Source organism: Macadamia integrifolia, chromosome 8 (assembly GCF_013358625.1).
Source record: "Macadamia integrifolia cultivar HAES 741 chromosome 8, SCU_Mint_v3, whole genome shotgun sequence".
NCBI lineage: Eukaryota > Viridiplantae > Streptophyta > Magnoliopsida > Proteales > Proteaceae > Macadamia > Macadamia integrifolia.
Window position 1 is genome coordinate 24808152 of NC_056564.1, and position 128494 is coordinate 24936645.

Below are 128494 nucleotides of genomic sequence, written 5' to 3' on the forward strand. Positions count from 1 at the left end.
TTATTTATTTAATTTTAATTGTGTGGCTTGCGTCTTTAAATTCTTAGATGACGAATGGTTAGGACGTTATTTTTAGGACGGTAATTAGAATTAGATCACAACCATTAATCAGTTCACTTTCGCATTATTAAAAGAAATAAAAAATAAAGTGGCTGCTCTCCCTGTGTTCGACCCGTAGCTACACTGATCCGTACGCTTGCGGTTACATTTTAAATCTCAAACAATAGCCTGTAGGGCTGTCTATATGTAGGCCCAGAACTATACGACCCACGGTATACCTTGGATGAGTTACCCATGTCCGGAAATGGATTAATCCTCTTCCACAATCCAGGTGTGAGGGACTGTTCTCCCTTCTGCTTATCTTCATGGTTTTAGCCTTTTGCACAATCTGGCCATAATCTGTCAAATCTAAGACCTCGAGCACTGACCCAATAGATGTCTTTAATCCCTTCAGAAATCTTACAGCCTTTTCTTTAGCTGACCTCATGTGCCTAGGGGCAAAATGGAATAAGCTTTCAAACTGCTGCTGGTACTCAAGGATAGTCTTATTCCCTTGATTTAAGGCCATAAATTCCGTCTCTTTACGGTCTCTAAAGCTACGAGGGTAATGGTTGGCCAAAAGCAACTCCTTGAACTGCTCCCATGTAGGTTCCGGATGTGCGGCCAACAATATAGGCTTAGAGGCTTGCCACCAAGAGTTGGCTTCATTCTTGAGTTGCAACACCACACAAATAAGCTTCTGTGCCTCAGTGCACTCAATCACCTCAAATATCTTTTCCAGCTCTTGGATCCACTAGTCCAGCTCTAAAGGATCACTCCCCACCTTAAAGAATACAGGTGGCAAGTTCCTCTTGAAAGATTCCACTATCCTTGACGTATTATTCATCGACGAGTAATTGGGTGCATATGCCGTATAGTAAGGGTACGGAGGGGGCACCATATAAGGAGGAATGCTGAGTGGCGGAATTGGAGTTGTACCTCCAGCTTGTGGCCCCATATCAGACCCTACAGGTGGGTCTTGTGGTGTAATTATCCGGGGATGTTGACCGAGTTGAGGAAGGTCTAGCTGTTGCTGTATAGCAGCCATAAATGCCTGTTGTTGCTGAAGCATCTGTTGCTGAAAGGCTTGTTGTGACTGCTGGATTATGGTTGCAACATCACCCAGAGTGATGACCGGTGGAGGATCCGGAAGTGTAGTCACAAGTGGGTCCCTTTGTGCCACACCCTGATCAAAGGTTTCTGGAGGTTGTGGGAGTGGGGTATGCCCCACAGAGCGGGACCTTCTAGGATTTGATGGTCGACCCACCGGGCGAGGACCACGTGAGGTACCTCGTGCATTGCTACCGAATCTAGTACGTACCATCGTGTCCTTGCACCTGGAACATACCATACACAAACATTGGTTAAGTACCTTAGAGTTTACATCGGCACATAAATCATATGCCAACACACGAGGTATTATAGTGTATGATGTCTTGCAACTAGCCACAGCTTAATCCCAAAAATATGGTGCTAAAGCTTCGACAAGTAGGACAATGGTCCCACTCGACTCCCTTTTTTTTGTGTTTTTCTCCCAACCGGTGGGCTGCCCACCGGCGGGCAGCTCGGGTCGGCCCACCGGTCCAACCCGAGGAGGAAGATGAATAGGGCTTTTAAGCCCCAGTTTTCTCCTTTTTTTCTATTCCTTCTCTTGGCTTATTTGGGGACGATTTTTGGGAGGTTCTTGGCGCGTCCACTCTCGATTTCACTCAACGATTCCCGGATTTTTGGAAGATCCAAGCTCCTTTCACTCTCAAGTAAGTCTCTTCTCCATTTCTCTTCTTGGAATATGTATTTTAGAGGTTGAATCCATTTATGCTCCCAAAAACTTGATCTCCTTCATGTTTCCTTCCATAGAACAATCATTCCACAAGAATATGATACTTTCTTTGTGATTCATTCATAGTTTTGGGCTCTACTACCCAATCCATGAGAGAAATCCCAAACCATGCCCTAATTTCTCTAATTTGGGGTTTTCTTCTATCTCTACCCTTTTCTCCCCAACTAACAACTCAAATGAAATTTCTTATCCTTGATTTGCATTTTCAATGTTGGAGAGATCATGGAAACTTGTATATGCTTGCAATCCCATCTCTTTCTCATGCAAACCCATCTCTTTTGTGTTGGTTTCTTTGAAAAAAAAATTCTAGGTTTCTATGATTCTCTTCACATCATTTCATACTTGTGGACAACTTAAATCTCTTTCATTCCTTGCACCTCAATGTCATAATAGAAGATTTCTTTGCATAATCTTGATTGTATAATGATGGGAATTTCATTCATAGACATGTAAGCTTCAAGCTATACACTATTATCGGACTTTTCATTTTCTTAGATTGAACTTGCACATTGAGATTTGGGGTTTTCCAGCATTTCTCACTTGCCGTGCTTTATACACCTTTGTTACGTTTCTATTTTGCAATGTGCTAGTGGATATCATGTTTTGGGGGCTTCCTCCCTCTTCATTTCTCCATGATTTATCCACTTCTCTTTCTATCATAATCCACATTATGTATTTAGGTGCATTTACATGTGCTTGCTTACCCATCTATTTGTTTCCTTTGTTATTCCTCATCCTTACTTATCATCATTTCTTATCTTTTCTTACTAGGATGTCTTCTCACAAGGGCAAGGAACCCGCATCCTCTTCCAATCGGCGTAGGGCCACCACTTCTAAATGGAAAAGTGTAGGGACTAGTTCCCCAGCCCTCCGCACAAAGCGACAAGGAAATGCCCCCATCTATCCTTTAGACTATGATGAGGGACTCTTCCGAAGTTGGGAGGCGGCAACCAACTAGCAGACCTTTCTAAAGAGGTCTGTGATGATGGAGAAGACCGTGGCAATTAGTGACTTCAACAAGATTCAACTTCAAGAGAGATTTACAGCACTGTGTTGGCAGTCCATCCTTAACATCGATCGTCCATGCTATGAACAACGGGTTCGAAGATTCTACTGCAATTTGGAGGTCTCTTACCAGTATAGGGAGTACACAATCACCAGCATGGTGAAGGGGGTGAACATTCGCTTGACGGTGGACACCCTTGCTAGTATTTTAGACATTTCATCAGTTGGGCATCAATTCTACAGTCCCCCAAGGAGTAAACACGTGGGCCCATCCTTAAGTTCAGAGACGCAGGACCACATTTACGAGACCATTTATGGCAGCAAGGAGCATCCTGACTCTCAGATGACATTTTACCCGGAGGTTCGTGTATTTGCTCGCTTGGTTTAGTTTAATTTACTCCCTAGAGGAGGTCACCAGAACCAAGTAGGCTTCATGGCGGCCTACATAGCCTTTTGCATCTATAGGGCCTTAGAGGGAGGTGCCGAGCACTTATGCTTGCCCTACATCATACTTAAGACTATGGAGCATCATACTACACACCCTGAGGACGGAGGGTTCCCATATGGTAGGATCCTCACTAGGATCTTTGAGTTCTTTGAGGTGGATTTGAGTGGTGAGGAGGGAAAGACTCCAGCGGACAAATTTGACAGGGGAAGCCTACAAAGGATGGGTCTCCAAGCTCTTATGGATGTACCTCAGAAAACAAGAGCTCAAAGAGGTAGGAACAGGAGGAATGCCCACAGGGAGGATGTCCCTATGGAGGAGGAAGAAATTAGTGAGGAGGATGAGGATTATGTTCCTCAATTCAAGGAGGAGGACATTCTGGACGAGGATATCCTTGAGGAGGAGCCTCTTGATTCGAGAGACGCTGATCCTAATTTTATGAGGGCTGCAGGCCCACAGCATAGAGCCCCACCACCTGAGAGTGGTGCTTTTGACTTTGAGAGTATGATGGCTACTATGAGGGCCTTGAAAGATGGGCAAGATCAGCTTCTGAGAAGACTAGATGAGAGTGCCACTAGAGAGGAAAACATCTTAGAAAGGCAGGCTACATTGGAGAGTTCCTTCCTAAGATTGGGCGAGGATTTGGACACAACGGCCAATGCTATTTCAATGGATTTTTCCCGACTCCGGAGGGATGTACAACTAGTGAACTCAAGGTTTGATTACTACGACCGTCGGCTCAATATTAGATCAAGGCCTAAGAAGGATGGGGTAGTAGAGTCAGACGAGGACGAGGGTCACTGAGGACTTAGCTCGCCCGTCTAAGTCAGCCTTTTTTTTTTTTACTTGTCTCTATGTTGTTTATATTATTATTTTTTTTGTTGTTGTTCTTTTCTCTGTAATTGGACTTGCTAGTATGGTGTTATGTTGTTGTTGGTGACTTGTGGTTTGTTTTGTATACCTGATGATTTATTGTAATTTAGTTGTAACAATGTTAGTTAGCCTTCATCGATTGTACCAATTTATATATATTTGTTGTCTATCAGGTGCTTATGTGTGAAAAAATTAGAAAATCATGTTTTAGCATCGTTATGCTGCCAAAATTTCATTAAATCCGTACTCGACGGGTTATGGGATCAAATAACTAATGTTTTATTTAATCCAAGCAAACTTTCTCCAATGCATGCCATGAAATGCAATAATTAATGCAACCTTTTTTTTTTTTTTTGGCTTTTAACTCTTTAAAGCTTATATATTTACCCAATCCCATTTCCTATTATAGATTCTATGGGGTCTAAATGGTATGTTGTGAGTGGATAGAGCATCACGCTCTGATACCACCGTTGTCACACCCCGTTCACACAGAATCGGATCGGTGACCGGGTTAACTCCGGTTAACCCAAACCTGCCAGGATCATCTGATACAGTACCCAACCATAGCATACACACATCTAAGATAAACGTTCAAAAGTTCAGCAGAAGACTTAATTTACCTGTAAATACCCCCAATATACTTGATACCCAAATTGTAGTATATAGATAAATACATGTGGGCCCGCAGGCATGATATTTACACAAAAAGAATAACAATTCACGTATCAAGTACACAAAAACGGGTCATCAAAAGAATCAAAAAGTAAAAGTCTGTACGACGTCAATACTGCGATCCCGCAGCACAGCCCTCGCACGTGCAATCCGTGTGCTCACGCTCCTCGGGGACCCACCAATCCTCACTTGGAAACTCAACTGTGGGGCCCGACCCTTGATCTTCAGGCTGGTGACCTGTAAAATCATCTAAAAGAGGTGCGCACGTGGGATGAGTTCACTAGCTCAGTAAGTGAAAAGAAGGACCACACAACAATCCACACAACAATCACATCCATATGCACTACATGTTATGCAATTCATTTTAAACCTCATCCACCTACACATTACTAAGCCATTGGTTTAGTGCTACTACAACCACAGTGCGCGTATACTCCGGGTACGAGCCATGAACTCCATCCCGCAATACGCCAATAGGGCTGTCGGAGAAGGCCCACCGTGAGTACTCGGAAAAGTAAAGCATACCGACTTCCGGATCTCAACATAAAAGTAAATGACAGAAAGTAAAGGTGCTGACTTCAGCAATTTAAAAGCAGTACGATTGGCCTTCTTGAATATACCACTGAGGTTGCCGACTGTCCTAATGACCAGCCGGGCGTATGTCTAACCGCCACAGTGACCCGACACCCACGACCACCGCTTCCCCCCAAGTGACAACCCAACACCTCAACCCCACTTGGGAAGGGTCGTAGCATGAGAAGATGATACCGTAAACCGCATGCTCCTATATGACATAGTACGATTGCATAGTGCCACCGCGTCCCATTCCACGGGCCACCAATGCACTCGTTTCCAAGCCGACTATGACATCTGGTCTAATAATGCATCATGCACAGTGATCCCATCATTCATCACATAAGCACATCAATCATTTAGCATTGAGAAAGTAAAACACAACACACATATCATAATCATATGAGGATGACTAAACTACACATAATTTGCATGATGACATGGCTAGTCCAGATATGATTGAATGATGCCAAATAAGCCTTAAAATAAGGTCAAACGTCCTCTCCCCACTTACTTGTTGTGTACAAAGACTCACGCCGGTAAGGGTGAGATCCGACGCGGGAAAACGCAAATTTTGGTGAACCGATTATAAGTGAATGGGATTAGCATTTCACCACTTTGGGGTCAAAACTAACAAGATTTGATGGTTAAATCATGTTTAGAATCATAAAAGAAAGTCGCACGTCCGTTTTGGGTCCATTCAGACACAAAAATCACGTTGGAGGCCTCTCAGGTGGATCGGACAGCCCACCTGTCACGACCCACCGGTCATCTCAGGTGGGCTGGTTGGCCCGTCGGTCGGCCCGTCGATCCTGGCCGACCGGTGGGGACCGAGGGTTGGTCCTCTCAGGCGGGTAGGTCAGCCCACCAGTCATGATTGGCGGGTAGGTCGGCCCACCTATGGGGATCGAGGCCCTGCCCTCTCAGGCAGGTGCCCTCAGGCGGGCTGTGCGGCCCACAGGTCCCAGTCCACCTGTGAGGGCGGGAAAATGTATTTTTTCCTTGAAACTTTCCCCAACCTTTGGGGAATCAAATGGGGCTTTTCCAATCCCATTTTCCACACATTCAAGGTCTTATAAGATGATTCTAACCTCGATCTAAGTTAGATTTAAGGATTGAGAAGTCATCCTACCTTCTTTGCTTAAGAACTCCTTTCAAAACCCCAAAATCATTTCTTAGCTCAAGAAATCACCAATGCTTCTCCAACCTTGTAAACACTTCTTCAAATCCTTCAAAATCAACACATAAACCATTTATTAAACCTTAGATTCATCATCTCAAGTGGGATTTACAAGATCTCAAGAAACTCTATCCAAAACAAGGGTTTTACTTGGGTTTGGTGAAAGTTTAAGAATCATAGCCTTTGCTCACCTCCAATCATAGATCTAGTGTTGGGGATCACTCTTCCGGCATCAGAATGGGAAGATCAAACCTTGGCGCCGCTTAAATCCATTTCCTCTTCCTCTTCCTTCCCCTTTCTTCTTCTCCATTCTCTTTTCTCCCTTCTTTTCTCTCTCCTCTTTACTCTTCTCACCAAATTCCTAAATGTAATAAATGAGAAAATTAAAACATAATATATGGTATTTATACCTTTTTAAATTTTCTATTAACCACATGGGTGGGTCACTCAGGTGGGCGGATGCGCCCACCTATGACCGCCCACCTGAGGGCCGAAAGTTGGCCAACAAGTGGGATTTTGATGGAATTCAACTCTCGGCATGTATCTCACTCTCGGCACAGGGTATATTATATGTATGCACTTTCGGATACGGCTACATACCAGCATTATCCGTACGTGGCCTTATGATACGTGCATGTGCACGGCTAGGGTACACCCGTCTCCTCTGGCACTGACTCGGACTTGTCTGGCCAACCTGTGTTCAGAATCACCCTTGCCATCATGGTCCATAAGGAACCCGCCTTAACCCTCTCTGGTTCAGGTCCTGTATGGTTAAACCGGGTCAACCGTGTAATTAGACCAGGTTTAAAAAAGTAGGGTATTACAACCCATGCCTTGCCTTGAGTGCCCAAACCCCACCCATGTGAGCACCCACGCCTTGCCTTGAGTGCCCAAACCCCGCCCATGCGAGCATCCATGCCTTGCCTTGAGTGCCCAAACCCCACGCATGTGAGCACCCGCACCTTGCCTTGAGTGCCCAAACCTCACCCATGAGCACCGATGCCTTGCCTTAAGTGCCCAAACCCTGCCCATGCAAGCTCCCATGTTGTGCCTTGCACCCATACCCAGCCAAGCCCCGTGTGTACCCGACCAAGCCCCGTGTGTACCTAATCAAGCCCTACGTGTACCCAGCCTAGCCCTAGGTATACCCAAACAAGCCCTACGTGTACCTGACCAAGCACTGCGAGTACCCAACCAAGCTCTATGTATACCCGACCAAACCTTGTGCATGCCCAACTAAGCCCTACATATACCCGATCGAGTTCCAGCACCCATGTCAGAGTTCCAGCACTCATACTGGAATTCTTGCACCCATGACGGAGTTCCTGCACCCATGATGGAGTTCCCGCACCCATGTTGGTGTCCCAACACCCATGTCGGAGCCCCAGCACCCATACCCAAGCCTGGTGTGAGGGTAACGGTAGGAAGATGAGACTTTCTTCTCCCCTTTGGGGGGGAGAAAAGGACTTGCATCTTCATTCCATCCTCTATCCTCTCTTTCTCTTTCATGAGGGAGGGGTGTGTCGTGTGTGTTTACCCTTTTGGCCCCACACTGTGGTATCGCCGCTCGAAGATACGTGGAGGCCTATTTCGTAAGAGTGTAAAGTTCGTCATTCAAGATGAGGATCTGTAATGGTCCAATACGGGGATCGGGATCATGCAAAAGGGGTTTAGAGTCACCACCTAGGATTATGAGCCTAGGACCTAGGGGTTGGCCCGATTCCTAAGAAAAGGACCCGAAAGTTGGTCTGGTCCAGAGATTTAGGGTAGTGTTAGGTTGTAGAATTGGGAAGGTGTTAGGCACCCAATCTACCTGGTTCAACCAGTCTTCCTACTAAATGCTTAAGAACGAACATTTTCCATAATTATTCATATTCCACATGTATGGCTAAGTTATTACACATATATACATTGACTGAATTTAAATGACTATGTACACTAAAACAAAGTCTATATAAAGTTTACATTGTGTTAATTCTATTGAGAAATTATACCTGAGCTTGACCCCTGTTTTGGGTCAAGAGGGGTGGAACCCCTGGTTGATGATAGTATGAACTTTCTTATGGATTCTCCCAGCGTAGGGGAAGATGGTCTTGACCTCCAACTTCTTCTATTGAGTGATGCTGACTGTGATAATATTCGAGTAGAGTTTCGACTAGGAATGGTTACTTTCGGATTTGAATTTTGATAGAGTTTCGGCTAAGGAAGGCTATTTCTGGGCTTAAGCTGAAGTGGTATTCCGACAGAGCTTCTGCTAGGGATGATCTACTTCTGGGTTTTGGCTGAGGTGGCACTCAGACAGAGCTTTCGCAGGGGATAGGATATGAAAGGGCTCGGCTGAGGTGGTATTCGGACAGAGCTTCCGCTAGGGATGGACTACTTCGAGGTTTTGGCTGAAGTGGCACTCGAGCAGTGCTTCCGCTAGTGGGGATAGGCTATAGGAAGGCTAGGCTAAGGTTCACACTCGGACAGAGCTTCCGCTGGGGATAGGCTATGGGAGGGCTAGGAGGAAACTTTTCACAAAAATCTCACTCAAAGAAAGCAAAGGATTGAAGAGTCCCAAAGGCCCGAAGAACACTTCAAAGATCCGAAAAACACTTCGGATCTTATGAAGATCTCTCCGAAGACTTGAAAAAACTCAAAGGGGGGGAGGGGAGGAGAGAGAGCAGAGCTTCTCTACTATGGGTTGTTGTGGGATATGTTGGTGTGTAAATCAAAGGGAGGGGGTATTTATAGAATTTTTAGACCAATAGGGAGGAGAGAGAAAATTCCTTAACCAATGGTGGTAAAAAGTAATTTTCCTAAACCAATGGGGTGAAAGTGAGAAATTTTGGAACAATGGGGTGGAGGCTAATTTTCTATAGCCAATGGAGTGAAAGATAATTTTTTTGGACCAATCATATAAAAAAGTTCCTTTTTGGACCAATGGGAGGCCACAGTGTAGGGTATGCTTGCGGGGCAGTGTAGGGTACATAGGTGAGTGAAGAGGGAATTCCTTCTCCAAACTAGTCACCAGAAGAGTGATTTCGATCACCAACGTGAGTGACGAAGGTTTTGGCAGGGTTATGGGAGCTTTAACAGAGGTGCTGGAGCTCCAGCAAGGGCACTGGGGCTCCAGCAGTGGTGCTGGGGCTCCAGTAGTGGTGTTGGGGCTCCGGCAATGGTGCTGGGGCTTCGGCATGGGTGCTGGGGCTTCGACATGAGTGCTAGGGCTTTGGCATAGGTGCTAGGGCTCCAACATAGGTGTGGAAATTCAAACATGGGTGCTAGAATTCGGTCGAGTATGCATGGGGCATGGTCAAGTACACGTGGGTTTTGGTCGAGTGCAAGCAGGGCTTGGTCGGGTGTATACGGGGCTTGGACATGTGAACATGGGGCTTGGTTGAGTGCATGCTGGGCTTGGCCGTGTGCACTCAAGGCTTGGCCATGTGCACTCAAGGCAAGGCGTGGGGGCTCGTATGGGTGGGGTTTGGGCACTCAAGGCAAGGCATGGGTGCTCTCATGGGCGGGGTTCGGGCACTGAAGGTGCGATTTTTGGGAGTGATTGCGAGAGATCTGATGACCTGATTTTCACATACCATATATCATTGGAATTGTAATTCTGAGTACTATGCATCTGTCCAGTCATTTTAACCAGATTCCTTCATATACAAAATGTCTTAATTAGACCCTTATTTTCTCTAGCATAAGTTTTCTGGGAATTTTGGGTGAGTATGGAATGCTCTTGGGAATGGTTACCTCAGTTAGTTATCATCTCTATCGATCAAAAGGAAAAGATCATCTCCAAGATCTGTAAATCATCATAGCCGGGCGAGGGTGACAAAATTTGTCTACAAAATGCCCCTCTTTGGTCGAGGCCTGTGCCAACAGCCGAAGGGCAAAGAAAAGAACTGTCACATTTTGTCACCTAGAGCATGTACTGTCGTCATCTTGCTCATCAATGATGGAGAGGAAAATGCAACAGGTAATATCTCTTAACTACTTTGAAGTTTAGGACATACCTGGGCTGCCGATTGGAGAAAGAAATTCACTGCTCTTCCAATCCTGCAAAAGATGTTAGTACTTTGATCTTTGACTTTTCCTAGGCTAGGCTTTCCAAGTGCCGGCATTGGAATTTGGTCTCTAGGCTGGGTCTTTCGAGCCAATCTGGACTATCTGGGACTAATGGTTACAAGAGAGAAATTCACTGCTCTTTCAATCTTGCAACATGCAAGAGCATTTTATTCTTGGATTTACCTTAGCTGGGCTTTACATATGCCAGTTTAGGGAATTTGGTCTCCAGGTTGGGTCTTTCGAACCAATATGGGCTAGTTGGGACCAATGATTACAAGAGAGAAATTCGTTGCTCTTCCAATCTTGCAATAGGAAAAAACATTTTATTTTTAGATTTTCCTTAGCTGGGATTTCTCTGTGCTAGTTTAGAGAGCTGGGTCTCTAGGCTGGGTCTTTCAAACCAATCTGGACTATCTGGGACTAATTGTTACAAGAGAGAAATTCGCTGCTCTTCCAATCTTGCAACAGGCAAAAACATTTGATTCTTGGATTTTCCTTAGCTAGGCTTTACATGTGCCAGTTTAAGGAGTGGGCCTATGAGATTTGGTCACTAAGAGCCGATTCAAAGAGATTGGGCCTCATGGGGCTGATTCAATGGGATTGGGCCACCGGGGGTCGGGTCATTAAGATTGGGCCCTTAGATTTAAGCCTATGAATCTTGATTTGAACTTTGAATTTTGACTTTTGATTTGGAACTTGATTCTTTGCTTTTCAGCTCTTGAACTTTTGATTCTTGATTTGGGATCTTGAACTTTGAATTTTATCTTTGATTTGGAATCTTTGAATTTTGACTTTTGATTTGGAATCTTTGAACTTTGAATTTTGGCTTTTGATTTGGAATCTTTGAACTTTGTGTCATAATTTCCATCTATCTCACAAATTTTGACTTCGATTTCACCTTCTACCAATTTTACCTTCCACTTTCATGTGATTTTACCTACCAAGTAGATCTCACATCCCATGTGATTTTAATTTTTACCCACCACAAGAAATTATTTTGAATTTTGTTTTTTTGGTGGTAAGAACTCTTGAATTGCAACTTAGAATTAGAATCTTTTTTTTTTTTTTTTGGATGATAAATTTTTTAACCATAAAAATGGTCCCCCCTCCTGTTCACTCACTATTCCAAGTTTCTTGAGTTGGGAACAATTCGTGAGCAAGTGAACTCGGGTTTTTGAGTTTCTTTGAAGATTTGAAGTTCTTCGCATTTCCTCGGGTTTTCATAAAATCCTTTGAGTTTTCCTTTAAAGTTCTTCATGGTTCTTGAGGAAGGGCCATTTAGAGAATTTGAAGTCTTTCTGGTCCTTTTTGAAAATTATGTAACTTTCTGGGGTTCTTTGCAATTTTTGAAACTTTCTAGGGTTCTTTGCAATTTTTAAAACTTTTTGGGGTTCTTTGCAATTTTTGAAACTTTTTGGGGTTCTTTACAATTTTTGAAACTTTTTGGGGTTCTTTGCAATATATGAAACTTTCTGGGGTTCTTTATAATTTTTGACAAATATGGCCAAAAGGAGAAAGAGGAGAACTCCAGGAGAGATAAGGCTGGCCGGTGGAGAGAGATGTAACACATCCTCCCAAGGGGATGACAGTCCTGCGGATTGGTACGTTGGGCAGACACTCTCCAGGACCTGAAACCACATCTATAATGCGGTGTGGGGAAAATGGGTAAGTCTTCCATTATTATTCATTTTTTTTTAATGTTTTTCATTTATATATGATCATTTTGTGCATTTATTTATTTATGTTCATTTTTGCATTTATTTATTTATTTATTTATTTATTCGCATTTATTGTTTTTTAGGAGTATGGTGATGGGACACCTCCTACATTGCCCAGGTATGGCCATCCCAATGCAGTACGGGAATGGTATGACATGCTTCCCCATAGGACATAGGGGCAAGTGGATTCTATTTACTTGTGTCACTTGGCCATAGGAGAGAGGCTAGATATGCTAGAAGAGATCAAAAAAACTTACAAGTAGGGTGGAAAAGGTGGAGGACACAAAAATAGAGGAGAAATCCCCAAAAATGAGTTTGAGAGAGAGAGAGAGAGAGAGAGAGAGAGAGAGAGAGATACCCTTTGAGATGGGAGAAAAAAATGTTCCAGTAGTTTGTATTTGGAGCGAAGGGCCCTCCTCTCTCATCCCTCATTGAAGTTACGTCTATTCACTCTAACCCAGTAGCAAAAAAATGTAATGCTACAAGGAGTAGGACTATGTAATATAGTGTTATAATTGCATATTTAGGGAAATGTAGATTAATTTTAGCCAATTAATGTGGTTCTTAATTATCATGTAATTTGTGTAAGTAGAATTTTGAACATGATGTAAGTGACCTTAGCCAAACATATTTGCATGTGGTTTAGGACCAACATTCTTTTGGGAGAGCATTCTAACTTCAACATCTATAGAAAAGACCAGTTGAACCAGCTAGGGTGGTGTACACTTTCCCACTTCTGTAACCTCCTAATTTTTACCCAAATCTTTGACCAATCCATCTTTGGAATCAAATAGCCGTTCATTCCCCTGACCAAGAGTTGACCACCCTTTTCGAGTCATAGGCCCTTACCTAGGTGGTGACTTCTAATCATGTTTTCCCCATCCCCTGTCAACATATAAGCCGCAACGGAAAATCATAGGTTCCCCAAAAGAAGAAGAAGAAGAATTCCAAGTCGACCATTGCACCTACATCCACTAGAGCTGTTGTAGATGAGGTTCTGAGTTGGTTCTTGTTTTCTTCTATTTTGTCTCGAACGACAACCAAAACCTAGTTCAATAATCTCTGACCAAAACCCTTGGTCCTCTATAGAGAGGCCCATCTCCTCGAAAAAAAAATTGGCTGCTAACTAGGGTTGCATCACAACCAAGTAGCGGCAACCTCTACTGACAGCCAAAGAAATTAAATCTTTCATCTTCTCCTTTGGGTTCACAAATACCCTTTTAGATTTTGATATTTTTAAAATACCCCCTTCTAGCTTGCATTTCTTTGGTGCCAACAGAAGTTGTGGGTGCAAACCGTGCAACAGCCAAATTTTGTCCCATTTCCTCACCTAAATAACATCAAAGTTGGGGTTTTCACATGTTTAGAGGATTCACCTACACCTTGGTTCCTAGTAAATCTTGCTTCCTTCTTGGATTTCTTTTAATAGAGTTTGTATTGTTTGCTAATAAAAAATAAATCTATTCATAAAGTTGAAGCTGGCATATCATTTGCCATGTCAGTTTGATACGGCCAAATCGATCGCTCAGTAGGGTAAGGACACGCGTCGCCCATCGGGACACGTGTCGCCCACTAGATAGGGATTGCAAGGACTCTACCATGTAACCTGCGTGAAGTGAATATTCCCCACCAACCGAGGATAGGACGTCTTCGAGTGGAACTCTAAGAGGGAAGAAGGTGGACCCGAGAAGGACTCTTGGAAGGAAAGGGAAAACCCTAAACCCTAAGAGCTATATAAGAGGGCCCGAGAGGAAGGAAGGAGGTAAGCATCAATACCCACACCATTACTCCTATACAAAAACTATGTGGCCAATCCCTAACTTGAGCGTCGGAGGACTAACCCCGGACAAAGTTCCGGGCCTCTGCCATCTGTGCTTGTGCAGGTTAGCTCATACGGATTTTTGGCAGCAACAGATTGGCGCCGTCTGTGGGAACGACAGTAATGGTGGGGAGAACTTACAATCGTAAGAAGACGAGAGCAGCATCAAACATGAACATGGGGGAGGAGGAACCTTTAGGAGGGCTCCCTCCCTCGACGGAAAACGAACGAGAAAGGCTGAACGATGGTCAAGAAGGTTCCGTAAGGTACCAGCATTCGGCCAAATATTCGGTGCGCGTAGATAGTGATCCTCCGCCTCCTCCTGGAGGGCCAGAATATGTGACAAGGGAGCAGTTCGAAGCCCTCCAGGACAAATATGACCGAATGGCTGAGGCAATGAAGGAGGTCTCCAAAGTTGTCTCTCAGAAGACCGGTGGAGCGCCACAAGGCCCCCGCATCCAGCCTGTGAGAAGACGAGACAAGGACCGAAGCAGTACGGGATCAATAAGGTCCGGTCGTAATCCTCGAAATCGAGCAACGGGGGAAAGTCCCACACCCAGGGGAAGGACGCAGCGTGCGCCGAGGACCGATATGGGGAACCATACCAAGGAGACAAGCCGAGACATGAGGACTCGAGGTTAAAGCAGATGATCTTGGACCTGAAAGACGAGATTAAGAAGGTGGCAGAAAATTAGACGGGAGCCCACGAGCCAGACCTCACTAATGACACGGCTTTAGCTGATGAAGTCATGAGGGACCCGCTCTCGATCGGCTTTCGCTTGCCAAAGTATGACACATACGACAGGTCTGGGGACCCCGTCTATCATCTAAAAGGCTTCAAGGTCGCCATGCAGTTCCATCGAGTCTCAGAAAATATTATATGTCGCGCCCTGCCATTGACGTTCATAGGAGCGGCAAGGCTATGGTATAACCGTCTGCCGACGAAGTCGATCCACAGCTTCAGTGATCTAAGCTACTTCTTCATGAAGGGATTCTCCAGTAGCCAACCCCTTCAGAAGACTACGTTGAATTTGACCAACGTCAAGCAACAGGAAGGAGAGTCACTGTGGAACTACATGAAGCGCTTCCAATAAGAGAAAATCACGATCAGAGGCCTGGACCCGAAAGAAGAGTTCACGGCCCTGCTAGGAGGCGTCAAGGACAAGGAGTTGAAAAGGTCCCTGGCGAAGCATACACCTAGGAATTTGACCGAGCTGAGAGCTCGGTGCGATAAGTACATCCAGATGGAAGAAACCCTCTAGGCCGATGAAGAAGCCGGAAGGAAGGCGGTAAGGAAGAGGCTCTCAAGGGCCGACGACAAACCCTCCGAAGAAGGCAAAAGCCGAAAGTCTGAGTGCAGTCTGGCACCCAGTCCACCAAGGAAGTTCGAGAAATATGCACCCCTGAATCGGAGACGAACGGAGGTACTGATGCAGATAAAGGACTCCCCGGATGCCAGGGCCATGAAGTGGCCAGGAAAGATGGGGCGACACCCCGAGAGACGCAACATGGACAGATATTGCCACTTCCACAGAGACCATGGCCACGACACCGAAGACTGTTGGCACCTCAAGGGGGAGATAGAAGGGATGATCCGAAGGGGATATCTAGGCCGATTTGTAGACCGCGAAAAGGAGGATGCCCAAGACGATAATGACCGTAGGGATAACCGTCGGAGAGATGGCAGAGGTCACTATGAGAGGAGGGGGCCTGGCCGTAGAGGCAATCAGGAATGGCGAAGGGACCAGACACCCGAGGAAGCTGAACATCACCTCCGAGACGAGAATAAGAGCCTAACTAGAGTTATAGCGATCATCTGTGGAGGCCTAGCCACTGGAGAAAGTTCAGTCTCTGCCAGGAAAGCAAAAGCCTACGCAAGAAGCGTACATATGGCAGAATGGCTAAACAAGAAGGCAAGGACGGGGACGGTTATTTCCTTCTCGGATGATGATCTGGAAGGGCTACACACTCCGCACGACGATGCCCTGGTTGTCACCATGACCATAGCGGATTGCAAAGTGAAGAGGATCTTAGTGGATAACGGCAATTCAGCTGATATCCTGTTCCTTGAAGCTTTCCGGAAGATGGGCCTGGATGAGGGAAAGTTAAAGAAAGTCGAACACCCGTTGCAGGGATTCTCCGGCATCCTAGTGAAGGTGGAAGGATCGATTGAGTTGCCAGTAAGAGCCAGCACCGGAGACCGCCAAGTGATGGTCATAATCAACTTCCTGGTAGTAGGCATTACCTCGGCATACAACGCCATACTAGGGAGGGTCGGTTTGAACCTACTAAAGGCTGTCGTCTCCACACCCCATCTTTAGATGAAATTCCCAACCAAGAACGGTGTCGGGGAATGCCGAGGCGATCAGGAGGCATCCAGGAGGTGCTACGCCACCACCTTGTGGGGAAAGGAAAAGGCGGGCAAGGCGCTCCCGATAGAGGATCTACGCGATGATTCCAGTTACCAACGGGGGGAACCCGTTGAGGATCTGGTACAAGTTGAGGCCGAGGAGGGGGATAATGCTTGGCAATTTAAGATCGGGGCTACAATGCCAAGGCAACAAGAAGAAAAACTCGTCTCATTCCTCCAAAACAACTCTGACGTCTTTGCCTGGTCGGCTTCAGACATGCCTGGAATAGACCGAGGGGTAATAAAGCATCATCTGAATGTTAACCCGATGTGGAAGCCGGTGCAACAGAAGAAGAGAACTTTCACCCCCGAAAGACAGTAGAAAATAGATGAAGAGGTAGAGAAGTTGCTGAAGGTCCGGTTCATCCGCGAGATCCAGTACCCGGAGTGGATATCCAACGTAGTGATGGTCCCGAAGGCAAATGGAAAGTGGAGAATCTGCATCGACTTCACTGACCTGAATAAGGCCTGCCCGAAGGACGCATACCCCTTGCCAAAGATAGACCTCCTCATTGATGCCACGGCAGGATACGAGGCGCTGAGCTTCATGGATGCATACTCGGGGTATAATCAGATCAAGATGTCAGAGGCTGACGTCCCAAAAACTTCCTTCGTGACCGAGGGAGGACTGTACTGCTATGAAGTCATGCCCTTCGGGCTAAAAAATGCAGGGGCCACCTATCAAAGGTTGGTGAATAAAATCTTCAAGGGGATGATCGGCAAAACCATGGAGGTGTATGTGGACGATATGCTCGTAAAAATCCTGAAGGTGGAACGACACATCCAAGACTTAGAAGAGGCGTTCCAAGTGCTGAGGCGGTACGGCATGAAGCTGAACCCAGCAAAGTGTGCATTCAGAGTAGCCTCGGGAAAGCTTCTTGGCTTCATTGTCTCGGAGAGGGGAATTGAAGCCAACCCGGTGAAAATACAAGCCATTCGGGATATGAGGTCACCCCAAAATGTGAAGCAAGTCCAGGAGCTAACAGGTCGGGTCGCCGCCCTCGGGCGATTCATGTCTTGGTCGGTAGACAGGTGCCTCCCCTTCTTCAAAGCACTAAAGGGAACCAAAAAGTTCGAATGGACGGAGGAGTGCGAAAAGTCCTTTGAACAATTGAAGGAGTACCTGGCCGCACCCCCGCTGCTGACGAAGCCGAACACCGGGGATACCTTGCAGCTATACCTTACTATATCAGCAGTGGCGATAAGCGCAGTACTGACGAAGGAAGAAGGAAGGCAACAACAACCAATATACTATGTCAGCCAAACCCTTCTAGATGCCGAAACAAGATACAGAAAGGCAGAGAAAGTGGTGTATGCCCTAGTGATAGTGGCAAGAAAGCTAAGGCCATATTTTCAATCACATACGGTATGCGTACTCACAGACCAGCCCCTGAAGAAGATACTACAGCGGCCGAATATGTCCGGTCGCCTGGTAAACTGGGCCATAGAGTTGGGAGAATTTGACATCCAGTACAAACCGAGAACTGCAATTAAAGCACAGGCACTCGCAGACTTCATCGCCGAGACGACGCTCCCTGGGGACCCCCAGGAGTTTGCCGAGAACCGAGGAGAAAAGGCTTGGACATTGTACATGGATGGCGCTTCCAATAGCGCAGGAAGCGGCACAGGAATCATGCTAGTTAGCCCCGAGGGTTTCAAGATAGAATACGCCTTACGGTTTGACTTCGATGCCTCCAACAATGAAGCAGAATACGAAACGTTAATAACCGGAATTAATCTGGCTCGGGCTTTGATGGTGAAAGAGCTGGTGGTGCATAGTGACTCACAGCTCGTGATACGACAGGTGAATGGAGACTATGAAGCCAAAGAACAAAGGATGGCTGAGTACTTGAAGACGGTGCGAGAAAGAATATCAGCCTTCAAGGAATTTTAGGTAAGGCAGGTGTCACGAGAAGAGAATGCTAGTGCAGACGCACTGTCACAGCTGGCCACCTCCAACTTCGCAGATCTTGGACGATCGGTATATTTCGAAGTACTATCACAGCCAAGTACCGAAAAACCCCAAGAGGTATTACCTGTAGGCGAACACGGCCAAAGCTGGATGGATGCCATAACCGAATACCTCAAGGAAGGAAAGCTCCCAGAGAATAGGGACAAGGCAAGGAAAGTACGAATGAGGTCAGCACGCTTCCTTCTGAAGGACGAGACACTGTACAAAATAGGGTTCACCAAGCCGTACCTCAAGTGTCTGGACCCCGTCGAAGGTGAGTACGCACTCCGAGAAGTGCATGAGGGGATATGCGGCCAACACCTGGGAGCCCGGGCCTTGGCACATAAAGTGCTAAGGCAGGGTCTGTATTGGCCGACAATGAGGAAGGACGCAGAATCATTAGTCAAGAAGTGCGCCAAGTGCCAGGTGTTCGCCCCCGTTCCCAGGTTACACTCTACCGAGCTCTCATCTCTATCGAGCCCAATACCATTCGCCATGTGGGGAATCGACATCCTAGGCCCATTCCCCTTGGCCACGAGACAAAAGAAATTTGTTGTGGTGGTGGTAGACTACTTCACGAAATGGGTAGAAGCCGAAGCACTGGCGACGATAACCGAAAAGAACGTATGGGACTTCTTCCAAAGGGCGATAGTCTATAGATTTGGAATCCCTCGGGTTGTGATAACGGGCAATGGAACTCATTTCGCCAATCTGACCTTCGGCTTGTTCTGTGATGCCCTCGGCATTGACCACAGGAAAACATCTGTCGGTTATCCACCAACCAACGGGCAGACAGAGGTAACCAACTGTACACTGCTTCAAGGAATAAAGAAGAGACTGGATGATGCCAAAGGACTATGGGCAGACGAGTTACACCACATCCTCTAGGCCTACCGGACAACGGAGAGATCGGCAACCCGAGAAACACCCTTTATTTTAACTTACGGTACTGAAGCTGTACTTCCAGTAGAGATAGGGGCCATAACCCATCGGATTCAGTACTACAATGAAGAGGAAAACGATGGAGGGCTCCAAGCGAATTTAGACCTCTTGGCTGAAGTCAGGGACACCTCGTAAGAAAGGATGGCAGCTTACCAACAGAGGGTTGCGAGGCACTACAACACCAAAGTTCGAAAGAACGAGTTCAGAATGGGTGACCTCGTCCTCAGAAGGACTGAAGTATCAGACCCGAGACATCAAGGGAAGCTAGCTCTAAATTGGGAAGGTCCCTACAGAGTCTCAAGGGTAATACGACCAGGGTCCTATCACCTGGAGACTACGGGAGGAGAAAGGGTACCCCGATCGTGGAACTCTGAGAACTTAAGAAAATTCAATCAGTAGAAGTAGCAAGCACATTTGTTTTGTGTAATTTTTGCTCTTATGCACTTAAGTTGTAATTCCTCATCCTAAACTCTGGAGGATCTTATTTATGGAAAATAAGAAAGCTAGTTTACGGCAATTGAGAGGAATTCTCTTGTTTGGTGACTTTAACTCTACTGAACGGATACAGCCGAAGGTCCTCACCTCGGTCGGGGGCTCAGGCAAAGGCCGAGCCGAGCTGATCGAAGGTCCTCACCTCAGTCAGGGGCTCAGGTAAAGGCCGAGCCGAGCTGACCGAAGGTCCCCACCTCGGTCAGGGGCTCAGGCAAAGGCCGAGCCAAGATGACTGAAGGTCCTCACCACCTCGGTCGGGGGCTCAGGCAAAGGCTGAGCCGAGCTGACCGAAGGTCCTCACCTCGGTCGGGGGCTCAGGCAAAGGCTGAGCCGAGCTGACCGAAGGTCCTCACCTCGATCGGGGGCTCAAGCAAAGGCCGAGCCAAGCTGACCGAAGGTCCTCACCTCAGTCGAGGGCTCAGGAAAAGGCCGAGCCGAGCTGACCGAAGGTCCTCACCTCGATCGGGGGCTCAGGCAAAGGTTGAGCCGAGCTGACCAAAGGTCCTCACCTCGGTCGGGGGCTCAGGCAAAGGCCGAGCCAGCTGACCAAAGGTCCTCACCTCGATCGGGGGCTCAGGCAAAGGCCGAGCCAGCTGACCGAAGGTCCTCACCTCGGTCGGGGGCTCAGGCCAATGGCCGAGGGACTTGACCGAAGGTCCCCAATTTGGTAGGGAGTGACGACGATCGAGGGATCTACCCTCGGTCATTAGATCTTCGAATCAATACCAGAATTTAAGAGATCCTTCGACCGAAGCTGAGGGGGAACACTTGGTGAAAACCAGTTAAAGATCCCTCAAGTCTATAGCCCTTGGAGTCGGGAAACCTATTGGGTAAGCCGAGGGAGCGAGGTTGAGCCGTGCTAAAGTGGACGTACAGATCCCTAGGCTGCCAACAATGGGTTTCGGCTTCTCACGCCTACCTATGGGCTAAAGACCAACTTACCCGAAAGAACATGAAAAAGTGAGACGAAGCAAACGAAAAGAAATGCATTCATTGATAAGGCCCGAAGGCCGAGATTACATAAGAAGGCCCGAAGGCCGAGACGACATAAGATGGCCCGTAGGCCGTGGTTACACAAGAAGGCCCGAAGGTCGAGATTACAAGAAGCCCGAAGGCTCATAAAAAACAAAGCTGTCTGAGCTGAGACCCGGGGTGACTTTAAGGGGCATCTGTCGGGTTCACGACCTCTTCTTCTGCATGGTGGGTCTCCTGATCTGAACCTCCATGGCCAGGAGTTGGAGGGACCTCTCGTTGCAGCTGAACCTCACCCTCCTCGCTGCAGCCTCCGCCGTCGGCATCGGCAACCTCGGTGGCTGATGGGGCCGCCTCAATATCCTCCTCTTCGAAGATGAGCCCGCTGTCCTCGAAGGAGACCCCTGGGTAACGCTCGAGGACCCAGTCTCGGACCTCGATCGTGTCCATTGTGAACCCAGGGACGATGGCACATTTGATCTCTTCCCGAAAGTCCTCGGAGGACCTATACTTCTCGACCCCTCGAGCCTCGGCCTCCTGAACCCTTGCCTTCGTCTAAGACTTCAGCTCCGCGAGCTCCCGCTCTCATTCCCTGCGGGCGAGGAGGAGATCCGTCTCCAAGTGCTCCACCTTCTCGAGTAGGACCGAACGTTCATTCTCCAGGTCTACCTTCTCCCGTTCGACGACCTTGAGGTCTCGGCACATAGCTTCAGCCCGAGCCACCAGTTGACCCATTTGATTGTGTGCCTACATGAGACACTGAAGGTCAGAATGCTTGGTTGAAAAATAAAACAAGGATTAGGGGACCGAAGCTTACCCTGGCCATGAAGATGCAAGCGTTTGTTATCATAGCCGCCGTCCCTTGCCGTTGAGCCTCGGCGGCGTCTCGGGGAAGATTGCCCTTCATAACCAGCTCATGGGCAACGCGCCCGACTGCTAGCGTGTCGTCTTCCTTGATCGACCACTAAGGGATAAATCCCACTTCGGCCCTTACGTTCGCCACCCTTGGGCCTCTGAAGTCCGCTATGGGGGAGGGGTCTTGGGTAGGCATGTCATGGCCAGGTGTAGCGAGGGCCTGGACTGCCTCGGTGCTCGGCCCCTCGACTCTAGGCCTCTTCTTCGGGGTCTCGGATCATGGCCCCTTCTTCTCTTTCCGCTTTGGCCTCTGCTGCTGTTGGGCGTCCTGCGCCCTGGCCTCCCTGATTTGAGCTTGCCATCCCGCTGCGGCAACCCTTGCCTCGGCCCTGGAGACTTGCACTGACAAAAAGAAATGAAGGGAGTCAGTACGAAGCACCGACACCCGAGGGAAACAAGCTGAGGCTAGCCCAACTCACCCGGGCTAAGCCCGAATCAGAACAGTATGGCATCGGACTTAAGGCAGTCGGCCTCAACTGGAGGACAAGTTTCTTGCCGCCTCGCCATCGCCAATGACTCCGCGTTTGCCCCGAATAGGGCAAGGGCGGAGTTCACCTCCCTAAGGTCAGGGATATCCTAGACGGTGCCGAAGGGCACCCCCTCGGACGACCTCATGAAGAAGAACTTCTCCTTCCACCCATGGATTGACGTCGGGTAACCACTCAGAAGTTGAAGGTCCTTCCGGGGGCAGAAGTAGTACCAACCTGAAAGCCCCTTGCAGGCCTGAGGGAAGAAGCAGTTGATGAAGAGGGGGAGGGAAAGAGGCCTTTGGGGCCTTGAGAAAAGGACGATGAAGCTGAACAACTGTCGCCACCCGTTCGGCGTCAGCTGGGTCGGACATATCCCATAGTGCAGAAACACTCGGGCGAAGAAGGGATGGAGGGGAAGCCGAAGGCCGGCCTTGAACGCCTCTTTATACAAACACAGCTCCTCGGAGTTCCGATAGCTGGCTCGGTTAGATGGTCTGGGCAGCCGGAGCTCGAAAGCGTCTGAGACACCGAAGGAGGCCCTTAGCTCCTCCAGTTCCGGCTCATCCATCGTGGATACGATGTGGAGAGCCTCCACCTCTAAGGGTTCCTGGGTCTGCGCTCGGGAATCGAGCACCCTCTCCCTAAATCCTGCGCCGTTTGAGCCACCCTCGGACCCAGACGGCGAGGCCACTGACGATGAGTCGCGGGAAGAGGGCGAGTTAGTGGAATCCGAGGACATCCCTCGGACCTCCCCTGGACTCCGACGCCTACGGTTAGACTTCGTCCTCTCGGAGGACGATAGACTGTAGCCCGACGAACAATACATGAACTTACTCTTGGGTGTCGCTGAACTAAGGGAAATTGAGATGAGGGTGAGCTCTTCGAAAGGAACACCGAGACCGAAGGTAAGCTCTCTGAAGGAAAAGGAAAAGTGCCCCACAAATGAACCCTTGCACTTTATAGATGGGGAGAAAAACAGTATGACTACCCAAGCATTAATGGCGCTGCCACGTCAGAGTACTAACCCTCGAGGTTTGCGCCCGAATGGACCTGACCGAAGGTCCCCCTCTCGGTTGGGAGTTCGACCAAAGTCGAATAGACTTGACCGAAGGGCCTCACCTCGGTTGGGAGTTCGGCCAAAGCCTAACAGACTTGACCGAGGGTCCCCCTCTCGGTTGGGAGTTCGGCCAAAGCCGAACAGACCTGACTGAGGGTCCCTCTCTCGGTTGGGAGTTCAGCCAAAGCCGAGTGGACCTGACCGAAGGTCCCCCTCTCGGTTGGGAGTTCGGCCAAAGCCGAACAGACCTGACCGAGGGTCCCCCTCTCGGTTGGGAGTTCAGCCAAAGCCGAACAGACCTGACCGAGGGTCCCCCTCTCGGTTGGGAGTTCGGCCAAAGCCGAACAGACCTGACCTAGGGTCCCTCTCTCGGTTGGGAGTTCGGCCAAAGCCGAACAGACCTGACCGAAGGTCTCCCTCTCGGTTGGGAGTTCGGCCAAAGCCGAATGGACCTGACCGAAGGTCCCCCTCTCGAGTGGGAGTTCGGCCAAAGCCGAACGGACCTGACCGAAGGCCCCCACCTGGGCTGGGGGCTCAGAGCAAGGCCGAGCCGAACTCACCTGGCCGAAGGTCTTCACCTCGGCTGGGGGCTCAGGGCAAGGCCGAGCAAACCAGACCGAAGGTCCCCACCTCGGTCGGACGCTTGTGTAAGGCCGGGTCGAGCTGGCCGAAGGTCTTTACCTTGGCTGACCGCAGGCCTCGGTTGCAAGCTGAGGCTAAACCCGAAGGAATAAGGCCGAGGGCAAAAAAAAAAAAAAAGGAAAAATTTGGTTACTCCCACAGGAAGAGTCTCCTAGCGGGAGTAAGGGGGCTCCTGATACGGCCAAATCGATCGCTCAGTAGGGTAAGGACACGCGTCGCCCACCAGATAGGGATTGCAAGGACTCTACCATGTAACCTGCGTGAAGAGAATATTCCCCACCAACCGAGGATAGGACGTCTTCGAGTGGAACTCTAAGAGGGAAGAAGGTGGACCCGAGAAGGACTCTTGGAAGGAAAGGGAAAACCCTAAACCCTAAGAGCTATATAAGAGGGCCCGAGAGGAAGGAAGGAGGTAAGCATCAATACCCACACCATTACTCCTATACAAAAACTGTGCGGCCAATCCCTAACTTGAGCGTCGGAAGACTAACCCGGACAAAGCTCCGGGCCTTTGCCGTCTGTGCTTGTGTAGGTCAGCTCATACAGATTTTTGGCAGCAACACAGTTCAAATTTGATGGACCCGATCCAATCACAAGTCAACAACTGTTCCCCCACCCCGATGTTGACTATCAGTCAAAGCTGGGACCGGCATATTTGTCCAGTTTCTCATCTCAGCTTTAGTTGAAAAAAAAAAAAAAAAAAAATAAAAGCGGAAATATACCCTATTTTTGAGAAAAAAAAAGGTAGAAGCTATTTTTTTTTGGTGGAACAGTAGAAGCTGTTTGTAATTTGATTGGAACAGTTGGTAAATGAACTTCAAACGACAATTTTACCCTTCAATTTTTGTTGTTGTTTTCAGTTTAAAAGAGGGAAAGAGCCATTTCGCAGATGGAAACGACTTCTTATCCAATGGCTTCTCTCCCTACAAAAATCCCTTTCTCTGCTCTGTTTATCCTTCTGGTTTTTTCCTCATTTTTCCTGTTTGGGATCCAAGGAGCTGCACAGAGAGAGTTTGATTACTTTGCTTTAGCTCTCCAATGGCCTGGAACTTATTGTCAGAGGACTCACCATTGCTGCTCCTCCAATGCATGTTGTAGGGGGTAATTTCTTTTCCTTTGAAGTTTGGTGGGAGCTCGTTTTGATTTTACTTGTTCGTTCTATTTCTTTGTTGATTTCTTTTTGTTTATCTTTTTTTGTTCTTTTTTTTTTCATTGACTGTTTTTCGGGTGATGAAATTCACTTAGTAGTTTGCGGAAGTGGATTGGTTTTGTTGTCGTTTGGCAGGTTTTGCGGTAGGGTGATGAAATTCACCCTTGCCCTTCTCTCTTGTTTATCCTTTTCTTAATTATTTTTTCAACCCTTTTTTTTAAAGAGTTCTTTATCTGTATTTTCTCATTTTCTTCTTCTTATTATTGTTAATTTCTTGGTTGTGAGGGTTGCTGAATATTCAGATAAGTGCATGAGCAATGTTGGGGATTTGATATTATAATGATGAAGCCGTTTTACTTGATTTCTGTTTTGGTCTCCACTGATCAGAATTAATTTTTATACTTCAGTCTAATTGCATGAGCTTATTAAAGCTAGATATTTGGTATCCTCTTTGCTCCTTTATGACTTAAGTAAAATTTTCATTTTGTTACTATTAGTTTATCTGTTCATACAACTGCAACAACTGTTTGCATGTCCATTTCTGACAATTCTCGTCTCTTCTACTGCAAAGTTGTGTCATTGATCAATTGAAAATTTCCATCTTAAATTTCCCTTCGCTCTGGCATAAGGAAAACATTCATTATGTGTTCTGTTAAGCCTGTTCTATATCTCTTACATTAGAAATTTATAGAACAATTAAATAAGGATGCTGCTCCACCTAAGAAACTAGGACCAATTGATTTGAAGTGGATTCATTATGATTCCCATGCTTCCAAATAATTTAGGACTGTGATTTCATAAATTTTGATTTTCTATTTGAATTATCTAATGTTGTGAGAAAGATCATATATAAACCCCACCAACCTCCCCCCCCCCACCCCCAAAAAAAAAAAAAAAAAAAAAAAAACTAAGCCTTATCCTAACTTAATGGGGGGTTAGCTACAAGGATCCATGCAAAACAAAGTAGGGAAAACTGAGTTCCAAATAGAAAAGGAATAATGAAGAAAAGAAGAAAGTAAGAAATGGAAGAGAGATGAACGTAAGAGGAAAGAGACACAACCGAACAAGTCAGGAGAAACTCAGATAAATGGGATCATCTACATGGATATCTTGCCCTCCAATAGGCTCTATCTGAGGTCATACTTGGGACAAGACCTACACTATGTATGTCATTCCTCATAACTTCTCCTATGGTCATTTTAGGCATGCCTCTAGTTCTTTTAGCTCCTTCAATCTTTAGTAGATCACTCCTCTTTACTAGGGTGTCCCTAGGCCTCTGTTGAACATGACCATACCACCTCAAACGACTTTCTCGGAGATTGTCATTAATCTAGGCAACTCCCAAATCAGCTCTAATACGATCAATCATGGATACTTTCTCTCTTTTAATTGCAGCTCTTTGTCTCTCCGTAAATGCTTTTAATAACCGACCGTTGTCTCCTCTATCTTTGACAAATTTTTCCTTAGCCTCCTCTTCTATCCTATTTAAAATTGAGATCCCTTTTCTTATATTTTCCCTAAAGCACTTTATTTGCTCTTTAAAAATTTTGGCATTTCTTTTGGCATGCCAATTTTTGCTTTGAACATCACATTTGACCTTCTAACACAATTATCTCATATAGGGGAGGTGTATTGTTAGGAATAAAATTGGGGTTTCCATGGCAATCCAAGATTTAAGTACCCATACTCTTTGGGGTGGTGGGGGGGTGGTTAATGTTTCTTGGATGGCTTGTCAAGGAATCAGCTCAAATATCTTTTGCCTTGCATTCTTGTTTGGAACTCAAATTTTGTGGACATGTTTTTGATATCATCATCTATTTGTCTACTTAGTTTAAGTGCAACTTTCTATATGGATGTAAAAATCTAGAAAATTTGTTTAGAATCCAATTTTTACAATTTTTTTGGCTACTTCAGTTTAAACCTTAAAAATGCAAAGGTAAAAATCTGACACTGTGGGCCAACATAGGAGATGGGACTAAAGTTAGAGACATGACTAATCCAAGGGTGTTCACTAGCATGATTTTAACGATTGGGTAACGCAATCTAAAAATTCGGATTGTGGATCTCAGAAGCAAGCAAGCCTAATGTTCAAATCTGTGATTAGATCGGAGATAAAAGAAGCAACTATGTTGTTAAGGGAAGAAATTAGATTGATGGAATGAGAGGAAAAAGAGATGAGAATGATCTGCTTGGGAGGAAGAAGAGAGAAGAAGAGAACAAAAGAAGAGAGAAAAAATCAGGTATATGATACTTGTTGGATTGAATGAAACACCCAAGAGGGGGTGTGAATTGGGTGTGAACTTCCTATTGGGTAAACCTTAAACTTTTCGAGGTAATCTAAAGTTTAGGTTGATTGAATACTGTTAATCAAATTGGATCGAACTGGGTCTTGACCTGGTTTGTTTGTGGGTCGCCCACTTGGGTAATTATAGACCCACTAGGATTGGGAACCTTAAGAGGCCAGAACTTTATAAATAAGTGGTTTGGTCACAACAAAGCAAGTTTTTTTTTACCTAATCTCAAGAACTCTCTTTCTCCCTATTCTCTTCTGTCCCTCCCAATTGAGAGTGTGTCTTTAAGGATCTCCATTGTAATCCTTGTATTTGGAGGGTGAAACTTTGCGTAGTGAGATCACCATAATCCTTCGTTTTTCATTGTTCGTGCTGATCGACGCGTAGTGCAACCCAATCCATTACGCTACGTGGAAAGCTACATTAAGGTAAACCTAGATACCTGTTTACTTTCCGTTTTACATTCATCTGAGCTTTTTTTTTTTTTGGTTGCGTTGCGCATCGTCGTACATAATCGAACATGGTTGCACCTTACCAAGCTTTGCTGCAGCCGCACCGCCCCATGGAATCCATCGCCACGACCGTTTTTCTTACTTCGTGTGCATCGCAGCAGCAATAGTAGCGGCAGTTGCTGCTGATCTCGCATTCCATATTGATTGCTTTTTTGTGTGCCCCGACTATCCGCACAGCCCCAGGCCGTGTTCCTTGCTTCGTAAGAAATAAAAAAAATTGTTTTACTCCCTTGCCTCGTGGTTCTACTCCTTGCACTTGCTGCAAGCAGCGATGGGTGTTTGGCCCTTGATCCTTATGTTTGCGCACTTTGCAGCCTTGTATGGCATCAGTTCTGTACGCATTTCGTGCTCATAGCAGCAATAATGCACAGCTGCTGCTGTAAGTCCCAACAGCTGCAAGGCACACACAATGTTGCAGGGTGCAGCGCCCTCTTCCGCGAGGCTACCTGTTTCCATAGCTGTTTGGAGAGAGCTGCAGATGGGTTCTGCTTCTCTCTTCTTCATGGGAGATTTTTTGGGAAGAAGAACGGGCTCATTAAAGTTATTTAAGAAAAAAATAAAATAAATAAACAACAATTTCTTATTCAGAACAAAAAATTTGTTGGGAGATTTTTTGCAAAGCATAACAGCATAGTTATTAAGGCGTCGCAAGGCGCTGGAAAGGCGACGGCTAGGAGCTGAGGCGTTATTGGGAGCATAAGGCAGTACTACGCATTACTGATTGCACTTAAGGTGACCACCTTAAGGGATGAGGCGCTATAAGGCGTCTATGGGAAAGTTTACGTATGAGAAGCATGGGATTAAGAGTATATAAATAAAAAAAAACCTCAACAATAAAAGAAAAAACAAATCACAAATCGTAAATCGCGCAAGAAGGGTTTAGGCCTTTTTGAGAGAACCAGGCACCGACTGCACCTTCCTCCAGATTTTGCTCCGGCCACATCTACACTCCACCGGCGGAGGTGGCACTCCTCTGGAGAGCCTTCCTTAGACCAAGGCAGCTCTGATAAGGTACTTTTTTTTTGCATCTTTTCATCTTCTTTCTTCATCTTTCTCTTATGATTTTTCTTCTTCTTCTTTCTCTTCTATTTTTTTTCGCTTTTCATCTTGTTTCTTCTTCTTTCTCTTCTGGTTTTCCTTCTTCTTTCCCCTCTATTTTTCGTTTTTCATCTTCTTTCTTCTGTCTAAGACCCAGTGAACGTCCATTGAAGCTGGTATTGGTCTCTGAAACTTCTCTTGGAAGTCTTACTTATGCCTACTGCATAGGATGGAATGGAATGCAGATTACATACTACAAAATAAAGTATAGTTTAGGATCTTAGGTACATATCTATGTACTTTGGCAAGGGTGGTCTATATCCCTGTCCTGCCATCAGGTTCAGCCCAATTTTGAAGGACAAAACCACCCCATTGAGAGCCCCACTCGATCAAGACTTGGCCTGTTCTGATGGCTTTTTCTTTATATTTATAATTTTTTTTTATAATTATATAATTATATTTTTTTGGATGAATAATATACATTTATATTATATGCAATGAATTATGATGATGATTGATGAGATGAACTTCATTTATTCACTATATTAATTTGTTATTTTGATGAATATCTTACATTGGTATTAAGTATGAACCTTTAATCTTTATTTAGCATATGAGTAGTATAATATAATTTTTAATATGCCATTTAAGCCAAATAAAATGGTTACATAAAAAAAACACTAGAACACTTTATGCGATAAGGCGACTCCTTATGCCCGCCCTATCGCCAAAGTGCCCCAAAAGACCGTTAAATGCCTTGGTCGCCTCACCGCCTTAATAACTATGCATAACAAGCCCATTTAAGTAAAGAAAAAAAAATTTTTTTTTTTTGGGTGAATAATAAATTCATTACCAAGAGAAAGAAATAAGGCGTAGTATACAACTTGAGGGAAAAAAGAGGGAAAATCTAAAACCTATAAGGGGGTAATAGGCCTCAAGGGGGGAGAGAAGAGAGGGAAAGACCCCAGGAGATAACAATGAGCCTATTCCTTGGGGAGTCACGAACAGGCCTACAAGGGAGAAAATGGAGCTTAGTGCTAACATCAAAGAAGATGACCTTCCAAATCTTATCAGAAGATCAAGAGTTGGAGGTCCATCTTCGGAGATTATGCTCCATCTAATGTGATTGATTGTCGCATAAAAGGCAAGCTTCCCAGCCGAGTCACAGTAAGAGGATCCACTAAAGGTCATATCCATCCAATCCGTTCCCTAGAGAGGGGCAGAGGGGTTGTCTTATCAGGCCAACACTAAGAAAGGGTTTTTCCAAACCGAGGAGGAAAAGGGGCAAGAGAAGAAAAGGTGATCAAAGTCCTCATAGCCATTCCAGCAGAAGCAACAAGAGGAAGAAGGGATAGGAATGTGACGAAAGCGATGGAAGGAGAGGGTTTGGAGGCAGTTGGCGATAGCTCTCCTAGCGGTAAAGCTATGCCTAGGGATGTGACCTTTAAACCAGACTGCTTTGTGCCAGAGGATAAGGGGGGAGAGCGGATAAAGTTCCAAGCATACGAAGTGGAGAAGGAACCCGAAGGAGAGGGAGACCAAATTTATTAAGAGGGCAAGGTTGAGAGGAGGGGAGGGGGGAGAGAGTTCTATAAGGAAGTTAGGAGAGTAGGGAAAGGGGGGGACCAGGAGCCATTGGAAATGATGGAAGCAACTAAAGAGGATTTAGGAAGACCTGAGGGCGCCCCTTACTTCTTCATAACATGCTTTACGCATTGGATATTCAGCATAATATACTTTCAGTTTCTGCATTATTACCTTCAAGATATTCTTTCCATATAGATGGTTGCACTTGAGTTTTATTTGAGTGGTACTATAGTTGGACATGAATCTTTAATTGATGGATTCCTTAAATTATATTTAATTAATTTTGCTTCATCTATTTCTTATGTAGTATAAGTGATAATTCCGATTCTATTACATGACATGCTAAACTGGGACATATAGGGCCAGACAGGATGGCTAGGTTAGCTAGAGCAGGGCCTTTCAGGCTCACTCGCTAAAGTTAAACCTCCTTATGTGCGAGCCCTATCTAGCTGGTAAGGCTCATTGGAAGCCTTTTGGAAAGGCAGTTCAAGCTACCCAACCTCTAGAACTTGTCCAGTCAGACATTTGTGGACCTATGAATGTAAAGGCATGCCATGACACCTCTTATTTTCTCACATTCATTAATGATTATTCGTGATACAGTTATGTGTATCTGATCGCTCATCTCTATGAGGCATTAGATTGCTTCAAATGTTTCATGGCAGAGGTTGAGAATCAGTTAAGCAAGAGCTTAAAAACTCTGAGCACTGATTGAGGACGCGAGTATCTATCTAACCAGTTTAAAGATTGTGTGAGGACTGAGATGGGGATTTGCAAGAAATTGACCATTCTTTATACTCTGTAGCAAAATGGCATAGTGGAGAGGAGAAATAGGACACTCTTAGATATGGTTTGGTCGATGATGGTGCAAGCCAACCTCCCAATATCTTTCTTGGTGGATGCTCTTTTGATTGCAACCTACATCCTTAATCGGGTGCCTTCACAGTTGGTTCCTTTGAACCCCTATGAGTTATGGAAGGGCGCAAAGCCTAACTTGGGGCATATGCGACCATAGGGATCAACAAGTTATGTTCATAACAGCTCCCATAAGTTTGGGAAGCTTGAACCTAGAGCTAGGAAACACAAATTTATAAGATATTTCAATAGTTGGAAGGGTTATGTTATGTACGATGAACACCCTGATGGAGGAATGATTGAGATAGAGTCACGCGATGTTGATTTAATTAAGACAGACTTTCCTAGCATTAGTGACGCCAGTAGGGATCTCAGCCTCTTTGAGATAGAGGACGAGGAAAGCGTCTCACCTACTATTGGCGAGGGTGGAGAATCAACTTATCCTGTAATCTCCAGAGAAAGTGAGGCTGATCATTAGCCTAGTGGCAATGTACCAACTAGTGGGGGTGTACCACTAGATCATCAGGATTCCCTTACTGTAGGAGCACTCGTGGGCACATTCCCCGTTGTCATTTTGAGATTGAAGGGGAAGCTCTCATTGTGCCCTTGTGGCACACTCGAAATAGGGTCAGTGGAGGGGGGAATCCCTATTGTGCCCCTGCGGCACACTTATTCTAACACTCCCCCTCAAGTTGGTGAATAAATATCACACATGCCTAACTTGACTAAACAAAAGTGAAACATCTTCGCAGCTAAACCCTTAGTGAATATATTGGCTAACTGATCTTCAGACTTCACAAATGATACACAAATCAAGCCAACATCCAACTTCTCTTTGATGAAGTGTCTGCCAATCTTCACATGTTTGGTATGCTCATCTAATCTTCACATGTTTGGTATGCTCATGTTTACTAGATTATAGGCATTACTAATAGCAGCCTTGTTATCACAGAAGAGCATTATAGGAAGACGAACTGGCACACCAATATCATCTAAGAGTGTGCGTAACCACAACAACTCACAAATCCCTTGTGCTATAGCATGAAACTTTGCTTCAACACTAGAACAAGGTACCACATTTTGCTTTTTTGCTCTGCCATGTGACAAGATTTTGACCCATAAAGGTATAACAACCTGAGATGGACTTTCTGTCAGGAGATCCAACCCAATCAGCATCTGTATAGGCTTAAACTCTGAGATGATTATGAGGAGATAAAAGAATCCTTTTCTTGAAGCAGATTTCAAGTACCTTAGGATACATAGGACTACTTACATATGGAAGGAATAGGGATCATGCATAAAATGACTCACTAAATTGACAGTCACAACAATATCAGGTTGAGTATGAGAGAGAGAGAGATCAATTTGCTTACCAACCGTTGGTAACTCCCTTTGTCAACATATTCACCCTCTTTTTCTTTGAGTCGTGTACTAGCTTCCATAGGTGTATCAGAAGGACGACAACATAATAAACCAATCTCTGGCAATAGATCAAGGATGTGCTTCCTCTGGGATAGAAAAATGCCTTTAGAAGATGGAGCAACTTCAATCCCAATAAAGTATTTTAGCTTCCCAAGATCCTTTATTTCTCTTAGCTTCCCAAGATCCTTTATTTCAAACTCTCGACCAAGAAACAAGGTTTAAAATCTCGTTTCGTTTCAGTAACTAGGTGGGTTCATGACCACCGAAATACCAAAATTTCGGCGAGGTTTCGGCCGAAACAATGTATTTTTTGTTTTTTTGTTTTGGTTGGCTGTTTCAGTGGTCAAACGGTGGTATTTTGACCTGAAACTTGGGGGATAGCTTATTTTAAGGTTAATAAACATGCTAAGAACATAAAAATGAAAAAAAATATTAGAACATGATATTGTTTTAGAGTTGTACCTTTGTTTGGCATCAACCGTCGAACTGTTCTGGAAATTGTACGTACTTCATTGCTAGAACAAGATATAATATGATAGTAAAACAAATAAATAATGCATTTAAGCCATGGTCAAACATACATCAACATTAATTAGCTAATACTTAGAGTATTAGAGTAGTATACTATGCGACTCCCTAATCCACAAGTCCCAACTAAAGTCAAACATTGAACATGTAACTTACATAACAGTACAAGTGCACAACAGTAATCATAATGACTATGTAGTATCTACTATCTACTGGAAAGAACTATGACGGCTTAGCTGGATTTCATGCTCAGTACGAAAGAAATGACGTGCATTTTCCTCTAACTATGCCACAAATGCATGCCACGTCATAGTATGAGAGAATAATCGAACGTAGTCCTCCACAGCTGCTAAAAAGACTGAGTCATCTACATACTGAAGGTAACCTATCCGAGGGTACGTATCACCACCATAGTATGAAGAAGAATCCGCCATTAAGTTACTGTCAACTGATGGATCAGGCAATGTGTACGGGTTGGATGGGACCGCTGGGTATGAGAATAAAGTGTCCACAAAGCCACTACCATGTGACTGGGTCTGGAAGCCATAGTCAGAACTACTACTAGGAATGGATGAACAAGATGTATGCCCCATCCCAGTGAATTGACCATAAGGTCCATGATAGTGCGACCAGATGCTCCCTCCAGTAAATGATGGGACATGCCATTGCCCACTCCCTCTACTCTCGCTGTCCGGATGACTATCCCCTCCACTCAAACTCATTCCACCAATAGAAGTAGATAGCCTATCAATGTCCATACAATCTCGTTGCCCTTCACCGAATCAGCGACGAGGCCCTTTACTGTAACTTGAACTCCTCCCTCCACCTGATGGACGTGCACTATGATGAGAATCTTGTGTGGCATACTCAAAGTGACTCTCCTCAGTGAATCGCACTGGCTTTGGCTATGGATCGACCTGCCCATACTGCTCTCGAACTCCTTCAAATCTATCACCACCACTTCCCCCATCACCACCATCACCATCATCATTGTCATCACCATCACTGTCACCACCATCATCAGCCTCTTCATCACCGTCACCATCACCATCATACCATCACCATGTGTCTGTCTGAGTCTGGGTGTGGGTATGACCACCCAATGAAATGGACCAATCCTCTTCGTCATCATCATCCTTACCAGGTGCAGGCTCGAATGGTCAAGGGGTCTGTGAATGTATCCTTCCATCTGACACCATATAATCATCAACATCGACTGCCATTTCTCGCACTAGATATGGGTCCGGCCTACCTCCCGGCTGATCCATTAATGGCTCGCCTCTATCCCTCACCCAATCCATTAGGGGATCCTCATCATCTGAGTCGATCTGGAAAATATCAGCCAGTTCGATCTGGCCCCTATCATTATCCTGACCCATGCTTATGTGGTGCATCCTCAATCTCATATTATAATGCACATGCACCAAGTCATTCAGACGTTGTGAACCAAATCGATTCCGCCTCTTCGAATGGCTGAGTGAAAATGTGCTCCAATTTCTCTCACAACCAGATGCAGAACATGTTTGGGAGAGTACTTTGATGGCAATCTTCCGCACCCCCCATACAACACCCACCATTCAGCTGCATTATAAGTTACAACAAGTGCACAAGATTATTTATGTTCCAAAACACTTAACACTTGTATAAGTAACATACTAAAATTTGGATTTCATACCAAGATCAGTATTCTTACGACCCTTATATGCGGTGGGAGACCCGAAGCTGCCTAATGCATCCCTGAATTCTTTCGTCTATAATAAATTTACAAATAGGACCCTAGTTAACAATCATTGTACTGAAATTTAGATTCCTATAGTATAATAGTAATAGTAGTACAAAACTAACCTCAGTATTGGCTTTGGCTTGTAGATCGGGGTTTGATTGTAACTTGGCAACCACCTGCTTCACTGCTTCTAGAAGATCTGAATCCAATGCAAGTCTCTTACTGTACTGATACCTAGGGTTTAAATAGTATGCTGAAATGTGACAAAACATATTATTGTCAATGTGAACATTAATGCATTTTTATATCACATAAAACAATGTATTTAGCTTTGCTTACCAGCCTTATGCAACAGATGCGAAAGCTGGTGCTTCCAACAGTCTTCTATTATTTTCACAAATTTCCTACTTCCACGTGGGTTGGCAACATAGACATTTTCCTTCGTCATTGCAATAGCAGCATACAGGCTTGGCAAGGTGGGAGTGTTTTCCCTTCAAAATAGCCTCCTTGAACCGAAATAACCGAAATCTGTCTCGTCGAGATGGAGTATTTATGATAAAGGAATTGTACCGTTTCGGTGAGCTACCGAAATGGTACCGAAATTTCGACCGAAACTTTGCATACATCTTATTTCGTATATAGTTTTGTTTTGGTAAAAAAAAAAAAAAAAACACTAAAATTCCAAAATTTCGGTGAGATTTCGAACTATGCCAAGAAAGTCCTTGAGTCGACCAATCTCAACACTGTCATTCCCTGTAACCATAATTTCATCTATATAGACGATGAGAATAGTAATTTTATCACTAGACCTCTTTATAAACAATGTGTAGCCAATATTGCTTTACTTATACCCCACTGATGTTTTCGCCTTGTGAAATCTCCCAAACCACGGTCTAGGTGACTACTTCAAACTATAGAAAGCACGCTTCAACTTACAAACCTTGCCCTGAGTTCCCTTACTAATTACTATAGAAACCTGGTGGAATATCCATATATACTTCCTCATTGAACTCCCTATGGAGAAAGCATTCTTGACATCAAATTATTGGAGATCCTATCCTAGGTTCACAACATATAAGAGCAACACTCTCACAGAGGTCTGTTTGGCAACTGATGCAAACGTCTCCTAGTAGTCAATGCCATATATCTGAGTGAATCCTATAGCCACAAGTCTTGCCTTGTACCTATCTATAGAGCCATCTATCTTCTGCTTCACTACATACACCCACTTACAACCAACTGGTTTTTTCCAGGAGGAAGAGTCACAAGTTCTCATGCAGGGTTCTTTTTTAGGCATCCATTTCTTCCACCATTGCGGCCTTCCATTTTCCATCTGCAAGAGCTTCATGCCAATTATGGGGAACATGAGTAGAAGAAAGAGAAGACACAAAAGCACGATAGGAGGAAGAAAGAAAATCATATGAAACAACATGGGATATGGGGTGTTGAGTGCAAGTCCTAGTGCCTTTTCTAAGAGCAATAGGTTCGTCAGAAGAAGAAATTATACCTGTCACAATAGGCCTTGTTGGCTCTGGATCCAAGTCTGGTGAGGGGATGTGTAAAAGTGTTGTAGTGGTCTCAAGTTGCTTATTTCTGGTGTGACCCCTACGATAGACTTGAAGAGTTGAATTATCAATCTTTCTTTGAAGTTCCCCAATAGTATTCTGCACGGGAGTTAACTCACCATAGGCAGGAATAGTGGTCTCAATCTCCCCTTGAGATGGAATAGTGGTTTCATCAATAGTCTCTGTCCCCTTAACTTGATATCAGAGATGGTAGATACACTGGAGGTGGAGCAAGAAATTTCAGAGTCGTTTCTTCACTGTCAATACCGGACCCCCTTAACAGATGGCAAGGAATAATAGCCAACAAATTCGTGGAACATAACATCCATGGTGACTATGGTACCATTAGTAGGAGGATGGCAGCACTTGTATCCTTTCTGAGTAGGTGAATAACCCATAAAAATGCCCTTAATGCTATGAGGTTCCAATTTACCTGGTGATTGGTTATCCCTAGCATAGCAAGCACACCCTAGTAGGCAGTAGTCGGGAATCAAGAACCCTAGTAGGCAGTAGTCGGAACAACATCACTCCAACACTGAGATGGAACCTATTTGGAAAACATCATTGCGTGAGCAGTGTCTAGTAACTGTTTGTTCTTGCATTCAGAAACCCCATTCTGAGCTGGAGTGCCGACGCAGCTAATTTGATGAAGGATCCCATGTTCAGCTGTGTACCTTTGAAACTGACCCTCCATATATTCATTACCATTATTACTACGTTGAATTTTCAGAGTAGCATTAAACTGAGTTTGAATCATCTTGTGGAAGCGTTGAAAGCAATTGAACACCTCACTTTTATACTGCATCATGTACACTCATGTTGTGCGAGAGTAACAATCAATAAAGGTCACAAACCAACGTTTACCAAAGATAGGCGTCCGACAAGATGGAACCCACACATCCGAGAGAATTAAATGGAAAAGTTTAGAACTTTTTTTATTTAATGAAAAATAACTAGAATGAGTTTGTTTAACCAGAATACAAGCTTCACAAAAAAAGTCATTCACTAATTGTGGAAATAAAAGAGATAATGTTCCAAGAGGAGGATGTCCCAACTGACAATGCCACTATTGTATATCACAATGTTGCTGATGAGGGATAGTAGAGACCACCTTATACCTTACCACATCCAATCGTCTTCCCTGTTACCAGATCTTGGAAAATGCAATGGAAGAAAAAAAAGGTTAGTTTACAATTCAAATCCCTAGTAAGGCTACTAATAGATAATAGATTAGTAGTAAAGTTAGGGATATGTAAAACTGAATTTAAAGAGAGAGAATTAGAACACTGAATAGAATCCTTTCCAGAGAGAAGATAGGGTGGCATCTGCAACCCTCACTTTTTCTCTACCTAAGGTGTGTAAATTCTGGTGAAAAAGGTTAGAAGAACCAATCATATGATTAGTGGCACTGGAGTCAATGATCCAGGGACTAGAGACTACCGATGCACAATGGCCACCAAACAAGATACCTGAATGAGAAAAGTTGGAACCTGAAGGAGTTGGAGAATTGGCAGGTGATGATGAAGTGGAAGCCTGGAACATACGTCTGAAAGCTTGGAGTTCTTCCTAGGAGAGACCAGTATCAGTTGCAGATGGTTTGTCAGCAGTTTCAGCTTGATGGACCTTGGATTTACAAATGAGCACGTTTAGCTTCAAAATCAGCAGGTTTCCCATTAAGTTTCCAACATATGGATTTGGTATGATATGGTTTGTTGTAGTGCTCACATTTCACCACCTCCTTGGTAGATCATTGACAAGGACAACAACTCCCTCAAAAGTAGTAGAACCAATTTGTAGGGCTGATTTCTCAGTAGAGGGAGTGTGAAGCATAGAGTTCCGACAGCACTCCTCTATATGAACGAGGGCAAAGGACTGCTCTAGAGTAGCGAAGGGAGGTTTGCTAAGTACCTGGACACGAATCTGATCATACTCAATAATCAAACCAGCCAAGAAATCATACACCCTAATTTTGTCCACATGTTTTGCATAGGGAGCAATATCTTCGGCACTGGAAGGATGATAATCTGCAGATTGATCAAGCTCATACCACAGAGTTTGAAGTTCAGCATAATACTTGGACACAGAGCGGTCTTGTTGAGTAGTAGTGCGCACTTTCTTCCGAAGATCAAACACCTGAGTGTCATTCCCTATTTGTCCATAGGTTTCTTTGGCAGCAGACTAGATCTGAGAAGCGGTTTCTAACAACAAGAATCCTCTAGTGATAGATTGATGTATAGAGTTGACCAGAAAATTCATTACCAGAGAGTTATTGGTGATCCATTTGTCCTGATTCCTGAGGAGTATTCTCCTTAGAGGGTTTCTTTGATTTGCTTGTGATATTTCCAGTGAGACCTCTGCCAACAATCGTAGGATAAGTGATTTTGGACCAGATTAGATAATTAGTTCCATCCAATTTCACTGAGCAAGCACCAAAGGGAATATATTCATTGCGACCTTGCCCATCAGAATCTAAGGTTGCTGTAGATATAGTAGTTTCTCCAAACAAAATGAAAATAGGGAGTAGTTGACAAAAATAAGGGAGAAATACCAAATCTTCAAAACCAGCTGTTAGAAAGAGCTACTACTTGGATCGAACTTTCCATAAGGATGGTGAAGAAGTCCTCCAAATTCTAATGAAGAACTGGAGAGATGGTTCAATTAGGGTTAGGAGCAACCCTAAAAATCCTCAAGGAAGAGGTCACACACATAGCCTTGGTAGATTGGGCCACAGGGCTGGTCGAACTCCTCTCTAGGGGCGAGGAAGATATCCTCCAATTATCAGTCAATTCTAAGGTGTAGAACCCTAAAATCAATGGAGATAGGGTTTTGGAGAGAGAAAAACCTTGGTTTCTTGAAATTGCAGATGAAGGGGCTTCAATCTTGTAGGTGATGATGGGTCTTTTCCAGGTTGATGTACTCGATCTTCAATGGGTGGAAATTTGTTCTTAGAAGTAGGAAAAACCAAATTACAAGGGAGAAGAATGAAAAATCGGAGATAGGTAAGAAGTAAGAGAACCCTAATTTTTTCAAAGTTTTTTTGGTTTAGAACATTGAGGTGATGTATAGGACAAAAACTAGATTCATATGAATCACCTCATTAGTGCTGTCCTATAGAAAGTTAGGAAGGCAAAGTGGGAGAAGAATGAGGCTTGTGAAGAAGATGGGAGATGAGAGAGAGAGGGCCTGCGATTTTGGAAGGAGAGAAGAAAAGTGGCTGAAAAAAAAAAGCTAGATTCGAACCTTAGCTCCAATACCATTTTGAGAGTAAAATTGAGGAGAATGCACGAGTGATCTAATTGATCACCCAAGCCCTTCATTTATAATAAGCAAAGTAGAGTCATAACAGAAGTACAACTCCTAACCAAACCAGGAGTACTAGTCCTAACCTAAACAGGAGTTTAGGTCATAACTCAATTACAAATATACCCTCACCCATCCAGCTGCCCCACTCTAAATAGGGTCGGTGGAGGGGAGAAATCCCCATTGTGCCCATGTGGCACACTTATTCTAACACTTTCCATGATTGGTTGAACGCTCTTGATGGTTACTTCAAGTGGTTCCATTTGAATGAGGAGCGGAAGATGCAATTGGCCAGTACTAAGCTCACCGAAGGAGCTAAAGATTGGTGATGTACTCAAGAGAACAGACTTACATGGCATCGTATAATTGATGCACATGGGAGGATATGAAAAACATCCTCAGGGAGAAATACCTTCCCACGACCTATCAGTGACATCTTCATGATCAACTCAACACCATCCAACAAGTTAACATGACTATGGAAGAGTATATTGATAAGTTTAACAACTTTCTTTCACATACAGGTGTTGATGGTGAGGATACAATTTTGGTCCCAATATAAATTGGGATTAATGCATGGTATTAAAGACAAAATTGGTGTGGTTGAGATCTGTAGCTTAAATGATTGGTTTAAAAAGGCTATGGATGCAGAAGATTTGATAAAGGGAGCCCCTAGAATGTACAACAATCAGCTCACTGATGTGAAGAGGACTTTTACTCCTAATCGATCTAGTGGATCCCCTACCAGAGCTCCACAAGTCACACCGGATAAGGGTAAAGCCCCTATGATTAATAGGGACACCGGGTACGAGATGTTATTATTGTAATGGCGTAGGACATTATGCCAAGTTCTGTCCAAAATGTGAAAAGGCCAATTCCATCATTACTGCTAGTCTGCCACTAAATCCAACTTGGAGATGTTGGTATATGAATCCCAACTGATGTAAAGCAATAAAACAGTGCCAAACAGGGTCGAAAACAGCACACAATTGTAGATTAGAGAGGAATCCTAACAACTCTAGGGAAGGATTAAAGTATCAGTATTAGTTGTATCGATCGGCTAAATTTAAGATACGTATTGGAGGGTATCTTATCGGTATCGGAGATACTTTAAACTATATCATTAAAGTATCAGTATCGGTTGCTGTATCAGTCGGCCAAAATTAAGATACGTATCGGAGGGTATCGTATCAGAGATACTCTAAAGATATGCGCATAAATGGATAGGAAACACTTTTTTATACACTTTTGAATAGCTAAATGATCGGCAAACCCATGAGTGGCCTCCCAAAAGTACTTCACCCATAGAGATATTAAAATATTAATATGCCACTCAATGTATTAAACATTTACTAATATGTAAGATTATTAACCTCTTCCACCACTTCTTTGGCCGCATCAATATTAGGTGCCAATTTGTTTATGACATCCTTCACGGATTGCATCAAATCACTTCTAAGCCATAATTGAAAGCGTAGTGAAGGTCCGCATTCAAATAATAGGCTGCACATGGTTTGGAATTGTTGTTAGAAATTTAGCATACTAAATTACTAATAAAGTAATAACTAAATAGTAACTACTAACTAGTAAGTATCAAAAAAGAAACATAAGTCGTTTACTTAAGAAACATATTCGGACCATAAGGCACTGAAGTACTTACACTCCCAAAGGTCCATTAGCAATTGGCATGCTAAGTGGATTGCATATCTACAGGAGTTCGTGTTTGTTCTCAAATATAAGGCTGGAAAAGAAAACCAAGTGGCACGTAATTGGAAACCTTCACCTCACTAAGCTCGAGACTTGAGCACATCAAGGATGAGTACATACATGATGCTGATTTTGCTAAACTTTATGAAAATTTATAGCAAGGGGGTCGAGATGACAAGTATTCAGTACTTGATGGTTACTTATTTTGGGGTACGTGTCTTTGCATCCCAAATACATCTTTGAGGCAACACTTGGTCTGTGAGTTATATGGTGGAGGAATAGGTGGGCATTTCGGTAAGGACAAGACACAATCAATGGTTGCTGATTTGTACTATTAGCCTTGTTTGCAAGGGGATATTCAACATGTTATCCAATGATGCCGCATTTGTCAACTTGCAAAAGGAGTGAAGACGAATACGGAACTTTACACACCCCTACCCGTACGACACACACCTTGGCTAGACAAAAGCATGGATCATTCAAACGTTGATGTTCCAGCCTATTCCTCTTCTTGGTATGAATCTGAATTCATAAACAATAAAGAACAACAAACAAAGTTATTGTTCCAAAAATAAAAAGTCTAAAATATGAGATAGATGTAATACCCAGCTACTTACAAAATCAAATGTGTTCCAGTTGCACTCACAACCAGAAGAGGAGCAAAAAAGCCCTAGAATACATCTTGCAACCTTTGAAAGCTCAAAAGCATGACCTCTAAATGAACCCCACCAAGTAACTATAAAAAATAAATTTATATAAAAAAAGCTAGATTAATATTTAATATATCACACAAACAAAACAACTAAACAATGTACTTACTAGGACTCATGGTTGCCCGTGATCTAATTGCCATATCCTAGGTAAAACCACCTTGAGAATATCTATACAAAGTGGCTTGAGTATTTATCTTCTCTTGTAAAGCTGGTTTATGTATCATTCTTTCAATGACTTCATTAAATGCAAGCTGTAGAGAAGATATAATTTGGTAGCCACCATCATCACCTTCCTTATAAGAAACAAATTTGCCAGGATTAAGAAATAGTGCTGCTCCATACAAAGGACGCCCCATTTGAATCTCCCAACGCTTGTTAACAATATCTAACACTTTCTTATATTGCTTTTCTCTATCCCCAAAATTTTCTTTTATTTTCCTTTTAGCCTCATCCATGGCATATTGAACCTCAGGCATAGAAGGCCCCTCATCACCATCCGCAATCCTCAAGACAGTAAGAAGTGGCTTTGAAGCTCTAAGACAATTTTTCACACCATTCTAAGATGCTACAGCAAACGCCGTATCAACCACTTTCTTCCCAGCCTCGGTCTTTGCCAAATTAGAACTAGTCCATTCGTCAGAAATAAACAAATGTCTTAAGTCATCCTTTTGTTTTAACAAGCTTTGTAGTGTCAGAAATGTAGTTGCAAATCTAGTAGCTACTGTCCTCACAAGATCCCTCCCATTTGTTCTAGCCCTCATTGCATCAATAATGCATGTGTGCCTGTAGATGAAGTTGGTTACTTTTTTTTGCCTTATCATATTCCTATTAGATTTCAAGAATCCTATTTCCTCCAACATTAGGTCAATGCAATACGCTGCACAAGGAGTCCAATATAGCTTTGTCCTCTTCTGCATCAGCATTGTACCGGCTAATTTATAAGCCAATGCATTATCTAACACAACTTGCATAACATAGTCCTCACCAATTTCTTGAACTTTGTTGTCAATCAATTCAAACAACTTCTCTGCAGTTTGAGATATACTAGATGCATCAATAGATTCCATAAAATAAGTCCCCTCTGTATAGTTAACGAGGAAATTAATTAAATGCCTTCCTCTTTTATCCGTCCACCCATTAGTCATTAGAGTGCACCCATACTGCTTTCAATATTCTTCATATTTATTCTTCATCTCTGCAGTTCTATCCTTTGCTGCCTTTAACAATGGCACTCTCACTTCATAATAACTTGGGGGCTTATATCTTGACCCGTACTGTGCAATAGATTCCACCATCACCTCAAACCTCCTTGACTTAAGAGCATTGAATGGAATACCACACTGATAAACCCAATCAACAATGTGATTATCAACTCTCTTTTTTTCTTCCGCTGATCTAAACCGGTTCTCTATAGTAGTCTGAGTACTACCTTAATACAACCACTTGCTCAGGAGTCCGTCTAACATGAGCATCCATGGGGCCCCTTGCTTGTGGCTGAATGACTACTTTCTTTCTCTTAGTAGCTGTCCCAGAGCTAGGAATAATTCTAGAGGTTGTAGAAGGAGTCCTACTAGACTGTCTTTGACCTTCAACTTCTATATCAACATCCACATCAGCACCAGCACCAACATCAACATCAACATCAACATCATCATCATCCAAAATGTTTTGCATCCTTTTCTTCTTATTGTGCATAAGAGCTGCATTCATCTCTGTAGCAATCGCTACAGTTGTCTTGGTACACTTAGATACATCTCTATATCCACCCACCAAATGTTGCATTAACCTTTTAATTCCACACTTGAGGTTTTTTCCACAAAGAGTGCGTTTAACAAGGTTCTTGTCTGAAAGGTCAGGCCAATACCCATACTTCCACCCAAGGTCATTTGATTTGGCCTTCTTGGTTGGGTCTTTGGACGGATCATATGCAGCCGTGCTTATATTATCACCTCCACTACTACCACCAACAGTACCATCCATTATGAACTCCTATAGTCCTATTATCCTACAAGTTACAGAACAGAGTAACAAAGTATGTTAAGTGTTAACCAATAACATTAACAAGATAACATCAAGTATTCAAGTTATAATTTATAAAGCAGTGGCTGCATTGTATGAATCTAGAGTTATAAAATCTTTATAAAACAGAGTTACAGACAATAGAGTATATTAGTTAACCAATACAATTAAGGCATTAATTAATTCTATTTTTATGCTGTTATTGAACAGAGAAGAAAGAAGAAGGAACAGACTCACTGAGATGGAGAGAACTAGAGTACCAGACGACTAGAGAAGAACTGAAGAAGGAGAAAGAGAAGCAGAGAAAAAGAAGAATCAGAAGCAGATTAGCAGAACTGCAGAAGATGAACAAGGAGCAGAGAAGGAGTGAAGAAGAGAAGAGAACCAGAGGTTGCAGAGAATAACCGGAGCAGAGAATAGATGGAGGAGAGCTGGAGAAAAGAAAAGAACTGGAGCAGAGAAGATCAGAAGGAAGAGAAAGATCGAAGTTGCAGACTTGCAGGTGGGGCCCTTACCTTGTTGTTGTCACTCTTGCTGCCAGAGGATAAGATGTCGCAGGCAGTGGCTGCTGGCTGTTGTCGCTCTTGCTGCCGGAGGAGAAGACGTCGCAGGCGATAGCTTCTGGCTGCTGGTTGTTGTCGTTCTTGCTGCCGGAGAAGGAGAAGACGTCGTAGGCTGTTGTCGCTCACTGCCAGAGGAGAGGACGTCACAGGCGATGGCTGCTGGCTGCTGGTTGTTGTCGCTCTTACTGCCGGAGAAGGAGAAGAAGAAGAAGTCGCAGGCGGTGGCTGCTAGCTTTGAGGGCTTTGTTCTCTTCAAGCTCGAGGGTTGTTTGGTTCTTTTGATAATTTGTATTTGAGAAATTGAGGAGGGAATAAGTCGGGCCTCGAGGGTTTTCATTTTAGGCTGCTAATTAAAATATAACAAACAAAATGTTGTTAGTGAAAAAAAAAAAAAACCAATACAGAAAATCGACCGTCTAGTGAATCAGGCGTGATCTGGCATCCATGGCAGCGCCATGTCGATGGCTATCAGCCAATGGCGACCGCCATTTGTGAGTCACGCAAATCTTAGGACTGCCATGACCTCTGTTTTCCGCTGAGAAGCCAAATCGCCGCCTAGGCGACGCCATGACAACTATGATTGAAGGAGGAAGAAAGCCCAGCCAGCTACTCAGCCTTAGGGTCTATTGAGCAGCTCATCTGGCCCCTATTCTGGCCTCAATTTTGATTCAGATCTGGTTTTGTATGACAGCCATCGAACCAGTTATTCCTGCATTATTTTGTCTTATTGTTATGCTTTCTTGAAGCCCATCCAAGCAGCCATCGAACCAGATCAGCAGTAGCCTTCATATAGGCCTTTTTCTTGCTATTGATGTTCTCTCTGTGCTGTGTTTTTGTCTTTTGCGGTTTGACTTATTCAACTACAAGATTGGAGTGTCAAGATGGTTTTTCTAGAGGGGTCTAGTTATGTCTTTACTTCTTAGTGTGCAAGTTATTGATATTAGGTAGTTTTGTGTCTAGGTCAATAAGTTTCTAATTTCTGTTTGCTGGCTATTTTGGTTTTTACCATTTAATGGAGTCCTTGACCTCTACTATATAAAGAGGCATTGCTGTAACACAAAACACCTTTGATGATTAATGAAATTGCAGCTATGAATGCTCCTATTTTTGAGAGAGAATTGTGTTTAATAACTGAGATAGCTGTGGGTGAGAGACCCAGGACTGAGACAGTCCACTGCACCCACATCTATCCCTGCTGTGATTTCTTCTCTTGTATTCTCTTTACTTGTTCATTGTGACCATAGTTTAAAGTATCTCCGATACCGTTACGTATCTTAAATTTAGTTGGCCGATACGGCGACCGATACCGATACTTTAATCCTTAATTGTGACAAGAGTGTTTTGAGTGCTAAATATATTGGAAATGAAGGCTTGAAGAACTGCCCTTGGAGTAGAAGATCGGCCTCAATCAGCCACTCGAATCTGTCCAGAGTGAGGGTTTTGGATTTGGATCAATTTCTCCTTGATCTCCCTAACCAAGAGCCCTTTTAGGGTTTTGTTCCTAGTCCTAGAAGGGTTCTTCGATCACCATATCAGGGCCTTTGGAGGCCTCTTGTAGGGCCCACAGGTTTTCTCCCTATTCAGATTTTGAACCCTAAATCTGCCAGGGTTTGTCTGCTGTTTGGTTGTGTGCCTACAGATCTGTTTCTTGCCCTCTTTGGGGGACTGAATGGGGATATCAACAGGCCCACTTGACCCAGGTTTGCGTCTCATCGGGGCCTTGATCAGTGAGTTCTCTATTTCTATCTTTTTAGCCTATTATTCCAGATCTGAGTTGCTAGTTAGATCTGAACTTAAGATCGAGTTTGGTGTGGAGTTTACACATTATCTGGTGTTGTTTGCTTAGGTGAATAACCTTACATTAGATAGCTTTGAAGAACCCTAGTTTGCAGCTTATGATTATCACAGACCATGAAATACTTTGCTATCTCATGTAGGATTGTTCCTGGGATAGGTACCAAGGCACAAAATTTCAGGGGGGGAAAATATTTGGCACAAAGGAGATCAACCTATGTCTCTACCGCGCAGAAACAGAGTATCAATCTCTATTGCAACAGAGATTTCAAAGATATGATTAACTGCAGAGAAAGAGGAGAATGATGGGAACGAACCTGTGTAATGAGAAGAACAGGATCAGATCAAGTAGGAAGAATGAGAGAAAGGAGGGAGAAAGCACTCAGATAAAGCTTTCGCCATAGCAACACAACATTGTGAACCTATTGCATTCGTCAGGTCTGTGTAATACGTTAGATGGTTACATCTTATAAAAAAGCAAAAGTCCAATAAAATAGAAATTGACTCTAATAAGGAAACATGATTCTAGTATCCTATTCTCCTATGCATATCTATCTTCCCTAATATAAATTCAAATAAAATGGAGATCGGAAAAATAACCCTAAATAAGCAAAAAACAATCGTGCAACTGCACCATTCTTTGTTTGTATTAGAATCTGGCTAGTCTCATGCCATTCTGGATGTGAGCTCTTTTTCTTGATTCAAATCCTTTCCATTGAGGTATTATGTCTGTTCTTTTATTACACTTTCTTACCTACTTTTTGTGGCTTCATATGATTTCTGTATCACTTGATAGTCTTAGAAACAAAACTTACCTGAAATTTACTTTTCTGTTTTTTTACCAGGTCCAATTCTCCAACTGGGTTTACTATCCGTAAGTATAATATCATGTTTAATCTTCTCATATGTAGTGAAGGGAGAGAGAAGGGAGAAAGGATGACAAGTGTAGTTTCCTAAAATTACAAATGTAAATAGAGAGAGAGAGAGAAAGAACTTGGGACCCAATTGATGAGTTTGAGACTGCCCTACTTCATTCATTATATGAGACTAACTTACAGAATAGGATGCTAGAAAGTAAGACTGAAAATAAGAAACTAACTTACAAACTCTAATATGATTGGGTCCAATAGGACCACAACACCCCTAAGGGTTGATCGACTTCTAACACTCCCCCTCAAGGTGGAGCATAGATGTTAATTATGCCCAACTTGTTACAAATATAGTTAACTCTACCACTCCTCAAAGACTTAGTGAAAACGTCTGCAAGTTGTTCCCCTATGCGAACATGACTTGTAGAAATAATTCTTTGCTATAGCCTTTTTTTAACAAAGTGATAGCCCACCTCAATATGCTTTGTACACTTATAGAACATTGGATTTGATGCAATATGGATCACAACATGGTTATCACACCACAACTGCATAGAAGAAGTGCACTCAAACCCAAGTTCCGTCAAGAGCTACTTCACCCTCGTCAACTCACAAGTGACATGAGCCATGACACGATAATTAGACTCTGTGCTAGACCTAGCCACAACAGACTACTTCTTGCTCTTCCAAGACACAATATTTCAACCAATAAACGTACATTATCAGTAGTTGGTCACCTATCAACAGGAGATCCAACCCAATCAACATCCCATAAACCTTTATTCTGCTCATGTTCATTATCAGAGTACAATAGACCATGAGTAGGCAAGCACACACATCCAGTTATGATGCAATCACATTCTCACATAAAGGTTACAATAGGGCACCATCTAGTTATGATGCAATCACACGCTCACATAAAGGTTACAATAGGACACCACATATACAACAACCATATGACCCATTTCACTATATTATTCCATTCTAGTTACTAAGTCTAAATATGTGGGTATAAGTGCTATAAACAACGTAGGTGGTATCCCCTTTCCCAGTACGTGGGGCTCTAAGGATACAAGCTATTTGCAAGCAGGAGTCCACCAGTCCCGGAAAGAACCTTGGTCCCCCAACCAACTCCTAAATAGTAACCCTTGACAGTCATGGTCTCGGAATCCCACACTGTTATAGGTCTCCCATGCTGTCCGACAACCATGCGTATAGTACGTTGTTCCATGCTTTGCCCTCTCAAGATATAGTACATTGTATCTGGGCATAGTAGTCCTCCATGACCTACTACCGAGTGAGATTAGCCAATACCTTATCCCCTATTGGCAAGGGATTATAGCACTAAGATGTGATCTAAACCATATGTAATCTACATGCATCCATAACAACCACCTCATTCAATTATACATCTGTAGCATAACTGTAATACATGCTGAGGTGGTCTGTATCTAACCAGACACCTTCACTCTTCTTGTCTTTTTCCCTTAGGTTGCTCCCCTTTCTGAGCCAATTGTCTGTTTCATAGGCCCGATGCGGTAGGAACAGCACAACACTGGGGAAGGTCCAACAGGGTTTCCGAATCTCTTCTGGCAGGTATAGCCTGGGCCCACCGTCTGGCTGGACCAGCCTACCGGACATGGTCTGCAAATAACAGGATTTTTCCCATCTGTGGGCAGAATCTACCAGGCCAACACTTCGGGTTCTGGGCTTCCAATTTCTTCCTACATGGTCCTTTTATGATGTTAAACATGGGTGGGTTACTGGTTTGGTCAATTACAATCTAGTTCACCTAAGCCCTAATACAATTCAATTGTTCCCAGTAGGGTTTCCTAGGAATCAATTGGGATTCCTACTTAACTGGGCAGACAGAGACCTGTCCCACTCAATACACCACCCATACATATTTAATTGGGTTAATTAAAATTTATGGAACCCCTGTCCGGTTCCAATTTGGGTTTTTTTGCTGGCACAGGGTCAATTGGGTCCCAATTTCCCAATTTTCCTACCCGGGTGACCCAATCAATTTTCCTGCCCATTCCCGGACAAAATTAGGAACATGTGGAACTTTACTCCACTTCCAATTAAGTCAGTTTTTCCCAATTGGCAATATCCCTATGATCTAGGGTTTGAAGGACAGTTAGACAGCTAATTGGGTTCCAATTCGGGTCCCAAAATTAGGGTTTGAGCTGTAGGGAACTGAACTGAGTCCCCACAGCCATTTCCCTACTTCCAATTTTGTCAACCACTAATCTTAACCCTCTGGCTGAATTCTACCCCTACTAAATCCATAGGGTAAGTTAGCGCTTTTACCTTCTTCCAGTTCTCGGGACTTACAGGTATGGTAGGGAATACCCTAGTGCAATTGTCCAACTCTCAGGCTCCATCCAGCAGTAGCAGTTTCACTGACAGCCTACTAATTTCTCTGGCAGCATGTTGGGGAAGTCTACGTCAACTCCAAGGCTTAGCTGCAGCTCCCTGGCAGTAGCTAGGACAGCAGCATCGGGGCAGCAGCCCTTCTTCCCCCTCCTTCTTCATCCTTCTTCTTCTTTTGCCTACGATTCTGTAGGGCAGAAATGAGAGAAAGGGCTACGTACCTTTTATATAGGGTCTAGTTAAATGGACCTTAGGGTCTGTTTGGCTGTATCCCGGAAATTAATTTAACACTTTAATGTTAAATAACTCATGGCCCCACCGCTGGTTGAACTGATTGAGGGTATTTAGTCAGTTTATGGGCCCCTTCTTATGAGGTGAATGGGGTATGCTGATGTGGAGGGGTGTGGGCCCCACAGAGCAAAAATCCAATTTTCTGCATTCTGCCAGCCCCAACCGGCTGGCCTGTTGGTAGCTAGATAGCCTGCCGGAGACTTCTTTTTTTGTCCACCAGCAGTCCTAACTTTTGATCTTTTGAGTCCACCAAATGTGGGATTGAGTTCACCCCTTCCTGGCCATTCTATACCCCTTACTTGGCTCATGAGTTTGCCAATTTCTTCCTCCTAGTACTGTAAAAGTCAGGTCCACAGTAGGGAAATCTATTACCCTAGTGCCAACCAGGTCTTAACACTAAGTTCAGCTGCTTCCAGTTTTAGGGTGTTACAGGTCAATTGTGCTGGCATTCTCAAGCTCATCTAGAAGATTGCCTCCAAGAGCGAAAGTGTCTGGGTCTCTTGGGTTTATTCCTCCCTCCTCAAAAGCAACTCAATCTTGTCTGCTTCCCTCCAGACGCCTCTTGGATCTACCAAAAAATCCTCTCCTTTAGGCCTATTGCTTTGGGCGCTATCTTTTAGTCCATTTCATAATCTACTCCTCAGGCTTGAGCAGTAATGCCAAAGTTTCCTCCATTCTGTCCCAAGGTATTTGGTCCCCTCCTCCCTCCTCTCCTCCCCATGCCAACCCTTGGGCCTCCCCCTCATCCCCTCGGGGCACAGAGGAAGGGATGACCTCATTGTTTGGACCAATTCCAGCTTGGGACAGTTCTCATAGGCTTCTGCCTAGGATCTCATCCAAGTTAAAGCCCCTCTCATTCCTTGGAGAAACATCATCTGTTTAAAAGTCACATCAGCCACCACAGCTTCACCGCATGGCGCGCCCTCTCAACTTCCTTCCCACGTAGTCTTTTCTCCTTCACCGGCATATCCAAGCCTTCTGGGCTTGCTGCCTCTGCTGGAATGGCATCGAAGATGTTGATCACTTCTTCTTCTTTTGCCCCTTCTCTTTCAACATTTGGAAGAGAGTTCTCAGCAACTGCTGGCCCTCCTATCCTTCCCTTGAGTAAAGAAAGGATCTGGGTTGACATGACATTCCGGGGCCCTCTATTTGTGACACTGCTAGGAAGCTTGCCTTCTTGTGCTACTATCAGTCATATCTGGATGGAGTGCAATCTGCGTAGGTGGACTTCCAACTCTCGCTCCTTCAATCAGATTTGGAAAGCCATCTACTTTGATGTTAGCTCTAAAGATTGGCTGCCTACCCCATCGCTTTGTCGTCGACACTCCAAGGAACAGGCTTACTGTTGTTTCCTGGGGTCTCCCCATTGATATCATCACTATCTCCCTCCGTTGATGTATCCTCTTAGTTTGGTCTAGGGCCCTAGCCTTGTGTTTTTTAGCTTGTTTTTGTAGCGAGTGGTTCTCCCCCCCTCCTCCCCCTTTGTATATTTGTTCTCTTTGAGAATGAATTTATTTATTCATCCAAGAAAAACACCATTGGTTGGGGTGTGTCTGGGCAGGTAGATTGATGAATTATACCACAACCAGCCATGAACTGAGAGAAAGGACTAGAACATTATTCCTTGGCATTATCACTTCGTAAGATTTTGATAGATAAATTTGACTGATTCTGAATTTTAGCTACAAATGCACATAAAATAGAAAACAACTCAGAATTATTCTTTATTAAATAAATCCAGGTAACTCTGGAATAATCATTAACAAAAATAACAAAGTACCTAAAATCCAACTTGGAAGTAATGGGACATAACCCCATACATCCAAATGAACTAAAAAAAAAGGGTGCATAGACCGTTTATTGACTCTAGGGGAGTAGCTCACATGTTGAAGCTTTCCAAACTAACAAGACAATCTAAATTAGAAATAGAACGAAAATGGGAATCAAGCTTTTGTAAACTTTGTAGAGACGGATGACCTAAATGACAATGGGATGGGGCTTCTTGAACATGCAAAGGAAGAACTGTCTTCAAAAAACATAGAGCCTCCCAAGTCGATGGCCTCTACCAATTGTCTTCTTTGTCGTAAGGCCCTGAAAAACACATGAATAAGGAGAAAAAGTTAAGGAATAGTTGTAAGCTTGGGTTAACTTACTCATAGATAAAATATTAAAAGGAATTTTGGTAATTGAAGAACAAATGGTAATGACAAAGAAGAGTTTAGACGATATTTCTAGTGCCTTAAACTTTCATAACAATTCCATTAGTCAACGTGAAAGTAGCGGAAGATTCTGAAAATAGAAAAATAAACCGGACACACTAGACATATGATCCGATGCTCCTGAATCAATCATCTAGGGGTAAAAAGATGACGAAAAACATGCAGTGGCATTACTTGTCTTGACAAAAGTAGCAGTGGAAGGCTGAGGAGATTATGTTTGAAACTGAGTATACCATGCAAATTATTCATTTGTCATCTTGACTATTTTACCCTTAGATTGTCCAAGTTGAGAAGGTTGAGAAGTTTCTCAGTAATTGCTGCTGAATTGGAAAACTGTTTCTGAGGAGTTTTTCCATTAAGTTTCCAACAAAACCATTGGATATGTCCTGGTTTGCCACAATGGTGACATGTTCGTTCTACCCCTGAACTATCTAAAGTGTTGGAGTTACCAGAAGGTTGCCCCTTACCACCTCCACTGCCAGTGCTACGCACCCTACCTCAATTACCTCAATTATTATTCTAAGAAATAAGAGTGAGAGCTATCCATTGGTGCAGGATCATGAGAATTCTCTCGAGCTACCCGTAAGACTCGAGAAAAGGTATCTGCAAGAGATGCCACTTTGTCACCTCCAAGAATTTTAGACCGGACTACATCGTACTTTCGTCTAAGACCACCCAAAATACCTAACTGCGAGCTAGTCTTGTTAGTTCTGCATCTTCTGCACATTACCACTAATAGGAAGTAGAGAATTCAGCTCCTCATACATTCTCTTGAAATCAGCAAAAGTATTGAGTCAGAGGTCAACCCTTCCGATCAACCCGATAAAACTCTTGAGATAAGTCAAAGATGTGAGAGAGGTTGTTCTGTCCAGAATACAGAACATGCAAATAATCCCACAGCTCCTTCACAGTATCGATTTGAGTAACAATATCAACTATAGAGTTATCCATTGAGTTCGACAATTGTCCCAAAATATGTGCATCAACATTATTCCACATATTGGTAGTAGCTGGTTTCACTTTTGTAAATGACCGTGCTGGTCACCAGTCAAAACCAGCTGTACAATTTTCTTCCATTGCTGAAAATTGGATCCTCCTGCAGCTGCTTCTCTTTGATCCTATGAGAGGATGAGAATACCACCTTAGTGACAACATTCTTTGCCTCAGCTTTAGCCATTGTTGCAAAAAATATAGTAGAGAATCACCAAAGAAAAAAAATCGATTCACAGAGAACAGAATGAGAATCGATCCGTAGAGAACATTGATCTAATTTCCTTATCTGGATTTTAGATCACATAATTGATTGATCTTATGTAACCGATCAATTCTAATAAGAGAACAAACTAAAATCTCCAGACAAAACTCCACCAAACAAACAAAGAATTGATTCAGATCACAAGACCCTAATTAGGGTAAAGTACTAGGATACTTGCGGTTGGATGTGTAGTGCTCCAATGATGCTCAAAATTGGACTGAATGTCCCTGAGTTGATGTTTAAGAAACCCTTAAAAGGATTTTCCAAACCAAGGTCAGATCTGAGAGATCTGGTCAAAATCGATTTTGGCAGAGAGACAAAACCCTAGTAGTTTTAGTTGATTTCTCCAATCCTTGAGCACTTTAATTTTCAGACCGTAAAACCCAACCAGCAATTACTCTGAGTCAATCCTTCACAACATATGTTTGATCACAATCAATCAAACCTCCATTTAAAAATCAGCAAGGCAGGGGATAAAACCACCCCCTCTAGGAATCGTGGAACCTTTAGGAAGAACCAATAACAACCAAATAAGAGAAGGATGGGTTGTTACTGGTGATACAGTGATAGCAGAGATCGATTTGCTTGTTTATGGATCAACCTCTGATACGATGTAAAGAGAAGAGAAGAGAAGAGAGAGGCGATGGTGGAACTTGGGAGTCCCAATCGATGAGTTTGAGACTGCCCTACTTCATTCATTATATAGAGACTAACTATTACGGAATAGGAAACTAGAAAGTAAGACTGAAAATAGGAAACCTACTAACTTACTAACTCTAATATGATTGGGTCCAATAGGACCACAATATCCAGGGGAATCGTGGCTTGCACTAAACAGCAGGCCACGATTCCTCTCTTTCCTTAATGATCGACTTCTAACAACAAATATGGATCTATATAAAGAATTTGCTGCTTTTGTGATGAATTTGAGTGAATTTCACGTCTTCTGTTTCTATAATTTTGGATTGCACATTTATGGGAGGAAGCTTCTCTTTGGAACTTTTCTACATGCTTTTTGTTCACATTCATAAACATCCCTTGTATCACAGATGGATTATGGCCCGATTACAATGATGGAACTTGGCCAGCATGTTGCAGGCGATCTAGTTTTAATATGACAGAGGTGCTATTTTACTATTTTATGCTCACACTTCTCTCCTTTGTTTTTATTTCCCCCTTATTTTGCTGCTGGATGAATGTGTTCGTCAGGAGTTGAGATGAAGTCATATAAGGAAGTCTAGCAAGGGAATAAACACATATAGGAAATGCCTGTCATTTTGATCATGGAAGTATAAAACTATTTGTATAGGTTGTGAGAGATCCTCCTTCTAAACCCCTACCTTCAAGCTGAATCTGACTATTCTGTACTTTTGTCTACGTTTTGTATGCATACATTACAAAATGCCTTGTAATAACACCAATCGATAGTGAGATGAGAAATAGTTGACTCATATGGTTTTTCCATGACATGACTGCAGTTGAAGCTGTCATGATGAGGGTGTTGATGCTGTTTCAAGGATTTAATGTATATGTATATATAAAAAGGAGGAAACAGAAAAAAGAAATTAGTCAAATTAGCTCGAAATAATTTGGAGTTTGTAAATAGTGCATGCAACATGACCTAAATGGAAATGCCTAGCATGATTTGCTTGCTTGTGTTTTTGGTGAAAAGCTGTATGTTTGAACTCAATTAGTGTGACTTGCATTATGTTGATAGTTACCCTGAAGTTTTCCCATTGCCCAGGCTGGAGATACAGGAAGTTAAGAGCACGGTTCGAGGTTTGGTTTCGACCCTATTTTGGGTTTGACCAAAGTTTTTCATGTTTTGGTTGGCCATTGTGGTGGTCAAATAGCCATATTTGATCTGAAACCTCAGGGGAACTCTAATTAAGCATCTCTAAACATATTGAAACCTTTACAAGTTTAGATTGTAAAAAAAGAGTCCCAGAATGGTAGTTTGATTTCCTACCCTAGGTTAGCAATGTATGCTGTGCCCTGCAGTTATGCTTTCTCAAGTATAGTCTATTCTACCCATAATTTTGTATAAGAACACACAAAATTTAATGAAAATAGCTAAAATATGTATTAAAAATGAAGAAAAACCTTTTAATATTACATAATGTCAAAGTGTTATAAATATAAGTACAAGTGTAAAAGTGTTACAAGTAATCAAGAATGAGTGTCTAACCAAGGTTAAAACACCCCTCCAACTCTATGTTAGAACAAGGATTGGGACAACTAAAGTGGAAATCAAGGTTGGGAACAAGGATTTTACATTTATGGGACAACTACAAACCTTGAATTCTTAGTGCGATACTCTCAATTTAGTGTTTATGCATAATACATGTTATCAATAGCTCTTTTTAAAAAATTTTTTATGCAAAATGTTTAAAAAGGTGTTTCATATCCATTTATCTGCGTATCTTAGCGTATCTCCGATACGATACGATACGATACCCTTCGATACGTATCTTAATTTTGGTTGACTGATATGGCGACCGATACCAATACTTTAATCCTTGCTAGAAGGTCACCTATATTTATCCTTAGCTAATGAGATGGTATTGGTAGTTGAGTCACTTTATTGTTGGTCTTCAACAACTTTTTTTTGGATGAATAAATTAATTCATTACCAAGAGAGAAGAATATACAAGGGGGAAAAAAGGGGGGGAAAGGCAGGCCCAGAACAAGGCCAACCAAAACAATTAAGCTAGATCTACAGCCAGATCAACCAAAACAAGACAAAAGAAGGGGAACACAGCCTAATCAAGGCTAGCAGCAACCGAAGGTTGAGATGAGCCAACCAAGGGAACCAAACAAGGGAACCAAGCAAGGGCGGATGGTGGAGGGATATGGAGTAAGGTGGCTATCTGAAGGTTCCAAGAGGCCATGATATGCCTGTTCCTAGGGGAGTTAGGGATAGGCTTTGGGTGAAGGGATTGGATTTTGGAGGTAACATCAAAGAAGATGGCTTTCCAAATCTTGTCTAAGGAGCGGGAATTGGAAGACCATCTACGCATGTTATGCTCCATCCAGATGTGGCTAATGGTGGTAGAAAAGGCAAGCTTCCCGATGGTGTCACTGATGTAAGGGCCTAAAAAGGTCATGTCCAACCAAATCCATTCTCTGTCGAAGTCAAGGATGGGCCTACTGGAGGGCCAACATTTAGAGAGAACCAACTTCCAGACAGAGGAGGGGAAGGGACAGTCAAAGAAGATGTGGTTGATGTCCTCAGAGCTGAGGGGGCAGAAGCAGCAGGAGGGGGAAACTGGGAAATGGCAGTGGATGAGGAATGCTTGGGTTGGGAGACAGTGGGAGAGGCATCTCTAGAGAGTGAGGCTATGACAGGGGATGTGACCTTTGAACCAAACAAGGTTACGCCAGGGAACCAAGGGACCAGAAGACCTAACATAGGAACAAGCAGAGGCAGAGGAGAACATTCCATTGGGAGATGGGAGTCACCTACGAGGCAGCTGAGGGAGAGAGGCCTAGAGATAATGAAGAGGAGGCTGGGAAGGAGGGGGGACCAGCCACAGGGGGAAAGGATGTAGGACACAGTAGCAGACTTGGGGATGCCGGAAGAGTAAATGGTTCTTGGGGTAACCAAGGAGGAAAGGATACCTGCAGGGTGACAGGGATCCATCCACAGGGAGGTGGATTAGCCATTGCCAATAGAGATAGAAATGGCATTGAGGGCGAGATGTCTAAGGGAAAGTATTTTTCTCTAGATCCAGGAAGCGTCTGGTGGGACGGGGTAGACCAGAGTGAGTGGCCTTTAAGAAGATGAGAGTGGACCCAGTTTACCCAAATCCCTTTCTGCACAGGAAATTTTCCATATGAGTTTGAGAATACCCACGGAATTGACCTCACTGATTTTTCTAATGCCAAGCCCCCTTCAGCTTTGGGAAGGTAGACCTTGTCCCAATAGAACGGATAAAGGAATCTGGAGGCTTCAACACCTTTCCAAAGAAAAGAGCAGAAGATTCCTTCAATGGACTTGATAGTAGAAGTAGGGTGGGAGTAGATTCTCGACCAATAAAGATACATGGATTGAAGCACGGATCGGATGAGGGTGAGACGGCCAGCATAGGAGAGCAGCCTACCTTTCTGGAGCTGGAGCTTCTTCCTCAGGAGGTGAAGCATGGGGGAGCAATGGTGGGGTAGAGAGCCTGGAAGAGATGAGAGGGAGGCCTAGGTATCTGACAGGTAGAGAGCCAAGGGAGAATCCAGTGATACCCAGAGGAGAGCCTGGGTGTCGAGGGAGACAGCGGAGAGAAATAGGTTCGATTTGAGCAGGTTAATGTGGAGGCCAGAGATGGATTCAAAGGCATGAAGGGAATCCATAATGGTGGAGATGGAGGTGGGATCAACTTTGGAGAAGATCATGATATCATCTGTGAATGCAAGATAGGTAAGAAGCTGGGATTTGCATTTGGGCATGGGAGAGATAAGATAGAGGTCAGTGGCGGATTGAATGGATCTAGATAGGACTTCCAGGGAAAGGGAGAATAGAAAGGTGGAAAGGGGGCATCCTTGATGGATGCCTCTCCCAGAATGAAAGTACCCCGTAGGGCTGCCATTGACAACGATAGAGAATCTGGGGGAGGAAATACAAGAGTGGATCCAATGGACGAAGGATGGAGGGAATGACATGTTAAGGAGGACAGTGGAGATGAAATTCCAGCTCAGAGTGTCAAATGCCTTATGGATGTCAATCTTGAGGAGAGCGGCAGACCGCGGACAATCTTGTGACAGAGCAATATATTGTCAACAATGCTTCTTCCTGCAATGAAAGAAGATTGGCTCGGACTCACCAGACTGTCTATGACTTTTTGGATCCTGTTTGAAAGGATTTTGGCGACAAATTTGTAGCGTAGGTTACAAAGAGAGATGGGCCTGAAGTCATTCATGGTGGCTGCTCCCTCTTTTTTGGGGATGAGACAAAGAAAGGAATGATTGACACCACTGATCTGATTGGGATTGAAGAAGAAGCTGCGGGCGGCAAGGATGAGATCCTAGTGGATAATATTCCAACAAGAGAAGAACCCCATGCTAAAGCCATCCGGGCCAGGGGCTTTGTGGGAAAGGATGGCAGAAAGAATTTCCTCCTCAGAGGGGATAGCCTGGAGGCCAGGGAGGAGGTCGTCAAGGACGAACTTATTGAGGAGGAGATAGGGAATGGGGGGCAGGGAGGAGTTTGGGGGGAGAAAGATTCCCTGGAAGTGGGAGATCGCCTCAGCTTTAATGGCCTCAGGGCTGCTAAGCTTAGCACCGGAGGAGGAGATGAGCTTGGGGATGGAGTTCACATTATTTCTAGCCTTGAGAGACCTATGGAAGAAAACAGTGTTAGAGTCTCCAAGGTTTAACCATTTGATCCTAGCCTTTTGATGAAGGAAGCTTTCTTCTTGGGTAAGAAGAAGAGAGAGCTCTGAAGCGGTAGATTTCTCATCTACCACAAGGACAGGATTAAGGAGGTCCAATTGGATTCTGGACTGAATGGAGAGAAGTCTGTCCCGACAGGAAGAATCACAGGAGGAGTTGTTGCCAAAAGTGGAAGAGTTCCAAAGTGTGAGAGAGGCCTTGACGTTCTTGAGCTTGTTGGCGAAGGCAATGAGGGGGGAGGGAAGGATTGATGGGGATGTTCCAGGCCTCTCTCACTAAGGGGAGGAAATCCGGGTGAGAGGTCCACATGTTGAAGAATCTGAAGGGCTTGGGGCCAAAGGAGCGAAAGGGAAGGACATGAATGGAAATTGGACTGTGATCCGAAATTTTGGGGAGGTTGAAGCAAGCATGGGAGGAAGGGAATGAAGTGAGCCAGGAAGGAATGGTCGGGTTGTAGAGGTTCCCTCGTGAGGTGATCACAGCCCAATTAATTTCGTCGATGGCATCATCTAGGGAGTCCCTCACGGCCGACCGGTAATAAGGCCAGAAGGGAATGGTCTTCAATTGGATCAATCAAGCTGGCAGCAGGGAGCTCCAGAGAGGCTTCTGTAGTGGCCAAGGGCAGCAGATGGGGTGTTGATGCAGGTGCAGCAAATAATTGGCCAAATATGGCCAAGAAAAAGAGGACGGCGGCAAGTGGGGACTTCCAAGGGGATCGCGAGTAGTAGCAGCAGCAATGGGGCCTTCCAAGGCCAGAGAACCGTGGACAGATGAAGATGAAGATACGAAGGTTGACGGAGAATCATTCGAACAAGTAGCTGAAAGGGTTCGAAGAGCAGCGGCATAGGGGCCTTCGAAGGATAGAGTACCTTGGGCAGTAGAAGATGGAGGAGCGATGGATGCCGAAGAGTCATTCGAATCAGAAGATGAAGAAGTCCGGAATTGCATAGGGCCTTCCAAGGCCAGAGAACCAGAATCAGGGGCGATTGAAACAGGAATCCCGGCTGACAATAGACTAGGGGGGTCCAACAGATGATCGGCGGCGGCGGCGGCGGTGGAGGGGCCTTCCAAGGCCAGGGTGGTGACGGAGGAGTCACATTGAGCCAGACGGGGGTGCTGGCCAACGGCAGTTGTGCAGGCAGGGCCCGCAACGAAGTCTGTCGAAGAAGCAGGGGAGCAGGAGTCGGGCAAGAGGGGAGCCGGGTGCGGGTCAACCATGGATGGGTGAGGAGCAGAATGATGGGTCGGTTCAAGTCTGTGAAAGGCTGGGTGGGTTGGGGTAGGGTCAGGCAAGGCTGGATGGGTCGGAGGGCGATGGAAGGGACTGGTCGGGTTGTAGAGATTCCCCCGATATAGCGGGTGATTTGCTGCGAATTTGGAGAATGTATTAAGGAGATGAACCAACAAGAATTGGTTAAGCGGTTTGAAAGGCAAAACCGGATTGGTTTGGTCAGGAGGGGGGGCCCGGTCTAGGGTTGATTCACCTGAAGGGGATAAGGGGGTACAAGGGTAACTGGAGGAGAGAGAAGTGTTTACATAAGCAAAGAAAGAATCAGGAAGAGGAAGGAGCGGCGGCAGAGAGGGAGCAGGGGTTTCAGATGGTATAGTCGAAAATCAGGAAGGGGCTCGAAGCCAGCCTGGTCATCAGGGATCACATCGGAAGCAGCAGGGAAGGGACGTGAACTATCATCAGACATTGATGGGTCGTTGGTGTCAGCAAGGGTCGCAAGCTTCAAGAACCGGTTGCAACCGGCTGTCACAGAGGGCTCCAATGGACCAACAGTACATGCACGAAGGTCAAAAGCTTCAGAGGTACAAGCAGCGGTACCAGAATCCGACAATGTCCGACTGATCTCTGGGTCATTATTATTATTTTTTTCTTTTCTTTTTCCCTTTCTCCGGAAGGAGATCTCAGAGATTGTCGGAGCAGTTGAATCAGTTGAGGGGGCTTGATTCTTCACACAGTTTGGAGTGTTATGGCTGAAGCATTTGCAGAGGGTGCAGGTTGGTGGAACCCAATCGTATTGCACTGCTTGGATGGAGGAATGCCCTTCACCATTGATGATGGTGACTGAAGATGGAAGGAGCTGCTCGGCTTGGACCTCGATGCAGATTCGGGCGTAGGATAATCTATCCATCATCTTGGTACGCTTGACGGAGTACAGGGGCTTACCGATAATGGATCTAACCAGACTTAGTCCCTTGGGACACCAAAAGTGGAGCGGGAGGTTAGGGAAGATAACCTCCTCCCACTGGCGCAAGAAGATAGGCTTCTTCCCCACATACCAAGGTCCACCATCCAAGGCGGCAGATTTGTTCAGGGTAGAGGAGAAGACAAAGATGAAGGTTCTAGAGTCAACCATGTAGGTGGAGAGGGTACCATTGAGTTCCCATTGATTCAATAAAGATGCCTTGACAACAGAAAAGGGGGGGCGGCTGCCAAGGAAGAACTCAATAACTTGCGCCATTTTTCTTTATCAAGGAGACCAGGTGGACAGAGCCCCACCGGGGTGGAGTTGAGAGATGAGGGACGATGGAAGAACAGGGAGTGGCCAATGGAGGGAGGAAGGGAAGGAGGAGGAGGAGAGACGGAGGAAGGAGGGGGGGAGGAGGAAGCGACGACAGTAGACCAGGGGCCGTCGAGCAGGGGAGGCGGAGGGTGCTGGATTCAGGCAAGGGTCAAGAGGATGTGAAGGGGGGCCGACGGCAGGAGCCGCTGGAGGGAAGGGTGGCATGGGTCAGGTCATCAGTTCACAGGGGAAGGGTCAAGCTTATTCACCCATCTAAGCATTGTCACGATCTGTGATGCTTTTACAAAATAGCTGTTTACAATTTTGTCTTCAACAACTTAATTTATCCTAAATATTCATTTCTCGGGATTGCTATTTCCAAAGAGTTGCCCTTGGCTACATAATGAAATTTTAAATATCTATTTCATCACTGTTCAAAATAGAAAAAAAGTCATTATTCGTTGGAAGTTTGTACTTCACCTTATAAGAATTTTATAGCAAATAAAAAAAAAAAATGTCACGGTAATTTTATAAGCAAAAATATTTATAACTGGGCTGCTTGATCCATTATATTGTTTATTTCTGCTAAGTGACCAGTCACTTTAGCTCATCTGTGACAGTCTGATTACACCAAGTTGCTAGACACATACACATGATATCATATTGGTTCCTGCTTATTGTGGTACTTAAGATATTTTTGAACTTCTTCATGTGGAATGCCATATTTTTTATTTACTATATTTATTTGTATTTCTATTTTAGATTTCATCATTTCTTGGAGTGCTTCAGAAGTACTGGCCCTCTTTAAGTTGTGGTTCACCGTCTACCTGCTTTGGTGGAAGAGGATTGTTTTGGGCCCATGAGGTGCTTACTCTTTTTAAAATTATTTAATTATTTGTTTTTTCTAGCTTCCATTTGTTATAATGCTAATTATGTTTCCTTATTCCATTTTTATCATGGACAACTTCGGGAATACACATTGACAGTGGGGTAACAGTCTTCAACCTTTACTTTCATTACATCATGTTATGAGATATGTATCAGATATTTTCTCTTGAACTTAGATTAGATACTGAAAATTTCCATGAAGAATGTTCTGTCCTTGTAACTGTCACCCACCTCTGAATTGATTCAGAACATCCAGTCCCTGGGCTACCTTTCACATGAGTTATAACAAAAGAGTAATAAATACTGAGCAATCCTGTATCCCCAAAATTACTCTCTCTGATTTATTTGATATTTTAGAAGTTAGCTGTCAGAACTTCAATTAAGTAATTGTGTACGGTATACTGCTATACATGTATGTTCTCTTCCATCTCTAATAAATTTGTTTTTTGACAATATATTAAAAAAAAAAAAAAAAAAAAAAAAAAAGAAAAAGAAAAAGAGCTTCACCTAGATGTGTTCATACCATCCAGTCACTAAGCTGCAGCTGAGGTATAATAATTTGGTGAATATTTAATTTGTGCACTTGAGTAGTCCTAGAATTTTTCTAACACTGCCATCTGTCTGACGTATTTTAGTATTTTTTCAGCTATAGCCTTCATACTGAAGAGTAAAATGATATGGATGATAGCAGCTCTTCTTAGGTTATTGCTATAATTACTTTTAGCTTTTGCTTCTGCCAATTTTCATCACATTGCAACCAACATGGAGGTGAACATTCTTATCCCAGATGAAGCATGAGGCCCTTTACAAAAATATCTAGTCCATGATTCATCTGAACATTTTCTTCCTTTTTCATAGTTTCTTAAATCAAAAGAGCCACATACACCATGCTTGGTTTTGTAGTTCATTTGAATGGGCTTATGAGTATAGCTCTGAAGCCATGAGTGACTGATGCGACATGGGCCCCAAAATCCCAATTTAGAGTCGCTATGGGCACACAAGATTAATAAATGGCTCAATTTAAGTGTGTAGTAGCAGAACTGTAAATATCCTGGAATTTAGGACTAACAAGTGAAGAGGAGTTGGGATTTAATTGGAAACAACTGTTTTAGTAGGGTAATTCTGAAATTTAAAATAAAAGAGAGAATTGAACCAAACAACTTAAGAAATAAGGACATGTATGTATTTTCCTAAGATCAGGCCCTTGTAAATAACATAAGTTGTCATCCCATACCTTTCTATAAACAGCAAACCAACGATGAGTGAACTAGGTTTGCAAGTGTGAGAACTTCTTCACAAGAGATCCAATCGAGCTAAAACTTCAGGAGATTAATCCCAACTTCCAGCCCTCTTTAATTTAACTGAATACAACCCAAAGGATCAACTTAGGAATGGATATGAGAACCCTGAAATCATATTTGGCAGAAGTAGAGAGAACAGGTTGAGTTTCAGTTCAAAACTCCTACTTCCAGCAGGGTTTTGGGCTTTGAATTTGCAGAGAGGGTCGCTCAAATGTGGGGATTAGATGGAGAGGGAAGAAGGTGAGAAAGATCGATACTCAGTCATGGGAGACTGTAGTATCCAGAAACAGAGCACCAAGCGTAGGATTGAGCAAATCAAAGGGAAGGGAGAAATAAAAGAAAAATAGAAGAAGTAAGAGGGAAGGAGAACCTGGAAGCACAGAGAAGTAAAGATTAACATGCACCTACTCCGATGAACCTTTTCTGAGTGTCCTTCTGGCCTCCATGGCTGCCCTCTTTGGCGAAGGGATCTCTCTTCCCAACTCCCCTACCCCCTACTCCTTGCCTGCATCCTCCATTCCCTCTCCCCCTCCATTGGGAGAAGCTTGGAACCCTCTTTAAACACTCCATTTCTCTCCCTGCTGATGGACTCCCTCTTCACTTCACTCCCCCATCCAAACTGGGGGATTCCTTGTTTGCGAACTGCCCTAAAGGCATTTTGGACTCTGAAGCAGCTCGATGGGAGAACTCCCTCGTTGGTCACTTCCTAGGCTGGCATCCCCCCTTCCATCTTGTCAAACTCTCATTGCTCAAACAATGGAGACCTATCGGAACCGTGGAAACCTTTCTTCTGAACCATGGCTTCTTCTTATTCAAGTTTTTTGATGAACAAGAGAAGTTGCGTTGCTTGGAAGGTGGACCTTGGATGGTTGGTCGAGAACCTATCTTTCGATTCTTTCTACGGCCTTGGCAGCGACATCTCCTCCTCAGTTGAATTGACTATTCATCCATCCCCCTTTGGATCTCTCTTCCTGGTCTCCCCCTGTATTTTTGGTGCTCAGAAGGACTTAGCTTTGTGGGATTGGTTATCGGCATTCCTTTATGCTCTGACGCAAGAATTAACTGAAAGGGCCATCTGGCCTACGCCAGAATATGTGTTGAGGCCTTTGCTAAAGACCACCTACCTTCCTCCATTTTTGTCAAGGAGGGTGACGAGCCCTGCTTCCAGCAAGCTGTCCTCTATGACTGGAAGCCACCCCAGTGTTTAACATGAAAGGTCTTTGGCCATGACTCGGCTCTCTGTAAGCCATTTGATCCGCCTTCAGATCCTTTGAGTGCCGTGCCTTCTGATTCCATTGGTCCTATTTTTCAATGCGATCATTCGGTTATGTCTGTTAACGAAAGAGGGTTTCCCTTTTGTCCGCCAGAGAGGTAGAGGGAAAACTAGATGCCCGAATTATCTCCAAACTTCCGTTGCTGAAACTCTCTGCTCTTCGCTCTCCGCTCTCCGCTCTCCGCTGGTTCAAGACCCCCCTTTGTCTAATGGGAAAAACTGATTTGCCATTTTAGACTCTGCTGGGGAAGATATCGAGGAGCTTCCCTCCTCTATCAATCGAACTGATTTTGTCCCTTCTGGATAGAAGACGCTTGCCCAAGTAGAAGATTCCACCTCTGATTCTTCCTTAGGATGCTCCTTGGGCATTGCTTCTGGATCTATTGACACCGGATCTCGTTCCTCTTCTTTGCTAACGAAAGCTGCCACTGGCTCTCTGTCACTTGCAACTCTTAAGACGCTCAATGCTTCTTCGGGTCTTCCTGTCCCTCCTGATATTGGGCCATGCTTCTCCCCCTCGTCTGCCACATTATTGGTTGACCCAACCTTGCTTATTGCTGCTCCCCACCTACCCCTAGTTTGTTTGGTTCAACTGGTTAGCCCCTCCTTTGGTCCATCTCCTTTGAACGTTGTCATCTTAGCCTTGGGCCCCTTGCCTCGGGACACTGGGCCTTCCTCTGCCCATGCCCAACTTTCCAACTCCAACCACTTAAACATTTCCCCCTCGTCTTTAGCCTAGGCCCTTCCCTTGCCAGTTTCGGATCTGGATACCCAGAGGCCTTTGCCAGTCTGTTCTTCCTTACCCGCAAGCAAATCTAAAAAAAAAAAAAAAAAAAATCCTCTATCAATTACGGGAAAACCCGAAACACTTCCCCTCGGCCATTAACCATTTCTCCCTGTCCACAGGAGCTTCCCATCCTTGTCTCTTCTGGACGCTCTTACCAGCATCGCCATCGGTCCGAGTCCTCTGGCTTGCCCGGCTCCTTTGTGGAGTATTCGTTGCACTCCCCCTCTATGACCTGCTATCCCAAGGTTTTTTTTGGAATTCTAGGGGTCTGATGTCCCCTGAGAAGCATGTTGCTGTTCATCTCCTCATTAAGGACCTTTGCCCGTCTTTTTGCTGCTTACTGGAGACTCATGTCAAGGAGTCTTCTTTTACCCTTATTGCTTCCATTATCTTCCTTGACTGGTCTTTCTTAACCAATCACTCTCACCACCCTGATGATCGAATCTGTTTCCTCTGGGACAACTTTAAGCTATCTGTCTCCCTCCTTTCCTCCACCCCCAGCTACTCCACCTCACTCTCTGACCTTGCTGGTAGTTTTTCCTTCTTCCTCTCCGCCATTTATGCCTCTAACCGAGCAGCAGACAGGGAGGTTCTCTGGAACGACCTTCGCTGCATTGCTGGCTAGATTGGATCCCATCCTTGGAGGGTATGTGGAGACTTTAATGTCATTCGGTTCAGTCATGAGAAGCAAGGTGGTTGTAATATAAATACTGCAAATGTTGATGATATTGCGGTTGATGACCTTAGATGGTCGGGTTCCAATTATACTTGAAACAACAGAAGATCGGGCTCTGCCTACATAGCTTGTAAATTGGAGAGTGTTGGTAAAGGAATCTTGCCTCTTATCCTTCCCATCCTCTCATGCTGTTTTTGAATCCCTTGTCATATTTGACCACAGTCCCATCTCCCTTTTAATCCATCCCTACACCTCCTCTGGGTCTAAACCCTTTAAATTTTTTGATATTTGTTCTTCTCAATCCTGATTTCCTCTCCATTGTCCAGGAAGCCTGGCTAAAGCTTGTCCATGGTCTCTCCACCCCCTTCCTTGCTTTGGCCAGAAAGCTTAGGAATGTGAAGGAAGCCCTTAAAATTTGGAATACTAACTCCTTCGGGAACATTTCTTCTCAAGTTGTTGATTGCAGGATTAAGCTTGCCTCTATTCAGTTTTGGCTCCTAACAGATCACTTGAACCCTTCCTTGGCAGATGAGGAAAAGATTGAATCTACAAACCTTTGTTCCCTTCTTGGTAGGAGGAAAGTTTTCTAAGGCAGAAGGCTAGAATCAATTGGCTGGAATTGGGTGATACTAATTCGGCGTATTTTCACTGATCTTTGAAAGCTGGAAACAACTTCAACTCCATCCCTAGTCTTGTCAACTCGAGTGGAAACCAAGTCTTCAAAGTTGATGAGATAAAAGAAGTTGCAGTTGACTGCTTCAAGAACTTGTTCAATCTAAGGTCTTCACCTAGCACTACCATCCCGGCCGGTCTTATAAACAAATTCATTCCTGATAATTTGGCTAGTTTGCTCATGGCTATCCCTGCTGTTGAAGAAATTGAGGCCTCTATATTATCTCACAAAGCAAGTAAAGCTCTTGGTCCTGATGGTTTTAGTATGGGCTTCTTACCCTCTTGTTGGGACATCATTAAGGAAGATTTGGTCAATGCAGTCAAGAGTTTCTTCTTTAATCCTTGCTAGATCAAAGGTATCAGTCACACTTTTCTCTGCCTCACTCCTAAGAAAGGAGTTGACTCTATGACAAACTTTAGGCCAATCTCCTTGTGCAACCTTTTATATAAGTTCATTGCCAACAGAATCGAGACTATCTTTGATCCCCCTATCAGTATCAAACAGTCGGCTTTTATCGCGAGCAGAAGTATTACAGACAACATCCTCCTCTGTCATGAGGTGGTCAGAGGCTTTGACAATTCCTCAGCAGCTCTTTTGAAGATTGATATTCATAATGCTTTTGATTCTTTGAGATGGGATTCCATTCTTTCAGTTCTTACCGAGATGGGATTTCCACCAGTTTTTGTGAATTGGATCTATCAGTCAGTGTATTGCTTCTCCACGCTTATCTATTTTGGTTAATGGAAGCCCAACTGGTTACTTCCCGTCCTCTGCAGGAATTCGTTAGGGATGCCCTCTCTCCCCTTACCTAGTTTGCCTAGCTATGGGAGTACTCTCTAGAAGTATTCAAGTGGCTACTGATCAGAAGCTTATCTCTCCCATCCCAAAGTGCAAGGCTCTTAAGGTTACTCACCTTGCTTTTGCGGATGATTTGATAATCTTCTCTAAAGCTAATGACTCTTCCCTTGATACCATAACGCACTGCTTGAACCACTTTGCTTTAATATTGGGTCTCCTCATCAGTCCTGCCAAATCTCTTCTCTTCCTTGCTGGTGTCTATGAGGATGTCAAAGCCTCCCTACTGGAGAAGATTGGTTCTGACCTTGGCTGGTTCCCGGTTATTACCTTGGGTTACCTCTCATTCCTGCTAGGCTCTCGACCCATCATTGTATGCCTATGCTTTACCTCATTAGAAAGCATCTTCATCTTTGGAAAGGCAAGCTCCTCTCTATTGCAGGCCGTTTGGAGCTTATCAGATCCGTCCTCTAAGCCTCATATATTTATTGGTCAGGCATTTTCGGCCTCCCCAAGCCCACCATCTCCAAGATTGAGTCCATCTTTGCTTCGTTTCGTTGGAAAGGCTATGACTGCATCAGATTCCTTTGGCCTCTTTCCTGGGTGGATGTCTGCACCCCAAAAGCGGAAGGGGGATTGGGTTGAGGCGTATCAGGGAAGTCAACATGGCCGGTTTGATTAATCTGATGTGGAAGTTGGCCTCCAAGCAGAAAGGCATATGGGTCGATTGGGCTTATTTCAACCATTCTTAGATCATACTCCTTTTGGACTATGCGCCCCTCTGCTGATGCCTCTTGGATGTGGCATAAGATCACTGCTATTAGGCCACTTGTGGCCAGAACTATTTCCACTCAAATTGTTGATGGGGCCTCCACATTTCTCTGGCTAGATCCTTGGCATCCTATGGGAGTTCTCTCCCTTATCCTTTCCGCCAGAACAATCTATGCCTCTGGCCTTCCCAGACATGCCCTTGTTGTGGATATCTTATACTCTGGCTCTTGGTCTCCTCCATCCTCGTCCTCGGATCAGATCACTGATATCTGGAATTCTCTGTCGGCCATCTCTAGAACTTGACATCTCAGGCATGATTCCATCTGCTGTTCCCCGTCCCCCTCAGGTCTCTTTAGCACTAGGGCGGCTTGAGACTTTCTCAGGACTCACGACACTCCCCCTACCACAAGCTCACCTGGTTCAAGCATCATATCCCCCGGCAAAGCTTCATAGCCTGGCGAGTGTGCACCAAATGCCTTCCCACTCAGGCTTTTCTCATCCTGCGAAGAATCCCAGTTCCTCCTCAATGTTCTTTATGTGGACCTGAGCCTGAGAATATTAATCACCTCTTCTTTGCCTGCCCTGTTTCCTCATCTATTTGGAAGGGTCCTGGCAAAATGTTGGCTTTCTAATAGGATCATTCTCCCCTTTGAGAGGGAATGGATCTGGGTGGATATGACTTTTCAGAGGAAGACCATCTGTGACTTAGTAGGCAAACTCGTTTTTTGAGCTACCATAAATCAAATCTGGATGGAAAGAAATCATAGGAAATGGATTTCCAACTCTCGGCCTTTGGAAAGATTTGGGCCTCCATTTCCTTTGATGTCAAAGCTAAGATTGCAAATGTGCCATCCTTATAACCGCTCCCCAATAAATTGTCACATTGTTGCTTCGTAGGAGCTCCCTAACTTTCTTATTCGGAATTCTTCCTCTATTGGAGGATAGACCCCGGTTTTTGCTTTCTCTCCCCTCTTTCTCCCCTCTCTTTAGGGGTTGTATGTATTTTCTTCTTCTTGGTAATGAATATTTTTTTTATTCACCCAAAAAAAAGAGGGAAGGAGAAAATAAGAGAGGGAAAAGGAAGAGTGCGACTAAGATAGGGAGGAAGAATGGATAAGAAGGAAGAAGAAACCAGAAATCAACAACCACACTACAGTCAGTACAGTAACAACTAGTAACTCTAAACTTTCAATTCAATATTGAGTCTCTTTCCGTCTTTGGGTTACATAAGAAGAAATCCAATTCAAATAGAAACCTACCAAACTAGGCAACTAAAAACAAAATAGGAAATTAGTCTTTCTTTTGATTGTAATTTTTTGTTTTTTGGACACAAGTCAGACAGAAACATACAACCTGGCTGCCAGAGCACGACGAAACTGAAACAAAGAGCAGAGAACCCTAAAGTGCCACCGCTTGGAGCAGCCTGGCCTCCCCTTCCCTATCCTTTTTTCTTCTTCTCTTCTCCTCTCCCTTTCCCTCTCATTCTCTACTCTTCTTCTTCACCCTCTTCCTCTGAACTTTTTTTCTTCTTCTTCTTCTTCTCCGGTCTCACACTTCTAGGATGTCGTGATCCACCCCTTGCCATCTCGGCAATCCTTCCACTCTTGCCTTGACTCAAATCTGGTGATGGTCTTGCCGGGATCCTCTTGATCCTCCCTGATTGACTCGTTGGCTCCTTCTGCTGTTGACGTTCTCTGGGCTTGCAGCTACTCATCCTCGAGTTGTTGCTTTGATCAGGTATAGCTATGTCGCCGTCCATCCGCTGCTCCGACCTGCTCCCAAAACGGTTGCTGGCTCCTCCCCCCTCCGTCGACGCTCTCTGGGCCTGTAGGTGCTCATCCTTGAGTCGCTGCATAGTTAGAGTGTGCCATTGTGCCGCTGACCTTGCCATGCTCTCTTCGAGATCTTTGGCAGATCAAACGTCTTCTCTCGTTTCTTCGTTCACTGCTGGCCCAGAGTTCTTCAATCCTTAATGCACTAGCCAGTTGGAAGGATTTGAACTATTACTAAACCAGCCTTCGAAGACTAAAGGAACGAAAGCAGGCAACATGGGTATGCTACTTCTTGCGAGAATGGCCCTCCCTACTATAGACTACGCTCGGAAAGTCGGTGATAAGTAAGAAGAGAAGAGAAGAATTTGAAAGAAGAAAAGTGAAGTCCTGGGAAGTACTTCACTTAGCCTTTCTCTAGTAGCTTCGCTACCTCTTTCCTCACTATGCTTCGCTTGACTTGAGTTGGGAAGAGTCAAACCCTTCCATTCCTTGGTCGTACTTTTGGGATGTTATTTGATCAAGAATGGGATTGAGAGAGCTAGCCTTGATTTCGTCTTCATTGACCGAGTAGCTGGACAAAGAACAAAGGAAAGGGACCAATCTCACTCATCCAAAACTTCGATCTCATTGACTCAATGAATAAAATGTCTAATCCTCTTGCTTCAAGCGGGACACCCAGAAAAAAGGTGGGTGTTGCAAAGGGCAAGTCCAGGTATGAAGGGTACGTAAGATGGTGATTTCTTGGCAAGCTCTTTGCAAGGCTTGCAACCCGTAAGGTTGCCAGCCATGCTTAGTCGACAGCCGCCTTGCCGTTGCCCTCCGTAAGGCTGGCGCCTCATCTTCGCGGCTATCTCTTCCTTGAGGCCAGCTTCTCTCTTGACCGTGGCCCCCTGTAAGGCCTACTCCCAGCTGCTGTGCCTGCCTTTTTTTTGTCGGAACTTCGATTCATGTCTTGACGACTGGAAGTTGAAGTGATGAGATATAATGGTAGGGTTTGGTGGAACCCTACCTCAATTTTCCTTGTTTGCCCCTCCTCCTTTGGGCTTCTGGGTTCTTGTTCAGCCCGTGGGCTTTAGAATTTTAACTTGTTGGGCTTCTTGGCTATTTTTATTTTAAGTCCGTGTGGGCTTTGTGTTGTAATGGACATGTCAATGACATATCTTCTCCTTAAGCCCATTGGGGCTTGGATGCTGTCTTTTCTGGACTTTGGTTACCCTTATAGGGTTTGTAATCTCCCTTAGGGGATATATTCTCCCTCCCCCCTTGGTAGGGAAGATAGATTTATCTTGACTCCCTCCCCACTGGATCCTTCTCCTCTCTTTGCTTGGCAGCTTGTCCGCACCCTTGGTACCCTCTATCCTTGGCATAGAATGACCTGGTTCAATTCCCACATCCCCCACCATAGTTTCACTTTTTGGAGAACCTTATCCAATTGCCTTCTTACTCAAGCTTTCCTTATCCACTGCCATATTCCTATTTCCCCCTCTTGTTGCCTTTGTTGGATTGGCCTTGAAAACACCAACCACCTCTTCTTTGATTGCCCCTTCTCTTTTATCTGGAAAAAAGTCCTTGCCCTCTATTGGCCTTCCAGAAGATCCCCCCTCCTCCTCTCCCATAAATAGATTTAGATTGGCATGACCTTTACCGGGAAAACCATCTGTGAGACCGCTTGGAAGCTCGCGTTTGGAGCCACCATCTCTCACATTTGGATGGACCGAAACCTCCATAGATGGACTTCCAACTCCAGGTCTTTTGACAAGATTTGGAAAGCCATCTACTTTGAGGTCTCTTCCAAGTTTGCTTCGATGCCGCCTTCTCCGGTCGCCAGCACCCCTAAGAACATTCACATTGTCTTTTCCTAGGATCTCCCCTTCCCCCTTCCCCTTTTGGGATGTAGCATCTTCTTTGATTTTGGTTTTTCTTCTTTGCCCTTGGGGGTTATACATTCCCTCCTTTTTCTCCCTCCCTCCTTGGTAATGAATTTCTTACAACAACACAACTCAGCCTTATCCTAACTGAATGGGGTCGGCTGCATGGATTCATGTCTTCATGTGTTAAAAAAAAATAAAACTTTGGGACATCCCACTCATGAACAATTGGCAATCCGGATCTTAGCCCTTCAGGCAGCTCTGTTAGATACCATACTTGGGTGAAGACTTTACTTTTGCATGTCTCATCTTACTAACTCATCAATGGTCATTTTTGGCTTGCCCTTAGCCCTTTTACCTCCATCCATATGCATTTGGTCACTCCTCCATGCTAGGGCATCCAAAGGCCTCCTTTGAACATGCCCATACCATCATAACTGACATTCTCTGAGCATATTTTGAATTGGGGCAATTCCTAAATCAGTTCTTACCTTGTCATTTCTTTTTCTATCTCTCAAGGTTTTGCCACACATCCATCTGAACATCCTCATTTCAGCCACACTCAATTTATCTATGTTGCGCTTCTTGACTGCCCAACATTCTGCACCATACATTATAGCTGGTCTTATGATTGTCGTGTAGAATTTTCTCTTAAGCTATAGAGGAATACATCGATCACATAACACTCCAGACGTCCCTCTCCATTTCATCCATCCTACTTCAATTCTATGGGAAACATCATCATCAATCTCACCTTCCTTGTTTAAGGTAGAGCTCAGATATTTGAAACAGTCGCTTTGCGGGATCTCTCTCCCCTCAATTTTCACTCCCTCGCTATCAATCCTCAATCGACTAAAGTTACACATCGTATATTCCGTCTTCGCTGTACTTATCTTAAGACCTCTCGATTCCAAAGTATATCTCCATAGTTCCAACTTATCATTAATCTCTGCTACTGTTTTACTGATTAGAACAATATCATCTACAAAAAGCATACACCACGGGATCTCTCCTTGAATATTCATGATTAAATCATCCATGATAAGTGTAAACAGGTAGGGGCTTAACGCAGATCCTTGATGTAACCAGCTAGTAATAGCAGGTTACATCTAACACTAGTCACCATATCTCCATACATGTCTTTAATTATATCTACGTATTTACTTGACACCCTTTTCTTCTCTAAAACTTGTCAGATTAAATCTCTGAGGACCCTGCCGTAGGCATTTTCTAGGTCGACAAAAACCATATGGAGATCGGTCTTGTAGGTTCTATATTTTTCCATAAGCCTCTTAAGAAGGTAAATTGCTTCTGTAGTGGATCTCCCAGGCATGAAACCGAATTGGTTCCCTGAGATTTTGGTTTCTCTTCTTAAGCGAACTTCTATTACCATCTCCCATAGTTTTATAGTATGGCTCATGAGTGCTATGCCTCTATAGTTGTTGCAGCTCTGTATACTGCCTTTATTTTTGTAAATTGGGACAATAACACTTCTCCACTCATCAGGCATCTTTTTTGTGTTCATGATCTTGTTAAACAGTTTGGTTAACCAAACAACCCCACGTGGTCCCAAATTCTTCCACACTTCAATTAGGACCTCATCTGGATCTGGTGTCTTCCTTACTTTCATCTTCCTCAAGGTTTCTTTAACCTTGTTCACTCTTATCTTGCGTTTATACCTATGATTCCTGTTGTCGAGCAGAATACTTGAAACACTCCTATTAGGGCTGTCTCCATTAAGTAGGTTACACAAATATTCATTCCATCTCCTCTTTATGTCTTCATCTTGCACAAGCACTCTACGCTCCTCATCTTAATACATCGAACATGGTCGCGATCCATGCTCTTCCTTTCCCGAATTTTAGCTATCTTATTAATAGCCTGTTCCCCTTCTTTGGTATTTAAATTGTTGTAGAAATCATCATATTTTCTTGCCCATCCTTTCCCCACAATCTTTTTTGCTTCGTTTCTGGCGGCCTTATATCTCTCTTTATCTTCGACTTCCCCAGTCCTTTGCCAAATCTTAAAATTATCTTTCTTAGTCTTGATGGTAGTCTAGACCACCACATCCCACCACCAAGTCTCTCTAGGGGCCAACTTAGTACCCTTAGACACCCCTAAGACCTCCTTGGCAACTTTCTTAATGCAATCCATCATTTCATTCCACATCATGTTGGCGTCCCCATCACAATCCCACTTCCCATGCTTCACTACATTATCTGTAAAAGACTCCACTGACTCACCTTTCAATCTCCCCCACCTAATCTTAGGGCAAACATATTTACTTGGTTTCTTCTTCGATAAATAGAAGCACATGTCCAAGATCAACAATCTATGTTGCGAGGTTAAACTCTCCCTAGGGATGACCTTATAGTCCTTACACATCCAATGGTCCGACCTTCTAGTGAGTAAGAAGTCTATTTGACTAGAATGCTATCTACTTTTGAATGTAATTTAGTGTTTTTCCCTTTTATCGAAAAGAGTGTTAGCAATGGATAGATCATAGGCGGTTGCGAACTCCAAAACTGACGTTCCCTCATTCCTCTCCCACAACTCCATAACCTCCGTGCACCTCTACATAACCTCTCTTATCCTTACCAATGTGTCCGTTAAGATCCCTTCCCATAATAATCTTTTCATCCGGTCTAAAGCTATGCCTCAATCCATCCTTGTGTTCCCAAAATTGTAGCTTGCAGCTCTCATCCAATCCGTTTGGGGAGCGTAAACGCTAATAATGCTGACCACCTCTTTATCTAACGCGAGCTTTAGGGATAGAATCCTATCACCCACTCTTTTAACATCTACCACATTGTTCTTCAGGTCTTTATCCACCACTATGCCAACTCCACCTTTACCACTTTGGTCCCCCAAATAAAGTTTAAAGTTGTCCAACATCTTAGCTTTTATCCCGTTTTCCATCTAGGCTCTTGGATACAAGCAATGTTAATCTTTCTCCTTCTTATGACATCTATCAACTCCAAACTCTTGCCCGTCAGCGATCCAATGTTCCAGGTAGCACATCAAATCCTCTTTTTATAGCCAACATTTATAACACACTCTTGTACATGTTGCAAAGTTGATCGATGCCGTGTGTCGTTTGCGTGGGATGCCCTGACAGCAGGAAAAAAAGACATAGGACACAAAAGGAGTGAAATACGATAAAAAAATATGGGGATCCATGCAAAGGGTGGATTAGCTGGATATAATATGGTGCCTGCTGCCTACCTAACGCACCAAAATAGAACTATATATATATATATATGGTATGAAAAAAGACAAAGATATAGGTAAGGAATGAAACCTAGCACAATAAACAAGGGTTCTCAGTATATAAATGAAAAGCATATGACAATCAACCAACGTACAGTGTACGAAACAACAAGATTCTACCACAACACATACATCAAACCAACTCCACTAGTACTGTATGCAAGACACTATCAATCCATGTAGGATCCCAGCTGTATATTCTAGCATATTCTAGTTGCCTATAACTAGGATTAGTTTTTTTCCATTACCTTGTATACTAGGATCCATATCGCATGTGTATGGTAAGTCAAATATCCATATCGCATGTATATGCTAAGTCCTAGCTCACTATTGTGTATTTATTTATCTTTTCAATAGAATGAAAACACAGAATCTTAAAACCCTAAAATACAAGTTCTGTCATGGTATCAGAGCATCATAAGCTCCACACAGCTTAGCTGCCCCTCCCTCCCTCCCTCATGGCCAGCACCGACACCCCCAAGGGAGATCAGACACCAGCCGCCCTCTCTCTTTCTCCTCTTCCTTCTTCAACTCAATCTTCTCCCTCCATTCCCAATGCACACCATTATCTCTCCATCAAACTAGGCTCCAAAATTTTTTTATTTTGGAAGACCCAGCTGAAACCATTCCTTGAAGGACAGAATTTGCTTTGTTTTTTAACTGCCTCTAACCCCTATCCCTCTGACCCAAGTGCTGCTGCTGCTGCCTGGTGTCAACAAGATGCGCTCATTCGTAGCCTCCTATTGCATCTCTCTCTGAAGAGGTCTTTCCTTATTGGTAAACCCACTAGCCAGGCCATATGGGAGACGTTGAACAATGCATATGCCTCTGCCTCCCCCACTCGTGTCCTCTCTCTCCATTTGGCCCTGCAAGACCTTGTTCACAAACTTGAGGAATCGGTGTCTTCCTCCAATGTGCGAAGAGCCTCTCTGACGAATTAAGTGCTGCCGGTGAACCCCTCAAAATCGCTGGCTTTAACATACACGTCTTCAGGGCTTTACGCTCTGATCTTATAGAGGTCATTCCCACCTTGCTTATCACTCCACTCCAGTCTCCTATGATGATCTACATGCGCTACTCCTCAGCCACGAGTTCCTTGTTAGCTCTTCCCTGAAGAAGCTTGCCATCACTGATCCTCCATCCAGTGACTCCAACCCCTCTGCTAATCAGGCAACCAAAACCACTAAAGGGGGCTCGCTAACTGATCCGCCTCAATCTCAGCCCTCTAATTGTGGTTCTTCCCAGGGCTGTGGAGGTCGCAATTGTGGAGGACGTGGTCATGGAGGGCACTATTCCCAATAGGGCTAAGGACGTCTCTTCTGCACTATCTGCTATCGCGCCAACCATGCAGCCTCTACCTACTACTATCGCCCCTTACCCCTGCCGCTTACCACACATATCCTAGCCCTATGACCACCTACCCTACCTGGCCTACTCCCCCTGTGAACCCACCATCCGCCTACCATGCCCAGCATAACCCCTACTTTACCACCCCACCTTCATCCACATGATACCCTGATACTGGTGCTACACACCATGTCATGCCCGACCTCCATTCTCTATCATATGACAACTATTCAGGTCAGGATCAGCTACAGGTCGACAATGGTAAGGGGCTTCCCATCACTCATATTGGTTCTACTCAACTTTCTTCTCCTATTCGAAATTTTAATCTTTCTAATGTTCTTTATGTTTCCTCCTTGAATAAGTCTTTACTCTTTGTGCAACGTTTCACTCGTGACAATAATGTTTATTTTAAATTTCACCCTTCCTGTTTCTTTGTCAAGGATCCGATAACCAGGTGTACTCTTCTTTTCGGTCCGAGTAAAGGTGGTCTGTACGCTGTTCCCATGTCGTCTCCCTCGCCGTCTGCCAATATTGCTGAGTTTACAATGTGTGATAGATGGCATTAGCGTCTTGGTCATCCCCACCATCGAGTTCTTCATCAAATTATTCAGAAAAATAGTCTTCCTTGTCTCTCTAATAAAACCAATGCTCTTTGTACGGCCTGCCAACTTGGCAAGGCCTCTAGGCTTAGTTTAAAAGAAACATACACTTGTAGTTCCTTTCTTTTGGATTTATTGTTCACTGATATATGGGGACCCTCTCATTTTATTTCTGGCAATGGTTTTCGTTATTTTCTTATTTTTGTTAATGACCACACTAAGTACATCTGGTATTTTCCTATGGTTTCTAAGTCTGAGGTTTTCAATATTTTTCCCAACTTTCAGACCTTGGTTGAGCACCAGTTTGAGGGAAAGATTAAATACATCCAATCAGACTAGGGGGAAGTTTCTTTCTCTTCCGCAATATTTTTCCTAATTGGGTATTAAACATCTTCTTGCCTATCCCCATACCCATGAGCAACAGGGTGCCGTTGAGCGCCGTCATTGCCACAGTTGAAATTGGGATCACTTTATTAGCCCAGGCCTCGGTACCACAACAACATTGGCACTATGCATTTGAGACCACGGTATACCTCATAAACTGCATGCCCTCACGTGTCACGGGAGGCCTCACCCCCTTTGAGCTCGTTCACAAGAGGCCTCCCGATTATACCTATATCTCCACACTTTTGGCTGTTGTTGCTTCCCATCTCTTCGTCCCTACAACAACCATAAGATGCAATTCTGTTCCTCCCCTTGTGTCTTCCTTGGCTACAGTCCTTCTCACTCCAGTTATTGGTGTATGGACCTCAGTTTTGGTCGCATTTACATTGCACGTCATGTGCGCTTTGATGAGTCCTCTTACCCTTTTCATACCTCAGGTGCTTCCATCCTAGGACTACCTCCCTCTCCTTGGGCTCTTACTCCACTTTCTGTTCGCTATCCCCACACCACCACTTCTCTTGTAACTCCTAGCCTGCCTTACCCCATCAACCCCACCTCCCCCACACCATCACCACTCTCCTCTCCCCCACGCTGCACCATACCCCTTTCAACCCTATATCAGCAACCACCTCCCACACCGCCACCCCAACCCTCTTGATCCATACCGCCCATCACCACCACCTCACCCCTTCCCCACCCGCCCCTCCTGCAGCCTAGATCCCAACTCAGACCCACACCATGACCCTACGCCCTCGCCCTACCCCTCCCACTGAACCTACCTGTATCTCACAAGCTTCCAAAGATCCTTAGTGGCGGGTTGCAATGGCAGATGAGTTTAATGCCCTTGTTCGCAATGGCACTTGGACTTTAGTCCCCCACCCGTACTAATCTTGTTGGCTGTAAGTGAGTGTACAGGATCAAGCGTAAAGCAGATGGCACTATTAAGCGCTACAAAGCTCGCCTAGTTGCGAAGGGCTTTCACCAACAACAGGGTGTTGACTACACTAAGACTTTCAGCCCTGTGGTCAAGCCTACTACCATCAGGACCATGCTTTGTCTTGCTTTCACTCGTGGATGGCCAGTTCAACTTGATGTACACAACGCCTTTCTCCACGGTTTTCTTAATGAGGAGGTGTTTATAACTCAGCCCCCTGGTTTTCAGGATGCTTCTCATCCCGATCATGTTTGCAAGCTTCAATGGTCTCTATATGGGCTCAAACACGCTCCTCGTGCCTGGTTCCAGCATTTGTCTCAGTTTTTTCTCCACTTAGGCTTTCATACCTCTCAGACGGACCCATCTTTATTTATACTTTCACAGGGCAAGGTTGTGACATATGTATTAGTCTACGTTGATGACATTCTCGTTACAAATAGTACCCAAGGATTAAAGTATCAGAATCGATCGGCCAAAATTAAGATACATATTGGAGGGTATCGTATCGTATCGGAGGGTATCATATCGTATCAGAGATACGCTAAAGATACGCACATAAATGGATAGGAAAAACTTTTTTTCACTTTTGCATAAAAAAATAGTTTAAAAAAGCTATATATAACATATATTATGCATAAACAGTAAATTGAGAGTATCGCATTAAAAATCTAAGGTTTGTAGTTGTCCCATAAATGTAAAATCCTTGTTCCCAACCTTGATTTCTACTTTAGTTAGAGAGAAAAATGGTTGGCAGCTACTTTGGAACAAAAACACCTCAAAAAATTGTGTTCTTCTGAAAAATTATCCATCTTGGCAATTTTATGACCGTATCGGTATGTATCAGTGTGTATTGGTCGATACACATTGATACATACCGATACGTACCGATACACACCGATACATATCGATACGTACAGATACGTACCGATACATACCTAAACGTACATTTCACTTCGATTTTGAATTTTTCATAGAGTATTAGTACGTATCGACGCATATCGGTGCGCATCATTGTGTATCAGTGCGTATCGGTACGTATTGATACAAAAGGGTTTTAAAAATTCAATGCATTGTATTGGTAAGGGCCAATACGGATATGTATTGGTCGATACGATACGATACAGACCGATACTTTAAACCGTGGCAGTACCTCCACCCATGTTGATTCCTTGCTTGGCCAGCTCTCTCAGGAGTTCTCCATCAAGGATCTTGGTCCCCTACATTAATTTTTGGGAATTGAGGCTATCTCTTATAGCAAAGGCCTTCTCTCACAATAGCGTTATATCACTGACCTCCTTCAGTGTGCAGGCATGATCGAATGCAAGCCTGTCCATACCCCCATCCCTACCTCCTCAGGACATCTGAGACAGGGGGGTGCCCTCTTCTCCAATCCCACGCACTATCGCTCCATTGTGGGTGCCCTTCAGTACATCACTCTCACCAGGCCGGATGTCTCGTTTGCTGTCAACCGTGCTTGCCAATATATGCATTCTCCCATTGAGACCCACTGGTCCCTTGTTAAGCGCATTCTGCGCTACCTGAAGCACACGAGCACCTATGGCATTCTGATTGATCGGTCTTCTACAACTGAATTACAGGCTTTCTCTGATGCAGTTGGGCTGGTGACTCCTCTGATCGCAAGTCTACAGGGGGCTATGCGATTTTTCTGGGTTCTAATCTTCTATCTTGGTCTTCTCGCAAGCAGCGTACAGTTGTCAATTGCTCGCTCATCCACAGAGGCTGAGTACAAGGCCCTGGCCAACACTGTTGTTGAACTAACGTGGCTCCAATCCCTCTTTCGTGAGCTTGGTATTTCCCTTCACCACCCTCCTATATTATGGTGTGACAATAGAGGGGCCACTTACCTCTCTGCAAACCTAGTGTTCCATGCTCATACCAAACATGTGGAAATTGATTTCCATTTTGTTCACGACAAAGTGGCCAAAAAGGATCTTTAGGTTCAATTCATTTCCACTCTTGATCAGGTTGTAGCCATCTTCACAAAGGGTCTCCCTTCCAAGCATTTCCAATTTCTTCGTGACAAGCTGAAAATCTGACCTTTTGAATTGTCATCTTGAGGGGGTGTATCAATCCATATAGAATCCACCAGCTGTATATTCTAGCATATTCTAGTTACCTTGTATGTTAGGATTAATATTTTTCCATTACCTTGTGTACTAGGATCCATATCGCATGTGTATGGTAAGTCAAATATCTATATCGCATGTATATGGTAAGTCTTTGCTCACTATTGTGTATTTATTTATCTCTTCAATAGAATGAAAACACAGAATGCGGGAGGTTGCGTTCCATCCAAATGGAAGTCCATCTAAGGAGGTTGCGTTCCATCCAAATGTGGTTGATTGTCGTTCCAAAAGCAAGTTTACCGGCGATGTTGCAAATGGAAGAGCTAGAAAAGGTCATATCAATCCAAAGCCATCTTCTCGGCAGGGGGAGTTGGGTTCTTCAGGAAGGCCAGCAATTGGATAGGAGTAGTTTCCAAATGCGGGAGGAGAAAGGGCAGTCAAAGAATAGGTGAGAGGTGCCTTCTTGACCATTCCAACAGAGGCAACAGGCGGGCGAGGGGTGGGAGGGATATGGCGGGAGATGAGAAAGGCTTGAGTGGGGAGTCAATTACTGGCAATTTGGTCTCCTTTTTTTGTTTCCTTTTTTGCTTTTCTTTATCAACAAGTTGTCAAAGTCAGGTTTAGTCTTCTAGAAGAGTCCTTTATTGTCTTATGTCAGTTTCTTAATGAACAAGTTAGTATTTAGTTACTTAAATCAATTAGTTTTATTCTCATGTTAGTTTCTATTTTGTTTTGTTTTGGTTTTGGTTTTTTTTTTTTTTTTTTTTTTCTAAATTGTGAGGCTATACCCTCTATTATGTAAAAGGCGTTGACGAAATAGTTTTAGAATAAATGAATGATTTTTACAGCAATCATTCTACAACCATTGCTGCTCAGTGTAGACTATACTTTTCTATTCAAATATTTACATTTCCATTTATTATTTTATTATGTGCTCAGTGTAGACTTTACTTTTCTATTCAAGTATTCATGTTTCCATTTAATACTAATGCTTGCAGAGAAGCATGGAACATGTTCCTTTCCAGTAATTCGTGATGAGTACAGTTATTTTTTAACAGCACTGAATCTCTACTTCAAATATAATGTCACGGTTAGTATGAGGAAATCTGTTCATTCTGTAATTTTCTGAAACTTTAGTGTTCAGAGTTACTTCCGCAGATGCTACACTAGCTGAGTTAAATAATCTACTATTTACATAACAGATGGTTTTCTTTCTCTAATATTTCCTTTAGCGTAGATTTTTTTTTTCTTTTTTTGTGCATAAATAATTCGTTACCAAGAAGAAGAATATACTGGGGAGGAAAACTGGGAGCAGAGCCTCAAGAGAGGCACAAACACAAAGGCCACGAAAGAGCTAAAGCTAAAAAAGAGGGGGCTATCAAGTAGGGGGGAGGGATGATGCCGGGGGAGAGGCCCCATGTGCCTATTCCTAGCAGAGTCTTTGACAGGGTGATGACGAAGGCAGCCAACTTTGGAACTGACATCAAAGTAGATGGCTTTCCAAATCTTATCAAAAGATCTGAATTAGAAGTTCATCTACGAAGATTACACTCCATCCCGATATGAGAGATTGTGGCTCTAAAAGCAAGATTCCCAATGGTGTCACAAATAGAGGGCCCTCCAAAAGCAAGGTTCGAAATCTCATTTCGTTTCAGTGGTTTCAAAACCACCGAAATCTCGACGAGTTGGGTGATTTTTTTTTGGTTGACTGTTTCGTTGGTCAAACGGCCATACTATGACCTGAAACTTGGTGGGTAGCTTGTTTTAAGGTTAATAAACATGCTTAGAACTTAAATTTGCAAAAAAATTAGAACATGAAAGTGTTTTAGAGTTGCACCCTTATTTGGCAACAACTGTCGAACTGTTCTAGAGATTTTACCTGCTTTATTGCTAAAACAAGATATAATATGATAGTAAAACAATTAAATAATGCATCTAAGCCATGATCAAAACATACGTGAACATTAATTAACTAACATTTAGAATACTAGTAATATACTATGCAACTCCCTCACTCCCAAGTCCCAACTAAAGTTATCTACTGAGCGTCTTACTCTTAATCTCAAAGTTCCAAATGGAAATATCCCATGTCCCAAATATATTAGCTATACAACACTAATCATAATGGCTATCTATTGGAAAGAACTATGAAGGCCTGGCTAGATTCACGCCCAGTACGATGGTGTCGATGTGCATTTTCCTCTGACTGCACCACAAATGCATGCCACGTCATATTATGAGAGAAGAATCAAACGTAGTCCTCCACAGTTACCAAAAAAACTGAGTCATCTATATACTGAAGGTAACCTATTCGAGGGTATGTCTCACCACCGTAGTATGAAGAAGAAGAAGAACCCTCCATTGAGCTACTCTCAACTGATACTTTCGGCAACATGTATGGCTAGGCTAGGTAAGAGAATAAGCTGTCCACAAAGCCACCACCATGTGACTGGGTCTGAGAGTCATAGTCAATACTAGGAATGGATGAACTAGATGTAAGCCCTATCCTAGTGAATTGACCATAAGGTCCATAATACTCCGTCTAGGTGCTCTCTAGTAAATGATGGGGCACGCTAATGCCCACTCCCTCTACTCTCACTGTGAGGATGACTATCCCCTTTGCTCAACTCATTCCACCAATAGAAGTAGATAGACTATCAACGTCCATACAATCTCGCTGCCATCTCCACCGAATCGACGACGAGGCCATCTAGTGTAACCTGAACTCCTCCCTCCACCTGATTGACGTGCATCATGTTCAGCATCTTGTGTGGCATACTCAAATTGACTCTTCCCAGTGAATCTCACCGGATCCAGCTCTGGCTCTAGCTTTGGCTTGGCCTATTCATATTGCTATCGAACTGCTTCCTATCTATCACCACCCCCATCACCATCACCATCACCATCACCATCATCACCACCCTCATCACTACCTAGTGCTCAATGTTGTGTCTGTGCTAGTGTCTGAGTCTGAGTGTGGCTACAACCACCCGAGGAAGTGGACCAATCATCATATCTATCTGAATCATCCCTACTAGGTGTAGTTTCGAATGGTCGGGGGGTCTGTGAATGTATCCTTCCCTCTGTAGCCATATAATCATCAACATTGAACACCATCTCTTGCACTACATATGGGTCCGGCCTACCTCCAGGCTGATCCATCAATGGCTCGCCTCTATCCCTTACCTAATCTACTAGAGGATCCTCTTCATCTAAGTCAATTTGGAAAATATCAGCAAGCTTGATCTAGCCCCTATCATTCTCTATACCCATGCGTATGTGCTGCATTCTCAGTTTCATATTGTAGTGCACATACACAAGTCAGCGAGAGGTTCTGAACCTAATCGATTCTGCGTTTTGGAGTGGATGAGTGAAAAGGTACTCCAATTTCTCTCACAACCGGATGCAAAACATGTCTATAAGAATACTTTGATGGCAATCTTTTGCAATTCCGGTGCCGAAGCTCCATACAACACCCACCATTCAGCTGCATTACAAGGTACAACAAGTGCAAAAGATTATTTTTATTCAAAACACTAAACACTTGTATAAGTAACATACTGAAATTTGAATTTTGTACCAGCATCAGTACTCGTACGACCTGCGAGTGCGGCGGGGGCTCCAAAACTGCCTAATGTATCCCTGAATTTTTTCGTCTACAATAAATTTACAAATAGGAAATAGTTAACAACCATTGTATTGAAATTTAGATTCTTATAGTATTACAAAAATCACCTCAGTATTGGCTATGGCTTGTAGACCTGGGCTTTGGTTGCAACTTGGCAACCACCTGCTTCACTGCTTCCAGAAGATCTGGATTCAAGGTAAGTCTATGGCTATACTGATACTTGGGGTTTAAAAAGTATGCTGAATTTTGACAAAACATATTATTGTCAATACCCTACTGAAGGCACCGCTCTCATTTGGGCTTCCCTCCCAGTATGGATAGCGCTACCTCACCTATGTCAATGTTGACGTTAATGCATTTTTATATCACATAAAAGAATGTCTTCCGATTTGCTTACCAACCTTATGCAATGGATGCTTAACATGGCGCTCCCAACGTTTTTCTATTATATTTACAAATTTCTTACTTCCACGTGGGTTAGTAGCATACACATGTTTTTTCATCATTTCCATAGCAGCATATAGGCTTGGCAAGGTGGGCTTGAAAGCATAATCCACCATCTTCAACACGCCAACAATTGGTGACAAGATTTTCACCACTTTACCCAGTTGTGTCCAAAACTCATCTGATGAAATTGTTGCCTGTGCCACCCTACCACCAGGTGATCCTACTTCCCTCCACCCAAACCACTCAGATGCGAACATGGATCGAAGACCGACTTTTTTGGACTCAAAACTCCTGAGTGCAATATAGTTGGTAGCAAATCTTGCGAGACCGGGCATGACTAAGTCCCCCCCGCACTTCTCCCTCAATAGGTTCAATGAAAACCCATGATTATATACAAATGTGCTCACTTTCCTTGCCCTATCAACCACAGTCTTCACAATTTTGAGTTTTCCCATGTCCTTCAACATCAGATCAATGCAGTGTGCTGCACAAGGGGTCCAAAAGAGTTGGAATCTGCTGTTATTCATCATTTTCTGATCGGCCTTCTTGTAGTTGCTTCCGTTGTCTATCACAATTTGAACAACATTCTCTATCCCAACCTCTTACACAACCTCATTCAAAAGCTTGTAGATGTATTTTGCATCATTTGTTTCCTTGGATGCATCAACAAATTTCAGAAAAATTGTTCTACCATCACAATAAACTATAAAGTTGATAATGGACTTCTCGTGGGCCCTGTTCAACTATCACACATTATGGTGACCCCATAGGTCTCCCATAAAACCTTTAATTCATCCATGTAAGCTTTCAACCCTCACTTCTCCTATGGCAAATAAACATTCATCATCTTATATGCAGTGGGCCCCTTTATCCCTAGTCCGGCCTCAGCAACAGCATCAAGCATTAGCTGGTAATAGGGACCTATAGCGGCGTTTGTCGGATTGCTATGAAATAACAGCCACTTAGATACAATCTCCCTAACATAAGCCTTCATATTAGTCCACATCCCCTTTATCTTACGCTACTTACTGCCATTTTTCCTATATGCACGGGGATCGTGTTGTAGAACGGGGTTCACATGAGGTGGTACCACTGGAGGTGGAGGCAGAGGTGGGGCTGCCCTTGTACTCGGTGTTCTCCTAAATAGCAAAGGAGGCTATGAAGATCCACTACCTCCTGATCTAGATGGACCAGCTCCTCTACTCTGTCTATGTCTTTCCTCCTTCTTACTAAGACTTTGTTGGCTCAACGTTTGGCCCTGCCGTCAATTTCTAGCCTTCCTCAATTTGTACGTCATCAGGCACATATATAGGGTCATCACTGTCATCATCACTATCATCATTATAACGATGCATGGGAGCATGTAGTGCCTCCTTAAATTCTATCCTCGCCTTATCCTTCGTTGCTTTCCTTTTATTCCCTCCCTTCATGTCTTCAGCTATGGCCTTAGCAATATGATCAGGCACTTCAGTGCATGTAGTAACATCTGAGCAATTTCCAACCAAATGTTGCTTAAGTCTTGTGGCCCCACCACCTTATGATAATAGTTGCACTTTGTTTTCCTCTTATCGCCATCAATCGACACTCTGTGTTTCCATACAATCTCTCCACTATCACGACTCCTATCATGTCACCCATCTCCTCTCCCTCTTCTCCCGCCTTCCTCGTCGCCTCCTCTGTCAGCCATTTTATATCACCCTAATGTTGATGCATAGAAAAAAGAATGTCATTGTTAACTTACAAGTATATGGTAGCTGCTTATATTTTTTTCTTATATAAAATTATATTTTTTTAATCAATTTTAAAAAATATATAATGACATAGTACAACAAAATCAAATATGGTATAGCATAACAAGCATCATGTACGCTTCAAAACACTTTAATATTAGTCTCTTTTTCCTTTATTTTTAAAATTAAAAAAGAAAATTTTTCCCTATTTTTATTTATTTTTAATTATTAATCTATTTTTCATATTTTTTGAAAATTAAAATAAATTTTACCGGCTTGAAAAATTTTCGCTCCAATAGAGTCGTAGATCAACCAATGGTGAGTAACATGTTTATATTGACTTCTATTAATGCTATATTAACTATAAGAAAATACGATTTATGTTGATGGAAATTTTTTTTTTTTAAACCAGGAAAAAAAAAATATTTTGACTTCGTGAGGTCATAGATCGGCCTATAGTGTCTAACTTATTAAAAAAACTAGCCCTATCCAACATATATTTATGTTACTATTTCAAAAAAAAAAATGGTTTTGGGGAAAGTGGTTTTTCTTTCCAAAGCATGAAATGTATAGATCTTCAACTTGGAGTGATCTTCAAGGCAGTAGATGCGATGATGTGGCAAATTAATGGACAATGGAGTGATTTTGTGTTCAAATGCAAGGAGGAGCCGAAATTTCGCCGAAACACCCCTCACGAGTTGGAGTATTTATAATCTGGTTTGGTGTCATTTCGGTATCTTGCCGAAACGGTACCAAAATTTCGGCCAAGATACCGAAATTTTGACCGAGATGTATACCTTTCTATAATTCGTAGCACATCTCGACTCAGGAAAAAAAAAACATGAAATTACAAAGATCTCTTTGATGGAGGGCCTATAGGGTAGGGAAGAATTCCCTGAGATGGGTCTCAGAGTTGCATAGGAGAAGGAGAAATCGCACTAAGAAAAGGGGGGGAAAGAGAATCGCACTACGCCCGCAGGCTACAGAAGCACTCAACTCAATTCATCATTCTTCAATCTGACTTTACTAGTGGTTACAACTTACAACCAATTAAAGGAAAATAAAAGACAAAATATAAAATCAACTGAAATAAGAAACTACCCTAAATAAGGACACAAATTGCAAACCGATTCTCTAAATCCTACGTGTACCTAACTTTGCTAAAATAAAGTGAATACAATAAAATCAAAGACAATCTTCTTAAATAACGTAAATTTCTAAAATCCTACTAGACCCAAAACCAATATGGATCCGGTTCATCTCTCGCTGGATACCCAGATGGGTATGGATCGCTCCATGGGTGCGTATCTACATCAATTCCCCCGATGTTGAGAAAAACTCGTCCACGAGTTTTGTAGAACGGGAGAATCAACTCCAATCGATCAGCATTCATCCTTGCCTGTATGAAGTCACCTTTGAACCAAGAGCGAATGATATGAAATCCACGACGCGAAGTTCATTGATGAAGTAGTGACTTGGAAAAATAAAATCGATTGGTTCACTGAAGAGATCAACCGATTCAAAATTTTACACAAGTGGATCTTCAACTTCCAATGGGCCCATCTCTTCTTCTACCACTGGTGATTCATCTTCTGATTCTTCTATCTGTTGTTCAACGGCTGAGATCACATAGTTGAAGGTAGAGTGTACTTGGGTTTTGATGTCCATGCAATGTCGTTAAGCCTCATTAAGCTTCTCTATTATCAATTGCATTTGTTGATGGATATCCAATAAAAGGTCTCGATCCATCGCCTAGGTTGTTGGAATCACATATGGATGGATACTCAAAGCAAGGAGTGAGTGGCAAAATGGTAAATATGGAGGTTTAAACAGCAATGGCAGAATGGTTTTTTTTTGGTAGGAAAGACAGAACTGTAAATATTGAATTTCAATTTAAGTTACTAAGAGATGTCACATGTGGGTGTAGGGGTATGCTTGGAAGGGACAAAAAAATAGAACAAAAAGGGGTACTGGAGAATTAAAAGGGCAATATTGAAAATTCAGAGAAAAAAAAAGGATTAAGGAAAAATTAAAGAAATGTGGTTTGAGAGGGGGACTTATCGACCACGGGCGAGCTTCTCCACTTTGGGCTGAGATTCAACCAGCGGAGGAAGAGGCGACTACTTCGACGACTTTGACTAGGAGCCGTCTGCAATGACAACCAGTTATGCCTCTTTCTTCTCTCTCTGCTTCTATTTCTTCTTTTGATTTCTGTTCTTTGACTTCTCTCTTTTCTTCTTCTTCTGTTCTTTCTCTTCTCTTCGTCTCTTTTTTTTTCTTCTTCCTCTGATTCTGCTTGTCCTCGTTGCTTCCCCTCTTTGTCTGACCTTTTTTTTTTTTTTCTTCTCTGCTCGCCTTCCTGTTGCTGCTGCTTTTTTTTGGCTGCTGGTGGAAAGGGAAAGAGGAGGCAGTGGGGTCGATTGCAGTGGTGAAGGGAAGGAGGCGGTCGTGAGACAGGGAGAGTCTCTGTTGGACAGAATTGAATTTTTTTTTTTTGGCTTGCTGGTTCTCACTCTCGCATCTCTGCTTCACCTTTGGGTTGGGTTGACTCCTCTGTTCAACACAAAGATGATTTTTTTTTTTGGCACAGGGTTGGGAGGGGGTTACGATGGGAAGGGAAAAAGGATATGATTGCTTCAGCAATGTTAGGAACAGTAAAGGAAAAGAGGTATAGGGCGGAAAAAGAATGTGATTTTTTTTTGGGTTGTTCTCAGTCTCGGTAGAACCAAAACAGAGAATGGGAAGGGAAGAAAGGAGATGGGGGAAGGAATGGGATCCTTCGGCTTTGATACCACTTGATGGAGAGAATCGCACTATGCCCGCAGGCTACACAAGCACTCAACTCAATTCATCATTCTTCAATCTGACTTGTCTATTGGTTACAACCAATTTAAAGGAAAATAAAAGACACAAAATAGAAACTCAACTGAAATAAGAAACTACCCTAAACAAGGAAACAAATTGCAAACCGATTCTCTAAATCCTACGTGTACCTAACTTTGAAAGTGAATAAAATAAAATCAAAGACAATCTTCTTAAATAATATAAATTTCTAAAATCCTACTAGACCCAAAACCAATATGGATCCGGTTCATCTTTCGCTGGATACCCAGATGGGTATGGATCCATGGGTGCGTATCTATATCACTCGCCTCAGCGAGATTTTGAACCATGTCCAAAAGTCATATCAATCCATATCCATTCTTTGGAGAAAGGGAGAATTCTTCTATGGTTGGCCAACAAGAAAGGGTTTTTTTTCCAAATGGAGAAATGGCAAGAAAAGAATAGATGATCTTTGTCTTCGATGCCATTCCAGCAGAGGCAGAAAGAGAGGGGGACATGGATGTGCCGATGGATAAGAAAATCTTGGGTGGGGAGGTAGTTTGAGATGGCTTGCCAGGCAGTGAAGCTGTGAGGTGGGATGTGACTTTTTCTCCATTCCTTTACGGTGAGAAGTGAATCAGAGGGATCTGACTTTTTTGATAGGGCCAACTACAGGGGCAGGATGAGCCAATTGCGGTTGGAGGGGCCTGCCCAGACCGGAGATAAGTTAACGAAGATGTAGCAGGCACAAACATATCATGGGAATAAGTGTCAGATCCTGGTGGACCATCGCAGCGAGTAATTGTCTTTGGCTGAAGGCCAGAGATTTGACTAGCAGTAGCAATAGGATCATTTTGGTGATTCTCAGTGGCAGAGGTGGGAGCATATGTCCCTGGCAGGGGACCAGGGAGCTGACTAGCAGCAACAACAGCTTCAGTGGGTTGGCCCACAATGCACCCCGGCAGAAGGCCAGGAAGAGGAGAGGACGCGGCCAGAGCAGTGGAAGTGGATGAGCGTATGCCGTGGCTAGGAGAGTTGGGGCCTCCAGATGCATGGGCAACAGTATTGGGGCTAGAGGGGCTGGCGGCATGAGAAGAGGCGGAATAGGGAGCAGAATTGGAGATGATGCCTTCCAAGGCGTGAAGGTGACCAGAGGCAGGGGCAGTGCCTGGGGGAAGGCCAAGAGTGGCTGAAGCTGCGACAGAGATGCATTCCTAGCAAGAGGAGAGGTGGTGACAGGAGCGGAGCCTGGCTAAAGGCCAGGGGAGGTGTCGTTGATGTCGCAGGCGCCTTCAGAGGTGAGGGAGCTGGAGATGAAGGGGTCTGTCGTGGCACAAGGAGCAACCACAGGAGGTGGCATGCCGAGGAGAAAATCAGGAAAGGAGGAGCGAGAGGTTCCGAAAGAAGAAGAAGGACCCATCAAGAGGTGACAGGTCATGGCCTGAAAGGAGGGATGACGGGTTAAGTATGGTTGGCGGGTTGAGGAGGGTGGAGGTAGGATGGTTAGGCGGGTCAGGAGGATCCGAAACCAAGTGGTTGGAAACTTGGAAAGGATGTTCAAAAGAAGGTGGGCCAGAAAGGGGGGCCAGAGTAGGAGTGGGGGGCAGGAAGGTATAAGTTCGTAGGAGGGGAAGGAAGAGGAAGAAGAGGAGGGAGAGTGACAGTCGGGGTATAAGTGTCTCGAAAGGAGGAGAAAGGGTTAGAAGAAGGAAGAAATGGGTGGGGAGGATTCGAGGCAGACGCAAGAGTCGGCAAAGGGGGGCTGACCAACTGCAGCATAGAGAAAAGCAGGCGAGAGTCAGGGACAGCTACGCTAAAGCAGGGGAAGGAAGGGACTTGTTCAGATGAGGTGGAGGAGAGGGAGGATGATGAATCAGTATTAGAGCCCGAGCTAGAGGGATTGGATAGGAAGCAAAGAATCCAAAGGTCCAACAGAGGCAGGCTTGGAGCGAGGTGAGCCATGGATTTCCGAAGGGCGAGGATCTGCCATGCGGCTGCGATTCCGTGATGGTTCCAGCGGACTGCTAGTGAATTCCTTGGGCACTGGTGCAGAATGCGCAGTAGCATCAACTGGGGTAGGGCTGACCTCGGCAGGGATGGCTCTTGGAGCACAAATTTCAGTCCGACGCCCAAATGTTTTGCAAATAGAGTGAATAGGGGGCAAGCACTCATATTGTATCGCCTGAGAGAAGGAGGATCTGTCAGCGTTATGGATGTGCACATTGTTGGCTGGGGAACCTCGGCAGATACTTCAACACAGATGCGAGCAAAGGCCAAACAATTTTGAGTCCTTGTACAAAGGTAAGAGTACAAAGGCTTTCCGATAATCGACCTGATGACACTGAGGCCATTCACACGTCAGTAGTGAAGAGGAAGATTCAGTAGGGATATCCACGCAAGGATAATCTTGTAGTCCACCTTGGTGAAAGAAAGGAACTGGTCCCATTACCGGAGGAAAATGGGATTTTTGCCAACCATCCAAGGACCTCCATCAAAGGGTGAAGCTTTTCTCCACGTCATTTGGAAAGTTGAAGATGAATACTCGATTGTCAAGGAGTGAAATCGAAAATGTGCCAGAGGTCTTCCATTGACGAGAGAGGGAGGATTTCACTATGGCAAACAGCGGCCTGCTACCAAGGAAATGGCCGGCAAGGCAGTTTTGCCATTTATTGCAATCTCAGAGTCAAGCAGCCCTACAGGGCAGAATCCAACCAAATCCAACCAAGGCATCCCCAAAAATGGTGGGAGGGATATAGGACAGGGAGAAGCCGACTTGGGAGGGATGAGAGCTGTGATAAGCAACTGAGGCCCAGGTTTTCGGAGGGGGAGGCGAGGGAGAGGGGGGTTTTATGAGAAGAGGGAGATGGAGATGAGTGGTGGTCTGTAGGAGAGGGAGAAATGGGTGAAGGAGGAGAGTGAGAGGAGGGAGAGGAGGAGGTGTCAGTGCGAGGGGAGTTAGGGGGGAGGGGTGGAACGGACAGTGGAAACTGTCGGTGGAGGGAGGTTTGAGGGAGGTTCATGACACTTCTTAGCATAGAATGTTATTCAAATAGAATCACATAAAAATGTAAAAAAATCCTGAAGTCAATTGACACCACAAAGACTTGATTTGAATTGACAAAGTAACTATTATTTTAAGAAATTATCAAGTAGTTGTCAGAGTCGACACTTGGCACCGTAAAAATTTTTTAGTGTAAACTTATTTGTGTTTTGATTGTCTTGTAATCCTGTTTAATTGGCTTCATTTGACATAATAGTCTCAATACCAGGGAATTATGAATGATGCTGGATATGTAGCTTCTAATTCTGAAAAGTATCCTTCCGGAAGCATTATTTCTGCCATTGAGAATGCTGTAGGGGCCTCTCCTTTATTGGTTTGCTCACATGGTGCTGTGAAGGAAATCAGTTTATGCTTTGACAAGGATTTGAAGGTAAGAACAAAATTTTCACTTACTTGAGATTAATTATCTTTTCTTATATTAGATTGGATTGCAGCAACACAAGTACACACAATGTTTAATGTTAGAGGATCATCTGGAATGATAATTCCAGGGATAACCCTAGCAAGCTGTGTTAAGGGGTGAGGAAAAAGAATCAAAGGGCATTTTGGTCAGTGAAATCTGAAATGTGGAATTGACAAACACTTTTGTGATACTTTTTCACTCCGTTTCAATGTGACGTCCAGCCGCATGGTTTTAAGTATCTCCAATACCGATACGATACCCTCTGATACGTATCTTAAATTTAGCCGACCGATACGATACACACCGATACGATACATGGAATTTTTAGTACGACAAATACCGATATGCATCAATACACATCGATACGATACGATATGCCTCGATACGACTCTATGGAAAATATAAAATTGAGGTAAAATGTACGTTTCGGTATGTATTGGTACGTATCGGTGAGTATCTGTATGTATCGATCGGTACGTATCGGTATATATCGGCACATATCTGTGAGTATTGATATATATCGATACGTATCGGTGAGTATCAGTATGTACCGATACAGTGCGCTACGGTCATATAATGACCAAGATGGGTAATTTTTCAGAAAAACACGATTTTTTGAAGGGTTTTTGTTCCAAAGTTGCTGTCAGCTATATTTCTCTCTAACTAAAGTGGAAATCAAGGTTGGGAACAAGGATTTTACATTTATGGGACAACTACAAACCTTGAATTCTTAGTACGATACCCTCAATTTAGTGTTTATGCATAATACATGTTATCAATATCTTTTTTTAACAAATTCTTTATGCAAAAGTGTTTAAAAAAATGTTTTCTATCCATTTAGGTATAAATCTTTAGCGTATCTTAGTGTATCTCCGATACGTATCTTAATTTTGGCCGACCGATACGGCGACCAATACCGATACTTTAATCCTTGCGTCAAGGGTTATCCTTGGAATGTTGATTCCAAAGGATCCAATCTCCATTTAGTGGGTCCCATAACCAAGGAATTCATGAACTTTTATTCTAGGAAGTTTACTCTTTTAGATATATTAAAGGTCAATTAAAGCTGGTTTTTATGCGAGCAATCTTTCAAATGGTTGTTCATTTGTTCACTCCTTTGAGCTGCTTGTATCTCTCTTTCATTGGCCCACCCTCTGGTCTATAAATGATTAATAAATCATCTCTGTAACAACATATTGCAGCCCCGTGATTGCATAATTGACTCTGCTAGTCATGCTGACTTGCTTGCTTCAAGAAGCTCTTGCCCCAAATACATCAGCCTGCCCGAATATGTGCCATTAAGTAAGTCTTTTGATCCAATTCTATTACTATTTTACTTTAATATTTGCTATTTTTGAGCAAACTAAGTCCGTATGGTTACTGATTATTTTGATTTAATCTAAATTATATGGTTTGGTCTACCATAACAGAAGTTTGTGTATGGTTAAGTAATCTGTTTGATTCACATTGAGAATTGGGGAGTAATGCAAGACCAGGCCTGTAACAATCACTAGACCTAAATCTCACGACAGGATCCAAATAAACAGCCCGAAACCCCAAAAGTCTACCTTCTCAGACAAAGGTCACACTCTAGGAATCAATCACAAATAATGAGAATTGGTATCCTTCGGAAGATAGAAGATATTCAATGATCAGGTTGAGAGTAATCAAAGAATTCAAATCTGAAATAGAAGTTCCGGAAAATATGAAATCTGAAATTAAATCAAATCCAAAAATTTGATTGAACCCAAATTTGGATTGAATATCCCCCTAGATAACCGCTAAATTAGAGACAAATCTGATGGTTGGATATGAAGTAATTAGACAACAACAACAAAACCTTTTCCCAACTGAGTGGGGCTGGCTATATGAATCTGTCAATGAAAAAGACAAAAGAAAGAAGAGGGAAAAGATAAAGAAAAGAATTGAAACAAAGGGCATGCAACACCCCCAGGCTATCCCACCTAAACGCAGTCGGAAACATGGATCTTTGCCCTCTAAAGAGCTCTGTTTGATGTCATACTAGGGTCAAGACCTAGCTTCTACATGTCGTTCATTACTAACTCATCAATGGTCATTTTAGGTTTATCCCTAGCTCTTCTATTTCTTTCCCACTGGATCTGATCACTCCTTCATACTGGACTATCCCAGGGCCTCCTTTGAACATGATCATACTATCTTAAGCGGCATTCTCGAAGCTTGTCTTGAATCGGGGAAACTCCCATCTCAGCTCTTACCCTGTCATTCCTTACTCTATTTAGGGTTTAAAGTATCGGTCCGTAACGTACCATATCGGCTGATACGTATCCTTATCGGCCCTTACCGATACGATACATGGAATTTTTAAAACCCTTTTGTATCGATACGTATCTTACGATACATACCGATACGCATCAATACACCACTGATACACACCGATATGCACTGATACATACCGATACTCTATGGAAAATTCAAAATTGAAGTGAAATGTACGTTTCGGTGTGTATCAGTTCGTATTGGTATGTATTGGTACGTATCGGTGTGTATCAGTATGTATCGACCGATACGATCATAAAATGGTCAAGATCGGTAATTTTTCAGAAAAACACAAATTTTGAGGTGTTTTTGTTCCAAAGTTGCTGCCAACCATTTTTCTCTCTAACTAAAGTAGAAATCAATGTTGGGAACAAGGATTTTTCATTTATGGGACAACTACAAACCTTGGATTCTTAGTGCGATACTCTCAATTTACTGTTTATTCATAATACATGTTATATATAGCTTTTTTTTAACTATTTTTTTATGCAAAAGTGTATAAAAAAGTATTTCCTATCCATTTCTGTACATATCTTTAGCGTGTCTCCGATACAATATGATACCCTTCGATACGTATCTTAATTTTGGCCGACCGATACGGCGACCGATACCAATACTTTAATCCTTGACCCTATCACTCCTAGTTCCATCTCAACATCCGCATCTCTCCAACACTCAAATAGTCAAATTATCTGAAACCAAAATATGCAGAAATCATCAGATCTTGAATGAAATCAGATCTGCGGTTCAGATCAGCCCAATAACCAGATCGAGGGGCACTATTTGAGGCCTATTTAAAGTCCCAAAGTCCTGTCCTGGGTTGATGGATAGATCCCTCTCAGATGGGGGTCATTTCAGACTGAAGTTATGCTCTAAAGCAGAGCAACTGCAGAGTACAAAATAAATTAAATCCCTGATCAGCACATGAAACCGCTGAATATCAGTTGAGTAATAAGATTGAGATCACCCAGATTAGAGAATCAAACAAGGCACAGCAGCCTTAATAGACAGAGAACTTCAGATAGTAACAGTTGCAAGAAATCTCCCCAGAAAACCAAATCGCTGAGTCTTCGTGAATGGATCTTGATCACCTCCTCCAGCGGTATATCTTCAGTGATTCAATTTCAGTCAAGGTCATAAACCAACAGTAGGTTCCCTAATCGATTGCAGTTCAATTAGCAGCAGATCAACACACACAATCTTGTATGACAGGGAAGAAGAAAATAGAAAAGAACACAAGAAGAAGGCGATAGGGGCCTATCGCAGGTCAAGGGTTTCTCACCCGTCTGTTTCTCTCAATGCTTTTATAATAACTGAAATTAAAGTTCTAATCTAGTTAGGAAACTAAAAAGCCTAATAGCTATTACAACCATAACTGGACAACTAATTCTAGAAGTGTCTCAACTAATCCCATAGGCTATGTTTGGTTGCAAGGGATATTTAAGGGGAAGGGAAGTGAAATTTTCATACTTAAAAAAGAAACTTTTATAATCATTTCTCTATGTGATAAACTACTTCATTTTCTTAACCATATTTACTAATGGCACATTTTACATTTAATTTCTATTTTACATACTATAGCAAACGGTTTTGGATGCAAATTAAAGTGAAATTTAATAACCAAATATGGAATAATTTGAAGTTAATGATATAGTCAGTTGGGGTAATAATTACAAAATATTCTTTTTCAAGTATGAAAATTTCAGTTCCCTACCCTTTAATTCCCTTTGCAACAAATGGAGCCATAGGAATTTAAATCAATTCAAAACTAATTAATTGATCCCACGAGCTGGACCAAAACCAACTAATTGATCTCACGAGCTGGTCCAAAGCCAACTAACTGATCTCACGAGTTGGACCCTTGATTGGTCAGTGAACCTGGACCCAAATTAGGCCTAGATTCTTTTTGGGTATATATAGAAATCGATTGGACCAGGTTTGAACCTCCTTTGAAGCCCAATTGAGGGCCCACCCCTAGTAGGATCATATGAATTAATTTTGTTAAGTTTTAGGCATAAGGGAATTTTGGCCTTATCGGTTACTATTTTGTATTAGAGTTAACTATCGCAGGTTACAGGGGTAGTTCTGTACCTTCTTATTTTTGGAATATATATATATATCAAAGATCTAACCTACGGGAGACTATTCTGGTCTGAGCTGCAGGTTAGTTTCCCCCTTGGGATTGATTTGTGCTCTCACCTCTTCCCTCTCTTCTGTCTTATTCTTTTCTTCTTCTCTTCTTTTCTTGGTTTTGATTACAGGATTCTGAAATTCTAACATGGTATCAGAGCCTCTGTGATCAAACCTAGGGTTTATACATTCCTCTTTGTTGACTTCATTCTTCCGCTGTCCTCTTTGGTGTAAGCCACCTACTGCTGTGTTTACTATAGCTTAAATCACATGGGTGTTAGATAATGTCTCTTTGCTCATTTTATTAATTGACGATCGAAGACTGATTTTTGACAGGGTTTTTTATACCTCATCGATTTTTTCTCCATGGTTTGTAATACACACCCTAAACCCTACCGGCGATTGCCTTAAACCCTAAACCCTAAACCCTATCGGTGATTGTTTGTTTGGTAATGACTATGGAGAGATCAGGTCTTGATCATATGGCTTTGTAATAGAATCCCCCATCCTATGGTACTATATAGATCTATATACAGGTGATTGTTTGTTTGTCTCTACATCAGCAATCCTTTCTTTTCTATTTTTTTTTTTTTTGGTTCCTCATGGATGAGACCAAAACTACCACTGCTACTGCTACATCTTCCTCGGACAATGTGAATGTCCAAATTACCTCTATCAAGCTCAAAGGAAGTTCGAACTACCTACTTTGGGCTCAATCTGTGAAGGTTTATCTTATGGCCAAGGATAAACTTCAATATACTACCTCTGATTCTCCTCAGTCATCTGATAAGGGATATAATGACTGGATGAAGGACAATGCATTAATTTTGATTTGGTTGTGGAATAGTATGGAACCAGATGTCGTTGCCAATGTCATGTTCCACACTACTGCAAAAGGGGTATGGGATGATTTGAAGGAAACCTACTCCCAGGAGAAGAATATGACTCGTATCTATGATATCTATGAGAAGCTGTTCCAATTTTGCCAATCTGACAGGTCTCTATTAGAGTACTATAGTGCTTTCAGGGGAATGGTTGAAGAACTCAATGTCTTCCAACCCTTGACTACATATATTGAAAAGCTCAAAGCTCAGCGTAATGAATTCTTTGTTTCCAAGTTTTTGGTTGGCTTGAATAATGACTTGAAGGCAGTAAGGGGTCACTTACTTGTTGGTGACACCATCCCTACACTGAACGATACTTACTCACACCTTTAGTGCATCACATCTTCTACCAAACCTGATCAGTCCACCAAAGATAATTCAACTTTTCTTGCCAACCATAGACGTGGTAGAGGTCGTGGGGGAGGCCGTTCGTCTGGTGGACAGGGTTCTAGTGGACAACACTTTGATCATGGACAACAATCTGATTGTTCTTCTCGCCAGTGCTCTTACTGTGGGAAGCCCAACCATACTGTAGAGACTTTTTGGGAAAAGCATGGTAAACCAGAGTGGGAAACCCAATTAGCCAATTATGTAGTATCAGATGATGGTATTGACCTGGTGTCTCCCAATGATACTAAATTAGGGACTTCTTCAGGAGACTCTTCTACTTGTCTACATGATGATATCAATCAATTACTAAGGCGGTTGCAGACTCTAGAGGCATCCTCTAATACATCTAATGGTGTGTCTACATCTACTGCTACCTTGGCACAAGCAAGTACATCAACCCTTCTTACTACTACTTCTACCCCCTGGATTATTGATTCAGGGGCCTCTGCTCATATGACTAGTAAGTCATCTCTGTTTAAGTCTTTTTCCTCTAGTACCACATCTACATCTGTTCTTGTAAATGGTGTTTCAACCCCTGTTTTAGGTCATGGTACTATCTCACCTACAACCTCACTTAACCTGTCCTATGTTCCCCAATTTCCATTAAGTCTTCTCTCCTTAAGTCAGTTAACAAAGTCCTTAAATTGCTTCATAACTTTCTTCTCTTCTTACTGCGTTTTTTAGGATCTTCATACGAAGAATACGATTGGTGGAGGGCATGAAAAAGATGGTTTATATTATTTCTATTGTGGTACTCTTGCTACTTCTGCTGCTGCTATAGCCATTGGGGATGTGACTCATTTCCAATGGCATTGTCATTTAGGTCATTTGTCCTTGTCTAGGCTTCAACTTTTATTTCCTAGCTTTAAGTCTATACCAAAGTTTGTGAAGCGTATGAGTTAGGAAAGCATCACCGTGTGTCTTTCCCATCTCGCTCTGTGCTTCGGAGTCCATTTTTATTTTCCTTAGTTCATTCAGATGTTTAGGGTCCTTGTCAAGTCAGCAATAGGTTTGGGTTTCGATATTTTATAACTTTGGTTGATGACCACTCTCGTCGTACCTGGCTGTACTTGTTAAAGGATAGATCTAAATTTTTATGTGTGTTTCAGACTTTCTATAATGAAATAAAAACTCAATTTGGCATTTTAATTAAGGTCTTTCGTTTTGACAATGCTTTAGAATGTCCAAAATGAGATTCCTGATTTTTGTGCTGCCCATGGGATGATATAACAGACTAGCTGTTCTTATACCCTTTAACAAAATGGGGTGGCTGAGCGCAAAAATTGGCATCTCCTTGAGGTAGCACGGGCAATTGTGTTACATATGCATGTTCCAAAATCCTTTTGGAGTGATGGTGTTTTAATTGTCTGTCATTTAATTAATCGTATGCCATCTTCCGTGCTTTCCGATCGATCTCCTTTTTCTATTGTTTTTCCTAACTTGCCTAGTTTTTCGGTTCCTCGTGTTTTTGGTTGTGTCTGTTTTGTTCATAACATGCATGCTTTATCTGATAAGTTATCTCCTAGGTCCACGAAATACATCTTTTTGGGTTACTCCCATACTAAAAAAGGGTACAGGTGCTATGACCTAACCACTCACCACAACTTTGTTAGTGCTGATGTGTCCTTTTTTGAAGGCACACCCTTTTTTCCTTCCCAGGCATCCTAGCCCAAGATTAAGGGGACTTCTCGAGCTCCACCTCCTATCCCTACACTAATTCCTTTCCCTGGTACCCCTAGTGCCAGTGTCTCACCTCCTCTACAGGTTTATCAGCTTCGGAATCAGCTTGGAAAGCTCAGTAGTGATATCATTCCCAAATCTCATGTTGATGCCTTGAGTATCCCTGGATGGAAAACTGCCATGGATGTAGAAATGGGTGCTCTCTTGCACCATGCCACCTAGAGTCTGGTAGATTTACCTCTTGGTAAGGACTTGGTGCAATGTCGTTGGGTTTATACTATTAAGTATCATTCCGATGGCTCTTTTAAGCGGCTGAAGGCCCATCTGATTGCCAAGGGGTTTACTCAGACATATGGGGTTGATTATTTTAATACATTCTCTCCTGTTGCTAGGCTGAACTCTGTTCGCCTTCTTATTTCTCTTGTTGTTAACTATGATTGGCCGTTGTTTTAGTTGGACATCAAGAATGCCTTTTTATATGGTGATCTGCAGGAAGAAGTGTATATGGAGCAACCTCCTGGGTATGTTGCTCAGGGGAGAATAAAGGTCGAGTGTGTCGTTTATACTAGGTTATCTATGGACTTAAACAATCCCCTCAGGAATGGTTTGACAAATTTAGTACTACTGTGGTAACTTGTGGGTTTTTCCAATGTTATTCTGATCACTCTGTCTTTGTTTGTCTCATAGGTAATAAATTGATTGTCTTAGTGGTTTATGTGGATGATATTATTCTCATTGGTAATGATAAGGCAGGAATTTCTGAAGTTAAGAAGTACTTGCAACAACACTTTTAGACCAAAGACTTAGGCTAACTTCACTATTTTCTTGGCATTGAAGTGGTCAGATGCAAGAAGGGGATCAGTTTATGTCAAAGGAAGTATGTGTTGGATCTTTTATCGAATCCTGGTATGCTTGCATCCAGACCTGTGGATATCCCTATGGACCCTCACCAAAAATTTGGTGTTAGTGATGGTGAACCTCTCCAAGATGTGCATCAGTATCGGAGTTTAATTGGTAAGTTGATATATCTCACAGTCACACGACTTGACATTTCTTATGCTGTGGGAGTCCTTAGTCAGTTCATGCAGTCTTCTTAGAAAGCACATTGGGATGCAGCTATTCGTGTTCTTCAGTATCTAAAGGGTGCTCTTGGTAAAGGCTGATCTATCGCCCTAATCGGCATATAGATTTGATTGGCTACTCCGATACTGATTGGGTTGGCTCCGCTAGTGATCGTAGGTCCACTACAGGTTATTGTACTTTTATTGGAGGTAATCTGGTTACATGGCGGAATAAGAAGCAAACTACCATTGCCCGGTCTAGTGCTGAAGCAGAATATAGAGCTATGGCTCACACCATTGCTGAGTTGATGTGGTTACAGTCATTACTTTTGGAGTTAGGTTTTCCCATAAACAAGCCTATGAAGATGTATTATGACAACCAAGCAGCTGTGTATATTGCTAGTAACCCAGTCTTCCACGAGAGAACTAAACATATTGAATTGGATTACCACTTTGTTCGTGATGTTGTACTGAAGAAGTTAGTCGAGACTCTATTTGTTCCTTCCTCAGATCAGTTGGCAGACATGTTTACTAAGTCTTTGTTTACTCCTAGTTTCCGCAATGGTTGTACCAAGCTGAGCATAGGTGATGTATATGCTCCAGCTTAAGGGGGAGTGTTAAGTTTTAGGCATAAGGGCATTTTGGCCTTATCGGTTACTATTTTGTATTAGGGTTAACTATCGCAGGTTACAGGGGTAGTTCTGTACCTGTCTTATTTTTGGAATATATATATCAAAGGTCTAACCTGCGGGAGACTATTCTGGTCTGAGCCGCAGGTTAGTTCCCCCCTTGGGACTGATTTGTGCTCTCGCCTCTTCCCTCTCTTTTGTCTTCTTCTTTTCTTCTTCTCTTCTTTTCTTAGTTTGATTGTAGGATTCTGGAATTCTAACAAATTTATTAGGTAAAATTCTAGAATAAGTGTCACGCCCCGCCTTCACTAAGGTAATGGCATGTGAAGTAGACATACACTTATGTCCAGCTAATCCTCTAGGATCCTAGATGCAGTACTTTAACTTCACAATTATACAAGATTATCTAGTGAAATCAACAGAAAGATATAGGATCATATTCATAGATAGAAACTAATGATTATTTACATGATATCACAAGTATATACAAGTGTTTTGTTTCTAGGCATAAAAAAAAAAAAAAAAAAAAAAAAACCCATAGGCACAATCTACAACCATAGTTAGGATCATGCTCCTTATACTTCGGCACCCACCAGTCATCAACTACATAAATTGGTGTCTCACCACTTGTTGCCATGTGACTACCTGTGTCACCATCTAAAAAGGAAACATAGCCATGGGGTGAGCTTCACCAAGCCCAGTGAGCCAATGAGGGGTGGGAGCATGCAGGCATACATTATCATTATTGATGCAATGCATGTACAGTCATAGTTATCATGTTCATTTTTATTAGATAACCTAAACAATGAAACTAAGTCTGATAGGTATAAGTGCTATTGCAACACATTAGGTAATATTCCTGGTATCGGAATTGGCCATCAGTCACCCGACGATATAAGCCCTAGTTGCGATTAGAACCTTCGCAGTCCTGGAATGCAACTTTCGGTCTCCTAGCAAACCCCTGTTAACCCTCTCCTAGCATGCCACGAGACCGGAATTACCAATGGCCACGTCAGGGCTATGTCCGCCTCCGATAACAATCACATCGTACTGTGGACCTGGTATTTAGGAAAGGTTCATCGGACCTACCATATGGGTTATGTTGGCAAGGGGTCGTAGCGCTGGGTCTATTATCCATAACTATATGCATACTAAGTGGAATGCACATACAATATACATAAATAAATCATACGTGGGAACACGGTACCGTAATCCACCCTCGGCCACTCCATGTTCCACACCAACATTCCACACAATGCACAAGTTCAATAACTATCACAATGTCAAATGAACATAGATTACAATTCTCAGTCGCTAACACACACATAACCACACTTAATATGTATTTCAAGATTTAAGAAACTAATATGCAACATAGTATAATTAAATCAAGTAGCATATTCATACAAAAATGAATTAAAGATAACACTCCATAAATTAAAACACATCACTCACTCACCTTTCTTGTAGAATAGGTGAAATCTGCCCAAATCTGCACCGCGTTGACCTTAACACAAATTTGGCTCTAAACTCATCAATTAGATGAAGTTAGGTTGATAACTATGTCCCTAAATCATCCTCATTGAATTCTTATTCATGTCCCTAAACCATCACTGGAATATAGGTTTAGTACCACTGGTTGATGGCTCCAGGGGGATGGTCCCGTTGGTGGGTGTCCACCGGTTGATAAACCAGAGCTCAGATTCTGGGCTTTTGGTCACTGGTTGATACCTCCAGTGGATGCATCCTCCAATGGACATCAACCCGTGAGGCTCCGAAAGGGGGGTCTCAGCCCAGATCTCCTTCTCAGTGCCTATGGGTCATTTTGGGTCTCTATGATCTAGTGAAATTACTACTTTATACAGATGATCTAACCAGATGATCTAACCATCACTAAAGTTGGTCTATTTTAGGTGAATTTCACCAATTTATGTTTGGGCTACCTATATAAGTTGCATGCATAAAGTTTAGTGTACAATTAATGGCATGCAAGCAGATGAAAATCCACCTAAGCATGTACTAACAGTCCATATATTACTTTAGGGATTATCCCATCATCCAATTTTAGGTTCTGACATACAAATTGGAAGGGAGAAAGAAAGAGAAATGATGTAATATCATCAATTTCAGAAATAAGACCATAGATTCCTAATTTGGGAAGGGTTTCCTCACCAAAACCCAACCCGAAACCTATGCTTTCGCAGAAAATTAACCAAGTTCTTGATAATGGCTAGCTAAACCAAGAAATTAAGAGGTGAGGGAGAGAATTAGTTCACCTACGGCCTACCTTGAATGTGAACAGCAGATAGATATAGAGATTCCCCCCCGCCCCGCCCCGCCCCGCCCCGCCCCGCCCCGCCCTGCCCTTAGCTCTTAATCTCTTCTCCTTCTTCTTCTCTTTTCTTCTTCTCTTTTCTTCTTCCTCTTCTCCTTTCTTCAATTGTAAAATGAACAAATGAAAGAAGGTTACACATTATAAACATTAGCTCATGTGACTAGAGCTTGTTTGGTAGAATAATGTGTTATTCCATTTAAGAGGTTAATTTACTAGTTGGTCTATGTGGTGGGTCCACCTCCCTAAGGTTTATATATATATTAATTCACCACTAGGTATGGTGTATTAACCTTTAGAGGTGATTTGGAATACATGGGTATGAAGACCTGGGCCCCACTGGCAATTAACATGTTTCTGGCAGTACAGCAGCTCCGGTGGGTGCCCAATGCTGAACTCCTGCTGTGTACATTTGACTGAGTTTTCTCCAGTGCCTTTGCCTTTCTAGATGAGGTTCTTGTGTGGGTCTCATACCATCAGTGAAAACCCTTAATGTTAGGGTGCTTACCCTTGTGTTCTCGAAGGTTTGAATTCCCTCCAAGTAGACCAACATGATCTACACTGACAGGTATGATCATTTCTTCCTTCTTCACAGTAAATTCCGGCAATCCAGTAGTCACCGGTACTGTTTACTTCCATTGAATCATCTGTTGCAAAAATAAAAATAACTAGATTAGGTTACGGGTGTAACAATAAGTGATTTTGTGTAGCACTAGATCAGAGTATCTGTGCAAAGCTGGTCAAAAGTCAGCCTAGCACAGCACTTTATTGTCCCAAAATATCCTCCTATTTTGATGGCCAGTTTCCCCTCAAAAGTAGATACTGATTCTACCCAAAGGAACTGTAAAACAAAGAAACCGTAGGAAGGAATCTGGGTAGATAACAAACCAGTCTCCGACAGCTGTCTTGATCTGATGTGAAAGGTATCAAGAATGACATGGTCAAATAATAAGTAATAGAATAACCCACAAAATAGGGAGTTTTAATTCCCCTTGGTTTCTTCCCTAGGTACACAGCATTGTTAGAATGTACAGCTCGGCAATTACAGCTCGGCAATATGATTCCGGTGATAAGAATACCTGTCCTGATGGTCCAAAAAATAGGAAATAAAACCTCCTTGAGTTCTTTAGTCGATAACTATCTTCCATAGCGAAATACGAGTCAGCAAGCTGAATCGAGAGGGACTCTTTTACTGATAAAATACCCCCAGCAGCTGTCAATTTTAACAATCTATTGGAGCAAATATAAGGCTGTCGATCTGGATCTGGAATGGAGATAAAGAGGAAGATTCTTCTCTTATCAGCAGTCGCAAGGTCAGCCAGAATAGGTCCTCCAATCGATATCCTCAGTTCTTCTTTCAATATTGTTGCTGGACAGTAACTGATCCTCCAAGACGGCACTCGAACAACTTCAAAAGGATGTTCAAGATGTCTCAGTAGATCCTCCCAGAGGCATAAGTAGCAGATCATTGGAAATAAAGAAAACAGAGAGAGAAGGAGAAGAAGAAAGGATAGGGTAGGGAAGGTCCTCTCACCCACTCATAGGTATCGCACCTCTCAGAATCTCTCCGACTCAACTGCCTCTTACAGCTCTCATGATCAATTGACCAAGTCTTTTTTTTTTTTCATTTCAAAATCAATCATAGGGTCTGGTCACCCCTTCTTGTATTAATAAGCACCAGAGATTAGGAAACCATTCTAAATAGAAAAATAGGAAAGGGGCAGATCCTCAATGGGGGGGGGGGGGGGCGACTGACCTCCATGAGGAGGGTCACCTTCGACGCAGGAAGCTTTGATGACTGCAGGCTGAGCGATCTGCTCCGCCAAAGGGACTAATGGAGTGACAACTTCCACCCTTTACTTCTCCACTTCAGCGACTTGAGCAGATTGATCCGTAGAAACTTCAACCTTTCTCCTCTTTCAGCAAGGGGGCGGTCATCCACTTCCGCCTCCCTCTCCCTCTACGCCTCTCCCTGTCTACGATTTTGGGCTTCGTGGGCAGCGAAGGCCACCTGAATCGAGTGATGACCAAAAGACACTACAGTCAAAGCAAGCGAATCAGTACACGAAAGAAGAAAAGGAAAAGCTATTTAGGAAGGCCAATCACCTGCACTCAGGCCATGTTGAGAGAGAAAATTGTTCTCTCCTAGCTCAAATGTATTGATGACGTGGCCCGAGTCCATCAACACCTAGAAAGCCTGCTCATCCGAGGCTGTGAGGACGTGGTGAACGTTCACTAAGGCAATATCCTGCTTGTATCAGTTGTTGCAGATCGGCAACCCTTCAAACCCTGAGGCAAAGAAGAACCTAGTCTTCAATCCCTTGATGGAAGAGGGGTTCGCCTCCATGACTCTCATTCCTGAATGCTGACTTAAGGAATACCAACCTCTTCAGCCTCTGAGCAAGTTCAGGTGCAAGCAAGCCAAAAATAGACAAAAAGATGTCGAACGGTTAAGTCCAACGACAAGAGTGCAAAAACTAAGCAGATTGCACCAACCGTTCGGCTGGAGCTGAGAAGGACTGATGCCAAAATATGAGAACACCTCTTGAACTAGCGGGTAGATCAGAAAACGGAGTCCAGCCCTGAAGAACTCCTCGTAAAAACCCACCTCATGGGCGAGCGGCATGCAAGAGAACTCTTCTCCTGATGGATCCCGCAAAAAAACCGAGTCGGGTATATGGTAATGGGACCGGATCCTAGTGAGGTCCCCTTCCCCCAAACAGAAACGATATTTCAGGGCTTCCATCCTGGTATCCATGGGGACGGAGGCAGAACCGCTACCTCTTTGAGCACCAGGGGTGGCCATGCTGGGACCTGTCCCTGCAAGCGCCGCGGCCGGAGCTGATGCAACAACAAGGCCAGCATCACTCCTTTGGGGAACACCCGATGACACCAGGGGAAAAGGTGAGAGAGTCGCCCTGTTAGTGACAGAAATCACCCGGATTTTTGCCCCCCAGTTTTGGTTAGGAACCATTGATGACGATATTGAATCTAAGACCAAAGAAAGTGAAGGAAAAAGTGAGAACAGGGGACGCTCACTGGTAAGCGAGCAGAACCCAACGAACGAAGCAAAGAAAAGAAGCCCTCAAAGATCACGGGCAGCGAGAAAATATGGTGCTAATGGAGCAGTAAGCTCTTGAAGTTGTCAGGAAGAAGAATTGGAGAAGTTGAACAATGTAGAGCTTTAAAAAGACACTTGTAACCCCCTCCCTAAAAAGCACATGGGGGAGACATTTAATGTTGAACCGGTGAAAAGACATTCCTCATGGAAAAAGACGTGAACCGGACCAATGCGGGCAAACTAGCTCGACTCACCTATCACCAGACTGGCAGTAGGGATGCTGAAGTGGCAACCCCTCATTCATCGAACCCATCGAATTTAATCATGAAAAGCTACCACCGTATCAGAATGACTCTCGGAGAATCCGCGGCACATTAATGTATAAGGGAGGTACCAAGTCAAAAAGCGAAGGGTCGAGCCATTGAGGCGGTTACCCTCCCTGCAAAATGCGGCGCTCGGTCATGACAAGGAGCTGCGGTTCTAGCCGTGAGATGTCATGGCCCGAAGTACTCTGACTTACCACAAGCAACTCGATAGGAGTGGGGGACAATCTGTTATGGCAAAAATATGCAACCATCAAGGGCATACCAAGTGAACCAAGCGGGGAGCAGACCCAAAACCTATAAAGCACTCATGCGGGCCTAGGCGAACAGACTGAGCCCATCCAGGCCGTTCATCCAGCTTGAAGCAAACGCTCGTATCAAATTCAGTATGACTGACCAACTTTTCCAAAGGGACTTTAATAGTCGAACGTCTAAGCAAACACCGGTGTGAGAGGAGCATTACACGAATGTCATGCTTCACGGAAATCCAAACCACTGAATAAGTCTGACTATATTGATTCCTTAACCGAATGGCAGGTCCAAGGCCTTCACTAGCTGAACGGAGGTAGTGCGTATAACCCATCGCTCAGGACAAGTGACTCGACAATCAGATCACCCGACTCAGGTTGCTCGGCCTAAGATTTCAATGGATTTCTTCACCAAGATACGGTTAAAAAGGCTTACCAAGTCCAACACATGAGTTAGAATATATGGACTAATCTTCGTCCGGAAAAAGGATTCATGATGGAACATCGAATCTTCTCTAGAGGGAAGGATATCTCGCTATATTCCCTGGGATATGGCCAAAATATGGAGTTCCCATAGCTGGAACGTCTCCCATATTTACTTTCCTATTACAACTCCTACAATATTCGGACTCCTACCAGCGTTAGGAAGCCACCAAAGCAGAACTCTCACCCGATGGCTGCCATCTTCAGCTATAAATACCCAGGTAAACCCCTTTTTAAGGGATCAAACCTTTTCCATTCTTACTGGAATTATCTATTTACAAAGATATCTAACTTAGGCATCGGAGAATCCCTTGTCGGATTAGCCCGACGCTCACTCTCTTGTGTTTGTTCCTTTGTGTAGGGTGTGAAGCAGCTTAGGACGATTTCTTTCCACAATGGAATCTATTTCCTTTGTTATTTCACTTTCTTAGTCAGTTTATGTTTCCCTATTTGTCAAGGATTCGATTAGGCCTTTCCCTTTTAGTGTTTGGAGGCTGTTTTGAGTTTTCTGTATAAGTTTGTAAAGGGCTACATCATTGTAATCGAATTTGATAAAATAAAATTCTCTTTTATTGCTTGCAAGATTTTCTTGAGATAGGTTGGGTTCATCAATTGGGATAGTTGAGGGTGAGAGACCTAGGCTGAGATTGCCATTCCCCTACTCCCCCTTTCTTCAGAAGCCAAGGGTCACATTCTTCTTTTCTATTCTTTGTTTTACAAGTAAGTTATTGTTTACTTTTGTTATCATCTTTCATTCTCTTGTTCCTGTTGCTGTCAAGTATTATGTTACTTTATGGTCCCATATCAATCATATGGGCGGCTGATCCCACATCAGTTTTCCAAAGGGAGATGATGTGGGTTGATATGGTCTTGGGTCCCCTCACCTTGTAAGCGGTTTATGGGTTTGAATTCTTCCAGGTCTGTATCAGTGGAATAAAAGCAGCCAATCCTTAGCCCAATCCGCACGCAGGAGGGGTAACTTGGTGTCGGAGTGAGAGCCACTAAAAAAGGGCTACCTGCTGCCAGGTAGAAACTTTGGAGCAAAGTGAGAACTACTCAGAAAGGGCTACTTGATCCAAAGTGGGCCGCCGTGGACGTCAGGTTTGGAAGTGTGGTGGTATGTTACAATCCCATTTAAGCCATATTGGGGGCTGATCCCACATCGGTTTCCAAAGGGAATTGATGTGGGATGATATGGTCTTGGGTCCCCTCACCTTATAAGCCAGTCTATGGAGTTGAGTTTTTCCAGGTCTGTATCATATTATTCTTAAGAGTAAATATCACTCCCCTCCTTTAAACTATAGCGAAATATCAACTTGACCCCACACCTTTCTAACCCTATAAGAAAAATATTCTATCTAACGACCCCAACCATTAGTTTTTGTTATTAAGTCACATGAATTTTTATCATAATGCCCAAACTACCCTCCTAAACTTGAAATACCTATTATACCCTTAATGAAATAAACCCCTCTTCCCCATACCCGTTCACTCTGAACTCTACTCCCTACCATCCCTCTTCTTCTCCGTCTCTGTGATCCATTCCCGTTTGAGTTCAACGGAGGTTGGCAAGTCTTTGACTAAGGCTCAATACCCCTTGCCCCCTTCCACTTCTCCGTCTCTTTTGATCGGCTTTAAAATCCGACCTATCTGTTGGTAGTCTTTGGAACAGCTGCAGCTGTACCCAAGACTGTTCTTGTACTTAGAGCAATCGGAATTGATGCCACAGGCATAAGTGATTGGGTCTTTCTTAGCTTCTTCACAAAACAAACCAATTTCTTGCTCTATTGCCCAATCGAACACAATGGGGGACTCGCGAATAACCTTGTTCATCGATATTGTTGCTGAAAAATGAGAGATTGGATACAGAGAAGTTGTACCACTTCACATCAAGGAAAGCATAGCTGTAGGGATTGAATTCCAAGATCTTGGTGTGGTTGTTAAAGCTGTTAAGTTGTATTTTTAAATTTTTAAAACCCTTTGGAAACTCCGTGGGGCAACAACCGTGCCGAATCAGGAACCTTCGATTGGATCCTCTTTGCCCCTGCAGAACACGTTGCAAGCAGTGGTGAAGTTCCGATGGTCTGAGCCAGTAAGAAATGCTTGGGTATCGCAAACTAGAATTGTAAATCTATTTGTCGTGCCCAAAATCCTCACGATTATAACGAAAACGAGCTTTAATTTGTTCCTCTTATAGGGTCAATGATGGTCCATCACACAATATGAAGACAGAAGCCTCACCAGAGGTAAATATGATAAATTTGTTTTATTACATTTTAGTGGGGTTAGGTTTGTTTAGGATAATGGCAACATGTAATGATGCTAAGAAACCCCTTCTACTGGCAAGCAGTAGAGCCCCTGAACTTGAAAATCAAATTAACACGGACACAAACTGCACCAAAATAAAAGAACATGGCATGATATTTACATGATGTAGCTGAAGCAAGAGAGGGCGGAGACGGAGTTGGAGACGAGGTGATGTTGGCTGGGGTTGCTATACAAGGCAAGTGAGGGGGTGTCTGCAGAAGAAGAAGAAGACGATTTTGGGTCAAACGGGAGAAACTGTGCTAAGAGGATATAAATTCACAGCGGAGAAACCCGTATGGGGTTCAGGTCAAACCGGTTCAGAAAAATGCCCATTAGCCGACAGAACTTCTGTGGAAGTCGGCACCTTCTGGCGCACAAAGAAAACAAATGGAGCAGCAGAAACTATCTTGGCAGGGCGGCAAAGCGGCCGGCGGCGGCGTGAGAAGAACGCAGATAGGATTAAAGTGTAGGGAAGATAAGGTTAAGGTCTAGTGATGGAGGGTTGGGATCCGAACACGAAGTTGACACCAAAATTCCATTGTTGACGACAAAGGCAGGTCGGATTTTGAGGCTGATCAACAGAGACGGAGAGGGGGCAGGGGGCAGGGGGCAGGGGGCAGGGGGCAGTGGGTAGGGGGTAGTGAGCCTTAGTCAAAGACTCGCCGACCGCCATCGAACTCAAACGGGAATGGATCAACAAAGACGGAGAAGAAGAGGGGCGGTAGGGTTCAATAGAGTTCAGAGAGAAAGGGTATGGAGAAGAGGGCTTTATTTCATTAAGGGTATAATAGGTATTTCATGTTTAGGAGGGTAGTTTGGGCATTATGATAAAAATTCATATGACTTAACTACAAAAACTAACGGTTGGGGTCGTTAGAATATTTTTCTTGTAGGGGAGGTGAGTGATATTTTCAGAAAGGTGTGGGGTCAAGTTGATCTTTCGCCATAGTTTAAGAGAGGGAAGTGATATTTACTCTATTCTTAATTTCATTCAACTATAACCCTAGTTTCTAGAAGGTTGTGTCACACCCTGCCCTTCTCTTGGCACAGGTATGCCGGCACTAGATACCTTACCGCATCCAGTCAACTTGATACTTCCCCAAGATCCAACTCTAGGAGAGTCCGCAACACCACAGCCACATATATCTAGAAGTCATGATCATCAGAGTATTTAGCGGATATATGAAATCAAATAAATAATTCATACTCACCCAGTGCATCTAAGTGATATCTGATATCATATGTACAATGATTCACAAGCTATTTACAATAGTCCATTATATTATAGTGATCCAAGTATAAACATGTATACTTGTATTCTGAACCATCAAAAACTGTCATCCATATATAGATATACAAAAAAAAAATAATCATAAACATCAGTCCTAAAAAATATTGTCCACCATATGCATAAATTAGGTCCATAACTGAAATCATCATATCTTGTATACCAACCAACTGGTCCATAGTCATAGCGTCATGCTCAGCACTAGTAGTCTGCAGGTGACTGTTCTCCTCATTTAAAGATCAAAGGAAAAAGGGGTGAGCACTGGAAATGCTCAGTGAGGGGCGGGATAGTCTAACACACGCATCCATATGCAATGCATGCTCCACACCACAAGATGATGCTCATGAGTCCATTTAATTTAACTATACAAAATTCCTAATCCATTACTAGGTCTCATCACCTATGGGTATAAGTGCTACCAACTTAGGTGTGATACCCTACCCTGTATGTTGGGGCCTCAGGTATACAAGCTATGCAGCAGGCAGGAGCCAGTCGGTCCCGGTCAGAGCCTCGGTCCCCTGCTAACCCCTAAAAAGTAACCCCGTATAATAAATATATTCACAGGCATACAGTACATCGTATCCTACCCAAATCTATAACTGATGTCACACCTCTCATAACAAAGTGCACTGCTGATCAGGCAGCCACATATGTCAAGATTAGTCCGTACCTAACCCCCTACGGACAAGGGGTGTAGCACTTCGGGTTATTACTCCTAGCCCAGCATACTAAATGATGTACAACCAATCATCCAAACATGGGCACCTGCATGTGATCCATCTCACCTATCTTACCTTTCTCATTTCCATCTCCATTAATTCCATCATAACACAAACATAATACAAAATAAATGCAAATGCACAAACTCAAACAAGTGATGCATGAGCAACAATTAATAAACACGCCAAAGGAAGTAAGATAGAGGGGCACCCACTTTCTTCGACAATCAGATCCCACCATCTCTCCTCTAGGTGCAGAACAAGCTCTCTCACAGCTATTTGAAGTTCCTAAAAATCAGAATTTGCATATAAGTATTAGAATCAAATTAATTTTTATTTACCCCTAATAGTGCTATCTTAATTCCTTTTAATAGGCCCCATAGGTCCATTTTCAACCCTACGAATCACTGTCAAAATTTCAGACCAAATTGGCTTCTGAGACCCCAACCGGCTGGAGAGATTTGGTCTAACCGGCCGGCCTGAAGTCTCCCGCCTATTGACCTTTCAATCTGATTTTCCCCCCTGTTTTGGTATAAACCTCTCTGTTTATGTATCATTCCTCCATAACAGTGATCAAATCCTCAATTTTTCTTTTTACTTTATAATCTAATTTCATTCCATTTAATTAATTAAGATTAATTCTCCATTTAGCAGAAATATTCATAGGCAACTACATGATTTCAGAATTTCAGCCACAAGAATGCATTTTAATTTCAGATATTATGGTCCAACTCAAATCTAAGGTTGCATGCCTTGATTTCATCTTTTGTATTACTTTACAAGTGAAAGATCAAACCTCAATCACATGCTTGCAAGTTGCAACATTAGAATCATTAGTAGTAAAATCCTTGTCTTTAAACCCTTAAACAACAAAATTTCCATGGAATTTCAGTATCTAAACCCACAATTTTGATGATCAAACCCGAATTAGAGTATGCATGTGTAATGTCCTTCATCAATTTCTCCTTGCATGTGCTGTTTAGTCTTAGAACAGTACAATAAACCTGAAATTTCTTTTCTTCCCATGAAATTTTTACTGTTTTCAGAACTAAGTATGAAGTCTCACATCATAATCCCCAAATCGGTCATGGTTTTGGCTCCAAATCTGAGTTTCTTTCACCCATTCATCATGCATTTCATTAATCTCCCAAGAATCAAATGATTTAGTCTCAAAATAACAAGAATCTTGCTGAAATTTCAGAAATTCTATTCCATGCACAGAATTGGTTTAGGACCTCTTTCATTTTTCTGAAATTTCTTAGTTTTATAAGTTAGTATAGGTGAGAAACTAAACTTACTTTGTATTTGAACGTTCTAACATGGATCTAAGGGCTGAAATTTCCAGCTGAACCTCCCTTTCTTCTTCTCCTTGCTGTCCAAAACATGAGAGGGTGAGAAATGAGAGCATCTTTGATAGTGGAGGTTAATTATAACCCCACTCACCCCCTTAAGTGGTCCACTAACTCTATTAGTGGCCCACTCACAATATATATATATATATATAATATATACTTATGTATTTGTATGTGTAATAGTAATATACTTATTATGAAATTCTAATTTCAGATTTACATATTGTATACCCATATTAAATTATAGTCTCCATTATGATATTATATATACATATACATGTATGTAGTACTCATCTTAAAATATTATTTTAGTAACATATTTTATTATTTATCATAGTTAATTATCTCTTACCCTTAGAAATAGGTCCACATGTCCGAATTCCAAATATGAGACCCATTTCAGCCAATTCTGGCATTCTGTCCGGTCAACAGGCCAGTTTGACATATTCAAAGTTCTCCTACCTGTCAAACCACACTTGTTCTTCTTGAGTCTATTTTAGCTCTCTTTTTTTTTTTTTTTTTTGTCTTATTTATCTTAGTTTTTATTTTTAGGATGTTCCTTAATGTTTCTTTCTATTTTCTCATTGGTTATAATCACTTTTAGTTAGGAGTTTTTTATTCTTTTCTTTATTTCCTTGCTCTTGCTTGGGTGAGCAGTGTTCTTCCCTCAGTTGCTCCCTTTTTTTCTCTTTTTAAAAACTCTTAGTTCATACAGGCCACCTCATACACTACAGAGGAATACGATCAGGCAGAGAGAGGTTGATCGACGAGATTGAAGAGTTCCGTACTTCTTCCGTGGTGAAGGACAAGGAGATTGCCTCTTTGACGGAGCAGTTGAAAAAGATGGCGGTTGAAAATGACTTGGCTAGGAATTCCAGTTTGGGCACTCAACAGTGAGCATCGTTTATCAAAGCTCAGGTCACTATGGCCATGGAAACTCATGGGACTAAAAGATCCAGTTGGATGAACAGGGAGAAAGAATTGCTCGGTTATCTCTCGAGTGTTCAGGTTGATCTGGATTCTGCTCGAGCTCGTCTTGAGGAGGGGAATGTTGCTCTGCAACATGAAATGGTGGCTAAAGAAGAGGCCGAGCATTGTGCGGGCCAGCTGGAAACAAATCTCAAGTCCTCTCAAGAACAACTGCCCCTTGTGCGGACTCAAGCGGTGGAGGATTATAAGGCATCGAAAGACTTTAACCATGTCGTCTCGTGCCATGTCGACGCCTACATCTATAGGGCTAGTGACTGTAGGGACTTTGTTCTTGTCGAACAGCCTTCGTTCAATTTTGCGCCCTTTACGCCTATAAATACCAAAACTAGGAAAAAAAACGCAGAAGAGGTAGCGGCTCGCGAAGCAGATGAAAGAGTGGAACAACAAGCCTTGGAACTATCAAGAGGTGATGATGAAGAGACCAATTCGGTCTAGGCTTGACTGCTTACGTACTTGTTTTTGCTCCTTTTTTGCTCTTGTAAAGTTTCGCTTGAACGAATGAACTCTTCCTCATAAGCCTTGTTGACTTGGGGCAAGTCTTTAATTTTTTGCCAGTCAGTACAGACCGAGTTTGGTCGCCAACTCGGGGTTCTTTAATTTTTTTCCGATCAATATAGACTGGGCTTGATCGCCAACTCAGGGTTGGTCTTTTCGTTGACACAGGGTGAAATGATCAAACATTCTCATTCTTGTTAAATAAAGGCTTAAAGAGTAATCAAATTCGAAGCTAACAAGTAAAACAAAATTGCTACTAGTAAAGCGAAATAAAACGAATATTCGAATTGAGACAATGCACGATGGGCCCACCAGTAATATTTAAAAGTTCTTGGATCCCACATTTTTAAGACAATCTCACCATGTTTCGACGCCACACACGCGCAACGAACTGGTGCCTTTCTTCTCTTTGATGAAATTGGCGTAACATTACGGCACTCCAACTCCCTGCTCAGTTGGGAACTTAACTTTGAGGTGCTTGGTAGAAGTCATAGCTCCTAAATCATTGAACGCCGGTTGGCCCAGGATGGCGTTGTAGGTCGTTACCAACTTGATGGCCTTGAAATTAAAGAGTGGAGTCTCCGAACGGGGACCATCTTGAATGGTCACGGGTAGCTTGATGTACCCTTTTATGTATGTTTTCGGTCCAAAGAAACCATGCAAAGGTCCTTGGGTGGGCTTGAGCGTGTTGTCTCCCAAACCAAGCCTTTTGTATGCGTCATAAAACATGTTGTCAATAGAGGAACCTAAGTCGATTAGGACCTACCAAAATGGGCAGCTAGCAACCGCCAGTTCAACCACGATGGCATCATTGTGAGGCCAATTCAGACCTTGTAAATTCTTATCGGAGAATGTGATCACAAGATCTTTTCGAGCGATTTTGACCAATTCTTCCGCTACACAAACGAAGCGAACATGCGCCCTTTGCTTTTCTTACCAACTTGAACCCCAGACCACCTAAAATGGCATGTATGGTGGGGCCAATTGGCTTATTGGGGTACTATGGCCTTCATCGTTCGACTGCCTTTTCTCCACCTCGTCTTCCTTCCGTGAGCCACCCTATCACTGACTCTCCCCTGGTTCCTTCTGGTTTGGCCGATCGACTTTTGGGCTCTGGAGCTACTCCTTGAGGTACCCTGCCTTAATCAGTTCCACCAACTCTTTCTTCAGCGCCTGACAACCATTGTGGTTCCTTGTGGAAGTGATAATACTTCTTCGGGTCGCACTCTTCAGGTTTGGGAAAAATTGGACGGGGCCAGCATATAAACTTCTTGTCCTTTATCTCGAGCAACACCTTAGAAGGTGCTCTGTCTAACTAAACGAGTAGCGAGTTCTTGGGGCTAGTGGCTCTCGTTCTTTTAGTGCCTCGCTCATCTGCCTTGGGGTGCACAGTTCCCCTTTTCTTATCTTGGGGTGGCTGAGCCATCTCTTTACGCTCTGTTAAATTCTCGTCCATCATTACATACTTCTGGCACCTTGTTAGGAGTTCCAATAAGTTCGTCGAGTAATTTTTGGATCGGGAATCGATCAACTTCTCGTGGGACACTCCCTAGTAAAGTGTTGAAGGATATGCTGTCTTCCAGATCCTGAATGGCTAGGGTTATGTGTAGGGACAGTCGGCACTTCCGTTGTCGACTTTTTCATGTTGGCCACCTTTTCGTCAACCCCGAATTTGGCATTCTAGGTTCATCTCCCTATTGGGATGGGCGGCTTCTAAAGGAACGGGATCTGTCTGTTCGGCTCTAGAGTTTTCAGATTCTTCGGCGTATCAGTGCCCCTATGCTCGTTTCCATGTCTCCCGCGCTATCTATGACCTGCTGCATCTTCTTGTGGTTTCTCGTTTGCATGCAGCATCCCGGGTGCATGATGCGGGCTTCGTCGGGGCATTTCTCGCCCACGCCGATGCTTTGTCCTCTTGGTTCCCTCATGGAAATCCATGGGGATCCGCTTTCTGAATGACTTGCTTTTTTTGGACCATCCCACAATGGAAAATCGATCCTTCTAACATTGTTGCCCCTTTAAGGGTTGGTCTTCTGGCCCGTGAACTGGATCTTCGGGCGGACCCGTGCGGAGTTCGCACTTCCGTCGATTGTCCTCTCCTATTTTTCGTCCTACGAATGTCTGCTAGCAGCCTCCACGGTTGAGATGATGGTGCCCGTTAGGGGCCCTCTACGACTTCCTTCAACTCTCTGTCTGTCAGCGTGTCTATTGACTGGTGGAACGGGTGGGTAATCCTCCCTGGGAGAGCGTCGTACGGAACTGGCGGATGAACTTGCGGAACATTTCATTGGTCTCTAACAATTGTAGCTTATGGGGAAAAGAACGCTACCTAGTCATGTGGTTCTGGTGTAGAGAAGGGAACACATAAAATTATTGCCCCACCCCTCAAAATTAAAATTATTAATGTTAATGCTCCTATGCATGCTTTTATTGGCCCCCACACTGGTGTAGGGGCCACACAACCAGATAGCGATCTCTTGCCCTATATAATTGTAATAGCCCACCTTCATTCCTCCTACAGCACAGCTCATCATGGAGACAGACAACTATAACCTTATATCATTCCTTTGTAACTCAGGATTACACTCACATCCCCTCCCACCCCCAATCCTTCCCGGGTTCACTCTCACTGGTGTCTTAGAGGATATTAAACACCCATCTTCCAAGCTCCTTAGTTGCTCTTTTTCTTACATTTCTAGAGAGGAAAGCATTGTAACCAATTCTCTTGTCATGAAGATTCTGTTTAGGCAAGTAAGATAGATTGACCTCTTTCCACTCTGTTAAAAGACTATCGTGAGAAGGAAGGAGTCGTCTTGCGGGTAGCGCAGACTCCTCCCTCCTCCCTTGTTGGTTTCCTAAGCTTTCTATTAGGACTGATGTTAGTGGTGATAGTCTAGAAGTTAGTATCCTAGTCAATCTAGGAGAGTCAAGTTCAACTAGGATTAGTTGGCTAATTAGTTTCCTGTTATGTCTTTATGTTTCTAGTGCTACCAGGACTGCTGTCCTATTCACAGTTTATTTGTAATAGATGTTACTATATAATGAGAAGAAGAGGGCAGACCCAAAACACACGATTGGGGACTTCCTTTCCCAAAGTCGCGACCTTCTCTCTCTCTCTCTCTCTCATTTTACATGGTATCAGAGCTTGGTCTGATCTCTAAATAATTAAGAACAGCCCTTGTTATCAGCCTACAATCTAGTAACAGTCAAATCCCATTGGTGGCTGTTATTGGTTCTTCTTAAAAGAACCCACGGTTCTCTAAGAGGGGGTGATATGGAGGATTGATTAACTGAAATCAGTCATATGTTTTGAATAAATCTACTTAGATTATTGTTAGAAGTGATCCCTGGTTGGGGTTTTCTGGTTTGAAGATTAGATTACACATTGTTGGAGAAATCGATTGGAGTTATCAGGGTATTGGCTGCTTGAATTGATTTTTCCATATCTTCCAAGTGTGATCTCTGTTTGTAAATTCCTTTTGGGGTTTTCTTTAACATCATATCAAGAACATCCAGTCCAAAATTCAGCATCATTGGAGCACTGTACACCCAACCGCAGGTACCCTTATGTTCTACCCAAGTTAGGGTTTTGAGATCTGAGTCGATTTCCCTTTGGTTGTTGATTTTATTGAAGTTTGTCTAGAGATTTGGTTTGCTATTTTATCTTGATTGATCATATACAGAAGATCAATCAATTGTGTGGTCTAACAAGGAGGTTAAATCAATTTTCTGGTTTATTGTTCTATGAATTTTTGTGCACTAATGACTGACAAGGAAGGAAAGAATGTTGTCACTGGGGTGATATCTTCATCATCACATAAGATTACAGAAAAGAAGCTTACAGGAGCTGCCAATTTTCAACATTGGAAGAAAATTGTGCAGCTTGTTTTGACTGGTCGAGATCAACAGGTTCACCTCATAGTTAACGTTGTTACATCGATACTGTGAAGGAGCTATGGGACTATTTGAATGTTCTGTATTCTGGACAGAACAACCTCTCTCGCATCTATGAGCTGTCTCAGGAATTTTATCGAACTGATAGGAAGGGTCAGCCTCTAACTCAGTACTTTCCTGATTTCAAGAGGATGTATGAAGAGCTGAATTCTCTACTCCCTATTAGTAGTGATATGCAGAAGATGCAAAAACAGTGGGAGCAACTTGCAGTTATGGGTTTTTTGGAAGGTCTTGGAGCAGAATATGACTTTGTTCGTTCTCAGATTCATGGAGGTGACGAGGTGGCATCTCTTGCAAATACCTTTTCCTGAGTCTTACGGGTATCTCGTGAGAATACTTATAATTCCACTCCAGTGGAAAACTCTGCACTTGCAGCATAGAGTAATAATCATGGGGCTTCACGTGGTACAGATAATGGTGATAATAAGGGACAATTTACTGGGAACTCCTTAGATAGTTCAGGGGCAATATGCACATGCCACCATTGTGGTAAACCAGGACACATCCAACACTTCTGTTGGAAACTTCATGGCAAACCTCCTTAAAAGCAGTTTGCCAACTCAGCTACAATTGATGAACCTTCTCAACCTAGACAATCTAAGGATAAGATAGTCAAAATGACCGATGAAGAATTTGCACGATACAATCAGTTTCAGACTCAAGCACCTCCACTTTCCACTGCTACTATTGTTCAGACAGGTAATGCCATTTCATGTCTGTCCTCTTCTTCTCGCCCCTGGAAAATCGATTCAGATGCATCGGATCACATGTCTGGTATTTTAGGTATATTTTATTTTAAGAAATCCTCTGCTAATGTCATGTTGGCCAATGGCTCAATTGCTAAGGTCAATGGTATTGGCACTGTTTGCCTTAATTCCTCCTTATCGTTATCTGTTCTTTATTTGCCACAATTACCGTTCAACCTTCTGTCTGTAAGCAAGTTCACACAAGCTTACAATTGTTCTATATCCTTTTTCTTTGACTCATGTGTTTTTCAGGATCTTACGACGAAGAAGATGCTTGGTAGAGGTCGGGTTGGGGGACTATCGATAATTCACCTTCCATAGTTTGTTCGGGTACTCTGACTCCTCATTAGGTTCACTGCCGGTTAGGCAATCCGTCTTTACAAAGTTTACAAAAACTTGGTCCCAGTTTTAATTCTCTTTCTAGCTTAGAATATGAGTCATGTCAGTTTGGAAAACTACATCATGTCAGTTACCCCTCGGGTCAATAAACAGTCTACATCCCCTTTTGCTTTGGTTTATTTGGATGTATGGGGCTCTTGTCCTATAACGTCCAAGTTAGGTTTTAAGTATTTCGTCACCTTTGTTGATGACTATTCCAGGACGACCTGGATTTATTTAATGAAAAATCGTTTTAAATTATTTGCTATCTTTTGTGCATTTGTTGCTGAAATTCAATCAATTTCATGTGACTATCAAAATTCTACGAAGTGATAATGCAAAAGAGTATTTTTCTAGTCCAATTTCTCAGTTTATGGCTGGCTAGTTGTGGCATGATACACCAGTCTTCTTGTTCAGACACTCCTCAACAAAATGGAGTGACTGAAAGAATCGTCATTTGATGGAGGTTGCTCGGTCACTTATGTTTGAAATGAAGGTAGCCAAATACTTTTAGGTTGATGCAGTTCTCACTGCTTGTTATCTTATTAATCGTATACCTTCCTCTGTTTTATATGGTGGTATTCCCCATTATTTATTATTTCCTTCTAACCCACTTTTTGTTCTTTCCCCTCGCGTATTTGGTTGTGTTTGCTTTATTCGTGATCATCATCTAGGTTTATAAAAGTTGGATCCTCGAGCTATTAGGTGTCTCTTTTTGGGTTACTCACGTACCCAAAAGGGATACCGGTGTTATTCCCCTGTTCTTCGAAAATACTTTGTTACTGCCGATGTGTCCTTTAAGTCCACACCCTACCCAAATCAGTCATTTGTTTTGTCTGAGTTGGATGATGATCTTCCACTTTATGTTATCCATCATTCTAATCCACAAGTTGCCACAAAGGAAGAGTTGCCACCGCCACAGAGGAAGAGTTACCACCACCACAGAGGAAGAGTTGCCACCGCCACAGAGAAAGAGTTACCACCACCACCCCCTCTCCCTGCGGAACCTACCTTATCATCTGCATCTATGGATCCTACTCCAAGTATTCCTCTTTCTGACTTAGACCTTCCTATTGCACAATATAAGGGTGTTTGGAGCTGTAACTAACATCCTATTGCTGACTTTGTGTCTTACTCTGGCCTATCGTCTACTTTTCATTCCTGTCTTTCCACCATTTCTTGTCATCCTGTTCTTAATCTTTCAGAGGCATTATCTAGTCCTAGCTGGAGGATAGCTATGAAAGATGAACTGCTTGCCTTGGAAGAAATCCAAACTTGGGATCTTGTACCGTTGGCCCCTGGTAAGAAGGCTATTGGTTGTCGTTGGATTTATGTGGTTAAAGTTAACCCTGATGGGTCTGTTGCTCGTTTGAAGGCTCAGCTGGTTGCAAAGGGGTATGCCCAGGTTTATGGCATTGATTATCTGGATACCTTCTCCCCTGTTGCCAAACTGGCCTCTGTTCGTGTTTTGATTTCTCTTGTGGCTTCAACTCATTGGCCATTATTTCAGCTTGATGTGAAGAATGCTTTTCTTTATGGTGATTTTCATGAGGAGGTGTATATGGAGCAACCTCCGGGGTTTATTACTCAGGGGGAGTGTGGAAAGGTGTGCAAGCTCAAGAAGTCCTTGTATGGGCTGAAACAGTCTCCTCAGGCGTGGTTTGGTAGGTTCACTGATGTGGTTTGTGCATTTGGACTGTCAAGGTGTGACAGTGATCATTCTGTGTTCTATCGAAAGTCTGATGCAAGGAGGATATTTGTGGTTGTAGATGTTGATGACATTGTCATTACCGGAGATGATGTTGAAGTAATCCAAAAGTTTGAAAGCACATTTGCAGCAACACTTTCAAACTAAGGATCTAGGACGGTTAAAGTACTTCCTGGGAATTGAAGTTGCTCAATCAAGGAAGGAAATTTCTTTGTCTCAAAGAAAGTACGTTTTGGACCTACTTTCAGAAACAGGTATGTTAGGAACCAAACCCAATGACAATCCAATGGATCCAAATGTGAAACTCATGCCTGAAGGAGGTGATGTGTTAGAAGATCCTGAGAAATTCAGAAGATGGTGGGAAAACTGAATTATTTGACTGTGACTCGACCTGACATTGCCTTCCCTGTCAGTGTTGTGAGTCAGTTTCTTTCGCCTCCATGAACTTCACATTGGGATGCCGTTGTTTGTATTCTGAGGTATCTTAAGAAAGCTCCAGGACGTGGTCTGTTGTACTCAGATCATGGACATAATCGTATTGAAGGTTTTTGTGCTAATTGGGCTGGTTCTCTTGTTGATAGGAGGTCAACTACAAGATACTATACTTTTATTGGTGGAAATCTTATGTCTTGGAAGAGCAAGAAACAAGCTATTGTGGTAAGGTTTAGCGCTAAGTCTGAGTATCGTGCCATGGCCCATGTTACGTGTGAGTTGATGTGGGTAAAGCAGCTTTTGACGGATCTTGGATTTGAATGCAATTCCTCTATGCAGTTGTGGTGTGATAACCAAGCTGCAATTCATGTTGCGTCTAATCTGGTGTTTTATGAGAGGACAAAACATATTAAGGTCGATTGTCACTTTGTTCGTGAAAAGCTACAACATGGAGTTATTTCTACAAGTCATGTTCGTACAGGAGAACAACTTGCAAATGTTTTTACTAAGTCCTTCGGGGTGGTAGAGTGGACTATATTTGTAACGAGCTGGGCATGATTAACATCTATGCTTCAGCTTGAGGGGGAGTGTTAGAAGACTATCGTGAGAAGGAAGGAGGAGTCCTGTGGGTTGCGCAAACTCCTCCCTCCTCCCTTGTTGGTTTCCTAAACTAATTAGGAAAGTCCTAGTTCTACTAGGACTGATTTTAGTGGTGATAGTCTAGAAGTTAGTATCCTAGTAAACTAGGATAGTCAGAGTTCAACTAGGATTAGTTGGCTAATTAGTTTCCTTTATGTTTCTAGTCCTACTAGGACTGCTGTCCTATTCACTGTTAATTGTAATAGATGTTACTATATAATGAGAATAAGAGGGCAGACCCAAAACACACGATTAGGGACTCCCTTTACCAAAGTCGCGACCTCATCTTTCTCTCTCTCTCTCTCTCTCTCTCTCTCTCTCTCTCTCTCTCTCTTATTTTACACACTCTTTGGCCCTTGAATATCTGTAATCAAGATACCTTGAACTCCTCTTGTCCCTTTTGCTATAGAAAGTCTTAAAAAAATAAATAATAATAAATTAAAAAAAAATGTACAGGTTGATATGCTAAAGAGCCGCTCTCCACTTGTATATAAAATTTCAGTTTGGGATTTTCGGTCTTCGGCAACTTCGGCTACTAATGTCCCATGGGGCAACTTTGTCGCAACCTTTGTCAAGTGGTCAGCAAGGCCACATGTGTTTTAATTTGATGAGCGTGTGTCTATGCATGTAACCAATAGGCCATTAGCTGTTGGCACTTGCACTAGTGGAGTTACGGTCCCCTACGGCCTGCAGCTGTACTCTTGCTTGCATTAATTTCCAAAGCTGAGCAGGGCAACTGGTGGAGGTGGAGGCAGGATCCCTCCCATGGATGAACATGGCCATTGGTTGTTCTCCCCTTACTCCAGGTGAGACGAGTCAACGTGGGGGCATCAGTGGAGGAAATACTTCAACGTTCACATGTCCCGTTGGAGGATTCTCGATGTTCACTTGTCCTCCTTATGGATTCTTGGCATTCACTTGCCCTTGTGCGGTGGCGGGAGGAGACAAGGAGCGCCTGCTATGCAAATTCATGATTTGAGTGGGTGGCTTGGTTATTAGCGTTTCCCATATACGGTGCCAATCTGTTTCGGCAAGAAATCGTCCTAGGCTGCTTTTGCACCCTGCCTAGAGGAACACACACAAGAGAGTGAGTGTCGGTCTGATCTAGTGGGGGACTCTCGGATGCTTAAGTTAGATCTCTCTGCAAACAAATAATTCTAAAGAAGCACTTTATGAAGCCTCTCAGAATTTGATTAATTTATTTATCCCCTTTCTACATGCGAAGAAGGGGACAGTCACTTACATGACAATCTAAATAGGGTTGCTTTACCTTTTTGGCCCAGTTATCGATTAAAAGATTTAGCTTGTATGAATCGCTATTGGTTTGATACCAATAATGGTAGTCGTTTCAGTATATCAAGGATACATATGTATCAACGATAGAAAAAGTTTGATCCCTTAGAAAAGGGTTTACCTGGGAATTTATAACTAAAGATGGCGACCATCGAGTGAGAGTCCTACTTTGGTAGCTTCCTAATCCTGGTAGGAGTCTAAATATAACAAGAGTTGTAATAGGAAAGTGAATATGGGAGGCATTCCAGCTATAGGAACTCCACGTATTAGTCATATCCCAACGAATATGGCGAGATATCCTTCCCTCTAAAGAAGATTCGACTTTCCGTCGAGAGTCCTTTGTGGATCAGGATTAGTCCATATATTGTAACTCACGTGTTGGACTTGGTAAGCCTTTTTAGGCATATCTTGGTGAAGAAATTCATTGGAATCTTAGGCCAAGCAACCTCAATTGGGTGGTTTGATTGTCGAGTCACTTTTCCTGGGCGATGGGTTATACGCGCCACCTACCGTTTAGCTGGTGAAGGCCTTAGACCTGCCATTCGATCGAGGAACCAATATAGTCAGGCTTATTCAGTGGTTCAGATTGTCGTGTAGCATGACATTCGTGTAATGCTCCCCTCACGTTGGTGTTTGTTTAGCCGTTCAGTTCTCAAAGTCCCATTGGTAAAGTTGGTCAGTCGTGCCACTTCTGATACAGGCATTCGCTTCAGACCGGATGACCAGCCTGGTTGGGTTTAGGCTGTTCGCCTGGGCCCGCATTAGTACTTTCCAGGTTTTGGGTCTGTTCTCCGCTCGGTTCACTTGGTATGCCCCATAGTTGTCAAGGCGTCGCCTAGGCGACGACTAGGCATCTAGGCGGTTTGCTTGGGGCCTAGGCAACAGTCGTCTTATTGCACTGCATGCTGCCTTGTGTTTTGGTACTTATTTATGCCAATTATCATTTAAGTAAATATTATAAATAAGCAAATACCCCCTGTTTGAATCCAATAAAAATAATTTAAAAATCAAATTCCAAAAGGATAAAAAGTCAACCCCCCAGTCCAAGAAGAAAAACTGGATTTTGGTTATAGGGGCGATTTTCAACTTTTAAATGCTGGAGTTTTTCTCAATTATGAAAATTTTATAAATTCTATCATGTTAAAACATTGCTAAAAACCAAAAGTCCGGTAAAATAATTTTTTTTTTTTGATATCCATAAAATTATTTTCATTCAGGAGATTTTAATAGCATTCACGCACTTAAAAATAAGTTTGACTGGAGCATAATTTTGTCATTACAACTCAGATTTAAGTAATCTTAGACTTGTTGGAAAGCTAGTTTTATATTATAACTGATACAAAAAGTCTCATGTAAAAATAATATCATTTGACCAGTCAAATATATTATAGAACCAAAGCATTTCTCTAAATTTTGATTTTTTATAACTTAATATAACTTAATGTTAATTTTTTATGATTTAATATGGCTAAATGTTGATTTTTAATGACTTGATGTTGTTTAATCTTGATTTTTTATGATACAAGGCATATATAGCTTACTAAATAATGTTAGAAAATAGGAAAAATAAAAAATAACAATTGGTCTCCTTGTTCGCCTCAAGACGTGCGCCTTCTCGCCTAAGCGCTTAGACAACCCTCCACCGCCTTGGTTCGCCTTGGCGCCGTGCCAACTATGGTATGCCCTTGATGGTTGCATATTTTTGCATAACAGATTCAAAAGAGGACTCTAACTAAATTAATACTAATGGATTAAATCTCATTTTCCTACTTTCTACCCATATTTTAGGCCCTTTAAAGTGGTTTATTACAAAAAATACCCCCATGGGGTCAAAGGCCCAACACCTACATAACCTAACCCAAGGCTTATTTCCAATAAAATAAACCCTTGAAGTGACTTATCTGCCTCACTTCTTGTTCTTACCCTCTGATTGTTTTGGTACTTGATGGCTAACCTGAACATTTAAGCACTTTTGTGTGCTCTTTGGTATCCATTTTAATTTGGGTCCATTTTGGTTGTATAGATGGCATTGAAAATTCCTTTGCCCCTTTCTACCACATCCAAACTTGTACATGTGGAGATAAGGGTGCTGAAAGAAATGAGATTCCTTTCTAATGAGTTTTATAGGGCTATTTACATTAACATTAATTGCTTCATTAGTGAGCTTCTTAACTGATGCATTTATATCATCAACTTTTGGGCTCAAGGTCTCATTGGTCTTTATGAGAGAATCATTTGTGTTTGATATAGTTGAAATTTTCCTATTCAAATCATCATTTTTAGAACATAAAACCTCAAATGCAACATTTTTCTCTTCGAAGAAGTTTGATAATTCCTCGTATGGCGGATTATCACTCTCCTTTTTTTTTTTTTTTTTTATACCTTGGAAATCAATTTAACCTTCAAATACTTCCAAGGAAGAAATTTGAGTTCTTCCTTTAGAAAATTCTATTCTATTTGATCGCAAGGAGTTTTTTTTCTTGAGTGAAATGAAGAAAAAAAAAAATTTTAGTTTTTAGGTAAGAGTCAGCAAAGAAAAAAATATTAAGTATGCATCCCCAAGGTTGTTGTAGGAGAGACATTCATCATCCCCGAACCTTCTTGTTGTTTCCATTTTCTCTTTAGAGTATAACGTCCTTGATGAAGAGAATCTAGCTTTAATACTCAGACTGGAGGCAACCCAAGGGGGTGTGAATTGAGTGATGCAAAGTGATATGACCAAATAAAAACTCTACTACCCAAATCAAAAGAGGAATAATAATTTTTGTAAAGCAATGCAAGACACTACCAAGTGATATGATTTAGAGCAGTTTGGCCTCTTGCTTACATCCACTACCATGTGATATCCAAGTACTTGGACTTTCCACTCTGGATCAACTTCCAAATAGCCTTGATTAGGTCTTATCACAATTGTTTTTCTGGGCTCACATATGTCTAAAATCCAATACTAGATATTCCATTGAAGTCCTAAAAGCCTTAAGATAGGAAGAGAGGCTCCAAAATAGAGCTTTTAGAATACCCGAAGGCTCTAATTTTAGTAGGGCTGGTCGACCGCCTAGTCTGGCCAGTGAACCCCCTCAGGAATTAGCCGTGGTATTTATGACCATTTTATAGTTGTTATCAGTCAATCGACTGGTACATCATCCAGGCATTGCTTAGGGTCAATCCATTGTTTGTCTGACCTTCAGTCCAATTGAGGATGCTCCTGGGAAACACCATATGGGCAGAATCCGGTTGACTTCACGTCAACTGGCTGGCCTATTTCGGGGCAGTAAGTCGTCAACAGATGATAAACACTTGTTGATGGTGTCCTTTGTCATTGAAGTTTTGAGGCACTTGATCTCCGTGAAGTTGTTCTTGAAGCTTGATCTTCAATTGTAGTGCTCCAACCCTTTATGACTTCGGTCTTACTAAAGTGAA

At 43.1% G+C, this 128494-nt stretch overlaps 1 protein-coding gene across 2 annotated transcripts; it reads left to right on the top strand.

Annotated features, from left to right (window-relative positions):
- Positions 1-24852: 24852 nt before the first annotated feature.
- On the top strand, positions 24853-94627 carry LOC122085891 (ribonuclease 2). 2 transcript variants are annotated; one of them, XM_042654493.1, is made up of 8 exons: positions 24865-25169; positions 47681-47709; positions 54895-54968; positions 62500-62601; positions 62724-62727; positions 82161-82252; positions 93060-93221; positions 94457-94627. In XM_042654493.1, exons 1-8 carry the CDS (start codon positions 24958-24960, stop codon positions 94610-94612), a joined length of 831 nt encoding a protein of 276 aa, XP_042510427.1. In that variant the 5' UTR covers positions 24865-24957; the 3' UTR covers positions 94613-94627. The 2 variants fall into 2 exon arrangements, with proteins under 2 accessions (XP_042510429.1, XP_042510427.1); XM_042654495.1 differs by lacking the exon at positions 93060-93221 and having other exon boundaries at positions 24853-25169.
- The last annotated feature ends 33867 nt before the right edge of the window (positions 94628-128494 follow it).

What these genes read in the sequence shown, in the direction of transcription:
- LOC122085891 (XM_042654493.1), top strand. Translation starts at nt 24,958, where the DNA reads ATGGAAACGACTTCTTATCCAATGGCTTCTCTCCCTACAAAAATCCCT. An exon ending in TCCAATGCATGTTGTAGGGG is followed by an intron (nt 25,170 to 47,680) that starts GTAATTTCTTTT and finishes TTTTTTTACCAG; the next exon opens with GTCCAATTCTCCAACTGGGT. An exon ending in ACTTCAAATATAATGTCACG is followed by an intron (nt 82,253 to 93,059) that starts GTTAGTATGAGG and finishes TCTCAATACCAG; the next exon opens with GGAATTATGAATGATGCTGG.